General features: G+C 42.8%; 2 protein-coding genes across 7 annotated transcripts; one reads left to right on the top strand and one right to left on the bottom strand.

Annotated features, from left to right (window-relative positions):
* The first annotated feature begins 14,732 nt into the window (after window positions 1-14,732).
* TFDP1 (transcription factor Dp-1) lies at window positions 14,733-115,824 on the top strand. Of its 6 annotated transcripts, XM_048856067.2 has the most exons (13): window positions 15,693-15,893; window positions 16,040-16,127; window positions 35,323-35,447; window positions 44,531-44,597; window positions 68,504-68,610; window positions 74,644-74,765; window positions 76,344-76,509; window positions 76,684-76,830; window positions 85,285-85,353; window positions 93,509-93,660; window positions 96,744-96,910; window positions 109,745-109,826; window positions 114,495-115,824. In XM_048856067.2, exons 3-13 carry the CDS (start codon window positions 35,445-35,447, stop codon window positions 114,640-114,642), a joined length of 1,230 nt encoding a protein of 409 aa, XP_048712024.1. In that variant the 5' UTR covers window positions 15,693-15,893; window positions 16,040-16,127; window positions 35,323-35,444; the 3' UTR covers window positions 114,643-115,824. The 6 variants fall into 6 exon arrangements, with proteins under 6 accessions (XP_048711982.1, XP_048711963.1, XP_074986088.1 ...); XM_048856025.2 differs by lacking the exons at window positions 15,693-15,893; window positions 35,323-35,447 and adding an exon at window positions 14,733-14,823; XM_048856006.2 differs by lacking the exons at window positions 15,693-15,893; window positions 35,323-35,447 and adding an exon at window positions 14,834-14,959.
* A 12,188-nt stretch (window positions 115,825-128,012) lies between these two features.
* ATP4B (ATPase H+/K+ transporting subunit beta) lies at window positions 128,013-138,106 on the bottom strand. Its single transcript, XM_048834075.2, has 7 exons — window positions 137,832-138,106; window positions 135,095-135,223; window positions 133,795-133,908; window positions 132,755-132,954; window positions 131,711-131,767; window positions 129,030-129,122; window positions 128,013-128,850 (listed from the first exon to the last, which is right to left on the bottom strand). Exons 1-7 carry the CDS (start codon window positions 137,941-137,943, stop codon window positions 128,689-128,691), a joined length of 867 nt encoding a protein of 288 aa, XP_048690032.1. The 5' UTR covers window positions 137,944-138,106; the 3' UTR covers window positions 128,013-128,688.
* Window positions 138,107-144,179: the final 6,073 nt, after the last annotated feature.

Below are 144,179 nucleotides of genomic sequence, written 5' to 3' on the forward strand. Positions count from 1 at the left end.
CTGGCATCAGGAGGAAGGTCCTGTGGTGAGGATACAGAAGGTATTGGGAGGAGGCCATGGGGAAGTAGCTCAGGGAATTGTAGCTATCACACAGGTGTTACATGAAACACTGTGGACAGCTGTGATCCACAGGGCCCTGGGCTGGAACCCGGAGTAGAGGGCGGGCCCAGGTTCCCCCATCCCCCAAATTCCCTATTGGATACAGGAGGAGTTGACCTGGATTGTGGATCCCACCAGAGGGGAAGGTCAACCAGCATTGACTGCGGGGATTGTTGTCCTTCCTTTTCCCCATGCTGGCCAGTGATTAGGTTAGCTGAGTGAATGGCAGGTTTGAGCCACTAGCAAAAGTGGCCAAACTGAGGGCTACCGTGAATCGCTGAGGTGAGCAAATCCACCAATAAGTACAGGACCCCCCAAGGAAGAGGAGGAACTTTGTCACAACTGGTGTTAGGGGTGGGATTTGGAGTACACAGCGCAGCGGAAGAAGGAGGGTGCTATTATATATTAAAAAAAGGGTAGGGGGAAGAGGGTTTATTTTTTTCCACCACAATGGATGACGTAGTGTGGACACTGATACAAGCCACGGCTGCCCAGCAGGAGGCTTCCCCTGTCCAGGCAGCTGCCCAACAGGAGGCAGTGCGTCTGCAGCAAGAGACCAATCACCTATTGATGGACCAGACTGCTCAAAACCATGCTATGCTGTGGGAACTGGTAAACCAGATAAAGGCCCTTACAGAACTGAACCGCTGACATGACGGGACGCATATAATACAGGCCAGCAATTGGCTGCAGAAAATGATGCGGGAGGATGATGTAGAGACGTACCTCCTGGCCTTTGAGAGGACAGCCCTGCGGGAGGCTTGGCCCCAAGAACAGTGGTCTGGCATCCTCGCCCCATTCCTGTGTGGGGAGGCCCAGAAGGCCTACAATGACCCGTCTGAAGAGGCTGCGGCAGACTACCCCAAGCTGATATCAGAGATCCTGGCCAGATCTGGGGTAATGACTGCAGTGCGGGCCCAACAATATCATGAGTGGAGGTACCTTGAAAACAAAACCCCGCGGTCCCAATTATATGACCTCATCCATCTCACATGAAAATGGTTACGAACTGAGTCCCAGAGTTCAGAAGAGATACTAGAGGTTCTGGTCATCGACTGATACATGAGGGGACTACTGCCAGACCTTCGTGCCTGGGTAAGCCAGAACGAACCCTCCACCTACGACGAGGTTGTCACACTGGTAGAGAAGCGAAGGACAGCAAGGGAACTGACGCAACCAGTGAAGGAAGAGGCACCCCAGATTAAACTAGCAGCACCAAGCCCCAGAGCTCAGGCGAATGGGCCCCTTGGAGGGCCTAGGTGGAAAAAGAGAGAGGCTGAAGGCCCATTGGAGGCCACAAAGAGTCGGAGCACTGAGGGGGAAGAGTATAGTGTCATTAGACTGCCCAAACTGAGAGACTGGGGAATGCCTAGGGCCCCATACAGATGTTACACCTAGCGGGAGTGGGGACACATAGCTGCACAGTGTCCCAAAGCTGAGGAGCCTATGCAGAGTAACCTGGGGAACTGGGCAGACCCATGCTCCCTAATTCACCTGGTGGGGGGCACACTAACTCCGCATATGTACACCAGACCAGTAAAACTAAATGGGGCAGAAACCACGGCACTGGTTGATTGGGGGAGTGCTATCACGCTTATTTCAGGGAAGTTTGTGAAGCGTAGTCAGCTGCTGCAGGCAAAGTACACAGGGGTGACATGTGTCCATGGGACAGTTAGTTATTACCCCACCATCCCAATAAAAATTGAAATCCAGGGGAACATTACTGAAGTAGCAGCAGGTGTAGTCCCTAAACTCCCATACCCAGTGCTTATAGGGAGGGACTTTCCAGGCTTTGGAGACTTACTCCCGGTAGGGAGATTGGAGAAAGGAGGAAACCCTGGAGTTAGTGAGACATCCACAATACTGTCAACCCCCAATCTTCTCTGAAATATCCCCAGATTTGTTCTCCGCTCCCAGGCAGGATAGAAAGACGAAAAGGGAAAGAAGGGCAGCTAAGGCCTTGGGAACCCAAATTCTGACCCAAAGCCAGATGGTTGCTCTCATAGGTAGGCAGACCTGAGCAGCTGAAAAGGAGGCCGCCCAGGAGGGAGCAGCTCCTGAGTCTGACCCGCACCCTAATGTCTCTGAAACAGTAGCGGTGACCGAGACTTGTCCTCTAGATCTTGGGCAGATTAGCCCCGGGAGAGAAAATTTTGGATGGGACCAGGCTGAAGACCCAAGGTACGACAACATTAGGAAGGAGGTGACCAAAATAGCTGGGGTCGCCCTGGAAGGGAAAACCCAGGGACCAGGACCCTACTTCATAATGAAGAAGGATCTCTTCTACCGGGTTGCACCAGTACAGGGGCAGAAGGTACAGCAGATCCTAGTACCTCAAAAACACCAGAATGATGTATTAAGTCTGGCCCATAGTCATATTTTTGGGGGGCATTTCGGGGTAGAGAAGACCCTGGCATGGGTCCTTCTGGCCTGGAGTACATGAAGAAGTGCGGAAGTACTGTGCGTCCTGCCCAGAGTGTCAGCTGCACAGTCCCTGTCCCCACCTGAGGGCACCTTTAGTACCTCGTCCCATCATAGAGGTCCCCTTCGAGCGAATAGCCACGGAGCTAGTGGGATCCCTGGAGAAGATGGCTCAGGGCGACTAATATATACTTGTTGTTTTGGACTTTTGGGACACCCTACAACCTTACCTTATGTTTGCCATCCGGGAGGTACCTCAGGCCTCAACTGGGTTTTCCCCCTTTGAGTTATTATATGGGCGCCACCCTCGTGGCATACTAGATATTGCCAAAGAGATCTGGGAAGAGGAACCCAATGAGGGGAGAAATATAACTGAACATATGTTGTAGATGCGAGACCGGATAGCCCGGGTCACCCCTATTGTATGGGAACATTTGGAAAAGGCACAGGAGGCCCAGCAAACCCATTACAATCACCAGGAAAAAGTCCGACAATTCCAACCAGGGGATCGGGTAATGATGTTGGTACCTACGGCAGAAAGCAAGCTTTTGGCTCACTGGCAGGGGCCCTATGAGGTGGTTGAAACTGTGCCGGAAGTAACCTACAAGGTGCAGCAGCCCGGACACCGGAAACAAGAACAGCTTTATCACATTAACCTCTTAAAACCTTGGCACCCATGAGTGGCGTGTGTAGTGGCCCAAGAGGCCCCAAACCAGGGAAATAACCTGCACGAGCAGATCAGGATATCCCCTGATCTGACACCGAACCAGAAAAAGGCGGTTTCGGAGATGATCAGCCAGTACCAAGACGTGTTTTCGACTAAACCAGGCCAGACCACAAAAACATATCACCACATTATCACAGACCCTGGGGTGAAGGTAACTTTAAGGCCCTTCTGGGTCCCAGTGGCAAAAAGGGAGGAGATCAAGGCAGAGGTAAAAAAGATGTTGGCTCTGGGAGTCATTGAAGAGTCCCATAGTCAATGGTCAAGCCCGATTGTGTTGGTGCCCAAACCCAATGGCAGCACTAGGTTTTGTAATGACTTTCGCTGGCTGAACGAGCTATCCAAATTTGATGCAAACCCCATACCCTGTATTGATAAGTCAGTTGACTGCCTGGGCAATGCCCGATTTTTGACCACCCTTGATTTAACAAAAGGATATTGGCAGATTCCCCTTGTCAAAGAGGCGAAAGAAAAGATGGCATACTCTACATCCGAGGGTCTGTTTCAATATACTGTTCTTCCTTTTGGACTGCATGGGGCACCTGCCACCTTCCAGCGTCTTATGGACAAGCTCCTGCAGCCCCATACCAGTTATGCAGCTGCGAACCTGGATGATGTGATTATTCACACCCCTGACTGGGAGACCCACTTGGAAAAGGTGGAAGGGGTACTGGACATGCTAAGACGGGCCGGCCTCACAGCCAACCCAGCCAAGTGTGCTATAGGGCTAGCTGAGGCTAAATACCTTGGCTACATTGTAGGAAGGGGCGTGGTCAAGCCCCAACTAAACAAACTGGAGGCTATCCAAAATTGGCCCCGGCTGAATTGGAAAAAGCAAGTCCGGGCATTCCTGGGTGTGGTGGGGTACTACTGGCGATTTATTCCCCATTTCGCCACCAGAGCAAGTCCCCTGACGGACCCGATAAAAGCCCAGAGTGCAGAGTCGACAGATGCCAGAGAGAAAGCATTCATAGATCTACAGACAGCCTTCTGCAGTAACCCTGTGCTTGTAGCCCCAGACTTCAACAAAGAGTTCATTTTACAGACAGATGCTTCTGAAGTAGGATTGGGAGCTGTCCTATCACAGATGGTTGGAAACGAAGAACACCCGATATTCTACCTCAGCAGGAAACTCCTCCTGAGAGAGCAGAAGTATGCAGTGGTTGAGAGAGAGTGACTTGCTGTGAAATGGGCCATGGAAACACTACGTTATTACCTGCTGGGACAATAGTTTACCCTTGTGACCGACCATGCACCCCTCCAGTGGATGCAGCAAAATAAAGAGAAGAACCCAAGGGTCACCAGATGGTTCCTGTCCCTACAACCTTTTCAGTTCACCATGCAACACTAGGCTGGAAGCCACCATGGCAATGCAAATGGCTCATCACAGGTACACTGCCTGACATCCCAAGTTGCCGAACCCCATGGTGTTGAGGGGGGAGGAATATGTGACAGGGTTAGCCCAGATGGCTACAGGAGAGTGATAGAAGGCAGATATATTAGCCCCAAGTTAATCAGGTCCCTTTTCCCTGGGTAAGGGAATAGGGGCAGTTCCAGAACAATGAGGAAATTGCTGGAACCAATTAAGGCAGACAGGCTAATTAGGACACCTGGAGCCAATTAAGAAGCTGTTAGAATCAACTAAGACAGGCAGGCTAATCAGGGCACCTTCTTTTTAAAAGGGCCTCACTTCAGTCAGTGAGGGGTGAGCAAGGAGCTGAGAGTGAGAGGGCATGCTGCTGGAGGACTGAGGAGTACAAACGCTATCTGGCATCAGGAGGAAGGTCCTGTGGTGAGGATACAGAAGGTGTTGGGAGGAGGCCATGGGGAAGTAGCCCAGGGAGTTGTAGCTATCACACAGGCATTACATGAAACACTGTGGACAGCTGTGATCCACAGGGGACCCTGGGCTGAAACCCGGAGTAGAGGGCGGGCCTGGGTTCCCCCCATCCTCCCAACTCCCTATTAGATACAGGAGGAGTTGACCTGGACTGTGGATCTCACCAGAGGGGAAGGTCCCTGGCCTGATCCCTGACCCACTAGGTGGACCAGCAGAGACTCCTTCCTTTTCCCCAGGCTGGCCAGTGATTAGGTTAGCTGAGTGAACGGCAGGTAAGCAAATCCACCAATAAGCGCAGGACACACCAAGGCAGAGGAGGAACTTTGTCACAATATTTTATAATGACCATCAAGTTCAGAACATTACAATCTTTCATTAAAGCCTTTACTCAACATATTTTATACACAGTAACATTGCATACAACTAGTTGATTCAATTGCTTACTCTTTGGGGATCAGGCCTTCTGTTCTCTGCTTGGGGTGCTGGATTCTGATTGTCACCGTAGCATTACCCATTAATGAGCCTTATTATACTGGAATCTATAAAGTTTCTCCAGCAAACTCCCTCGTTATGCCTCGTATGGCTAAGAGAACAGAGTGCAGATACCAGGTCTCATCAGAGGGTCATGAACATTTTTACTCTCCCAACTCCCAAGATCCTTGATGCTCACTGCAGTGAATGAAAAGACTTAAGAGGGGCATTCAAAGTCTACCCCAAGGATAAAGACTTGAAAAAGCTGGACATATTTGGTAGAAAGATTTATTTTAACTTCAGGGCTACAAATTTGTAGAGCCAACCATCAAGCACTGTTGGCTAGGTATGATTTCTTCAACTGGCATGCACTATCCAACTTCCTGGATAGAATACCAGAGGAATCCAAGGAGGAGTTCCAGGAAATGTCCATATAGGTCATCTGGTGGAGAGAACATCCTTCCAAGTAGCCTTTGATGTGGCAGATTCAGCAGCCAGAGTGATGGCAATTGCAGTCACTAAGTGCCACTCCTCTTGGTTGCAATTTTCCTGTATGTCTATGGAAGTCCAACAAACAATAAAAATAAAATAAATAAAAAATAAATAAAAAACTCTACTTTTTGAGAAAACTAACCCCTTTTCTGGGAAGACAGACAAAGCCCTGCGTTCCCTCAAGGATTCTAGGGCTACCTTTGGGCATCTACATTCCATCTTCAAAGAGAAAACAATGCCATTCTCAATTCCAACAGAAGCAGACATTCTATCCCACAAGACAGCCTGAATAAGCTAAAAGGTGGGATGAGTCTCAAAGGAGTCCACCACCACCTCCTCCTCCTGCATTGGCTGTGTCTAAACAACCGTCCACCCTGAAGCAGTCCATTTGATTCTTTGGTCAAGATCAGCATATCAATCTATCCAGATCTACCTTGTCCTCCTCCTCCCTTTTGGAACAGTTGTTCCTCAGTGCTTGGAGCCTTGTTACAATACACCAATGGATTCTAAACACTACTGGATTATACTCTGCACTTTCTCTGAATTCCTTCCTTCCACCCACCCCTTCTTTGTCCCTTTTTCAAGGGCCAATCTCACAAGGCTGTTCTCAAGCAACAAATACAGCATCTTCTCAAGTTGAGAGCCATAGATGAAGTGCCTCTGCAACATTGGGGAAAGGGGTTTTACTCTCATCATTTCTTCATGCCAAAGTCCAAAGGAGATCTGAGGCCTATCCTACCTAGATCTACAAAACAAACAAATACATTAAAAAATATAAAGTTTTGCATAGTTTTCCTAGCTCCTGTTATTACTTCCCTGGATCACAATGTTGGGTGTGTTTCCCTTAAGTTGAAAGATGCTTATTTTCATGTGACTATCTACCTAGGCCACAAAAGATTCCCTAGTTTCACGGATGCAAATGCTCATTATCAATGTATAGTCCTCCCCTTTGGCCCGTCATCAGCCGCCAGGGTCTTCACAAAATGCATGACAATAGTGGTTGCTGACCTCAGAAGGATTGATTTGAGGCTGCTCCAAGCAACAGACAGAGGACATCATCAGACAAATCCAGTGCCTTAGGCCTGATTATCAACAAGGGCAAGTCAATCCTGTAACCTGTTCAGCTGATCGAGTTTACTGGAATTGTCCTCAGTTCAAATACAGTAGCAACTTATTTGCCCCAGTCTAGGTTGGAAGAGATTCTGGACTTATGCAATGCCCTGCAGGCCCATCTCTCTGATGAAAGTAAGAAACTGCCTAAGACTCCTAGAACATATGGCGGTTTGCAGGCATGTACTCAGCATGCCATACTCGACCTCTTGTGCATGTATGGGTGGTTGAAGTCTGTGTACCATTCATCAAGACACTTGCTGGACGTGCTAATTCATGTACCTGCAAGATTTCTTTCTTCCTTGAAGTGGTGGAGTTGCTTGCTTGCCTCCCTCAGGAAGCAGATTGCTCTGTGGTAGTTCAAAATATTTTACTGAACATGTTAGGAGAAATCAACCTAGTTAGCATATGTGACTCCGTTTTGGGTTTCCTCTCGGCCATTAACTAGAAGCGAGCACATCACGTACCAAGGAAGGATCCTTCAAGGTGGACAGCAGGACAGTTTCAAGATAAGGGAAACAAAGGAGACAGGAACCAGCTGACAAGCCTGAAATAGTTGCCACTTCAGCTTTTTTGCATGGGGAAGGTGGCTGCAGGGGATTGGTAAGGAGAAGGCCTGTTTATTGGTTTAGGACCCCCGAGGCACACAGGCAGGATATTTTGCCAACAGTATATAACAGTATATAATCTTTGTGTAACCTGTAATCGGGGTCCCGTTCTGCTTAACAGAGCGGTACTACACTCAAGCGTAATAAACCCACAAACTTTGAGATACTCTGCAGTTTGTCTTTATTTGGTTGCCTCAGCCTAGAAACGAACTGTACGTGTCCTAACTGGAATAATTCGTAACAAACAGCAGAAAACCTTCTACAGGATACATTACTTTATTAAATGAACGTGTTTCTCCATCTAGTCTTAGCAATGAGGCATCCTTTCCTTGCAGACTTAACTCCATGATATCCTGGAATATTTGTTGTCCCTGAACAAACAAGGTCTCTCAGTTAGTTCCCTGAGGGTTCACCTGGCTGCAGTTTCAGTTTTCCACCCTCTGATAGGGGGTAGATTGGTGTTTTCTAATCCCATGACTATTAGATTTTTAAAGGGTATAGATAGACTCTATCCACCTTTCACCTCAGCCAAAAAGTGTACTTACAATCTCTCTTCCTCAAGACACGTAATCATGAGGATGAAGAGAGACTCCATATTTTAGATGAGTAGAGCCCTGGCCTTCATCTTAGGTAGCAGTAAGCCATTCTGTACATTTCTTCAGCTGTTTGTCTCCTTTGAGAACAGAATGAATGAGCATGTGTTGCACATGTCCATTCCACAATCCACTTTCCTTATCTGCTTCTATGTTTAATTCATTCTGTATTCCAGTGCAAAAGAACTGAAGGGGGGTCAGAGTGGCTCCACCTTCTGCAGACACCAGGTGCATGCATTGCCCTGACAGCTACTGCTATGGGGAAAATCTCCAGCTTTGAAACACTGGATGTGAACACACCTAACATGGAATAGACGTGTGCAACACATCTTGAAGAACCACAGAAAAGGTAAATAACCATTTTTCCACACATCCTCCCCGAATAGTGATACCACTATCCCTGGACATGATTTCACAGGACAATGGGAAGTCTGTGCATCCAGATCCAGCATCCCCGCAACTCAATACCTAGATGCGGTCTTGTTGACTGATTTGGAAGAGATATGTTCCAGAGGGCTGCAGTACATCTGAATACAAAGTAGAAAGGATTTGGCAAGATCTACTTATGCTACCAAATGGAAAAGCTTTTCAGTCTGGTTGTCTTAACATAACCTGTTTCCAACTCATACTGCAATTTTTTTATATCCTCAACTACATATTATCACTTAAGAATTTGGGTCTCTCTATTAGTGTACTCCAGGTTCACCTAGCAGCCATATCAGCACATCACACACCTATTCAAAACTACAATATTTTTTCTCATCCAACAATAGTCAAACTTCTGACCAGTATAAGAGCCTTATCCCCCCTAGGATACAAATGCTGTCCTCCAGGGATTAATGGGTCCTCTGTTTGAACCCTTAACTACTAATTCTTTACTGCAACTCTCTTTGAAGACAGTATTCTTAGTAGTAATCACCTCAATCCACAGAATAAAGGAGTTGCAAGCCCTCATGATTAGACCACTGTATAAAACTTTTCATACAGACGAGGTCACTCTTAGATCCCATCCTAAATTTCTCCCAAAAGTAGTTTAGGATTTTCACCTAAATCAAATGATATACTTACCATTCTTTCCCCCCAAGCCACATTCTTCCTGAAGGGGAACCAAGATGTCCTTACAGTGCTATACTTTTATTTAGATAGAACAAAGACATTTGCTGAAAGATCAAAGCATCAGGCTTTCCAAAGATTGTCCAAATGTGTTTCAGAGCTGCACCACCTTTCACCAACTGGTCCAAAAGGTGTTACTTTACTCAGCGTTGCAATGCCTAACTCATTTAGGAGCCTAAATCTTATTTTCAAAAGGGATTTAGGCATATAGGAGCCAAAATCCTATTAACTGTCAATGAGTTTTAGGCTCCAAAATGTCAAAAGCACTTTTGAAAATTATATTTAGGCTCCTAAATCAGTTAGACATTGTAACTCTAAGGTCAGCAATGTCTAATTTCCTTTAAAAATCTTAGCCTTATTTCCTAACTTGGATTAGTTAATGGAAGGTTTGCCAACTCCTTCACATAGCTGCTCTAATTTCCAAAGCAGTTGTGAAAAGTATATCCTTTCCTGAGACATCTCCCCAAAGAATCAGCTACATCTTCCATTTTCCTCGCAAACATTTCTTGGGGCTAGAGGGTAATTGAGAGATATTTGGATCGGGAACACACACCCTATAATAGCCCAGATCTCTCTCTCAACTATTTACCTTGTAGATTCCTGGACTGTTCTTGACTCAATCAGCTATCTTAGCTAACTTCTCTAAGAACTAGGGAAAATAGCATGGGCGGCGGGTATAATAGACCAGGGAAGGCCTTGCTTTCTCTGGAGCTGCTGCTGGATACCTGGGCCATGGTGGCCCCAGCCCTTCCCTGAGACCCTCACTGCCGCCTCCTATTCCACACCACCTCCCATCCCCGCTGATCGCTGCGTCCCTCCTCCTCCGGATGGGGGAGTGAGGAGGAATGCGGAGGGCCAGTGGACTGAGCAGGCTTGGCCGGGTGCTGGGGCCAGTGGCTCAGCGGGCGGGGTCGTCAGGGGCGGGAGGAGCTGGTGGTAGGTGGCACTGCCTGGCTCTGGCAAGTGGGCCGGTGGCTCAGCCCGGCAGGCACTCGGGGGCTGGCAGCTTGGCTAAGCCCAGCCCAGTGCTGAGGCCGGTGGCTCGGCCCAGTGCTGAGGCTGGCAGCTTGGCCCAGAGCTGGTGGAGGTCGGCAGCTTGGGCCAGCCTGGTGCTGGGGGAGGCCAGTGGCTCGGTGCGGCTCGGGGGAGGGAAGAGACGTCAGGGCGGAGGGACCAGTAGCTTGGCCTGGCGCTCGAGGGGGTGTTGGGTTCCTGGGTGCCAGCGGCTCTGCCCAGTGTGGCTGGGGTGGGCGGGCCAGGGCTCCTCCTGTTGCGAGGGCCCCTCAGAGTCAGGGCTTTTCCTTTTACAGAGTGAGAGGAGAGTTTCGGGGCTCCAGCATGTGGGGCGGAGCGCAGGGCCGGCAGGCTTGCTTCCACAAAGCGGGGTTGTCAAGGTTCCTTCCCCACTCTGAACTCTAGGGTACAGATGTGGGGACCTGCATGAAAACCTCCTAAGCTTACTTTTACCAGCTTAGGTTAATACTTCCCCAAGGTACAAACTATTTTACCCTTGGACTTCCACTGCCACCACCAAACTTTATCTGGGTTCCTGAAAAAACGTAGTTTGGAAACGTCTTTCCCCCCAAAATCCTCCCAACCATTGCACCCCACTTCCTGGGGAAGGTTTGGTAAAAATCCTCACCAATTTGCATAGGTGACCACAGACCCAAACCCTTGGATCTTAGAACAATGAAAAAGCATTCAGTTTTCTTACAAGAAGATTTTTAATAGAAGTAAAAAAGAATCATCTCTGTAAAATCAGGATGGTAAATACCGTACAGGGTAATTAGATTCAAAACATAGAGAATCCCTCTAGGCAAAACCTTAAGTCACAAAAAAGACACACAGACAGGAATATTCATTCTATTCAGCACAGCTATTTTCTCAGCCATTTAAAGAAATTATAATCTAACACATACCTAGCTAGATTACTTACTAAAAGTTCTAAGACTCTATTCCTGTCCTCTCTCCAGCAAAAGCATCACACAGACAGACACAGACCCTTTGTTTTTCTGCCTCCTCCCAGCTTTTGAAAGTATCTTGTCTCCTCATTGGTCATTTTGGTCAGGTGCCAGCGAGGTTACCTTTAGCTTCTTAACTCTTTACAGGTGAGAGGATTTTTCCTCTGGCCAGGAGGGATTTTAAAGGGGTTTACCCTTCCCTTTATATTTATGACAGGGGGTCACCCTGCCGCCCATGGAAAATAGGATTATCCTCTGTGGGGCCACTGTTTTGGTGCTTCTCCTCTGTGGAGATCTATTTGGCATCAGATGAATCCACCAGTAAAAAAAAATAAAAATAAAAAAAAATGCTCCCAGCTGCACTGAGGTCCTTTTTACTTCAGCCTCTTGTTTGGAAGGTTTACTTCATCAAATTAGCGTAGATCCACATGTCATGGAATGTGGGGGAGTCAGGGCCCTGCACTCTCCCCTTCCTGCGATTCACTGTGACTCTCAGTCAGCCAGTAAAACAGAAAGTTTATTAGACAACAAGAACACAGTTGAAAGCAGAGCTTGTAGGTACAGACAACAGGACCCCCTCAGTCAGGTCCATCTTGGGGGACAGGGAGCCTAGACCCCGGTCCTGGGTCTCCCTCCATTTCTCCAGCCAGCTCCAAAACTGAAATCCCCTCCAGCAGTCTTAGCCAGACACACAACCCAGCTCCTCCTCCAGTCACTGTCCACTTTCCTGGGCAGAAGGTGTCACCTGGCCCCATGCCCCTCCTGGGCTCAGAGTCATCAACTTCGCTGATGTTGGCACAGGGTACTTCAGTGATGAAGCTACCCCACTGGGTTTATTGGGGGTCTTGATCTGCTCTAATATGGGTGATAACTGAATTCGAGAACTCAATATCCTTTGCTGACACAGAATTTAGTTTCAAGTCTTTACCCTTTGAAGCAATCTGTGCCTGCATCACTTGGACTTTCAGAGTCTAATCGGAATGCCACAAGTTGGGATATTTCTTCAGTGCATGAGGCGACATCATTCTGCAGGCAAATCAGGCATTTCTGCATATTGTGGTCAACTCTTGAGATAGATGATGCAAAGAAAAGAGGCTATTTTGTACATAGTTTTGCCACACTGACATAGTTTGAAGTTGAGTGGCCTATTCTCCTCCTTTGAAAATATACTTGAAAGAAAATTGAGTGGCAGAGCATAGAAAAAGCCAACACTAAAAGATTTCTGGCACCATGAACAACCAGGTGCTGATGCTCCAAAATATCTGAGAAATGCAAAGCACAGGAGCACTCTGAGTCAGGCATTAGTGTGCTGAGAAACACTCAAGACTCGTGCTCTGAAGCAAGCACTGGAGCTCTGGGGCAGATACCATAGTGGTAAAGAAAAGCCCACTCAGGTGTGGACATGCCAGTATGGGAGCTGGAGAATTCGGGGGGGGAAAGCATTGCCTAAACACTGCAGCAGGCATAAAGCACAACATAAAACAAGTGCCAAACCTCCTCAGAGCACATTAGAATAGTCAATCCAATTACCTCACAAGTAGTTTATGCAACTGCACTGGACTGCCTGGAAGATATGACTAATATGGTAAGGTTATATAACAACTGTCAATAGAACAGCGATTCTCAAACTCTGGGTCGGGACCCCAAAGTGGATCGGGACCCCATTTCACTGCGGTCACCAGGGCTGGCTTAGAGTTGCTGGGGCCCGGAGCCCAAGCCCACGCCTGAGCCCAGCCTCAGGTTTCAACACTGGGTGTCAGGGCTAGGTTACAGTACGCTTGTCTGGGGCTGAAGCCTTTGGGCTTTGCCCCCCTCCTCTCCTTGCCTCGGGTGGCGGGGCTCAGGCTTCAGTCCCCCCTTCTGGGGTTGTGTAGTAATTTTTGCTGTCAGAAGGGGGTAGCGGTGCAATGAAGTTTGAGAACCCCTGCAACAGAAGAATTTGAGCAACCAAAAAATATTTTCTCTTGATGGTACTGCTTTGCTGACTGTGATCAAGAAAGAACTGACTCAAACATTTGGAGAGAAGCAGGATGACATGCCATAGCTGGTAGTAGACCTGTTTCATGCTACATCCTACTACTGCTGCCCTCAATGATCTAAAAGCCTCTAGAGCTAGGTCTCTTTTCCCAGTTTGCACAGATGTTATCTCTAAATATTTTTTCCTTACCTATTCTTTCTTTGTAAGGGGATAAATCAGTCACCAGTTATTCTCAGTCCAAAAATAATCTCTAGCGTATATTTTTCCTCTTTGCTTTTAAGCTGTCACTTGCTGCTTAAATAATTGCTGCCTTCCTCTTGCACAAAAATCTAAAACATTTTTCAAAGTCTTTGAACCTTACACCATGATTTTTACATTTTTGAAAGCAGTTTTATTTGTGTACCAGCTCCTTTTTCTAGAGTCACTGCTTCATTCTTCTAGATTTGAAGATTCGAAGGATGCTCCATTTTGCAAAAAGGTCATAGTTTATTCTGATGAAATCACAGTTCTCTAAATTTTAAAAACCTAGCATGGTGGAGAAGAAAAAGGAGTCTTAAAAGACGACAAACCATGCTATAGAACTTACTATGCAGTACAATTCTGTCATAGCTGTCATGAGTACAGTATCTCACTGTGTCTGCTTCAACCAGCAGAGCTTGCAGAGGAGCAAATATGCCCTCTAATTTAAACTACTTTAAAATTACATGTTTAAAATGGGGCATTCTAAGTGCTCCTACCCTGATAATCATGAGGCAGTGGGTGAGGAGGAAGTAACATGAGCATTATTCAGAGGTTGGTTAGGGCTGGTTACTAAAATGCTGTTGCAATGGATGCAGAGCCCGTACATGAGACAACACCCTCATGCTTTGTTTTGACAGTGAGCTCTGCCATTAGTGTGCCCAGCAATATCATTACGGCAACAGAAATGTTCTGCTAGTGAACCTGGGGCTCGGTCTGCTAAGACACCTGAAGACCCAGCACCTGGGCAACAAGCCCTCGCCTGCAGCCAGGGAAGAAGGGGATATGGGCTGAGTGCCCCAACCCAGCCATAATCAGCACAGGTGGGTCACTGTACAGTCTTGATCTCGTCTCCCTTTGCTTGACGCCCACAGGTGGGAGGCAGACAGCTCAGCGCTTACACAGCCCGGGCCCAGCCACCCCCTCGAGTAACGCCACGTGCCACAGCGCAACGGCTGCTTTTCACTGACTAACCGCCAGCTCTCGCGCCCGTGCTTCCCGCGCACTTGTTCCCAGAGGAGGGCGGGGAACCCATGGGCGCGAAAAAGCCGCGCATGCGCTTTTCACGGACGGCGGGTGGAGGGACCACTGGTCTCTCCGCGTGTGCCCTGTGCGAGGCACGTTACACCTTGTGACGTCATCGCGCAGCATCACGCGGGTGGGACGTACAAAAGTGTAAGTTTCAATTTTTTTTTTGTGCCAACGGAAAAATTTTTCTAGGGCCGCATCCGCGTGTCGGAGCCGGGGAGGGGCGGCTGCGCCCCCGCCCCCACACAGGGAGCCCTCCGAGGGGAGGGGGGAGCCTGCGCAGGTGTGCGGGGAGCGGGCGGCTGGCGGGGCAGGGGGGGTGGGTTAGAAGGGAGGGACGCGGGGACAAGGAAGAGTGAGACTGACACGTGGGGGGGGCGGCCGGGAGCGAGACCCCACGATTGGGCCTGGGGCCAATGACAGCCCCGGAGCCCCCTCCCCCCCGACATTGGAGGCCCGTGAGCTGCACATGTGCAGTCGGCGCCCCCCGCCGTGTCTCCGCAGAGCGGCGCTGTGGGGGCGGGCGGGGGACGGACGGACGGAGGGAGGCTGCTGTCCGCCGCCGGCCGCTCAGGTGCAGGCACCGTTCGGCAGGTGGGAGGTGCTGCTGCGCCGGAGGATGGGTTTGGGCGGGACGTGGGGAGGGGGCGCGGGATCTGCCGGGGTGGGTGGGGGAGATGGTGCCTCCGGCCCCTGAGTCAGGCGAGCCCAGTGCCTCGCGCGGCCCCGCGCCAGCTTGGGCGGGCTGGCGGGCCCCCGGCGGGGGGAGGGGAGGGGAGGGGAGGGGGGGGGTCTGAGGCGCTGTTGGGGCTGCCCGTCTGTGAGGAGCCTCAGGGGCGCCGCGTCCTCCTTCGCCTCCCATCGCAGCTGCGGCCCGTCTGCCTGCGCCCGCCGCCGGGTACGGGGGGCTGTCAGGGGGCTGGCCGCAGAGGCCTAGTGTCTGTGGCGAAGCTGACAGGTCCGGCATAGAGGCGCCCCCACTCCTATGCAGAGGCCTGGCCTGGGGGGTGGGAGTAATGTTGCAGAGGGCACAGCTGGACCGTGACCGGCCCGGTGTGGGCTTAGACTGCCAGCGCAGGCCGCCTGCCGCCCTGCTGGGCTCCTCCGTGTATATATGGGGTGGGGAAGCCCCTGGAGCTAGGGGGCGAATTGTGACAGCTTCCCCGAGCTGCAGGGAGGTCGTTCCCCTGTGGGGGTTGTGCGGCTGTTCACCGAGAGTAAGTTGATGATGCCAGAAAACTTTTTAAATATTGCGAGACACGTTCTAAAGTAAAGGAATATATGCTTGTAGTTAATAAATTACATTTTTACAGACTTCTGCAATTCACTATTATAGCTGGTGTTGTCTTGACTTTCTTTTTAGAAAATAACATCACTGTTCCTGTTTCCTTCTGTGGGCATCAAGCATTTAAGCGCCTTGATTTCTAGGCATAGGTAACATGGCAAAAGATGTAAGTATATTTGTTTCATATTATATGTGGAAGTATGAGTAATAGAATATTTCCTTGTTCTTGCTAATAAAAATAAAGCAGGCCATACATCCCACAGATGGCATTAGGGGATATGAAGACCTCTTTTTGTATCTTATTTAAAATAGGGTTTGCAGTGCATCTGTCACTGTTTTTACATAGAAAGTTTAGAATAGAAGTATTAGCTCTTGTACTATAAAAAGGCTTTAGATTTAAGAGAATCTGCAGACATTTGTTCTGTGCAACAAAACAAAAAGCCACCATCTTGCTGAAAAGCATTTTGTGATGCAGGCATTTTGTATACTTGTAGTAGAGGTTATGAAAACTGCTTTTCACTGCTGTGCTTAATACAAAAACAAAATAATGAAATTGTTGTTCAGTCTGAGTGTTGTCAGTGAAGTACCTTTCATTAAGTTACCTGTTTGTTGATAAAACAGGTACACCGGGAGCACCACTATCAGTGTTTCCCTGCAATTCAACCCTGTTTAGGGGTGAGAGGGTCCTTCAGTCTCCATTCCCTTTTCTTTTCCACCCCTTCTCTTCTGAGACAGACAAAATGAACCTACTTAATGCCAACAGGAATTGCCCTCAGGCAACTATTTTTTTTCCACATAGTCCATCAAATTCATGCCACTAACCTAGAGGTGAGTGATAATAAAAGAGGGTTTATCTCTTGAGCCATCTATTCTTACAATTCCCTTTTTAATACCTCTGTAACTATCAGAAAAATTACATTTAAATATAAGAGTATTTTTAAATGTAAACAAACTTCTGTTCACTAACAGTCCTCATCTAATATCATTAGGCTTTCATAATTGCATGTTACATTGCTAGTAAAGTATTCTGATATTTTGATTTGCATATGGATATGTTTTTTGCATATTTTCTAAAAAATACTAAGCAAAACAGCATTTTTTAAAAGGTTTTAGATTATGGCATAAGGTTTGATGTGAGACAGTATTGCAACCTTCCAAACAGTGTGACACAGATAGAACTTAAGTAATCCTTGGTTTAAAGAATTAATATTGTAGAGCACTGATGTGGTTTAAAAACCACTTAAAAAAAACCCCTAATGAGTGGTGTGGCAACCAAATAGAAAAAACAGTCAGTCAAGGCTTGCCAGGAAAAGACAAAGGAAGTGAATTACGTTAAAGATAGCAAAAGGTCTTATGGGTGGGAGGGAAGAAAGTAGGCCCATTGAGAGGATAACATAAAAGATGGTGTGTATATAAAGTCTGCTGCAGTTTCCACGGTATGCATCCGATGAAGTGAGCTGTAGCTCACGAAAGCTCATGCTCAAATAAATTGGTTAGTCTCTAAGGTGCCACAAGTACTCCTTTTCTTTTTGCGAATACAGACTAACACGGCTGTTACTCTGAAACCTGTCATAAAAGATGGTTGAAAATGACGGAGATACTGAAGTCCTTCTGTTTAAATCCCTCCTAAGCTATGTCTACACTACAGATACAGCTGTACTGCTGTAAGGTCTCCCATGTAGCTGCACCACACTGGCGGGAGAGCATCTTGTGCCAGCATAGCGCTGTCCACACTGGTGCTTTTATCGGCAAAACTTACATTGGTCAGGGGTGTGGGTTTTTTCACACCCTTGACTGACGAGTTTTGCTGACCCCCCCAAAAAAAGAGTGTGTGGGAGAATTTAGAAAACTAGGAAATTAGGAGGAACTTAATGAATATTGATGAAGAGCATGTAAGGAGCGTACTTGGGGAACAAAAGTGTATACTACTCATCCAGTTCAGCTGATATGGACCATAAGATATTAGGATAACTTGAAAACTTATATGTAGTTATGTATAGTTTAGTGATAGACAACTGATGGGGTACTAATTGCTTTTTTCCAATTTTCAAAAACGGAAAGAAGAGTGAACCTGTTAATTACTGTTCAAAGCCTAACTTCTGTCCTTAGTGAAATAATGGAACAATTTACAAGAGGAAAAAATCCCTAATTTTTTAGGTCTTGATCCTGCAAAGATTTGCACATGCTTAACTTTAAGTGGGTGCATAATCCTGTAGACTTCAGTAGAACTGTTCATGTATGTAAAAATCAAGTATGTGCATAATTCTGCAGGATTGGGACCTTACTGGATAATTTGCACTGTGAACAGTAAGCAGTATAAATGTATAAAGAATATTTCTTTCCAAACAAAATCTATTCCTTTTTTAAAATAATTACAAAATTAATAGCAAAGCAGGGGGATTAAAGAAAGAATATATGGATTTTACTAAAACATTTGGTGAATCTTCCAAAATCTTTATCTGAAAATGTTAGTGACATAGATATAGTGTCATGTAGACTGAAAACTGGCCAGAGGATTGTGAACAACTGATAATGATAAATGGCAAAGTATTGAGTTTGGGGAAAGTACTAATGGATTTTTTTCTAATGGATAAGGCCCAGAAGCTATTGCAAAGTCTGCTGTAGCTTCAGTCATAAATAACATCTTCATTGAAGAAGAGGGAGTAAAGAGCACATCACAGTTAATATTAAATATAGAGGAGTTGAGAAAACACCAGTGAGGATAGAGAAATAATGCAAAGGGGTGTAGAGAGAGTTAAAAACACAAGTGGGTGAATCCAAATGAATTAAAAAATAAAATAAAATGCAGGCTAATATTTGAGGAAAATAATTCAGAACACAAATGTTTGATAGGGAGAAACCTTGAAATCTGTAATGCTAAAAGAGATGTAGGAGAAGAGCAGCTCATTTATGAAATTCCAGAATGATCTGGCAGCAAAAATGACCAGTGTCATGTTGACTAAAGATGCAGAGATACCACATCAAAGAGTGGAGAGGTAGTCAGCAGAACTATACAGAGAGTAACTGGACTCATTTACTGAAAGACCAAAGGACACACTCATTACTAAAAGACTTTAAATTGATTGATTAAATTCAAAGAAGAGATGATAAAGTTATTTAAGGGGAGGAAGGAATAACTTGCTAGGGAGAGTTAAGATATTGAAAATGTGTAGCCTGGCTCATTGACAATAGAGAGGGAGCAAAGACCATGGTGTGTGAAGAGTGTTTGCAGCTTGGGGATAGGATAATATGATTTCCCTTTACTTTGGCAGTGATCAGTTTCTGATGAGAGGAATTGAGGTCCCAGAGTTGGGTGTGGTGTAACTTTTTTTTTTTTTAACACTGTGTACATATTCTCATCTATGCTACTCCCATGAGTCCTGTTGATCTTAAACCAAATTAGACCCAGCCATGCTTGGGGAATCCCAGAAACCTCAGCTCAGTCACCACTCCTGTTTCTGTCACTTTAGAACATAAGAACAGCCATACTGGGTCAGACCAAAAGTCCATGAGCCTAGTATCCTGTCTTCTGACAGTGGCCTATGCCAGGTGCTCCAGAGGGAAGAACGGAACAGGTGATCATCAAGTGATCCATCCCCTGTCGTCCATTCCCAGCTTCTGGCAAAACAGAGGCTAGGGACACAGTCCCTGCCCATCCAGGCAAATAGCCATTGATGGTCCTATACTCCATGAATTTACCTAGTTACTTTTTGAACCCTGTTATAGTCTTGGCCTTCACAACATCCTCTGGTAAGGAATTCCACAAGTTGACTCTGCGTTGTGTGGAAAAAATACATCCTTTTGCTTATTTTAAACCTGCTGCCTAGTTAGTGTGTTGTTTACTCCTTCTCATAACAGTTTCTTATTTACTTTCTCCACACTTGTCATGATTTTATAGACCTGTATCATATCCCCCTTAGTCATCTCTCTTCCAAGCTGAAAAGTCCTAATTTTATTAATCTCTCCTCATATGGAAGCTGTTCCATACCCCTAATCATTTTTGTTCTTTTCTGAACCTTTTCCAAGTCAATATATCTTTTTTTGAGATTGGGGGGACTGCATCTGCACGCAGTATTTAAGGTGTGGGCGTTCCATGGATTTATATAGAGGCAATATGATATTTTCTGTCTTACTATCTATCCCTTTCTTAATAATTCCCAACGTTCTGTTGGCTTTTTTACTGCCGCTGCACATTGAGTGGATGTTTTCAGAGCATTATCCACAATGAATTCAAAATCTCTTTCTTGAGCGGTAACAAGCTAATTTAGATATACATCATTTTATATGTATACCTCTAACCTGATATAACACAAATTCAGATATAACACGGTAAAGCAACGCTCTGGGGGGCTGCGGTTGCGCGCTCCAGTGGATCAAAGCAAGTTCGATATAACACGGTTTCACCTATAATGCGGTAAGGTTTTTTTTTTTTGGCTCCCCGGGGCAGCGTTATATCGGGGTAGAGGTGTATATGTTTTCCAATGTGCATTACTTTGCATTTATCGACATTGAATTTCATCTGCCATTTTGTGACCCAGTTTTGTGAGATCCTTTTGTAGCTCTATGCAGTCTGCTTGAATATCTGTCTTGAGTAGTTTTGTATCATCTGCAAATTTTGCCACCTTACTGTTTATCCCTTTCTCCAGATTATTTATGAATACGTTGAAAAGGACTGGTCCCAATACAGATCCCTGGGGAGACACCACTGTTTACCTCTTTCCATTCTGAAAACTGACCATTCATTCCTACCCTTTGTTTCCTATCTTTTAACCAGTTACTAATCCATGAGAGGACCTTCCCTCCTGTCCTATGACTGCTTAATTTGCTTAAGAGCCTTCGGTGAGAGACCTTGTCAAAGGCTTTTTGAAAATCTAAGTACACTGTATTCACTGGATTCCCCCTTGTCCACATGCTTGCTGACTCTCTCAAAGAATTCTAGTAGATTGGTGAGGCATGATTTCCTTTTACAAAACACATATTGGCTCTTCCCCAACAAATTATGTTCATCTATGCGTCTGACAATTTTGTTCTTTACTATAGTTTCAATCACCTTACCTGGTACCGAAGTCAGGCTTACCGGCCTGTGATTGCCAGGATTGCCTCTGAAGCCCTTTTTAAAAATTGGTGTCACATTAACTATCTTCCAGTCATTTGGTACAGAAACTGATTTAAATGATGTTACAAACTACAGTTAGTAGTTCAGCAGTTTCACATTTGGTTTCTTTCAGAACTCTTTGGTAAATACCATCTGGTCCTGGTTACTTATTACTTTTCAGTTTATCAATTTGTTCCTAAACCTCCTCTTGTGAAACCTCAATCTGTGTCCGTTCTGCAGATTTGTCACCTAAAACGAATGGCTCAGGTGTGGGAATTTCCTCACATCCTCAGCCATAAAGACTGCTGCAAATAATTCATTTAGTTTCTCCGTAACTGCCTTATTGTCCGCAAGTGCTCTTTTAGCATCTTGATCGTCCAGTGGTCCCACTGGATGTTTAGCAGACTTCCTGCTTCTGATGTACTTAAAAATGTTATTACTTTTTGAGTCTTTGGCTAACTGTTCTTCAAATTCTTTTTTGGCCTTCCTAATTATATTTTTAGACTTCATTTGTCAGAGATTATGCTCCTTTCTATTTTCCTCAGTAGGATTTAACTTCCACTTTTTAAAGGATGCCTTTTGGTCTCTCACTGCTTCTTTTACTTTGTTGTTTAGCCATGGTGGTACTTCTTTGGTTCTCTTACTAGGTTTTTTAATTTGGAGTATACATTTAAGTTGAGCCTCTATTACGGTGTCTTTAAAAAGTTTCCATGCAGCTTGCAGGGATTTCACTTTTGGCTTTTAATTTCTGTTTAACTTCCTCATTTTTGTGCAGTCCCCCTTTCTGAAATTAAATGCTACAGTGTTGGGCTGTTGTGGTGGTTTCCCTGCTACGGGGATGTTTAATTATATTATGGTCACGATTACCAACTGGTCCAGCTATAATCAGTACTTGGACCAGACCCTGTGCTGCATTTAGGACTAAATCAAGAATTGACTTTCCTTTTGTGGGTTCCAAGTCATTTAAGGTGTCAAGAAACTTTATCTCTGCATCACGTCTCGATGTGACATGTACCCAGGAAATGTGGGGACTAATCTCCCTGCGCATTTCAGTCACTATCACCATCCTGTGCAGGTGGCTGATAATATATCCCTACTGCTATATTCTTATTAGAGTATGGAATTACTATCCATAAAGATTTTTTGGTACAGTTTGGTTCATTTTTTTTTTTTTACAAGCTTTTTACTTCATTTGATTCTTTGATTTTTTTATTTATTACATATAGTGCCAGTCCTCCACCAGCACAACTTGTTCTGTCCTTCTGATATATTTTGTACCCTGGTACTACTGTGTCCCATTGATTATCCTCATTCCACCAAGTTTCTGTGATGCCTATTGTATCAATATCCTCATTTAATATGAGGCACTGTAGTTCACCCATCTTATTATTTAGACTTCTAGCATTTGAATATAAGCATTTTAAAAACTTGTCACTTTTTAGCTGTCTGCCATTTCATGATGTAATTGAATGGGCCTCTTTTTCATTTGACTGGTTTCAGAGTAGCAGCCGTGTTAGTCTGTATCCACAAAAAGAACAGGAGTACTTGTGGCACCTTAGAGACTAATACATTTATTTGAGCATAAGCTTTCGTGGGCCACAGCCCACTTCATCAGTTGCTGTAGCCCACAAAAACTTATGCTCAAATAAATTTGTTAGCCTCTAAGGTGCCACAAGTACTCCTGTTCTTTTTTTCATTTGACTGTTTCTCATCAGATCCTACCTGTATTTGATCAGCTTCCATCCTCTCCTCCTTACTAGGACATAGAGAATCTCCATTAATAGATCCTCCCCTAAGAGAGATCTGTCTAAACCACGTGTTTCTCCACACCTGTCGGCTTTCCCGCAGCCCTTTTTTAAAAAACTGCTCTCTGACCTTTTAAATTTTAAGTGTCAGCAATCTGGTTCCATTTTGGTTTAGATGGAGCCCATCCTTCCTGTATAGACTCCCCCTTTCCCAAAAGTTTCCCCAGTTCCTAGTAAATCTAAACCCCTTCTCCCTACACCATTGTTTCATCCATACGTTGAGACCCTGCAGTTCGAACTGGCCCTGCGCGTGCAACTGGAAGCATTGGAGGTCCTGGACTTCAATCTCTTACCTAGTAGCCTAAATTTGGCCTCCAGAAACTCTCTCCTATCCTTCCCTATGTCATTGGCACCTGCATGTACCACAACCATCCGCTTCTCCCCAGCACTACACATACATCTATCTAGATGTTTCGAGACATCCGGAACCTTCGCATCAGGCAGGCAAGTCACCATGCGGTTCTCCCGGTCATCGCAAACCCAGCTATCTGTGTTTCTAATGATCAAATTTCCCCATAACTATTACCTATCTCTTCCCAGTAACTGGAGTTCCCTCCCCTGGAGAGGTCTCCTCAGTGTGAGAGGATACCACAACATCATCTGGAAGGAGAGTCCCAACTATGGGATTGTTTCCCTCTGCTTCAGTTGGATGTTCTAGTTCCCTGAGACTTTCATCCTCCTCAGCAACACAGAGGATGTAAGGCTGCGGGTGGGACCGTTCTGCTGTGTCCCGGAAAGTCTCATCTGTGTACCTCTGTCTCTTTTAGCTCCTCCATTTCAGCCACTCTGGTCTCCAAAGGCTGTATGTGGTCTGTGAGGGCCAGGAGCTCCCTACACTGAATGCACACGTACGCCACCTGTCCATACGGCAGGTAATCATATATGCTGCATTGGTGCAATAAAATGGATAGCCCCCACTCTGTTGCTGGACTTCTGCCTGCATTCTGTTTTTTTACTCCTGCAGCTCATTCCTTTGTTGATGTTTGGTTTTTATCAATGGCTGTTTCTGGCTTAAGTTTAAAGAAGGTTAAGTGTATTTAGCACCCCCTCTCGCATTCTCCCTCTGAACTCCCTTACGAAACTCCCCTGTTAGCCGCTCCTGTTCGCTAGCTCCTCTTGTCGCTTAGGAGTGGGTTTTTTAAAGCTTTCCAGCTGTCCTCCCAACTGCCATGGGATCTTCCCCTCCAGTTTGGCCTATCACCCTTCATTCAGGAGACATAAGAGCTTTAGCAGATATAACACTCTATCCCCTGTTGACCTGTTAACACTCAGATTCATCACAACACAGTGAAGTCTAGCAAGATTAATAGGGTGCAGTTAAGAAAGGGGAATACTTGGGAATTTTTGTCCTTGAATAAACTTACTGTGAGCATTATCAAGCTATCCAATATTCTCCTAAGGGAAGTGGGTGAGATTTCCATCTTTTGGGACACTTAAAACTAGACTGGACACAACACTAATAAGGGGAGTCAGGAATAATTGTGCATTGGTGGGAAGATAATTAGTAACCTAATGGCCATCTACCATCTCTAACCCGATATCAGGAAAAGGTGTTGGTCACTTGTATATTGGAACTGATGTCTGAAAATAGAGAAGGAAACGCTATTCCTCCTAAATGGTTCAAAAATGTAATCGTGTAGCAGTTCTTAAACAGATTGGTGGAAAACCAACTGGCAGAATGGTGCTAGTGCTTCTCGTTTTCAGTTACTTCAATTGCAAAGAAAATCCTGGAGGCCTGCAAAAGCAGCAGGAAAACAGGTGGTTTGTGTCTGGCTCTCTGTTAGGAGTCACTGCTACCTAGGAGGAAGAGAAGAAACAGGAGCTGCTCTCAAGAATTAGAACCATTAGTTAGCAAGGAATGCTCAAAGGAGAGGAGTAATACAGCCTTGCAATGTGCCCATGGGAGAAGGGGACCAGGTAGGAGGAAGTCATGTATGGGGAGAAAACACTTACTGCATTAAACAGTCAAATATGCATAATTGCTTTTTTCATATCAATTTCTGTGTAGGCAATTGCTATAGTTGTCACAGGGATACTTTGTGACTCTCACATGGACCATCTCTTTCCAGATATGGTCTTTAGTAAAACTCTGTCCGTGCTAGGAGAGAATTTGCAAAATCTTGGACTGATTGATTTCTCAAAGTTTTATTTTACATTGTATGTTCTACCAACATTTTTATTTTTTTACTTGAAAATATTTTGGCAAAATTATTCTCTTTATCTCTAGATAGGTAGATACCTCTGAAGTATTTTAATTAACAGTATTTTAGTGTTTTATGTATTTTAGTTACCGAATGAGACTGACCCTATACCTGACTCTGAGCAGGTGGACCCTTGTGCCCGTATGGAGCCCTATTGATTCCCTGTACAGGATTCTGCCACACGGAGCTTGTTGCAGGCTCAATGCCTGATATTACTTCCCCAGATATCTAAAGATGGAGGGATGAGAGAAGTGTATTCTCTCCCTTTTAAGGGAGGTGTTCAAAAGAAACTTGAATAAATTATTTCATTCCACTTCACTTATTTTTTACAATATCGTCTGTAAATATGTTGGCCAAAGAAAATATTTTAAAATGTACACTTGAAAATGAAAAGGTTTAGAAAAGGGCAACAAAAATTATTAGGGGTATGGAACAGCTTCCGTATGAGGAGAGATTAATAAGACTGGGACTTTTCAGTTTGGAAAAGAGACGTCTAAGGGGGGTACGATAGAAGTCTGTAAAGTCATGACTGATGTGGAGAAAGTAAATAAGGAGGTGTGTTTTACTCCTCCTCTTAACACAAGAACTAGGGGTCACCAAATGAAATTAATAGGCAGCAGGTTTAAAACAAAAAAAAGGAATTATTTCTTCACACAGCACACAGTCAATCTGTGAAACTTTTTGCCTGAGGATGTTGTGAAGGCCAAGACTATAATGGCTTAAAAAAAAAAAAAAAGATAGGTCCATCAATGGCTATTAGCCAGGATGGGCAGGAATGGTGTCCCTAGCCTCTGTTTTCCAGAAGCTAGGAATGGGCGACAGGAGATGGATCATTTGATGATTATCTGTTCTGTTCATTCCCTTGGGCACTTGCCATTGGCCATTGTTGGAAAACAGGATATTGGGCTAGATGGACCTTTGGTTTGACCCAGAATGGCCGTTCTTATGAAATGCTGAGGAGTGGTTTCCTGCATTGCCATTGAAGGCCCTAATCCTGTGATAAGATCAGTGTGAGTGGACCCTGGCACTTTCACAGGGCATCACTGAAATCAGTAGGGTTCTACAAGAGCAAAAGAGCTCACTTGCACAAATCTGACTAGGGTAAAGGCCCATGGCTATTTTTTGAGTGAAGATACATTGTTTGTAAAAAAGATAGCAAGATCCACAGGTCAGAATTCAGATTCATGTGTTTTCTTTGCAGAAAAGCTTGGCCAGTTGTGGTAACTGATGTAATCATGCAGCCTTATGAATAAAGTAAATAAGTTCTAATGTTTGAGGGCTATTTACCATTCATTGTAGCATCATGGTACTGAAAATACCTGACACAAGACTGCTGAGGTTGTTTAGAAGAACGTGTATTTTGTATACCATTCTCAGACCTATTTGATGAAGCCTACTGGCAAAGACATACGTTCGGTGTATAACAATAACAACCTCACTATTTTATGCAGACTGCCATCTCCTATGAGATCTGTGAAACCAATGCATGTGCAACAGTTTTTGTTTTTGAACAAAATCTTCATTATGAATACCTTGACTATTTATATCTGTACGAACTAGATTTACTCCATTATCTTCAAGTTTAATTGTTTTCTCATGTTTTGCAGTTCTGTAATTAAAATAATGTGAAGCCTATGCTTTGATAATTTAAAAGTACCATATGGAAAACTAACTGAACTTAAATCTGCTGTCTGAGTCCAAAGGTTACAACTGGGCTAAAATTTAAAAAGTCAAAATGACACTAACAGTAATGGAAATGAGGGCTTTATGTGCTCTTTATGATGCACGAAGAGGGCCTAAAAAGAATTTTATATGCATTTTTTCCTGGCTTTCTTTCTTTACATATCAGGAACATCTAGTCTGATGTTTTTGCTTTTTGGTTTTTTGTTTTGTTGTTGGAGATTTCCAGTACATATTGGAAGTTTTAATTGAAGAGGTTGAAAATTCAGTCTCTCACAAACAGATCTTGTTCGAGTTGTTTATGGACACTGTTTTGTTAATGCTTACTTGCCTGAAAGATTTTTTTTTAAAAAAAAATCTGAATTAAAATCATTCACCCTGAATCATTTTTTCACTTGCTTGGTGTTTGATATCCTAATACTACTTGTTCTCCCGTCGTTCGTTATGTCTTTCAAGAAAGAGTATACAAGACCGGACATTTCTAATGTTAAAAATTTTTTTAAAAAGGTAAAACATTGCACATACACCCTTTTTGGATGGAGGCAGGAGGGAGATAACTACAGCGTTAAGTGAGGAGTTACTGTAAAAGGTTATGTTCCTGAAAAATGCGACTTTATGCAAAATGATGTTAAGCGAATCCAATTTCCCATAAGAATTAATGTAAATAGGAGGGGTGAGGTTCCAGGGAAATTTTTTTCACCAGACAAGACTATATTATTATTTTTATATATAATATATATAAAGAGAGTGTGTGTGTGTATGTATGTATATATATATAAAAATGTATGTATAAAAAATATAGTGATACAGCATGGCCAAAGGGAAGAAAGTTTGCTGTAGATTAATTAAATCGCCTGAAGCCAATTAGAGCACCTGAAGCTAGTTGCCGAATAAAACCCACCTGCTTCAATCAGACAAGGGAAGGAGTTGAAGCAGAGTGGATTGGTCTTGGAGCAGAGGGAAGCAGAGGGGAGTTTAGAGAAGGGCTGCGGTGGGCTAAGAAGACCAAGACCGTAGGTAAAGGGACACCTGGTTTGTGCAGAGGGAGGGCAGGAAGCCCCACAAGCTGAAGGACAGGAGAGGGAAGTAGTCCAGGGGAAGGAACCGCTAGTTCAAGCGGTTTACCACTATCCCTAGGGCCCCTGGGCTGGGACCCAGAGTAGAGGGCAGGCCTGGGTCCCTCCTGCTCCACTCCCCTCCTCTAGGACACTACTGGGGCAGTTATTACCCCAGTTCAGGGGAGAGAAATGGTGCCCTGAACCCTCCCCAAGAAGAGAGAGTGCGAGACCCCATCAAAGTATTGCCAGACATTTGCCACTATACATACACACACACACACACACAGAGTATACGTTTCACACAAACAATTTAATACTGTATGCAGCAATGATGATTGTGAAGCTTGGTTGAGATGGTGAAGTCGGAGGGTGGGATATTCCTAGCGAATGCCTTACAGCTAAATGATGAACTAGCACTCGGCTGAGCCTTCAAGGGTTAACATGTTAATGTAGCCTCACACTCCAGAAGGCAGCACAAATGGAGGGAGAGGAGACAGCATGGCAGACAGAGACACACATCGTACGTGGGAGAGAGAGATGCGCATTGCCCCTTTAAGTAAGCTGATTCCACTCTAAGTATATTGCCTTTTTAAGTAGATCAGCAAGTTGAGACAGCAGCTGCTGCCAGCAGGCTCCCTCTGCCCTGAGCCCTGTCCCATCCCCATCCCCCCCGTGGGGTAAGCAGGGGGGAGGGGGACACCCTGACATTAGCAGAGACACACACCCACCCCACACAGCAAGCAGGAGGCTCCTGGTAACCTCCTAAGGCAGAGGGCAGGAGCAGCACATGGCAGTGGGGGAGGACAACTGAACTGCCGGCAATTGATAGCCTGCTGGATGGCTGCCCCACAGGAATCTTAAGGGAGCGGGGAGCTGATAGTAGGGCTGCTGGTCCACCCTGGTTTCAAGCCCCCACCACCTAGCTCCAACAGGCTTCCCTTCCTGCAAGCAGTGGACAGAGCAGACAGCTGCCAAACAACGTTATAAGGGGGCAATGTACAACTTTAAATGAGCATGTTCTCTAATTGATCAGCAATGTAACATTAAAATGACATTAAGTAGGACAACTTTAAGTGAGGAGTTAGTGTATTATCATAAATGAGGAAACAAGCAAAATCCCAATTATTTTTGCTTTTTGAAGTCACCTCTAAAGGACCAAGGAAAAATGCCTTCTAAAAAAGTCACTTGCCAGTTCTGGAACTTATCTGCGTGGTTGTAGTCTTTTTGCCACAGTCTCAGTTCTTTAAAATGCTTATCTTCATTAATAATTTAATAGCATAGTTCAGTATATAGCAATGGACTTCTGGTGTATGTCTTCAGTTTTACCTGTGTTAGGAATACAGCGGTACTTACTAGATAACTGCTTTTAATGGCTAGTTATAATAGTCATGTTAATGCATCACAAATTTTAGTTATGTATTTGCTTGATTGTGGATGATTGATTTATTAGGGTGACCCATATGTCCCGTTCTGGCTCGGGCAGTCCATTTATTAAACCCTGTCCTGACTTTTTGGCAAAAGTGGGCACTTGGTCAGTTTGCAAGAGCAAACAGGACAAATGCCCACTTTTTCTTTTTTTAAACACAAAAGTGGGATGCAGAGGAACGTGGTGAGGGGGAGCAACTACCCCAACCTCACATTGGGGGACAAGCAGGGCTCGGGCGAGCAGCAACGCCAGCCCCAGCCTTGTATGGCGGGGACAAGCAGAGCTCGGGTGAGTTGCTCTGGCCAGTCCCGTGCAGTGTCCGGTTTTTTCATTTTGGGAAATATGTTTGTGACGGGTTGGATCACAGAAACCCCCTGGGGGCTGCAAACTGATGTGCCAAGATTACTTCTGCCCCTGCTTTCCCTGCCCTCCAAGCTTGGGACTTCAGAGCCCTGCCTGGTTTGAGCCAGACCCGCTAGCCTGCTGCAAACCCAGACCCAGATCTGAACCACGTCCCCTAATAGCTGAGGCTTAAACTAAGAGCAGCTTAAGAAGTGTTCCTGTCTTTAACACTCAGATGCCCAACTCCCAATGGGGTCCAAACCCCTAATAAATCGGTTTTACCTTTTATTAAACGTATACAGGGTAAACTCATAAATTGTTCGCCCTCTAGAACACAGCGAGAGAGAGAGATGCACAGCTGTCTGCCCCCCCAGGTATTAATACATACTCTGGGTTAATAAGTAAAAAGTGATTTTTATTAAAAACAGAAAGTAGGATTTAAGTGGTTCCCAGTAGTAACAGACAGAACAAAGTGAATTACCAAGCAAAATAAAATAAAATACGCAAGTCTAAGCCTAGTACAGTAATAAAACTGAATATAGATAAAATCTCACCCTCAGATGTTTCAATAAGTTTCTTTCACAGACTGGACACCTTCCTAGTCTGGGCACAATCCTTTCCCCTGGTACAGCCCTTGTTCCAGCTCAGGTGGTAGCTAGGGGATTTCTCATGATGGCTGCCCCATTTGTTCTCTTCTACCCACTTAAATATCTTTTGCATAAGGCAGGAATCCTTTGTCCCTCTGGGTTCCCACCCCTCCTTCTCAATGGAAAAGCACCAGGTTAAAGATGGATTCCAGTTCAGGTGACATGATCACATGTCACTGTAAGACTTCATTACCCACTTGCCAGTCCACAGCTATACAGGAAGACTTACAGGTAAAACAGAGCCATTTACAGTCAATTGTCCTGGTTAATGGGAGCCATTAAGATTCCAAACCACCATTAATGGCCCATATTATGCATAACTACCATAAGACCTCAGTGTTATATTTCAGATTTCTAGTTTCAGATACAAGAGTGATACATTTATACAAATAGGATGACCACACTGAGTAGATTATAAGCTTTGTAATGATACCTTACAAGAGACCTTTTCCTTGAAGCATATTCCAGTTGCATTATATTCACACTCATTAGTATATTTTTATAAAATCATAGAGTGCAATGTCACAATGGTCACCCTATTTATTATGTTTGGGTGAAGTCATGTGCCCAGATATCATGTTGATCGGCACATAATTACTTCAGAATATTATTTTATAAACCTATAGGCATTTAAAGATTACATTGCTAAGGATGTAGGTGAGGTAATGGCTTTTAAATGAATAGTGTTCAACACTTAATGCGAAAATATTGTATAGTACAGGCACAGTTATATAAACTGTTCTAATAATTTTGCTGAAATAACAAATATCTACAGTACAGACCCATTTACGTGCGGGTGTCGGGAGTCAAGCCGCCATGACCGCATGTTAATGGACAGTGGCTTAAGAGGGCCATGCTGAAAGAAGTGTCTGATTCACTTAGAAAAAAAGGCTGTTATTTTCTGCTCTTTCTGACTCGCATTTTTTTTTCTTTTGAACTCTGTCATTTTCCGCAGATGAATGATTTTGATACTTTCCACATTTTACTCCTCCATAGATCTTGCAACAGTTTCTACAGCACTAAGTGGGTGAAATTTTGACATTTTCAGCAACATTCTCGTCGTCACTGCCATTTAGGCCTGCGTTGTTAGAATTCTTGCCATCACTTTCGCGGTCTGACGTAGCCTTGCAGCCCGTTAGTATTTCTTCCTCGGACAGAAATTCTGAAGTCGGGCAATCTTCATCCATCTTCAGCCACTCGGTAATGATTTCTGGCAACGTATCCAAACTAAAATCTTTTATCATTTGAAAGAGAAGTTTACCTTTATCCTCTTTTGTCTGCGTGCATGTGTGTAGGACGTCTTCTTCCAAAAATCCTTCAAAGTCTGGTTCTGAATCAGTGCCACTGCTGGAGTTTTGAGTCTGAGCCAGTGTTCCCTCTAATTTTTGACAGGCCGTGTGAGCAAAAATTTCTTCTGTGCAAATTTTTGAAGCAGAGTTCAAATTTGTGCACCATGAGGCAAATGCGTCCAAGCGAGTAAAATGCTTATACATTTAAAATTTTAATTTTAAGTTTGTGTCAATTTATATGGGTTTTCAGATACAGACATCATAAGTAAAAAAAAAAAAAAAAAAAAAAGAAAGAAAAAAGAAAAACAAAAGTTTGTTTTAAATTTAAAATTTTCCTAAAAAATATCAATAAATGATTATCAGCCAAGAATAATATGTAATTAAAAATGCATTTTAATTTCCTTATTGGTCAAAATGTCAAAGACTGCTAAACTAATCTTACTGTTTTTCCCTACGATCTTTTTCATTTACCTGTTCAATATAAACTCTGTCCAGATCTATCAGTCCTCCATCCAGCTGGTAACTCTTAATACACATCAGCATGTCCAAATGATCTACTTGTAAACGATTCTGCAATTTGTTTTTTAGAGTGTTCATTAAGCTAAAGCCGTGCTCACAGTCTGCACTTGATGCTAGGGATGTTCCTCCAATATCAATCCACTTCGCAAGATTCTGAAACTGCTCATTCTGGTGAGCAAATGTCACCATATCCAGGAAACTTAAAACCAATTGGCTTTTGAGTCTTTCGGCTACTACAAACTTGAAGTCACTGTACTGACTGACTATAACAATCTCTTCAGCAAGAAAGTCTTTGTATTTTGAACATAGGGATTTGACCTGATGAATTCCAAAATTGAAGTCACACTTAACTATTGCTTCACGATCAAAAGCGGACCACTCCTGGACTTCATCCTCTGGAAACCTGTCTGCCAAATGTGCACACAAGATGTTTATGAAAGTTATTCTAGAAATTGGTATAGAATTGGTATTGATTTTCATTATTTTCTTGAGAGCTCATATCTAAGAGAGCCTTAACTTTGTCACTCCATAAGACTGAATATCCAAGGTCCTGTCTTCTGATATTGTTCAGTTTACCTCGGGCAAGGTGAAATGCTTCAAGAGGTGTAAGGCCCCGTTTCTGGAGCAGTGTGGATAGTGAAGCCAGCTCTGACAAAGCATCATTCAAAACTTCCAATGTTATTCGGTATTCCATAGTATTCAGCTTTTTGTGGCAGTATTTAGAAACTGGATCAGTATCTTTATCTTGCGCAAAATATTCCAGAAGAAGATTATAGTTGCGAATAATTGCTTGAAGTGCAACGTGCCTAGATAACCAGCGCACTTCATTGAGTGGCCTGAAAGCCACTGACTCGCATTCAGAAGCATCCACTATTTTCTGAAATTTGTATTTTCTCTTGGATGACCGACAGAACGCCATGTAGACAGTTCTCATTAAGGTTTCGATTGTCTCTTATCAGATTGACCTCTTTCCATGCATCGGAAATCCCCAAGTCTTCCTGGTGTGCAACGTAATGTTGCTGGACTAAGTGTGGAATATCCTGTTTCAGCTGAACCGCCACATCACAGAGGCACCATCAGATGTGAACATCACCATTTTCATTAGATCAAGTTGGTGTTTTTTATAAAACTCTTTGATTGCAGACACTATTGAAACAGCATCACATTCTTGCAATCTTAATAGTCCACCAAACAAAGTTTTTTATAATCTGCAGAATTTATGGATCTATATTTAAAGTAGAGTATCAAATATCTGTGAATGGATATATCAGTGCTTTCATCAACAGCTAGAGTATGAAACATTGCCGATGCTGTTTCACGCATGAGGTCATTTTGGACAATGCAGTTGATGATTTCAAGAAATTCAAAAGCATAATTCTTACTTCTCCAGCTCGCTGGTCTGTGCACATTCTTTTCCATATTGTCATTAATATCCTGAACAGAAAGCACTGAGCTGTTCATTTTAATAGCCAACAACACATTGTCAATAAGTACCTTGATTTCTTCTGGGTTTGAGAGCTTGCGTTCAAGATTAATTTGCCGCCTCCTGCTTTTCAGCTGGACTTCAAGAATCATGGAAACCATTCCATTCCGTAAGGAGGGGTTTTTGTTTCTAAGTCTTGTTACACCATCTATATGAGACTTATTTGACAGATGATGCTTTAAGAAATCCAACATCCATACATCATTCTACATTCTTGCTGTTGAAAATTCTCCCGGAGCTCTGGCATCTCAACAATATAAACAAACCACTCCATTGTCGTCCTCATGTGAATATTTCATGAAGTTTAATAGGCATTACACTATGTGACTTCGGTGTAACTGTCTCTAGTCTCATCCAGCCATCCAGATTTAAATGAAGTCGCTGTTCTTTTACGCTTTAGACCTCTAGACAGTGACATTTTGGGATTGATTTTTTTACCAGATTGGTTCATATAAAATTAATACTTTTTATTATATGGCTACTATTTCAATGCACTTAACAGCGTGACTCGACAAAAGGGCAAACGGGAGATCAGGATACCGGACGTTTGTGCGTAGCTCCGATCACGTCCATCTCTCTGTGGCAAAAAAACGACGGGAAAATGGTAAAACATCACAAGTAAATGTATGAAATCCAATGCCTTTGAAAAATTTCAGTCACGAAAAAAACCCTTACCTTTGTTCATTTCTGGGAACTCTTTGCAGTTCCTTAGCAACTACCACCAGGCATTTTGACTTATTCGCATGTGCTTGAGTTTGTACATAGCCAAATGAACAGACTACATGGAGATGTGTGGGTCTCCTCCTCCCGACCGTTCCACGTTCAAAATACTGGCGGGGAGGGGTACGTTTCATTGCCCTCCTTTCCCTTTTCCTCCCCACTTGTCAGCTAGTAGAATCTGGCTGTGTTGATAGATGGTGGGCGAACAGTGTCAAAAGTCGCCCATAAATAAGGTGACCAGATCGCAAGAGTGAAATATCAGGACACAATGGGTGAGCGGGGCGGAGGGGAAAGAGACACACAGCTCCCCTGGCCTGCACCCCCTGAACCCACTGTGCCCAGAGCCTCCCCCAAAACCCCCCACATTTGACACAAATGCACAGTGCTGTGCAAACCACCACCCCTGCCCAGTGCCCCCCTGCCCACAGCCCCACCACAGCTGCCGAGCACCTCACACAGAACCCCCCCACTCGCTAGTTTTCCCAATACAGATTTCTCCTCCCTCCCTCCCAGTGCCCTTCCCCCACAGCCCCGCCACCACAATTAAACAATGCTCCACAACAGACTCCCTCTTGCCAGTGCCCTGACACACACACACACACACACACACACACACACACACACACACCAGACACACACCTCCCCCACTGTCTAGCACCCCAAAACACACAAACTGCCCTCACTGCCCAGTGCCCTCCAGACACTCACTCCACCATACCCTGCTCCCTTCCCTGGCTGCACTCACCAGCCCTGCTGGGAGGTCTCTGGCTCCTAGGGTCAGGGCACGGTGGGGGGGTTCTCAACTCTCCATGTGCTTTGCCCGCCACAAGCACAAGCTCTGTGGCTCCCATTGCCTGGGAAAAGCGGGCATCCCGACCGATGTGCGATCAGGATGTGAGACAAATGTGTGCGCGGGGTTTAGAATCTGTGTGTGTGTGCACAGGTGCACAGCTTAAAGGGAACAGTGGTCTGAGCCGTCTTTGACAGAAAAGGCATTACTGAGAGCCTTCATCCAGCAGTTCTCAATGGACTTTTGTTTTACTCCGTCTCAAGTTTTTTTAACTAAATAAATTTCCTTCCTGTTTAACTGTTTCAGGAATTCGGAAGTGCCTGAAGACGTGCATGACACGATCGCCGAAATCAGCTCCTGTCGATAATTGTTTTAAAAATTCTAAATAATGCCCTGATCTAAAGGTTGAATTTTTGATGTTGTGTTGAATGGTAGGTATAGCACTCACATTTTTCCATCGCTCGATACCAGTGATTCGGCTGGAAGATGGGCTGAACAATTGTCAAGTAGCAAAAGTGCTTTGGCTTTGAGTTTCTTCGACCACAGATGCTTACGAACAGCTGGAACAAAGCTGTTGTGGAACCAGTTGTTGAAAATGTCTTGTCATCCAAGCATTTTTGCTCTTCATGTATATTACTAGTAGTTTGGCTCTATTGAGGTGATTAAAGCAGCGAGGGTTATGAAAGTGGCCAACGAGAAGAGGGGAGGGGCAAGCTTTTGGCTGCCTGTCTTATTACTACAAAAAAAGTCACATGATCTTTTATCTTTTTAAATCCAGCTGTTTTCTGTGTGTCGCAATTAAAGGCTGAAGTCTTATCAGATAGCAGTTTTGCAAATAAAGCTGTTTCATCACAATTATAAAGTTGTTCTTCATGGTAGTCTTCATTTTGTAAAATAGATTTTAACTCGGCGGGAAACACGTTTGTGGCCAATTAATTGGCTGATCGGCTTTCTCCAGAAATAGATACCTGCGCTATGGCATGATGCTTTTAAAAATAATTTATAAGCCCTTGCTGGCTTGGAATGATTCATCCCCCGTTAAATTTCCAAATTTTGTCGCTTGGGCTTGAAGAATTGGGCCACTTAATGGCATTCCTTTCAGCCTTTCCTGAGCAAACCATGTGCGCATGGCTTTGTCTGTCATGGGTTTTGCTGAATAGCGCACATGTTTTCGCTTAATCCCCGTGACAGAATTGATATTTTGTACAAAGCCATTCAGTTTAGATTAGTTTTGTAGCCATCCTCGGAGAGTAGATTCGACAATTCCAGTATCTTTTGAAACTTTGGCCTGGGTTTCTCTGCTGTTTACTCGATCTATTGCAGCTAGCTTTTCTTCTACAGTGTAGGAACGCTGACACTTGCCTTCTGCCATTATATTAGGTCTACAGTTAAAATTTTCTAAAGTAGTATATAAATTACTATATAACTACTATATATATTATATCTCTCTAGCGTGACAATGACTAAGTGTGCATGATACGTCTTTACCAATATCGGTAAAGACATACAACACGTTTCTGCTCTGCACTTCCTGTCGATTTCTATGTCAGTGAGTTAGTGAGCAAATCTGTAGCGCTACATAGCAAGTTCCTGTACTGCATGTTAACGAGTCTCGCGTGTTAAATAGGTAACACTGGGAGGCGTGGCGCTACCGCGCTTTAAGCGGATTCACGCGTAAACGATCTGTACTGTATTTTGTTCAGGTCTAGGGCAGCAAGTACCAAGAGCTTTTTATGGACATGGTTGTTGCTACTGCTGCCCTGATAAGTTGTCCATTGGCATTGCAGACTGTAATATATACTGTAATATCCTGATTTCTCGTGTAGGAGAAAACACTTGATGATTTTCTCTGTATGTTAGTATGCCTGGTAGAGTTGACTAGACAGTGTTCTGTGCATGTGAAGTATCTGGGATGAGCATGACTTGAGTGCATAATTAATGAGCTATGCATATTTTTAATTTTTAGAGCAGAAAAAGCATCTGCTGACATGTTGCTGCAGTTCTGCCTTTTGCCCACCAGAGGGCACTGTGGCAATAGAACACAGCAGCAGCTCCCAGCTGGCTAGGGAAGAGAAAGAACCTGCTTTCTTCACAGCTCCTGTCAGGCCAGGTCAGGAGATGGGCTATGGGAAGACAGCATGGTGCTGCTAGGGGGCCGGACAGGGGCTCATAAAGGCTAGTGGGGGAGGACAGACCTGGGGCAGGGGCTGAATGGGCGTGGAGGTACAGGGCCACGGGGGAGGGAGAATCAGGGCCACATGGTGGTAGGGAAAAGGGGTGCAGAGCCACATAGGCACAGGGGGTGGATGAGTGGGGGGACAGAGACATATGGGGGCAGGGGCAGGGGGTACAGGGACACATAGGGACAGGGTAGTGGCTGGGTGGGGGCATAGAGCCACATGGGGATGGGGAGAGGGATGCAGGGTCACATGGGAATGGGGGGAGTAGATGTCTGAGTGGAGGTGGAGGAACACGTGGATGGGGTGCAGGGACACATGGGGACAGGGGCAGATGTGCCTGACTGAATTGGAGAGGTTAGGGGTCAGCCAGGGTCTGCATGGGGGAAGCTCCCTAACAATTCCTCCCCGCCTCCCCCAAAAACTTGTTCCATACTTTTCCCACACATACCTAACAACCCTCCCAAGTTCACACCCAGGCTCCTTCCCAGCAATTTACTTCTCTCTCCCTGAGCTTCTCCGTTACCCCTGACTCCCCCAAGCCTTTGCACTGCTTCTGAGGGGTGTAGGAAAAGCAGTTCTGTATTGTAGTTTAAATTAATTATTAATACAGAACTCTGAGTAATATGTTGTGACAGGGTCGGGCCAGATGGCTACAGGAGAGTAAAAGAAGGCAGATATATTAGCCCCAGGTTAAGTAGGTCCCTTAACAGGGAAGGTACCAGAACAATCAGGAACCTTCTGGAGACAATTAAGACAGACAGGCTGATTCAAACACCTTCAGCCAATCAAGAAGCTGCTAGAATCAATTAAGGCAGGCTAATCAGGGCACCTGGGTTTAAAAAGGAGCTCACTTCAGTTTGTGGTGCGCGTGTAAGGAGCTGGGAGCAAGAGACGCTAGGAGCGGAGAGTGAGAACGTGGACTGTTGGAGGACTGAGGAGTACAAGCATGATCAGACACTGGGAGGAAGGTCCTATGGTGAAGATAAAGAAGGCGTTGGGAGGAGGCCATGGGGAAGTAGCCCAGGGAGGAGTTGCTGTTGCACAGCTGTTCAAGGAGGCACTCTAAACAGCTGCATTCCACAGGGCCCTGGGCTGGAACCCCGAGTAGAGGGCGGGCCCGGGTTCCCCCAAACCTCCCAACTCCTGGTCAGACACAGGAGGAGTCGACCTGGACTGTGGGTTCAGAAAAAACAGCTAAGCTGAGGGCTGCCATGAAGCTCCAAGGCGAGCAAATCTGCCAATAAGTGCAAGACCCACCAAGGTAGAGGAGGAACTTTGTCACAATGTCTAGTAAGGAATCTATTTGTCAAAAAACATTACCTGAATACTTGCTGACAGGTATTTTGAAATAAATGACTACAAATAGTTAAAACTGGTGTTGTTATTTTGACACCTAAAATATGCAGAATTTTGCAGAATTTGAAAATATTGTGACATAATTTTTAATTTTTTTGGCACCTGATCCCCCAGGAATAACAGTGTAGTAGTGACAGGTTTCAGAGTAGCAGCCGTGTTAGTCTGTATTCGCAAAAAGAACAGGAGTACTTGTGGCACCTTTAGAGACTAACAAATTTATTTGAGCATGAGCTTTCGTGAGCTACAGTGTAATAGTGGTAAAGGAGTGAAATATGGGAGAAGCAGCCCAGTATAATGAGTTAATGAAACTCTTGTCACTCCTGCTCTTTAGACTAGCAGACCAAGTGCTTAAGTCACTTGCAGGAGATTGAGTTCTATATGTAGTCTTGGGTGAATGCAGGAGATTCTATGCTCATTTGGCTGCTCCCTACAAGAGAAGAAAACCATTGGTATTGGCAACTTGTCCACCAGAGAGATCTGTTATTGGCCACTGGCCCATGTGCATCTTGTGAAGATATTTTTAGGCTCCTGAGAAATTGTTGAACTCTGATAAATATGATTTGCACTGCATTTTAGCTATGGACTCTTAAAAGTTTTTCTTTGGTGAAAGAAAGAGACAAGGCAGTGATTTAACTTGTCCATAGCCCACATAGTATAATCTTCGCTGTTGCTGAGCAGAGTGATTTAAGTGGAAACAAAACTAAGTTTCAGAGCAGTTAGATAATACAGGTGTGCAGAGGCACTGACTTTCTGGTTTCCTCAGGGGTGCTCGCCCTGTGCTTCACCCTAGGCCCTCGCCCCGATTCTTTTTGCCCTTGCCCAGCCTCTTTCTGAGCAATTAGATAAGACAAGTATGCAGAGGCACCGAGTTTCTGGTTTCCTCAGGGGTGCTCGATTCCCTGCTATGCCCAAGGCCCTTGCCGCACCTCTTTCTGCCCCCGAGTACACCCTGCCCTTGCTCTGCCTCTTCCTGCCCCCACTCCTCTCCTTCCCCTCCAGCACCTCCTGCATGCCGCTGAACAGCTGATCATTGGCAGGGCAGGAGGTGCTGGGGCAAAGGGAGAGGAGCTGATCGCCGGGGCTGCTGATGAGTGCTGAGCACCCACTATTTTTTCCCCAGGGGTGCTCTAACTCTGGAGCACCCACAGAGTCAGCGCCTATGCAAATGTGGCTCAAAAGGAGGGGATAAGGAGCAAGATGTAATTAAAGCAATAAGCTTACCTTTTTGCAGATCTGAACTATAAGTACAGCTAAGTATTGCTTCAAGAATAGTCTAAAAGACCAAAGTTCTAGGAGGTATCATAGTCCTAGGTCAGAAGTGGGCAAACTACGGCCTGCGGGCCACATGCAGCTTGTGGGACCATCCTGCCCAGCCCTTAAGCTCCCGGCCAGGGAGGCTAGCCCCCGGCCCATCTCCTGCTGTCGCCCCTCCCCTGCAGCCTCAGCTCATGATGCTGCCAGCACTCTGGGTGGCGGGGCTGTGAGCTCCTGCTGGGTGGTATGCCCCAGTGCTCTAGACCAGGGGTGGTCAAACTTCTGAGGCAGAGGGTGGGGAAACTGTATGCAGGGCTGGGGCGGGGGGTTGGAGTGCGGGGTGTGGGAGTGAGTGCAATGTGAAGAAAGAGGCTCAGGCCAAGGGATTGGGGCAGAGGAAGGGTGCAGAGTGCAAGAGGGGGCTCAGGGCAGGGGTGCGGACTGCGGGAGGGAGCTCTGGGCAGGGGGTTGGGGTGCAGGATGGGTGTGGCAGGGGGGCTCAGGGCAGGGAGTTGGGGTGTGGCAGGGGGCTTGGGGGTGCAGAGGGGTGCGGTGGGGGCTCAGGCAGGGAGTTGGGGTGCGAGGTGCAAGCAGGGAGTTGGGGGGGGGGGAGGGGTTCAGGCTCCAGAGTGGCAGCAGCGCGCACCATGGCCAGGGAATGTGTGCCCTGGTCCCGCACTGCTCTGGGAAGCAGCCGGCACCATGTCCCTGCATGGCCGTGCACGCTGCCCTTGCTATGTCTCCAGGTACCTCCTCCGAAGCTCCCATTGGCCACAGTTCCCCATTCTCAGCCAATGGGAGCTGCAGGGGACAGTGCCTGGAGGCAAGGGCAACACACTCTGCATGCCCCCCCCACCCCCCGGGGCTCCAGGGTGCTGGCCGCTTCTGAGAGTGGCAAGGGGCCTGCAGCGCCACGGGGGGCAATCCTGCAGGCCGGATCTGGCCCACGGGCTGTAGTTTGTCCAGCCCTGCTCTAGACTGTGTGGTGGCATGGCTGGCTCTGGCCGGGTGGCACAGCTGCCAGTCCTGGCGCTCTCAGTGGCATGGTAAGGGGGTGGGGAGTGGGGGGGTTTGGATAAGGGGAAGAGGGTCTTGGGGGACAATCAGGGGGCAGTTGGATAGGTGTGGGAGTCCTGGGGAGCCTGTCAGGGTAGGGGTGTGGATAGGGGTCGGAGCAGTCAGGAGACAAGGAGGGGGGGGGGGACTTCGATAGGGGATGAGGTCCTGGGGGGGGGGGCGGTTAGGGGTGAGGGTCCCGGGAGGGGGCTGTCAGCGGACAAGGAACGGGGAAGTTTGGCTGGGGCAGTCAGGGGGCAGGAAGTTGGATGGGGATGAGGGCCAGGTTGTTTGGGGAGGCTCAGCCTTCCCTACCCAGCCCTCCATACAGTTTCGGAACCCTGATGTGGCCTCCAGACCAAAAAGTTTGCCTATCTCTGTCCTAGGTTTTTACTTACAGAAAAATTAACTCATTTTTGTGATCTTCTAGAAGTCAAGCTTCACTCAGCACAGCTATAAAAAGCTATCTGAAAAGTTGCTTGATTTGAGTTATCTTGAATAAAATAAATGAAACTAATCAGGAAACTGCACATGTGCAAAGGAGATCTGATTGACAGCAATCTGTTGAGCTTGACTAACTCCTTATGGTATATGGGAGTTTTAATTGCAGCCTTCCTACACCAGCTGGAGCATCTATGTTTGGAAAAGAGAACTTATGCCGGAAAATGTGCTGTTGGTTTGTACTGCTTCAGTCCCTCGGGATTCCGCCGGGGGTGGGGGTGGGTGAGGGTAGTTTTAATTTACATTTGAGGCTCCATTGGAGTGTTGCTGGCCAGGGTGGATTTGATTTCAATCATGATTTAAATCACGTCAGGAAGACTCAATTTAATCAAGGATTTCTACATAAAAGTGTGTTCTTGTTGGTTGTTATAACCTTAATACATATTCTTCACAACTCAGAGATAGATGTTGGTTTCATTTTTAGAAGGTACACACGAGACATTTTTAAGTGATTTATTTAGAAAACTTTTCAGATTAGTTTTACAGCTATATCAGATAATGAATGATTGTTTGGTTATTTCATTTACCAAAGGTAATTGAAGCAGATATTTATGAAGTCATTTGGAGGTGAACTATCTCCAATTCAACAGGTTTATCATTAATATTTGGAGGATTTGCTTGCCATGCTGTATTAAGAGGAGAACATCACCAGACAGACATTTAAATTGTATTATTTAAACAACAACGTTAAGTATTCTGGATTTTTTTCTTCAACAGCAAACATATAATATTTTAACAAAACAAGCATGTGAATTTTTGAATTTAGTTAAACATTCAAGGTTTTTAAAATCAGGTTTGTTTTTGTTAAAATTGTTTTTAACTAAAATAGTTAAATGAAATATTTAAAAAAAAAAACCCAACAAATCGACTGTCAGCCAGGTCAACATGACAAACTTAAAATATTGGCTTCTGCAGCTAACTCAGTCATCTTCACCTTCATTTTCCTGTTGGTTCATAATCTGGAAAAGAAAAACAAGCTTTCCTACTTTTTCAGGTCCCACACGATTTCTCAGTTTGGAATGAATTAGTCCAAAGGAAGAAAATATTCTTTCAACACCGGCGGAAGAAACTACTGCTGTTAGAAGGGAGATTATCACTTCAACAGTCTCTGAATCGAAGTGCTTAAATGACTTCCACCAGTTCACTGGTGTGACTTTCTTTAAAATATCATCAGCAAACATATTTCTTGAATGGTGCACCCTTAACTCTGAAGTTTATTATAGTTGGCATTATGGAGGGATGACTGCTAGATGTCCATGTCATAGCCAGCTCCTCTTTTTCAGCAGTTAAGGTTTACTCTGGTACCGAGTATTGAGAATATTTGCAAGAAAATGAGCTGGAGATAGTTCTTGTCCCATATGGTTTTTTAATGCTTGTAATTTAAACTCTGCAATGGCATATTTCTCTTTTTAAGATTTCACTCAGTTCCTTCCATTTTCAACAGCATCAGCAATAAAACCGCTATTTCCCTACATTTTGTTCAAGGCTACAGAAATAGGCTTCAAGGGACTCGGCATGTGTTCAACATTTCTCTTAGCCTAACGTTGAGAACTTTGGCTGTGACAGTGCCATCTATTTTTTCACAATTTTGTTCACAGACTGTCATCATATTAGGTCAGTTCTTGAGATAGTGCTCAAAACCGTCCACTCCTGAGATCCATCACACGTCTTGTGGGAGAGTTAGCTTGGTTCCTCCCACTTTTTTTCAGAGCAGCTGCTGGAAAGTGGTTGTTACATGTGCCAAATTCACAACTACAAAAATAGGGAATAACTATTTAGGGTTAGTAGTGATGAAAAGGTTCTTTAAGTTGTAGAGGACCACAAACTTAGTTGTCAGTGTGAAGCACCTGCAAAAAAGGTTTAGTAGTATTCTCGGGTATATTAACAGGAGCATTGTATGTTAGACACAGGAGGTAATTGTCCTTCTCTACTCAGCACAAGTAGATCCCAGCTGGTTCTGTATCCAATTTTGGGCACCACAGTTTAGGAAAGATGTGGACAAATCAGAAAGAGTCAAGAGGAGAACAACAAAAATGATTAAAGGTTTAGAAAATTTGACTTATGAGGAAAGGTTTAAAAAACCTGTAGTCTTGAGAAAAGAAGACTGGGGGGGGGGACTTGATAAGTCTTCCCTCTACATAGAGGGTAAATGGACACACATCAGACATCAGGAATGGTAACATACAAAAGCCAGTAGGAGAACAATTAAATCTCCCTGGACACCCAATAACAGATTTAAAAGTAGCCATCCTTCAACAAAAAAACTTCAAAAACAGACTTCAGAGAGAAACTGCTGCGCTACAATTTACGAACTTCATTTGCAAACTTAACACCATCAATTTGGGCTTGAATAGGAACTGGGAGTGGCTGGCTCACTACAAAAGCAATTTTCCGTCTCTTGGTATTGACACCTGCTCATCAATTATTGGGAGTGGACCACATCCTCCGTGACTGAATTGGCCTTCTGCATTGGTTCTCCACTTGTAAGGCAACTCCCTTCTCTTCATATGCCAATATATATTTGTACCTGTATCTGTAATTTTCACTCCATGCATCTGAAGAAGTGGGGAGGGGGGGGGTTAACTCATGAAAGCTTATGCCCAAATAAATCTGTTAGTCTTTAAGGTACCACCAGACTCCTAGTTGTTTTTGTCCTTTTCTACAAACTGTTGCCATATGGGGCCTGGCTACTAACCTGTTTAGCAGTTAAGTTCAGGAAGTTGAGGTTTATTGATCATTAAGAGGAAGCACATATATGTATACTTATGACATTTTTTCTTTACTCAAGACTTACTATAATTTTACTGGCTGTCAATTTTATAAGTATATTCTGGATAATGAAGCAGAAATCTGTTTTTCTGTCTCCCTGCTTTTTCTTGTGGGATGGTCTTAGTGATTTTTTTTTCCTGTGGAATATGTCACCGGTATAGTTGTTAGTATGGTATTTAAGTATTTTAAAGAACAGACGTTTTCCACAAAGCTTTATTTAGTACATGCTTTACCTTACTGGCCATTATGGGGTGGAGATACTATTGTTATTGAGTTGCAGTTTTAATTTGGAAACCTGGGTTGGGGAAGTCTTAACAAATTACATTAGATCTTTCAAAATTAATAGTAAAGAAAGTAGTTTTCTATAGATATTGTAAATCTTTTATTTTCTTTACTAGGCTGGACTAATTGAAGCCAATGGAGAACTTAAGGTTTTTATAGACCAAAACCTTAGTCCTGGAAAAGGTAAGAAAATACTTTATCAGAAAGATACTTCCACGTTTTGGCCTTGTATATACTTAAGTGTATTATGGGCAATAGAAGCCCTTGACAACTGCTTCCTTAGCACAGTTTTTTATAAAGCTTTTCTTATAGCTCATTTTTATACTCTAGTGAATCAATTCTGCAGATTTACTATGGCTACAATTGTGTGAAGTTCATTGGTGGTTCAGCTGGCATTCCATAGGTGGCCAGTCATTAGTGTAGCTGCACAGGTGCAGCCACCTAGCTTAGACAGGCAAAGGTGCTGTAAGCCATGATTTGCACCAGTGTATTTTGTCAGTTGGAGAAAATGCATTAGTGCAAATTGCCGTTTAAATTGTCTTTGCCTGTCTCGGCTAAGTGCTTGCTAATCAGCATGGCTACAGTAGTGGTTGGCTGTCAATATCTACCCAGGGAATTTGTCCAAGTTACAGCCAAGGCCTGGGATAGTGTTCTTAATATAAATCTTCTTAACTAGGTAATTCAGTTAGATAATAGCTGCGTTTGTCTAAGTCTTCACTACTTCAGTGATCTAAACATTTTTTGTACTCTCATAGGCTATAGAATTCTATTTCTATGTGACACATGATCTCGGATACTAAACTCCAAAACTGTTGCAATATTATGTGCTGAATGCTTCAACTAGCAAAGGCAAGAGAAGCACACAGCTTATAACTTACCAGGAAATTTGATTCCCTTATTTCCCCCTGATTCTCTGAGAGAGATTCTATCTGTAACCCTTCAGTTTGTACTCTACTTGTCAGCAGGAGTATAAAGCCAGACTGGTGAGTGTAGGTGTTGAGCATTAATTGTAATATATGGGTTCATAGTTTTTTCCTCTTGAAAACAAAACAAGGGCTTGTCTTTGATTTTTGATTATTTTTTTTATTTATCTTTTAAAATATCCCTATATACTCCTATCATGCTGAGCTGGTCCTAGTGGCTTTTCATGGTAGATGTGATATTTCCAGCATAGTGTACTCAGAGCTGTTGACATGAAGCAAAAAGAGTTAGCAGTCTGTATCTAGGTAGGTGAGACTTCCTTCTGCCATGACCCTCCACCCCATAATTGAAGTGAATGCTTCATTCCCTTTTCAGTTCACTTAGCACATAACGCCCACACTTTGTATATTTTCTTGATATTTGTGAATCACTTTTAAAGAGTAGAATAAGGAGAAGTTTATTTTGAGTTTCAAGGGCAACCAAAAAGTGACTGGAAAATAAGTAGGGCTTCATTTCAGTGCCTTAAGTGTAATTCCGTATAAGATTTTCTCTAAGTGGTTTTAAATAAAGTTTGTGCTAGCCCTGCAGACTCTGCCTGCTGTCTAAAAATCAAGCTTTGTTCTTTTTGGCTTGTGCGTCACCACCAACAAGATTCGGCAGTCCAAATTGTGGCCTCAGTTATCCTGTGCAGTATTTTCAATGGGGTTACAGGTGTAATTGAAGGCAAAACTTTCCCTGTTACTGGAACTTGTTTAATAGCTCTTTTTATAGAGGAGCTAGAATGGAATCCAGCAAACTTGATCATAGTTATATACACTCTACAGTGTTAACAGGAGTTTAAAGTAGTAAATATTTTTGTCACTAAAATATCCAGGTACCTCTTAAGATCTGTTGACAAAGGCGGTGTCAGTTTTACATGGCTGCTTTTTTGACAATATCTGTACCTTATGGTTTGGTAGGTATTTTTTTTAAAACGGGCATTTCAAATCAAACTGTATATGATGTAGCAAAGAAGAGTTTGTTTTCATTGACTGACGAATCTATAAATTGCATATCATTTTTTAAGAGCCCCATCCAGCTTCCACTAAAATTGATGGAAAGACTCGCACTGATTTCAGTGAGCAGGAATCAGCCCTCAGTGTTGGATTGAAACAGTGAGAGATGCCTATTGGGCTGTAATATTTCTATACTTGTCTGTTTATTATGAGTTGCTACTTTTGAGTGTGTGATCAGATTTTTCTCCATTCTGGTTCCATGAGGAATGTGGTGGCAAAAAGGTATACCCAGAGTCTGCTGTTGAAGGCTTTACCTCCTGATCCCTCAAATTTGTATTTCAGTTCTGATAAATTTTAGCATGGAAAATTGATTATAGCTACCATGAAGTTCTTGAAGGATGTCTTTGAGAAAACATGAACCTATAACAGGGAGACTTTGGGCATGGGCTCTGTGTTGTATAAGCTGTGGACACTACCCAGGCTGGGAAAAGTCCTGTTGTTCAGAAGTCCAGGACAAGTAGGAGTGCTACCTCCTCATGAAAGTGTCCATTTTCCTCAGTTCTAAGGTGCAGTAACATAAATCTGCCTGTCAGATTGGGAGAGTAGCTGGAAGGGTTCAGGGGGTTGAGAGGACTTAATGGTAAGGAAGAGAGAAGATAGAGCAGAGCAATAGAACCTTCTAAACTGTAGACCACAGTTAGATCAAAGGCAGTTGTTGTCTTTGCCAGAACACAAGTGATAGTTTCAGTTGCCAACCAAAGCTGAGTGGGTAAAATTGGCTACAATTTGATTGTCTGCTGTGAAACAGTTTGATTTGATTTGGGGCTTTCTCTAATATTTTGTTACAGCTGACTTTTAAAAAAAATTGAAAAATGACTGGAATACATCAAACTATCATTAGAATTTTAATGGCTGATCCAGTGACAATTCTGTAGCTGAACAAGAATTGGTACATGTCAAATTCTGCTACAGCTGATCATATTGCACAGAAAACTGCTTTGGGAATTGCAGGTAACAAGATTGAATAACTCAAGTCAGAACTAGTTGCTCTGAATTCAGATTGTGTAGCAGTGAACATGAACTGTTTAAGTGTCATGAAGGCCAACTTTAAACAAGAAACTATTCATGCTGTGAACTGCATCAATCATAAATTTGAACCTTGATATTCAGGATCGCAAGAGATTATCTAAACAGCTGAAATGTATTTTGAAAGATCTTTTCAGATCTTATTTAAGTCCCAAAAGACCCCTTCAGTTAGTGTTGCCTTTGATGCAGCAGTGAGCTATTTTGGAATATCTTCAGTATAAACTGAGTTAGTAGTCAGGCCAAAGCATAGCAAAAATGACTAAAAATTATATTTTGCCTGTCACCAGTTTGAATCATATTGCAAAAAACTGTATGAGGGAGTGATGTAGCTCAAGTTATAAACATTCTTAAGGATAATTTATGAATGTCTATCTTGGAAATACAATTGTAATCACCATGGCAATTGAAGACTGAGCCTCTCCTTGAGACATAAAAAAATCTCTAGTTTGGTGCTTTGCAAAGCCTAGAAAATGCTTGATGGAGCTTGCAGCAGTGGAAGGCAATATTGCTGTTTGTCTAAAAAGTTCTCCTTAGGGCTGACAGATTTGAAGATTTGGATCTTCAGAGACACAGTTGTCAAAAAATAAGATCTATATGTTTGGTATCTGTGTTCAGTAGCAGATTCAGATTCATCATGTTACAACAAGCAATATTCATGTGGTTTCAGTACTTTGGCTCCATAAAGTGGCTTATTCTTTGAACGCCTCTGTGCATTCTCACTCATGAGATATGGTGCCTCTGGTGTTATACTGTGCAGCTGTGTAGAAAAGCAGCGTCTGCTGAGTGCAAGGTGCAGGAGCACTCTTGTGCTAGGATGATGTCATCAGCTCCATCAGTATATGGGAGTGCACCCACGCACACACCTCAGTTCCTTCTTCGCAGCCACAGAGAGCTCATGGAAATACCTTTCCTGTTCATGAGGCTAGTTAGGAACTATTCAGAGAAAACAAGCTGTTAGTTTGTTGTTAGTGTTAGGTTACTTGGGACAACTGGCCTCGAGTTATCCCCAAAATCATGGCAGGTCCTGAACCCCATAGAGGGTTCAAAAGAGATGCAACCCACTCAGCTATCTTCTCTGAGACAAAGACATGTTTGGTGTCTTCTGTCCCTGGGAGAATTGCACATAGTATCTCAGTGCACAATTTTGCCATGCTTTTATTCCTTGACTGAGGAATGAGGGGCATCTCAGAGTGCATGTTCATTTGACTTTGGTACGCTTCCAGTTGGACTATCCTGGTACTCCTGTGGGAGGTTTTGAGTTCTGGGTCTTTGCCAAGGTCTTCTGTAAAGACACCTGAGACGCATCAAGCTGCTCCTGATTTGTTGTCTTCCCTCATTGTCGAGCCTGAGGTCTAGCTCCCCAAGACCAATGCCTACAGTGGCCAGGCTTCCTATCCAGTACTTTCTGGAGCTGCAGACTTCACCTGGGCAGTCTGCACTGGCACCAAGGCCTATATCTGCACTGAAGACTCATTTGTGCCATTAGTTAACTCCGTGACCAAAAGAGCAGTTTTCCAGATCTGTTCAATCCTGATCTGAGGAAAATGAAAAAGTATTCAAACTCACAGAGAGTTTGAGGAGGAGGCAGCATTGTTTTCCTTTTCTGCTGCTGGCATGTTTCCTTTAGGGACTCTTCCCAGAAGAGGGCTGGACAGTGCAGAACACATGTTTTGGGAAAATTTGGAACTGGGAGTGTGTTGGTCATGCTGCTAATAGTAACCAAAGCTGGTGGAAGCCAGGGTGTGACTGAAGTCTTGCTGACAGGCTGCTGGGGTCAGAGCTACTGGACCAGGACTACAGCTATACACAGACACTCAGGGTGTGACTTGCATGCTGGTGGACCATTTGAGTAGCCCAGGTGGGGAGCTACAACAGCGAAGCATAGTGAGGTACCCAAGGTTGCGGGGCAAGCAGTGACACAGCCCCTCACTGGTCTATATTGCACACTGGAATGTGATAACCCACTTTTCCCTTAGAAGCTGTTGTCTGTCCCAGCTGCTTGACTCTGTATATTGGTGTTTGCCACCAACTTCAGTCAGGAACATCCTGGAGGAACACTGAATCCCTTCAGTACCAGTGTTACTCTGGGTTTTCTGAACCCAGAGCACTGGTAACTTAATTGTTTCTCTCCAGACACTGTCAGGAATAAATCAATGGGGACACAGCTCTTTTGTCTTAGATACAAACCAGAGTTCTTTTACCTAAAGCTAATTTATTAGGTCTCAAGCGCACACACATAAATGCTATAGCAATAGGTTCAGAGTATCCTGAACATTATAGGTGATGGTTTCAAGTGATCACCAGCTAAGCTTCCAGGGGCCCTCCTTTCGTACAGTTGATAGGTTGGCTCCTTGCCCTAAGAAAAACTCCTTCAGACTGCTCTAAAGTCTTTTGCTTAACTTTTTATTGTTAACTTAAACAAAGCACATAACTCCTAGTAGGACACCAATTCTCCTAGTTCCAGCAAATAACTTCTTATCAAAGCATTTCTAGTATTTCTAGTAATAACAATAAAACTTGTATGTTGGGGCACTTAAAACCAAGTTCAGCTGTCCAAACAGTCCTTCCACTCTCATGGTTCATTAACTTTGTTCCATCCTCCCAGTCTGATTAGCAAAACTGCAATCATGCAGCTATTTGGCCTTGCCTCCCAGAACCCTAATGATGATTCCTGGCTATGTGGTGTTTGGTTTTATGCTAGTAGTGGCTGGAGACACAAAATGGCTGCCTGCTGTAATGTCAAGTTTAATTCTCCCATAACACCAGCTGTGCATGTTCTGCCAGCCTGCTGCAGAGAGCTCAGTTGCATTCCTTTGCCAAAGAATCCCATTGGCATGGAAAGACGTGCAGAGCCCTCTTCAGTTACTTGTGTGGTCCTACATAGAGAAGTCCACGACAAATCTCTTAGATGCCACCAAACTCAGCATGACGCTGGTGTTAACGTTAGCATTGATACCCCTCTTGGCACCAGAGATGCCAGCGTGGAGAATTTGCCTGGTGCCAACCCTACCCCAGGTGCCATTTTCTTTGAGTATGTACGTGTGCTCTGTATACCCAGCACTGTCAGTGGAGTCATTAGACCACGGCTGACAAGAGTTTATGTAACCTGTGCTTAAAAAAACCCTCCAGTGATGGATACTTCATAGCTTCCCTATTCCAGATCTTACCTACCTTTATAATTAGAATGTTTTCCCTAATCTCTAACCTAAAGCTTCCTTGCTGCAGATTAAGCCCATTACTTCTTGCCCTACCTTCAGTGAACATGAACAATCGACCAGTCTTCTTTATAACAGCCCTTAACATGTTTGAAGACTATCAGGTCTCCACTCAGTCTTCTTTTCTCAAGAAACATGTCCAGTTTTTAACCTTTCTGTGTGTGTTCAGTTTTCTAAACCTTTTCATTTTTGTTGCTCTCCTCTGGACTCTCTCCAGTTTGTCCATATCTTAAAGTATGGCACCCAGAATTGGACATACTACTCCAGGTGAGGCCCCACCAGTGCTTAGTGGATTGGAACAGTCACCTGCCTTATTTTACATATGACAGTCCTGTTAATATGTCTCAGAATATTAGCCTTTTTTGCAACTGCATCATATTGTTAGTTTGTATTCAATTTGCAATCCACTGTAACTCCCTGTCACGGGGCGACGACTCACCGGTGCGGCGCCTCCTGTCAGTCATCCTGGGAATTAGCTCTTCCAGCCAGGACTGCCCTCTGCAGGCCGGTGTCTCGCCTGCCGCTGGCCCGTGTCCCTCCTGGACCCCAGTGCCCTTCTAGATTAGGGTTCTGCCCCCTGGCAGTACCCCCTCAGTCTGGATCTCCCCTCCCAGGAGAATCCCCAACTCCCTATCCCTCCCTTGCCTCAGTGGCTACTGCCAGTCATCGTCTAGCCCCCACTCCCTGGGGCAGACTGCAGTCTATGAACCGCTCATCATCGGCAAGGGGGGGTTGGATCAGCTGCCTCTGCCTATCTCTGGGCTGCCCCTTTGCAGCCCAAGTACCTTTTCATAGGCCTTTTACTAGGCCTGCAGCCTGGGGTTTTGCGAGGCTGGAGCTCCCCAGCTCCCTCTGCCCTTCCCCAGCACTGCTCCATCCTAGGTACCCTTCTCAGCTCCCTGGCAGCCAGGTCCTTCTCTCTCAAGAATCTAGAGAGAGACTCTTGAGTCCTTCTGGCCCACCGCCCTCTTATAAGGGTCAGCTGGCTACAGCTGTGGCTGCTTTCCCAATTAGCCCAGCTTTCCTCGCTGCAGCCCTCTCTGGGGCTGCTTTATCCCCTTCTGGCAGGAGCGGGGTTACCACCCCGCTACACTTCCATATAATTTTCTGTGGTACTATCACCTAGCCAGCTATTCCCAATTTTGTAGTTGTGCATTTTAATTTTTCTTTCCTACGTAAAGTACTTTACACTTGTCTTTATTTAATTTCATGTTGGTGATTTCAGATCAATACTCTAATTTGTCATGGCTGTTTTGAATTCTAATCTTATCCTCCAAAGTGCTAGCAACCCCTCCCAGCTTGGTGTCCTTTGCCAATTTTATAAACATACTCTCCACTCCATTATCCAAGCCGCTAATGAAAATATTGAATGATACTGGACCTAGGACTGACCCCTTAGATACGCCTTCCCAGTTTGACGGTGAACAATTAATAGCTACTCTGAGTATGGTCTTTCAACCAGTTCTGCAGTCACCGTTATAGTAATTTCATTTAGGCCATTTCCTTCTTTACTTTTCATTTAATAATGTCAAAGTCGCATTCCCCATGGTTTCAGGATTTTTTAACTAAATGAATGGCATTTGTCTATTCCCTACCTTCTCCCCAACTCTTAGCCCTCTTGGACATAGCTACTGCTGCTTGTTGGCGGTGGTTTAATTGGAGGTGATCTCCCATTTTCATAGAGCGCCTGGGGCTCTGCTGTCACACGGCATCCTGGGGCGCCTGGGTTCCCTGGCGGCCGCCCCATGTCCACCGGGGTCCCCGGCTGCTGGGTGGCGTTTAACCATTAACAGAAACCAATAAGCATCAAGCTTACCGGTTAAACTCTTACATCTCTACCCCCCGTCTTCACCTCTGCCTTGGAGTTTTCTATTTCCAGACACTATATAGGCTAGGGAAAAGAAACTGAGATGGGGGAGCACGCTTTCTTACCGAATGATCTGATGGTGACATCTTAGTGCAAGAATGTTCTTGAGCTCCCTTTCCCCTGCATTGGACACTACTCTTCTACGTGATTCCACAGCTCATAGGCAGAGGCACCATATCCTTTTAATGTGGCTGCATAGACACAGCTCTTGAAGAACAACAGTTACTAGTAAGTAAGTCCTTTTTTAATTAATTATTGTTTTATCCAATTATTGTGGTTTTGCAGCCTAGAGGTGGTCTTTGGTCAACAAGTTGGGCCATTTTGACATTAGAAGTAACGCAGCCATTCACCATTTAGAGCTAACTTGAATGCAACAGTTTTGTTAATTTGTAGGAAGGAGATTGGAAATGTGTCAAAAGTTCTCACTGATAGATTACTTAACCCAGCTGTAACTGCTCTCTAAAGAGCATGCAGTCACAGAATATCTTAAACATTGGTGGCAGAAAGATTTCCCATGACACTTAGGCCTTGGTTTCACTGTGCATTGAGACAGTGCTACCAGGGTAACTTGGGCAAGAGTGCAGGGGAGCCCTTGCAGCATAGAGCCATTGGGACTCAGGGAATAGGCTTTCCGTGTTCCCCCATCACCTACCACAGGGCTCACTAATACAGCTGCCTAAACAAATAATCAATTGCAAATAAAAGGGTAGCTTCATCAGTAGGTTTTCACCTGCTTTGTGTTGTGCTGGCAATGCAAAGCCTCTGTAAACTCGGATTAATTGGCTGGTATGCTCTTACAGCTTTGTACTGCATGGTGAATCTGCCCTTAAAAAAAATAAAGTTGATACAATCGGTCAGGAATATTGCATGGTTTAATTAATTGGGTTTCTTGTTTAGTGTTTTATAAAAGACAGATTTTATCTTGGACCACAAACACTAAATTACCTTACTCATAATTGTTCGACTACATTGTGTATCACTACAGGGCAGAGCTAAACATGTTTGGGTGGCTTAGTTGTGTTTTTAACTTGTTTGGACTTCTTCTAAGTGTAAACTTAACTCTGAATTTCCTGGATTTATAATGCTTGGCTTGGGAATAACTACAGCATGCCTTCTTTTGTGTATGTGTGTTGTGACAGGGTTGGGCCAGATGGCTACAGGAGAGTAATAGAAGGCAGATATATTCGCCCCAGGTTAAGTAGGTCCCTTTTCCCTGGGTAAGGTAACAGGGAAGGTTCCAGAACAATCAGGAACCTTCTGGAGACAATTAAGACAGACGGGCTGATTTGAACACCTGCAGCCAATCAAGAAACTGCTAGAATCAATTAAGGCAGGCTAATCAGGGCACCTGGGTTTAAAAAGGAGCTCACTTCAGTTTGTGGTGCGCGTGTAAGGAGCTGGGAGCAAGATGCGCTAGGAGCTGAGAGTGAGAACGCGGACCGTTGGAGGACTGAGGAGTACAAGCATGATCAGACACCGGGAGGAAGGTCTTATGGTGAGGATAAAGAAGGCGTTGGGAGGAGGCCAAGGGGAAGTAGCCCAGGGAGGAGTTGCTGTTGCACAGCTGTTCAAGGAGGCACTCTAAACAGCTGCATTCCACAGGGCCCTGGGCTGGAACCCGGAGTAGGGGGTGAGCCCGGGTTCCCCCAAACCTCCCAACTCCTGGTCAGACACAGGAGTCGTCGACCTGGACTGTGGGTTCAGAAAAACAGCCAAGCTGAGGGCTGCCGTGAAGCTCCAAGGCGAGCAAATCTGCCAATAAGCGCAAGACCCACCAAGGTAGAGGAGGAACTTTGTCACAGTGTGTAACCTTGAAGTTTCTTATCTCTCTACTTCTCAATCTTAACATAGTGGGGGGGTTTAAAATAATAGAGTCCAGTTTTCAGCTTTGGCAATGCTTCACTATGCCAGGGGAAAGGGAGAGAGTCTACTAGAAAGTGATAGTGAAAATACTGAACTTTCTCAAGCATAGCCAACCTGTTGGACTGGTGTAAGAGGAGCCATCCTGGCAGAAGAGAATTAGCAAATAGTTTCACACAGCTTTACTGTTTTGGAGGTGTTAACTTTGAAGAAAGCTGCTTCATTTTTGTCTTCATTAGTACATTCAGAAAAAAATTGTTAAATTCCGGAGGCATATTTAAATACTTGGTGAGATGCTGTTTAATTATAATCCTCTCTCCCCCCCAACCCCTCTTTTTAGGATTTGGGATGATCATAGAATCAGTTGTTTCAGATGGGTGAAAAGGAAGAGAACTAATCATTCTATTTCATTGTGGTAAAACAAAATTGCTTGAATTAATCTATAGGCTGTCTAGTGAATGTGTCTCTTAAGATTTGAGATAGGCACTTGCAGCTGCCATACCAGTAGGTGGCAGTATTGGTATACAACTAGAAAATATTTTATGAACAAGAAGGTCTTTAAAATGTATTTTAAATGGAACAAAAACTATATTTCTATTAACACTATAACCAGGGTCTTCCTTGTATGTAAATCCTATTTGTGAGCCACAAAATATGGTTTTGCTTAATTTTATTAAGTTTTAGTGAGTGGACTATGAATAGAAAAGGACAATTACTAAATGAAGTTGCAATTTTTAATGTATGGAATTATTTAACTGTAAACTCCATTCAGCTCCCACCCTAGTGAATATACACATTCTCTGGAAGAAGAGGGGAGAAAGTACTTCAATTTTTTCCCCTAAATACTTCTTCTGTTACAACAATTTCATGGAGAGGAGAGGAAAAACATGATGCAGTAACAGACAGTTGAAACCTTCATTTAATCAAAACAAGATATTCTGTTCATATCCAGAAGCTTTTAAGTACTTTTTTTGGTCTTTTATTTCTTTAGCATTCATGAATGATATGTATTTGACAACTGTTGAGACTAAGGGCATGGCTAATCTTGCAGATGTAGAGCACTTCGAGTTAAACCAGCCTTCCAAGAGCGCAATAGGGAAAGCGCTGCAGTCTGTCCACACTGACAGCTTCAAGCGCCCTGGCATGGCCACATTTGCGGCACTTGCAGCGGCATTGGGAGCGGTGCATTATGGGCAACTATCCCAGCATGCAAGGGGCTTTAATGTATTTTTCAAATGTGGTGGGGTGGTGTGGAGTGTGACAGGGAGTGTGTTGTGTGTATGTGGGAGGAGAGAGAGTGGGTTTTGAGGGGGCTGAGAGCATGTCAGCATGCTGTCTTGTAAGTTCCTCTCTCTCTCACACACAGCATTCCACGCTAATTGTTGCTTTGTCTGGGAGAAGATAAGCAGCCGGCTGTCAGAAATGGAGCTTTTAAAGGGCATTTCCGCAGTCCTACAGCCGATTCCAAGCAATGACAAGAGTGGCCACTTGACTTAAGGGGATTATGGAATTTTTCCAGAGGCTGATCAGAGCGCAGTAAAGCAACACCTCGTTCACACTGGCGCTGCAGTCCTCCAGTGATGGCGCAGCAAACGTTATTCCACTCGCCGAGGTGGAGTACCAGCAGCTCTGTAGCCGCGGAGTCAGAGCACTCTATATGCCTTGCCAGTGTGGACGGGTAGTGAGCTAGTGCACCCGGGGCTTGTTTATTGTGCTGTAACTCGCAAGTGTAGGCAAGCCCTAAAGTCCCTCGCTATAACAGAATTGATAAATCACATAGTAGAAGTTTAAGCGTCTTACTAATGTGGCGAAAATGTACCTCAGCCCTTACGAAGCAGTAATGCCTGTAAAGAGGAGAATGTTATGTGACGTTATTGAGTTGAACTGGGACCGTATAGAACACTGTTGCAACCAAAGTCCTGTGGTGGCACCAAATCTTGTATAAAGGGGGTCAAATAAGGTGTCTAAGACAAGGTTATGGTTTGCTGGTTATGATTATGCTATCTGTTTGCATATATCATTTTTGTATTTAAACATCTAAGTGTTGGCTCTATACTGTCTGTATTTCAAACTTATGCTATGCTTCTGGGTGACACCCCAGACAAGTTGGTGTCAGCTCTACCTAGCCTGCTTGATGCCCCATTAAGGACCATCAGCTATACAAGTGACCCATTGAGAGAAGGCAGACACTCCTTGTGACTCAGCAAGGTATGCAGGGTCCTGCCTATGGACAGAACTCTGAGGTTTTCCCATGCCATGTGATGGACAGCTTGTCTTTGGAACAAAGAAAGAAAGAAAGACCACATGGCAAGAGAATATAAAAAGCTGCTGCAGCTCCTCCATCTGGTCTTCAATCCTGCTTCTTACCTCTAGAGGGACTTTGCTACACTGAAGCATTGAACAAAGGACTGATGACCCATTTCAGCTGTGGATGTACTCCAGAGACTTGATTTGAACCTGCAGTTTATTCTATCACTGCTGCAAGCCTGAACCAAGAACTTTGCCGTTGCTGTATGTAATTGATTCCATTTAATCAATTCTAGCTCTCATCTATATTTCTTTCCTTTTATGAATAAACCTTTAGATTTTAGATTCTAAAGGATTGGCAACAGCGTGATTTGTGGGTAAGATCTGGTTTGTATATTGACCTGCGTATGGGGCTTGGCCCTTTGGGATCGAGAGAACCTTTTTTCTTTTACTGGGATATTGGTTTTCATACCCATTTGTCCCCATAACGAGTGGCACTGGTGGTGATACTAGGAAACTGGAGTGTCAAAGGGAATTGCTTGTGTGACTGTGGTTAGCCAGTGGGGTAAAACCAAAGTCTTCTGTGTTTGGCTGGTTTAGTTTGCCTTGGTGTGCATAGAAACCCCAGCCTTGGGCTGTAACTGCCCTGCTTTAAGCAATTTGTCCTGAATTGGCACTCTCAGTTGGGTCCCACCAGACTCAGCATCGTTACAGCCATCTTTATCATTTGGGAGAGGATCAGACACTTGCAAGAATGGATAAATGAGGCTTATCTGCCATCTATGTCTTTTATGGAGATAAGTGTGTCTTCCCCCATCCTACAACATAAGAAAGATTCTTTGCTCTTGACTTGTCCAGAAAACATCCTGAGCGGGGATCCCATTTGTTCCCCTGGGTCATGATAGGAAAGGATGCTTCAGATTTAGGATGGGGAGCCCCCTTTGAAGCACTGACTAGTTAGTATAAAAGTAAAGAGATTTTCTAAGGGAAGGTGCTCCCACGTTGTTCAAATGGAGAAAAAATTCTTTTCCTCAGGAAGACAAATGTCTATATAAATATTTTTGAACTGAGGGCCATAAAACTGGCCCTCAAAATATTTCCCCCTCAAGTCGGTGAGAAATTGGGTCAAATTTTTACAGACAAAATGGTTACCATGTACTAAGTGAACAGGTAGGTGGAAACCCAGTCTCCCTTAGTAATCCATTGGTAGAAGTGGAACCTCTAGAACCAGTTCCTTTGGTCATTCACCTAATGGAGGGTAAATTTTAAAAAACAAACTAAAACCAAATCTCAGTGGAAAGGTGCTGACCAGTATGCATGGTCATTAAAAACTTAAGTGGCACATTTGAGTTTTGCCCTGTTGGGGTCAACTACAAGTCACAATGCTGTATCTGTTGTTCTGCTTGAGAGCATCAAGGGGGGGGACAAAGTCTGACAGACTTCTCTTGAATTGGGATGAAGCCTTCTCACTGATTTTCCCCCAATGTCCTTGGGAAGGTTATCAAGACTACCAGCATGATTGATCACATTAGCTTGGATGCAATATACCTAGTGTTCAGATCTGCGGTTTCTTTTATCTTTCGTCAGGACCTGTTGCTGCAGTGTGGCAAAGTGGCCTACGGAGTGTTAAGATTTCTTTACCACAGAGAATGGCTCATGGATTTCTATGGTAGTGACGGACACTTCCTGGAAGAGATCAAGACACTCCTGTTGGAATCCAATAAGCCCTCGGCAAGAAAACACTGTTGCCAAGTAGAATGAATTCAAAAGATTTGTTCAAATGGGCTGGATCCCTTCTCTCATCTGGTTCCAACTCTTCTGGAATTTCTGCTCTTTAATGTTGAAGCTCTCTTTAGCAATTGTGATGGCATCTAGTGGCCATTCTGCTTACCTTGTTTCTTTTAGAGGAAACTGTTTTGCCCCACCCGCTGGTGAAGCAGTTAAGACCTTTTAGAGCTTGTACCCTCTGATCAAAGAGCCTGCTGACCCTTGATACTGAGGCCCTGTCTACACTGGCAAGTTTCTCCGCAGTAGAGCAGCTTTCTGTGATGTAACTCCTGAGGTCTACACACTACCAAGCCACTGATGGTGCCAAATGCGGACAGAAGCACAGGGATTGCTGGGATGTGAAGTAATGCATCACAGGGCATTGGGACAGGACCTAGGATACCTTCGGACCCCCTCCACCTTCCCACAACTCTTAGCGGTAGAAGAGAAGGAGGTGGTCTGTGGGATACCTGTCCAGAGTACACTGCTCCGAATACTGCTGCAAGCACTGCAAGTGTGAATACACTATTGCGCAGGCAGCTGACAGTGTGAACACACAACAGCGGTTTCCCTTCAGCGCTCTCTGAGCATCACTGTAACTCACAGCGCTGTAACTCTGCCAGTGTAGACATACCCTTACTTAAAGATATTGTGCACTCTTCCGTCTCTCACTGAAAGTTTCTTTCTTGATAGCCCTCACCTCTGCCAGGAGGGTGTCCAAAGTACAGACCCTGATGGTTAGTACACCTTGCGTTACCTTCCACGAAGACAAGGAGGTAACGTTGTCTTAGCACATTCCTCACAAAAAAACTCTCAATTTCATTTGAGTTGATGTTCGCTAGGGCAAGCAGACTACATGTTTTTGGATATAAAGCCATCCTTAGATATTTAGATAGGATCAAAACCTTCAGGAAATCTAATAAACTGTTTTAGGGGAAAGAAACAATAGCCAGGCATCTCACCTCATTAGTACAAGCGAATTAGGCTGTGCAAGTGTTTGTCTTGCAAAGCCCTTTTGCCAGAACACTGTAGAGCTCCTTACTTTACTGTTGAGGGGGAATGGCAATATCCATGGCATCTCTCTGTAATGTGCCTTTATAGGAAATCTCTAGGGCTGCTATGTGAAGCTTGGTCAAGTTTTTCAAAATCTTGCTTTTTATGTTGGATTAGAGAGTAGATTCTAGCTTTGCGGGAGTGGTAATTAAATTGTTGATTAGCATGGCTCCTGAACCACGTCCTCTGGGAGCTCACTGTTAGCTGATCTTCTACAATGGGATTCTATGTTGGCAACATCATGAAGGAGAAATTCCTGTACTCTGAAGGTGCTGCCTCTACAGAACCTCAGTGATATCTTTCAGAGCCCAGCTATATTCTGGATATCTTGCAGTAGAGAGGAATTGGAGACTGCTCATGGACATTGTGCTCTTGAGTCCATGTTCCCAACTGGACCAAGGGTTTTAAGGAGCATACATGCACCCCCAACTGATATTCAAAAAAGCCTGATGACTGCTGCTACCGGTACAGGGTTCTCCTACAGAACAGTTCTGTGGAGACAATGTATTTGGAGAAGAGGAATTATGGAATGTACATTATTATTTTCTATTAGTGTGGCACTTAGAAAATTTATCCCCACATTTCATAAAATGAGTTAAATCTTCATTGATTCTGCCTGCCTTGTTTTGGATTATGTACATTATGATCTCTGGCTGCTCCCGTGTACTTCCCCTCACTGGTCTAACAAGGGTACCTACTGTCAGGCTTCCAGCTCCACAGGCCTGAGTGGAGACCTGCATCTCAGTCCCTTCTCCCTGGGGTATTTCTAGGCTTCAGTTTCTGGCCTTTACTGTGGTGTTCCCAACAGACAGGCTGTCCAAGCATACCTGCTTGCTTTCTCTTCAGAGGTGGTTTATAGTAAAAGCACTGCAGAGAAAACATTAAAAATAATGAAAGAACTTACTTGCATGCTAATAAGATTACCAGGGATTACCGTAACCCTAATGTAGGCTGTAACTGGAATAGTCCTTCCAAACCCCAACCATGGGTTTCTTTTGAGGTCAGAGGTTTATCACAGCTTCAGCTCACAACAAGCACAGTCGTGACATGTTTAGTCAGCCCTTTATACAATTCAGGAGTCTTTTGATCTCAGAAACAACAAGGAGTCCATTGGCACCTTAAAGACTAACAGATTTATTAGGGCATAAGCTTTCGTGGGCTAGAATCCACTTTTCCAGAAGCAGGTACTGGGTAAACAATGTGTTTTGCTTCCAAAGGGGTGGATGCAGAGTGGGTCACTTGCATTCCTTAGTAAACCCACTTTACACAAATTGTTCTGTAAAAAGCCTTTTGAAATTCATACTTTTCTGAGATGACATAAATCAGTCCCCTAGCAAAGTTGTATACAGTTCCACAATAACACACACTTCAAGGAGTGTTCCTATAAGTACTCCACTGTAGGTGTGTGTGCATCTCTATGCTGCTGATTGGAGAACTTTGGTGGCAGAGTTTGTTCAGCCCCCACATGCATTGCTCCTTGCATGCTACAAGGCTGGACAGCTGCATGGGTGAACTCTCCTCAGTTCCTTCTCAACCACCCCTGGCTAGAGACTAAGCTATAGCTGTTTCTTTGCGGTTAGTTAACTCTTTTAGAATTGATCATTTTTAGCTTCCCTTGAAGGTTTTCTTTCTTTACTTCATTTACATTTTATTGTGGCCATTGCCTTTTAAAAAAAATAAAAGGACTTCGTCTTTTGCCAGCCCCCTGTGAGGGGAGCACCCCCTCCTTGATAAGGGTATGCCCGGGAACCAGGCTTCAGAAAGTGCCTCAATTACAAGGAATCTATCCCAGTGATTGACGGACACTTGCAGTGTGTTCTCTGCCTGGGAGAGAAACACATTTCACAGAAGTCTGGCTTGTCAGCAACTGAAACCCTGATGCAAGAAAAACCTAGAATTGAGCCTCAAACTCCTACTCATGGAGTCTGCCCTTCAGCCTCTGGAGTCCCTCAGGAGCCCTCCCCACAGCCCTCTACTTCAAAAGGAGGTGAGCCCAGGGAGATGCCCGTGAGCCACTCACATAAGGCCTCTAAGAAAAGGTCCAGGGGTCCCATAGTGAGCCTTGATCCAACTGAAAATGATCTCCGGCTCAGTCAATATAGTCTGTACCAATGGCACCGAAGCTGTCTAAATCTGGTACCCAGGGCATGCACGGTACTGACCAACAGAGCTAGTTGAGTTGCATAAGAACCCACTGGGCACAGGCAAGGAAGCACCAGTACCGTTGCGGCGTGAGAAGCACAAAGATCCACCCCAGGGAAAATTCTGTTATAGACGTCAACACCAGTACCACCTGTGGTACACCAAGCAACAACGGACCTTGCTATCAGGTCCACATCTCCAGCCTCATCAGCACAGGCCTCTCGGCACCAACAACCCCTGCTGGTACCGACACCTTCTGCACTTCCAGACTTCCAGTGTGTGACAGATCTTTCAGTGTGTAATGCACGGGACTTGTGTCTACTCAGTACCGGGCCCCTGGTACTGAATTCACCCAGAGCCATTGACAGATGAGTTCCTGCCATGCACCGCCCTTCTCGTTGTTGGAGAAAGTAAGCAACAGGATGTGGTTTCCACTGTTCTTCTCCTCCCCCCCCCCGTCCGCCCCATAGGGCCCAATTTCACTATGAACATCAGGCATATCGTCGGCCTGATCCACAGCATCCCTGGTTTGATCAGCTGTGGTACCAACTAGCAGGTCCCTTTCCATCGCAATGGCAATACTGGGATCCCTGGCAGGATCAAAGACATCAGTTCTCCCTTAACTCAAGTGACCCTCCCTCAGCTGCTGCCTTGAGGGCTTCTGAACCCCCTGAGCCAGGCAAGAGAGGAACTGGAGGCTGAAGTTGAGGAGGCCTGCTTCTTGTCTCATGTGGCAAGGGTGACTGTGATGCCCCCTTTGCCGTGTATGACAAATGATTTTAAACTGTTCCAGGACCTGGCATAGAGGGTGGCAGAGGCTCTACACCTGCAGGAGGTGACAGTGTCACACCACAGGCTGGTGGACATTTTACATTCTTCCACCTCATCCAGAGTGGCACTCCCTATTAATGAGTAGGGCCCTACCAAAGTCACGGTCCATTTTGCTAAATGTCACAGTCATAGGACTTTAAAAAATCTTAAATTTCACAGTTTCAGATATTTAAATCTGAAATTCCTCAGTGTAGTAACTGAGGGGGTCTGGACCCAAAAGTGGGTTGTTGTGGTGGGGGGGGTTAAAAGGCTGTTATAGGGGGGTTTTGTGGTATTGCCACCCTTACTTCTGTGCTGCTGCTGATGGCAGTGCTGCCTTCAGAGCTGGGCATCCAGAGAGTGGCAGCTGCTGGTTGGGAGCCCAGCTATGAAGGCAGCACTGCTGACAGCAGCAGCACAGAAGTAAGGGTGGCATGATGTGATATTGCCACTCATTTCTGTGGTGTTGCTGGTGGCAGTGCTGCCATCGGAGCTGGGCTCCCAGCGAGCAGCCACAGAGCATCCTGCTGCTGTGGGAGGTTCCCGGAGGTGGGTGCGACCCATGCAGGGGAAGAGGAAGTCCCGTCCCTCCCCAGCCCAGCCAGGACTATCAGCTGGAGCCCAGTGTACAGGAAAAGCCTCGTGGCTGGGTCACCCTCTGCCCTGCCCCTCCCCGGCTCCAGGCCCCATGCTCAGAAGTTAAAGGGCCCTTAGCTGTGCATGGGAGGGGGGAGGACGATCATGGTGCCTTGGGCGGTTGCCCACATTGCCCCCCGCAGTGACAGCCCCCCATACTGTGCCACACCCACTTCTGTGCTTTTGCTTGCTGTGGTACTGCCTTAGGAGGTGGGTTCCTGGCCAACAGCTGCCACTCTTGCCGCCCAGCTCTGACAGCAGCACAGAAGTAAGGATAGAAATACTGTGACCTCCCTACAATAGCCAGATTTCACAGGGGAGACCAGATTTCGCAGTCTGTGATGCGTTTTTCACAGCTGTGAATTTGTTAGGGCCCTATTAATGAGGCACTCCTGGCAAACCCCTGTGTCAGTCCCGCAAACATTCAAGAAATATTACATGCCAGCTAAAGACACGGAATTCCTCTTCTCCCATTTTCTTCTCAATTCAATTATTGTGGATGCAGTCAATTCAAAGGGCCACCACACCAGTTTAAATCCGTCCCTTTATGAGTGGGACAAGAAGCACTTGGACCTTTTTGGCATGAAGGCCTCTTTCTATGCCACCGTCTAGTTCTGCATTGCAAACTATCAAGCTTTAATGGCAAAATACAACTATCAGAACTATGTGAAACTCAGTTGTTATTGAGCAGCTTCCTGATTCCGATAAGGAGCAATTCAAGGCTACAATCAATGAAGATCAGCTGTTGGCTTCAGAGGGTTTTTTTTCCATTTTCAATCCAAAATGAATTATATTTAGCAAGAAAGTCCTAAAGGTGCCAAAAAGTTTCAGATTGTATAACAATTGATATTAACATCTACTTTACCGCTTTACATAATATGTCAGTTATTCTCACTTGGGCCGAAATCAAGATTCAGTGTACAGATACAAAATTACAAAGTTTTTTGGAGATATGTTTTATTAAAGAATCGGATAATTATCAGACATCTGGCAACACGGTAGACTGCTCCCACCCTTGCACCAAGGTTAGGCAAGTACGTACTAGCGTAGATTAGTTAGATTAGTATGTGTTGATACTTCTTTTGTAAGGGTTGATCAATGAGACGCGCTGCGTGCTGCGATTACGGAAAAGTGTGACGCGGGACGCAACATTTAAGATATCACAAACAGGTGTATTGCAAAAAAAAGTAATGTTTTTGTTTATTGATATATTAAGATATCGCAAGAGATATTAACCACTTAAGCTCATTTCTCACATGGGCTCCCGTTACTGGTACATTTGTTGATTTGTACATGCTCCCATATCACTCTGGCGGACTTATTTTATATGTCATCTGTTCAATGGTCTTTTGGTAGCGTTGTTTGTAATTTTAAATTTACTGAAAAAGTTGCGTGCAGCAGGCATATAAATATACAGTAAACATTTTTGCATAAATTAAAAGTGATTTTTGTGATATTTTCCAATTGCTCTGGATATGTCCAACACAACTTTCGGGGTGAATCCTTAGGTCATTTTAAGAAAAAACGTTTCTGTGAACACGTGTCCTAAAATTCTTCCTAAGAGAGCTCTGTCAAGGATGTGATGAAAAGTTAATGTCTGATTAATATCTCAAAAACGCTTTAATATAAGGTAATGAAATTATGTCTGTCTCTTAGCGTTAGTATGTGCTACCATACTACATCATCCAAAATTTTTGGAAAATTTGCTCTCTTTACTAAAAGGACTGTGCTTGCAATTTGAATCTGCTTTCCTGTTAGTTTATTTTCAACCTTGTAACATGTAGCCTCGTTACTTCCCAACAATTAATGTTGTAGAACAGCGATAGCATGTACTAACGCTATGGCACATACCAAATTTCATTGATGTATCTATATTAAAGCATTTTTGAGATATTAATTAAAAACTTTGAAAATATTTCCAATATTTTTACTGCAAAATTTCATAAGAAAAAATAACTTGCAATTTATAAATAAAATTTATATTATGTATATTAAAATACTTCTTCATTAAAACTGCAAGAAACATGTTAAAATATTAAAATATACTTTAATAATAATTTTGTGTTTTTAAAAAAAAAAAAGCGATCATTTTTGTCCAGAAAATCCAAAATAAATTTGAAGTACCTGAAGTGGTTAAGAGATCACAAGCAGGTACATTATAAAAAAATGGAATGCTTTTGTTCATTGCTTTTCGAAAATCATAACAAGAAACATTTGGATGCGGTAGCAGCACAAGAAGATTTGGCCATGGCTTTAACAAAAAAATCAAATCTGCCCCCACGATTGATAACTGATTTATGGAAAAGGATCTCAGTGATGTCTTTACTTTTGAATTTAAAAGCCCAAATTTGGGAAAAGCAAAGAAGAAATCGGCAACGTGCAAGATGGAAAAGGAAGTGAATGGTGAGCTCAAAGACAAGTGAAGCAAGTGCCGTGAAAAGTTGCAACCTTTGGTTACATTTTACATACCGCCATCCTGAAAACTATGCAGCTCTGGTTACAAAAAAGGGACCAGGAAGATGAGGCAAAACAGAAAGCTGATGCAGCTAAACGACGTTCATCTAGCTTTTTGAAAACTCCTGGAGAAAAGATTTTTTTGCGGAGCTTCATCTGAAAAGAAACTCAAAATTGAGCAAAAAAACTTGACTCATATTTGAAGTCCTCAAAGGTTACAGTCATCAGGGATGCCAATACTTTCCGTGAAGGGCTGATGGAAATGGTTTGCTTGAGTTCAACACCGCTCACTACCTTCAGGCTAAAGAACAAAGGATTCCAAAAAATTGCAGATGAAATTGGTCGGCAGCTTGGCGTTTTGACGGGGCACAATGCAGTTCATCATTTAGTTGTCGGCACAGCTGAGCCTTCGTGAAGAGGTCAAGAAAGCTTTGGAACAAAAATTGTTCTACCTGAAAATGGATGTGGCAACAGAAATTTCCTTGTAATCAATGCTCAGTGCTACGAAGAAGGAAAAGATAAAACTGTGGTAAAAACCTTGGACATAATCGACACTGGAGGGCATCATAAGTCTTCGTATGTGAAAAGTCAAGTAAAAGCTATTTTAGAAAAATTTGGGATCAGTGAAATGCAAGTGCTGGGCATCTGCATTGACAATGCAGCAAACATGACGTGTGCTGTCAAAAATTTCAGTGAGGGCAATGAAACCATTTCTACCTCTGAGAACGGGGATGTGGACAGAACTGTCAAAATTCTTGCAAGAAAATAGTGGACAAATTGCAGAAGGAATTCTATCCTCCATGCAGAAATGCAAAGAGAAGCTTTTTGACAATATTCATTTCCTTGCTGGAGTTTGTTGACCCACGGTATCTGATTCTTCTTACCTCAAGGGAAATATGAAAGGCAAAGGAAGGCTTCTTAATATTGCTCGATGACTCGAAAAACAAAATCTATTGCTACATTTGAACTCGGCGGAAGAGGTTGAAGAAAACGAAACACAACAAAGAGTCATCAACAATTGAATTTATGGTTTCAGAAAGTTCTCATCCTTCAGAAATAACAGGCTGTTCTCAAACTTCCGTCTCTATTCTGAACTTGTTTGAGTGTCCATCCCTGAGACGTCTTCAACCATCACAGGGAAATGGAGGTAATTCAAGCATCATTTCTTCAGAAGATGACTCCTTCGAAAAGGAATTGGATAAACAAGAAAGATGCCGGCAAGTTTCTGTGATTCATAATTGTATTGAAGCATTATTCGAGAGAAACTTTTGGGAAGATTGGTTTCAGAGTAGCAGCTGTATTAGTCTGTATTCGCAAAAAGAAAAGGAGTACTTGTGGCACCTTAGAGACTAACAAATTTATTTGAGCATAAGCTTTCGTGAGCTACAGCTCACTTCATCGGATGGGAAGATTGTGAGGCGATGGAGCCTATTGGTAGGCTAAAAGTCGTCTGTTTTTGAGGCCATTCACAGCTACCCACACCACATTCAGGCTGCCTGTAGAATTGCTTCGAGCATGCCAACAACTCAAGCTAGTGTAGAGCGACTGTTTTCGGCTTTAAAGTTAATTTTAAATGATTTGTGGCAGGTTGTGAAAGATGACTTGATTGCTGCAATAATTTTTTACAGACTGAATTATGAAGGTTTCTAGTTTGTATCATTGTTGATATTTAAATTGTTTTAAAAGTCTGAATAAAAATGTTTTTTCAAAATTACAGTATGCACTTTTTTATATAGTTAAAAATTAATTTGAGTAGGAGCACGGAGCGGAGTCAGAGCGGAGCTGAAGCAGTCATTATTGGTGCCAGAGCGGAGCAATTCAAGAATTTGATTGCTCCAAATCCCTGGTTCGTACAGTGACAGAAAAACCCCTTCTTTCGCTGTAGGCTGCATTTATGTAACAGGTTATTCCAGCATAGCTACAGCACTGTAGCTTTGCCACTATATGTATATAGTCCCCGTAACATATACATGGCCTGAAAGGGTTGGGATGAGGAGAGTGTCCTGCCCAATAGATTTTTCTTGTCTTTCTGACTTAAACTCTGAAAGACAAGGACACCATATTTCACCTCAGTCAGCTGGGGGGGCGGGGGGAGGGAGCCAAGGACCTCTGGCTTGTTGCTTCCAAAATGCCAGGTATCAACTAAATTACAGCCTTAAGCGCTTGAAGGATTGCCTACCATGTTGTTGCTGTTGCAGCAACAGTTGACTCCAATGTTTCACCTTGGCTTGAAGCACAGAATAGTTAGGAATATATGGCTTGGAGATTATGCAAAGCCAGTTTCTGCTGCTGAATTTCTGCCCTAAAGAGCTAATGGCTTGGCTACTACCTTGCTGTTGAGTGGCGGGAGGCCCTACAAAATTGCACAGCTGAGCAGGAAGGAGCCCCTTTAATTTTAGCTGGGCCTGCTACACTGCTCAGCTTTCTCTCTTCAAATACCAATTTCCTGCAGGTCCTGGGGTGCTGCAGTAGGCAGTGGACTGGATGTTGTGGTAGTCGGTGGGTTCGGGCTCCTGTTCTCAAAAATTCCCTCACTGCTGGGGAGGGGGAGAAAGGGACCTATCAAGGACAGAGAAAAATGGGAGACACACTGCCTGGAGAGAGTCTTAGTAGAACGTTTTGCTTCTCTGAGCAGAGGTGAGACAGTTCTATGAACAACTCCACCTGTTGGTACTACATTGTGAGGCTAGGAGAGAGTGGGTTTTGGGGTATTTGTTTTTTAAAAGCTTGGAAGATTTAATGGATCACAGAGCATCAATTGTCCACAGCAGAGAAAGATTGGGAGGGCATACTGGGAATCTTAATTTTGTGTTCGTTTGAAGGAAGGAAAAATATATTACACTAATATACTAGTATATATTTCCATTCGTAGGGTGCTTTTATGCACATCTTCAGAAATTTTGTTTTTGATGCTTGTGTAGATGCCTATTGAAAACTAGTTTTCACTGAATTTTATGTGCTTTGATATTAATATGAATTTAGATTTACTGAAAGAAACAAAGCTGACCTGAAAATTTGTATTTATATTTGTTTTAGGGGTTGTTTCATTAGTGGCTGTTCATCCTTCTACAGTAAATACACTTGGAAAACAGCTCCTGCCAAAAACATTTGGACAGTCTAATGTCAACATTGCACAGCAAGTGGTAAGGAGAGTTTAAATTTTTTTTGCCTTTGGTTGTACATATGAATCTAACTGTGTGGTTCAGTGTAAATGCATCATGTAAAGCATCAGTTGTTACTAGTTCTATGTAGAACGTACCGTCTCACTTTTCTGTATAGTAAAGGCTTCTTAGTATGACTTTAAATTGTACTCGGAACATTAGTTGTTTTTGTGGGGAGAGGGAGCACGTGTTGGGCTAATCATGAAAGTTATTGACAAAAAAGTACATCAACCCTCAATACTTCAGACTACTGAATATTCAGATTCCTCTATTGTCTGTCAATCTTTCTGTGATAAATCCATGACACTTTCAAAACACACCAACCTGAAACTTTATCCAAAAGCCCATTTGCAAATATGTTATTGAGATCAAAATTGGAAAATCAGTGGGATTTTATAGATTTTTTTTGTCCATATTTTAAAAAATGGTTATTTCAGACATTTCTGCTGAAAAGCGTATTGTAATTTTAAAAAAAGCAAAATGTGTATAGACTGGATAACTTAAGGAGCCGGTGATCAGATAAAATGATTGTCTCGACAATGCACGTTCCAAGTGCAATCCATATTACTGCAATAGCAAACAAAACCATTTGGTGAGCCATGTGACATGAACTGATATATTTATTCTGTTACGTAGGGAGAGGTGTTATAGTTAGCGTCTCTGCAGAGTAACTTTTTTGCTAAGGATTTTAATTTGCATAGAAACTGAATTATATTCTCATCTGTAAAAGTGGTTCAGGTTGTTACATTTGCAAGACACTGAGGGCACAACTGCTGCCTTTACTGTACTGTTCTCTGGGGAAAAACAGGACTTCAGCATAGCACCTTTCATAAGCATTTCATTTTATAAAAGAAAAAATAGGTGCCATAGTATAAACACATTTGAATTTGTATGTGCATGTGCGCATGGTTTAATGTGGATTGATTTTCAGTATACAAACACAGCACTAAGAGAATTGGTGGGGAGGGGAACTGAGCAAGAGGTGGTGTTATTGCTGAGAGAATTCAAGAAGCTACAGAGTTTTGCACGCACACACTGCCACTGCACTTTATACTTCTGTAGCTAAGACAGTTCAACAATCGCCTCACTCCCCAGTTTAGACTGTACAGTTATACCAATATGCCAATAAGCTAAACTGATTTGACTGCATCCACAGTAGGGATGTGGTAATTCACAGAAGTTGCATTTGTATAACTATTTCAGTCACGGGTATGATTTTTTTTTTTTAAACTGAAATAGTTATATAGGTACCAAGTCTTTGTGTACACCGATCCTAAGACAGTTCAGCTGCAGACAGTTCTCAAGAGTCTCCACTGAGACTGTGGACTACGACCTAATGAAATGTTTGTATGACTGCAGACTATTTTATTGCATTGCAGTTCCTGTTATGAATTAAATCAGCTATTGATTTGATGTCACAGTGTAAGTCGTATGTGGTAATGACTGAGTAAAATTGGTCCTTTGTATGGGGCATTTTATCCTTTAGGTTTTCAGACAAGGAAATTAAAAATTCTGCAGCACTTACATTAGCTTTATTAAGCTTAATTCAGTAACCCAGTGATGAAACTACTTTTAGAAGTATTGGTATCAAAGCAGGGTTAGTCTGTATCCACAAAAACAACAAGGAGTCCAGTGGCACCTTAAAGACTAACAGATTTATTTGGGCATAAGCTTTCGTGGGTAAAAAACATCTGGAAAAGTGGTTTTTTACCCACGAAAGCTTATGCTCAAATAAATCTGTTAGTCTTTAAGGGGCCACTGGACTCCATTTTGTTTTTGTTATCAAAGCATAATCATAACGTCACAGCGTGGATTTGATTTAAATCACTAGTTAGGAAGACTCTATTTAATCATGGATTTCTACATAAAAGTGCATTCTTGTTGGTTGTTATAACCTTAATACAGATTCTTCACAACTCGGAGATGGATGTAGGTTTCATTTTTAGAAAGTACACACTAGACATTTTTTTAAGTGATTTATTTAGAAAACTTTTCAGATTAGTTTTACAGCTATATCAGAAATGAATGATTGATTGTTTTGGTTATTTCATTTACCAAAGGTAATTGAAGCAGATATTTATGAAGTCACTGGGAGGTGAACTATCTCCAATTCAACAAGTTAATCATTAATAATTGGAGGATTTGCTTGCCATGCTGTATTAGGGGGAGGAGAACATGAGACAGACATTTACATTGTTTTATTTATCTAAAACAGCAATATTATGTATTCTGGATTTTTTTCAACAGCAAACATACAATATTGCAACAAAACAAGCATATGAATTTTTGAATTTAGTTAAACATTCAAGTTTTTTAAAATTGGGTTTGTTTTTTGTTAAAATTTGTTTTTACCTGAAATAGTTTAAATAAAATATTTTAAAAAAAAAACCCAACAAATTGACTGTCAGCCAGGTCAATATGAAAAACTTAAAATATTGGCTTCTTCAGTTAACTCAGTTGTCTTCACCTTCGCATTCCTGTTTGTACATAATCTGGAAAAGAAAAACTAGCTTTCCCGCTTTTTCAGGTCCCACACGATTTCTCAATTTGGAATGAATTAGTCCAAAGGAGGAAAATATTTTTTCTACACTGGCAGAAGAAACTGCTGCTGTTAAAAGGGAGATTATCACTTCAACAGTCTCTGAATCCACTTAAGTGACTTCCACCAGTTCACTGGTGTGACTTTCTTTAAAACATCATCAGCAAACATATTTCTTGAATTGTTCACCCTTAACTTTGAAGTTTATTATAGTTGGCATTATGGAGGGATGATTGCTGGATGTCCATGTCATAGCCAACTCCTTTCATCATCTTCAGCACAGCTTCTCAGGATGTTGTTTCATTTGGTCAACCAGGCCCTGCCTCTATTTTTTGCTCAAACGTGACAATTCAAGAATAATTCAGAAGGAAGACCGGCAGTCCTTAAGAAAAAAGTACGAAATAAAAAAGTTTATCAAGCTGAAGATCCTGCATGTTCAGACATGTTCCTTTCACCATCTTCAGCGCAGCTTCCTCCTGAGAAGGAACACTTCTCATGATGTTGTTTCATTGGGCAACCAGGCCTTGCATTTCTTTGTTGCACTGTTTGCATTTTGCATGCATGCCTGTCTTACCCACAGGTAGAGGAACTTCATTAAAATATTCCCAAACTGGGTCTCTTTTACGGCCTGCTGCCATTATAGGTTTTCCCCTCTAGTGAGAGAATGGTATGGTAGATCTCAAATCAATGAAGGCTACACTGAGAAAGGCCTCAAGACTTCTGAAATATGCTGCTCAAACAGTTTCACTTTTGTTTCTACTGCCTGTCCCTCCCTTCTCACATTTATCGCCAGACTTCTTCTCCTTGTCCAGATCTATTCCTCCCCCAACAATCTTCTATTCATTGAACTTTTTGAAACTTTGCACTTTTGGAGAGAGGTAAGGGATTGACTCTGTACACAAATTTGCAGAGGAACAATAGGGTTGAGGTCTGTTATTTCTCACCTCTATATATTTATTTATTCATTTATTTTAAAACATTTTTGCTGTTAACAACGAGGTTAGCTCTGGAGACACAAATCCGCAGTTTGAGAACTGCAAAACTAAGCATCTTTGATGGTATCTTCTAGACTGAGCATTGAGTCCCTTTGGGTAGATAGAAATGTTAACCTAAATAATCTATACAGAAGCCCCTGGAACCCCATAAATTGGATCCCTAGTTCATGAACTATTGGAACTCATTTACAAAACTTTCCTCACATATTACATGAATATATTGGCTCATGTCTATAGAATTAGAATATATAATCCCTATTCCATGATGAGATATTTTGAGCTAATGTATCTTAATTACAACTATCTTTAGATAGGTTTTTCCTCAAAAAGCATTTTATCAAAAAATCTGATTTTTTTTATTTTAAGTCGTTGATTTTTATCTACCCGAAAATAACTCTAAATACCTCTGAATCTGAAAAAATATATATATATTTTTGGTTTTGACCCCCATTTTCTTCTCTGTAACACATGAAATATTTTCTCTGAAATAAATACAAGTGGCCAAACAGGCATCAAAGATGGCTGTATTTAAAAAAATGTATTTACACTTAGATTATAGTCATTCAGGTGGAGTGATCTAACAGACGTAATATGGAGTCTTAACAGGATGATTTTGCTCAGTGAAAGAGTACTGTGGCACATAGGAGGAGTGCTACAGACCTTGTGAATATTTAATAGTACTTAAAATGAATCTCTGATCTAGAACAAGTCAGAAAATACTTATATGTAACAATAATCATAAAATTAAAGGTCTTGTGCCTTGCTTCGATCTTCAAAGAAGGCCTACACCTTCTTTGAAAGGCTGTCTTTTACACTAGCATATCAGGTACCAGCTAGGGAGGAAGAATCTATGGTGCCTGGAGAACTGATGAAACGGGAATGTTGCAAGACCCAAGAGTGTGAAAACTGGGCAGTTTAGTGTGGAGGGGATTAAACACAACTCACTTTCCCAGTGCAGATAAAGATTTTGAACTTTCAGACTCCTCCATTATCCCTGCTGCTGCTGCCGACATTGCCTGAGGAAGCTACGAAGTGCAGCAGAAGTGCTGGGGCTCTTTGAGGAGGAAAATGTTATTAGCTGACATGCAACCCTTTTATGCCTCTTCTTCTGTCAGCAACAGCTAGCAGCATTGTGGGTAGGGGTTCCGGGGGCGTGATGAAAAGGTGACCTTCCACATTAGTTAGAAACTTCTGGATTATGTGGGGAAGGTAATGGGGGGGTGGGAGAAGAGAATTCAGTGCTTTCCAGCAGTTGAAAGGGAGCACAACTGATATGAGAGAGGGAGTCCCTGCATAAGGTATAGAGACAATACCCTGGTAGGAATCCCAAGAGTTTCCCCCTTCTAAGCCTGTAGGGGCTGCAGAGAAAATGGGCTTGGTTTCTCACCAGGGCTTTTGCTAGTGGGCTCCCTGATAATTGTTCATATGGACATCTGGTTAGCAGGTTTAGTCCTGTCCAGTGGGTGATGTGGAAAATCTTTCAAGCTCTGTGATCTTAGTTATTAACACTTGTACTGCCAAAACATCACATCAGGGTAACTCTATTGAAATTGGACTGGTGATGCTTGAGGCAGCTGGGTAGAAGGATACGGAGGCATTTGACACTCAGGAAAATATGGGGGGTGTTTTGAGGTTTTAGCTTTCAGGTTCAATTTAATGCCTTTGTTGGGGAAGTAGATGCAATTTAGATGAATAGGCAGATTTTTCTGCAAAATCAGGAAGGCTATGCTGTATCAGTTCGTTTTAGAGGCTTTTCTTCATAACTATATGCTTTCGAAAGTTATATTGTTATGCAAGATTAGATGTGAAGCACCATCCTACAGCAGAGATGAGGGTTACTGCATCATCCAGTTCTACAAATGTAGAGAAAACAGTGTTCCATATGTACTGCGAAAACTGGCTCTGTTCATGGTAAACCTGATTAATCTGAAGCGGACTGGAAGAGTGACTTTTACCCAAGTCCAAAGCTGTATGTGTTGGTTTTGTGTTTGATGCAGTAGCAGGAAGGAGAGAGAATCAGAAGAGATGATGGGGTTGTTCTTTGCAGTAGGCACTACATTTTATGCCTACTTACCAGAGGAGTTACTGGCTTTAGAGTTCCTTTTTGTTTGCTTTCTATTATAAGCTTAGTTTATCCTTTTCTCTTTAATTTTTTTCTGACTTACTAGTGTTAAGTTGTTGAGGCTTGCTTTGACTTTTGTCAGATTTGTGCCAAATTTTGATCACAAATCAAGAAAGCAGATGAGGTTGATCAAAGGAAGGAAAAATAAAAACTTGTCACCTGAACATACAGTAGTCTAAGCCAATATGGGAAAACCCATGTACAACTGCAAGGGTTTTCTTTGGTAGGATGATGGTACTTTATTTATCTCATGGAGATAGGTGGAAATAAAGAAATGGCTCCAGAAAAGTGGGGGAAATGCATCTGAATAATGTGGGAGTCTTCTGACTGTATTCCAAATTATTTTGTTTTAACTGTAGGTTATTGGTACACCTCAGAGACCTTCAGCGCCAAATACTATCCTGGTAGGAAGTCCACATACACCCAATTCACACTTTGTATCACAGAACCAGACTGCAGACTCTTCGCCTTGGTCTGCTGGGTGAGCAAAATTCTGTTAAGTTACAAGGGATTCATAGAATTGTTTGGAAATTTTGTCCTAAAGTTCTCTTTTTTGGATTAATGTGCTCTGTAGGTACACTGATATGAAGGAGGGATTTAATTTAAGAGATCTCTTAAGTTTTTGTTTAATACCTAGAGTAGAGAGAGAAATAAGAACACCTTTTCACTTCAGTGTAGCAAAAGTCAGATTTCTGAGGAAACAAACTGACACGTAGTGTTCTGATGTCATGTTTACACTAAGATAGTGGCTCTTAAAAGAACAAGTGAAATCAACTGAGATTTTTCATCCTCTTGTACTGTCAGATAAAATATAAATGCAATATATTGTTTCAAACCAAACAAGCATAATTCTGTAGACCATTTTAAATGAGAAGCATAAGATCGTAGCTCAACTTGAAGAAAGCTTCACTTCTGGATTTCACATAAACGTGCTTTGGGGGTTTATTACGCACACGATTGTTTTGAAGGACCCACTGATGAATGTAGTTGCTTTAAAGTTAACATTTATTGGGGTGTCTTTTTGGGGGGGCCCTAAGAAATATTTATATTAGGGAATTATGGAGTTGTGTTGTTCCTAAAGTATTTAAGCACCCATATATGCAGAAATTGAAAGCTGTTCCATTTGCTGACTTTCATATTTACATTTTATTGTAACAAAATATTTTTTAGTTACCCAGACAATTTTTCATTTGAAATTTATGCTAAGAACTTAACTATCATATTCTTCTAAATGCTTATGCAATAATGCTGAAAGTGCTGTAGGACGCATCTACCCTAGGTTTGAAATATTCATAGTAAAGTTGTATTCCATGACCATTCAAATCCATATTTTGGTTATTCTGTAATGTTGAATACAATATCAGATTTTCAGTATAACATACTTGACTATTTTAACTGTCCTGAATGTCGGATTATATATGCTCTAGAAAAATAAATTTTAGCTCCTCTAGTTCAGAGGGTTTCTAGTTTTAGCCCTTTCTTTTTTCCCCTCAACTTGCAGATGTTAATATGAAAACACATTCCAATTACACTACTCTCCTCCTTTTCAGAAGAAACTTCTTTACCACTAATTTGACATCTTCTAAAAGTAATCATCCAAATTCATCTCTGGTATTGAAACTAGCAGAGTTACAGCAGGGATGAATTTAGCTTGACGTGTTTCATATTCAAGATAAAACCAAGAATTAGTTGTAAATTTAATCAGATCCATGATTCATAGAATCATAGAATATCAGGGTTGGAAGGGACCTCTGGAGGTCATCTAGTCCAACCCCCTGCTCAAAGCAGGACCAATCCCCGATTTTTGCCCCGATCCCTAAATGGCCCCCTCAAGGATTGAACTCACAACCCTGGGTTTAGCAGGCCAATGCTCAAACCACGGAGCTATCCCTCCCCCCACCTACTCAGGCGAGTAACTTTTATTGTCCTGTTCTAGGAGTACAATGCCCTCTTTGCTGATTAAAATTTTTAAGGGTTATATTTCAGAACAATACGTGTTTAACTGGCAAACCAGAAAACTTTGGAATATTGATCGGTTACTTTAAAACATATTTTCTAGGAAGCGCAACAAAAAAGGAGAGAAGAATGGCAAGGGTTTGCGACACTTCTCTATGAAGGTTTGTGAGAAGGTACAGAGAAAAGGAACCACCTCATATAATGAGGTGGCAGATGAGTTGGTTGCAGAGTTCAGTACCACTGATAATCACATTTCACCAAATGAATCAGTAAGTATGTTGCTGGGTTACATGCCACTTGAGTGGGGGAAAATGTGACTTTTTTGTTTTTCCTAATGCTAAATGAAACAGTTGAGACGCTACCTGAGTTTACCCATCTACTGTAATACATTTTCAAACGTTTTTGTCACTAGTATGTTTTTGATTAATTCATTGTGTCTACAGCAGGCTTATGACCAGAAGAATATTAGACGACGTGTCTACGATGCCTTAAATGTCCTTATGGCTATGAACATTATCTCTAAGGAGAAGAAGGAGATCAAATGGATTGGTTTACCTACTAACTCGGCTCAGGAATGTCAGAATTTAGAGGTATACATGTGGGAAATTCAGTAGTTGATATTTTTGTTTAGCTAAATCTTAAAGATTTTTAATGTGATCTAATCCTACCTGAATATGGTCTTCTGAGCTATTGGGTATTTGAGTCCCTTTGGGGACTGCCTTTCCAATTCCAGCAGCCGTGAGAGCAAATCACTGTGGACAAGTGTGGCTTGGAGATCACAATATCAGAATGTTTTATCCACTTTACCTTCCTCCCTCTACCCTATCCCCTCTTCCCATCTCTCTTCTGAGACTGTCCTCACAAGCACCTGCTAAGACAGGATTGTGACTCCCTTCTGACCATAGGAGCTACAGAACCAGTGCCTGTTCAGCACAAAGGGAAGGGGTTCTATTAAGGTACAGTAACTCCTCACTTGACGTCATCCCGGTTAACGTTGTTTTGTTGTCACGTTGCTGATCAATTAGAGAACACGCTCATTTAAAGTTGCGCAATTCTCCCTTATAACATTGTTTGGCGGCCGCCTGTTTTGTCTGCTGCTTGCAGAAAGAGCAGCCCATTGGCGCTAGCTCGTGGGGGCTTGTAACCAGGATGGTCCGGCAGCCCCCCATCAGCTCCCAGCTCCCCTAAATTCCCTGTGCGGCAGCCACCCAGCAGGCTATCAATCAGGGTGGATTTGATTTAAATCACTAGTCAGGAAGACTCTATTTAATCATGGATTTCTACATAAAAGTGTATTCTTGTTGGTTGCTATAACCTTAATACATATTCTTCACAACTCCGCAATAGATGTAGGTTTCATTTTTAGAAGGTACACAACAGACCTTTTTAAAGTGATCTAGTTAGAAAACTTTTCAGCTTAGTTTTACAGCTATATCAGAAAATGAATGATTGTTTTGGTTATTTCATTTACCAAAGGTAATTGAAGGGAGATATTTATGAAGTCATTGGGACGTGAATTATCTCCAATTCAACAGGTTAATCATTAATATTTGGAGGATTTTCTTGCCGTGCTGTATTAGGAGGAGGAGAACACCAGACAGACATTTAAATTGTTTTATAAGTCAGTCTTCACCTTTGTTTTCCTGTTCATAATCTGGAAAAGAAAAATAAGCTTTCCTGCTTTTTCAGGTCCCACACGATTTCTCAATTTGGAATGAATTAGTCCAAAGGAAGAAAATATTCTTTCGACACTGGCAGAGGAAGCTACTGCTGTTAAAAGGGAGATTATCACTTCAACAGTCTCTGAATCCAAGTGCTTAAGTGACTTCCACCAGTTCACTGGTGTGACTTTCTTTAAAATATCAGCAAACATATTTCTTGAATTGTTCACCCTTAACTCTGACATTTATTATAGTTGGCATTATGGAGGGATGATTGCTGGATGCCTGTCATAGCCAACTCTTCCTTTTCAGCAGTTAAGGTTTGACCCTGGTACCAACTCTTGAGAATATTTACAAAAAAATGAGCTGGACATAGTGCTTGTCCCATTTGTTTTTTTAATGCTTGTAATTTAACTCTGTCATTGCATATTTCTCTTTTTAAGATCTCCCTCAGTTCCTTCCAAATTTCAACAGCGTCCGCAATAAAACCGCTATTTCCCTGCATTGTGTTCAAGGCCACAGAAATAGGCTTCAGGGGACTCGGCATGTGTTCAGCCCAATGTTGAGAACTTTGGCTGTGATAGTGCCATCTATTTTTTCATGATTTTGTTCACAAACTGTCATTGGATTAGGCTAGTTCTTGATATAGTGCTCAAAACAGTCCACTACTGAGTTCCATTGCACGTCTTGTGGGAGAGTTAGCTTGGTTCCTCCCACTTTTTTCAGAGCAGCTGCTGAAAAGTGGTTGTTATGGCAGTATTTTTCAGTTTCAACAACTGTATGTTGTTAGCTTGGGACTCTCTTCTAAATAATTTTTTCTCATCTTGGATACATTTGCTGCATTGTCTGTGACCAAGCTGTGTACTAGACATTTGGATTTTTTCCCCACAGTTTGTTATAGCTTTTACTGCTGCTACTTGTAAATACTCTGCCTTTTGTGCATTTCCTGATGTATCAATTGTTTCTGTAAGGAAGACATTCCCTTCTTCTGTTGTCACAGAGGCACATACAATGGGATCATTGTGGACACCCATCAAGATTCAGGTTAACAATTTTATCCTCTAGACCTTTTGCACACTGCTCAATTTCTCTTTCATACGCTTTATCCAGCAATTTGCCTGCAACATCTGTGCTGTTGGGTAGACTGTATCCTGGTCTTAATGATTGAACCATGTTAACGAAATGTGGGTTCCCAATCATACGGAAAGGAGAGTTTGTTGCATAAACAAACCCGGGCAATTTTTTCATCAATTACCTCTTTTTTGTAATCTGCTGGTTCTTATCACAAACTTATCTATGGTTGTTTCTGGATGATGGAGATTTTTTTTTTTTTTTTTTTTTGCTATACTGTGGCTATGTGACCTACATGATGTGATGAAACATTGTCATTGGCAGATAACTCTGAAACTAGAGAAAATGATGGTGATCTTGAAGGTGGATAGTCTTCAGAATCCTGTATGTCAAGGATGGATTCTCCTAAACAAAATAAGTCAATGCAGTTATTTAATTATTATTCCCATGCTGCTCCTTTAGTATTACTCATTGCATTCACTGACACGCAGTACTACTTTAAAGGTGAAATTGTAAAAGGAAGATCTGCCTATTTCAGCTATTTATTTTTTTATCACAATTGCATCTAAAACTCTATTTTTTGCTCAAACGTGACAATTCAAGAATAATTCAGAAGGAAGACAGGCAGTCCTTAAGAAAAAAGTACGAAATAAAAAAGTTTACCAAGCTGAAGATCCTGCATGTTCCGACATGTTCCTTTCACCATCTTCAACGCAGCTTCCTCCTGAGAAGGAACACTTCTTATGATGTTGTTTCATTTGGGCAACCAGGCCTTGCATTTCTTTGTTGCACTGTTTACATTTTGCACGCATGCTTGTCTTACCCACATGTAGAGGAACTTCATTAAAATATTCCCAAACTGGGTCTCTTTTACGGCCTGCTGCCATTATAGGTTTTCCCCTCTAGTGAGAGAATGGTATGGTAGATCTCAAATCAATGAAGGCTACACTGAGAAAGGCCTCAAGACTTCTGAAATATGCTGCTCAAACAGTTTCACTTTTGTTTCTACTGCCTGTCCCTCCCTTCTCACATTTATTGCCAGACTACTTCTCCTTGTCCAGATCTATTCCTCCCCCAACAATCTTCTATTCATTGAACTTTTTGAAACTTTGCACATGTCCCACTCCTGCCCCCCACTCCTTTATCCCATCTCCACAGAGCGGTGAAGGGGAGCGACATGACAGGGCTCATGATGTGGGGAGCTTGCTGGAAGTAACTGCTGTTTCAACTTGCTGATCTACTTAAAAAGTCAGTGTACTTGGAGTGGGATCAGTGTGCTTAAAGGGGCAATGTGCAACACACACACACACACACACACACACAGTGTCTCCCTGCTATGTTGTCTCCCCTCCCTCCGTTCCTGCTGCCTTTTAGAGTGTGAGGCTACATTAACAACAATGTATTAACCCTTGAGGGCTCAGCTGAGTGCTAGTTCATCATTTAGCAGTAAGGTGTTCCTTGGGAAATATCCCACCCTCCGACTCTACCACCTCTACCAAGCTTCACAATCATCATTGCTGTGTGCAGTATTAAACTGTTTGTTAAAATTTATACTCTTTTGACTGATGAAAAAAATTTGCCTGGAACCTAACTCACACCCTCCCCCATTTTCATTAATTCTTATGGGAAATTGGATTAGCTTAACATCATTTAGCTTAAAGTAGCATATTTCAGGAATATAACCACAAGTTTAAGCGAGGAGTCACTGTACTTCCTGGTCCCAAAAAACAATGGAGGGTTTTGACCCATTCTAGAGCTAAGTATCCTGAACAAATTTTGAAGGTTAAAAATTTCAAAGGATTTTCAGCCCTTGACATACAAGAAACTTATTTCCATACAGTGATCTATCCTTCCCATAGGAGATTTCTTCATTTTGCATTAGGCCAAGATCATTTACAATACTGGGTACTCCCATTCAGTCTCTCCTCTGCTCCCGGAGTGTTCTCAAAAGTTCTGGCAGTGGTCTTGCCTATCTCTGCAGAGAAGCAATTGTAATATAACCGTATCTTGATGATTGTCTGCTGAAGGGTCGATCTTATGATGAGACCTTGTTCGCCACTCAAAAGGCCATAGCACTGTTCATCGAGCTAGGACTTCAGTTAAATATCCAGTAGTCTGCTTTAATGTGTGCAATTACTAGAATTCATAGGTGCATCTGCAGATACAGTAACTGCCAAAGGCTACCTTCCACCACCCAGGTTTATGACACTATCGAATCTTACCACCACAATCTAGGTCAGCCAGGAACTGCCTTCAACATTCGGGGCATATCTCAGCATGTACCTTCATAGTAAACCATGCAAGATTGCATTTTCACTGCCCCCAGCAATGACTTCAACCATCTACTTTCCAAACAAACACAGTGTGGATAGACAGGTCTCAGTTCCCCAATTCATAAAGGCCTCTCTTGATTTGTGGAAAGACACCCCCATCCCCCCACAATGTCTATGCAGGATTTTTCTTTACCCAGCCACCTCCAACTGCTGTAATAATAGATGCATCTCTTTTGGGATGGGGAGTACACCTAGATACTTGAATTGCTATATACTCGTCCTCACAAGATCACCCTACACGTTAGCTTGCTGGAACTCAGCAGTCATAAATGCCTGTCTCCATTTTATGCCATTGATCAGAGTCAGGTGCATCAAGAGCATGACAGAAAATGTGGCCTGCATGTTTTATGTTGACCAGCAAAGGGGAGTGAGATCGCATTCCCTTTACTCTAAGCCATAACACTATGGAATTGGTGCATACTCAGTCATATCTACATATTTGCAGTGTACCTTTCTGGCATTCAGAACATCATAGTAGACTCGCTAAGCAGAAATTTTGCACAGGATTATGAATGGGAGCTAGACCATTGGATTCTCAGTTGCTTATTTTAGATTTGGGTCTTCTGTAGGGGGACCTCTTCATCATTACCATGAACAAGAAGTGCACTCAGCTCTGTTCAAGAGAGGGACTGGGTCGCCACTCCTGGGGGATGCCTTTCTCCTTCTTTGGACACTGTGGCTATTGTTTGCTTTTCTCCCAGTGTCTCTAATATTGAAAGTAGAGAACAAGACAGAAGAAGGCCAACTTTATACTGATAGTCCCAATGTGGCCAAGACAGACATGGCTTCCTTACCTCATGCAGCTGGCAGATCATCAGGCAATTAGTCTCCCAGTCATTCCCCATCTCCTCTCTCTGGATACTGGTTGGTCCTTCATCCAAACCTCTGCGTTCTTTGCCTCAAAGCATAGCTCATCGATGGTTCATAGGGATAGAAACTACCTGCTCTGCAGGTGAAAAGGGTATTTTAAATAGCAGGAAGGACTCTACGCACAATACCAACCTGCAAAAGTGTAATATATTTAGCCATTGGCGCATTCTGCGACATCTTTCACCTTTCATCATCTTTGCTATTGGTCTACATTCTGTAACTGAAGAACTTGGGGTTATCTCAGAGTTCTGTTAGAATTCACTTGGCAGCTAGCATGACTTATTCCATTCTCTGGCAGAAGGTTTCTCAGTGTTTGCTCACCCGATTAAGGTGAGAATTGTCAAAAGTCTGGGGAAACTCTCCCCTCAAATTAAACATTCTACTCTGGTTTGGGACCTCAGTGCTCAGGTGCCTATGATACCTACCTTTGATTCAATGGTTCCCTGTTCACTACTGAATTTATCTATGAAGATGGCCTTGTTGGTAGCCATTAGGTCTGCTCAAAGAGTTGGATAGAGAGGGGGTCCCTACAGGCAACCCCTGTCTTTGCTGTATTTGTCAAAGATAAATTTTTGCTACAGCTTCACCCAAAGTTCTTAACTAAGCTATCAGCAGAATTCTGTATTAACCAGGTTATTCATTTCCCAGTTTTCTTCCTCAAACCATATTTGGCTAGGGGGATGCTGCATTGCGTAAGAGCGCATTAGTCTTTTACATGGACAGAACTAAATTATTTAGAAAACGTCCCAAATTGTTTGTATCAATTTGCTGACAGATGTAAGGAATCTACAGTTTCCAGACAAAGACTCTCTAGGTGGGTATCTGGATGCATCATTTCTTGTGATCAGTATAATGATATTCAGCCTCTTCTTAGGGTATTAGCCCATTCAGCGAGGTGTGTCTCTACCTTAGTAGTTTTTCTCAAGAATGTTTCCATCACTGAGATCTGTAGAGCTGCAACTTGAACCTCTATACACACTTCTTTTCAAAGCACTTTGTAGTAATCTATAATTCAGCTTTGTATGCTGTGTCTGGCTCTGCACTATTATTTCAGTATTGGACTTGACTCCAAAGCCCCCTCTTTTTCATGAGGATACTGCTTGGTGGTCACCTGAAATGGAAAACCCATAGGAACACTGCTTGAAGAAGGAAAGGTTACTCATCCTGTGCAGTAACTGTAGTTCTTCAAGATAGTGTGTGTCCCTATGAATGCTCTAGCTCTGCTTTGGGGTTTCCTTTAAGAGACCTTGCAGTCTAGATGGAACTGAGTGCAGTTCACCTGCACAGCTCTATATGACCTCGGCGCAGGGCATGAGGCCAAGTAGAGGGCATGTACAAGCTGAACGGGCACTGCTACTGAAAATCTCAAATCCAAGCTGCATCCTTCTGAAGAGGAGCACCGATACATAGGGCCCTACCAAATTCACGGCCATGAAAAATGTCACGGACGGTGAAATCTGGTCTCCCCCTGTGAAATCTGGTCTTGCGTGTGCACTTACCCTATACTGTACAGATTTCACAGGGGAGACCAGTGTTTCTCAAATTGGGGGCCCTGACACAAAAGGAAGTTGCAGAGGGTTCGCAAGGTTATTTTAGGGAGGTTGCAGTATTGCCACCCTTACTTCTGTGCTGCCTTCAGATCTGGTGGGCTGGAGTCGGGCGGCTGTTAGCTGGGCACCCACCTCTGAAGGCAGTGCACCACCAGCAGCAGTGCAGAAGTAAGGATGGCAATAGTATACCATGCCACCCTTACTTCTGTGCTGCTGCCTTCACATTTGGGCAGCTGGAGAGTGGCAGCTGCTGACTGAGGGCCCAGCTCTGTAGGCAGCAGCACAGAAGTAAGGCTGGCAATACCATACCATGCCATCCTTACTTCTGTGCTACTGTTGACTCCGGCTCTGCCTTCAGGGGTGGGCACCTGGCCATACTCATCATAACTGGTACTGCAGTTAGTATTGTAGCAGCCAGAATTAGCAAATTATTGCTGTTCTTCTTTCTGTGCAAATTAAGACCCAATCTGAATTTCAAACTTTCAAATTCTCAGACATTTGATTCTTACATAAGAAAAAATTATTTCAGTTTCTTTTTATTTGGAGGAAGTGTGTAATGTGGAAATGGCTAAAAAAAAATTTTTAACTTCCAAACAAAACGCAGCATTGCCTCTAGACTGAGCCTAACCAGCCCAAGAGAGTAGCTTTTCCAGGAAGTTTTGAGTATTTGGAAATAGAGATTATAATGTGAGTTCTGTTGTAATTTTAGTTATAACTGAGTTTACCCAGGTACCTTTTATAATAAATGTGGGGGTTTTATAAACTTGTAAAATTGCACTGCTTAATGCACAAACAATACTGTCCTGTATCAACGGAAAATGTGTAGCTTCACCCTTTAAATAAATGTTTCCAAAACAGGCCAAGTATTCAGGGATATAGGTTTTTCTGAAAATTTTACCCCAAACCCCATTTTCTAAAGCATCGTACTCATTTAGGCCTTCATCCCTGTCAATGGGATTGTGTCTTGTAAGTGCCTACATTCCTTTTGAAGATGAGATAAATCAGTAAGGCAGTGGAATGTTGAGTGCAGCAACTCCTGAATACCTTTAAAAATCTGGGCCTTAAGATAAATCCTCTTGACTGCTAGGTACTTCTGAAATTATCTATAGTGTATATGTTCGCTGGAGTTTGTTGTTTTGACACCTATGATTTCATAACACACAATTTGCTGTAATGAGTAAGGTCTTTGGCTTGAAATAATCTTGCAAATAGTTTTAGTTTAATTGTGTTAATATGTAAATATCTGAATTAAACTGTCAAAGCACACCACATATGAGATTTCTCTTTCACTAGCTTAGATAGTATATGCCATAAATTTAAGTTTTGAGCCTGGGACTATCTTTTTATATGTGATTTTAATATAATGTCCACTCTCTAGTTTCCAATTGATGTAAAAACTTTTGTTTTTTGAGACCGTACACTAAAAAGCAGTATAAAATTATAATTTATTAAAATTCAGTGGATGGCATTTTTAGACATTTTTAATGTCAAATGTTTTCATCATAAAATATATTTGAGTATGAAATACTGTTAAAATAAAACCCCTTTTCTTTCTGAAGGTGGAGAGACAGAGAAGACTTGAAAGAATAAAGCAAAAACAGTCTCAGCTACAAGAACTTATTCTACAGGTACAGTCAAGGTACTCTTGTCTGTAGGGCAAGGTAACTTGTATTTGTATACCAGTTTTCTTACACATATTAAAAACAAAAGATCTAGCAGGAGATGGAAGAATACACACCCAATGTGAATTTAGCACTGTAGCCAAGATTGTTGTCAGCTTCTCCTACAGCACAAGAACCCAGTGTTCTGTGTTAAATTCTGTGGCAGCTTCAAGTGCATTTTAACTGACAATGACAATATAACCTTTTTATTCCTTGAATTTTGACATTCAGTTCAGATCTCAGATTTGAAATGTATGTTTATTTTACAGCTGTTCTCATATTTGAAAATTTTATTTATAATGAGTACTGGCATTTTATTTTCTGTGATTCGTGACCTAAGAATACAGTCCTGTCACCAAATTTGTCTGCCAAATATATTACAGTAGAAAATTAAGTTTTGAGTCCTCATGTTTGGAAAAATAACTTTCGGTATGTGAACCAGTTCCATGTTGAAACACTAATTCTAAAAGATGTGAGATACACCACTTTTCATCTCAATGGAGTAACTCTGAAATGTAATTTGTTAATTTAAAAGCCAAATTTAAACTCTTTCTTTGCTTATCACTTTAGCAGAAAGATCTAGATAATGTTCTTCTTCCAGTAGTGTTCCTATGGTTCCAGTAGTATGCCTACTGTAGGTGTGCTTGTGTCCCTAAGCTGCTGATCGGAGAAGTTCAGCAGTAGTGTCCATTAGGCCAGCACATCTGCTATGTCTCCTCATTCTATGCCATGAGGCTAGTCAGCTCATGCCGGCTAAACCCTCTGTTTCTTCTCAACTGCCCCTGGCTAGAGACAGAGCTATTCACAGTCAGAAAGTAACTATCCTAACCATTTGCATTTTTATAGTTAGCTAGTCTCAAAGGGCAGGTCTACACTGCAGCAGGGATAGATGCTCTGAGATTGATCCACTGGCAGTTGATTTAGCAGGTCTATTAAAGACCTGCCAAATCAACTGCAGATTGCTCTCCAGTTGATCCCTGTACTCTACCCCCTGACGAGAAGAGTAAGGTAAGTCGACAGGAGGTTTTCTCCCATCGACCCCCTGCGATGTAGACCCCACGGTAACTCTACCTAAGGTACGTCGACTCCAGCTACGTGAATAACGTAGCTGGAGTTGCATAACGTAGGGCGACTTACCGCGGTAGTGTAGACATAGCCTTAGTTAGTAAAGTTATGGGGTTTTTTCCTTACGTCATTTTTTTCTGTTTTAAAAAAAAAAAAAAAACTTCTTTTTTTTTTTTTAAATAACCCGCATTTACTTCCTCACTGTGGGGACCCTTTCCCCAACGAGATATGCTTGGTTCACGGGCTTCAAGAAGAGCCTCGCTTGCAAGGAGGCAATCCCGGTTGCAGACAAGCATTTCCAATGTATTTGCTGCCTCGAGGAAAGCCACATCCAGCAGATGTGAGGTCTCTGCCAGCAACTCATGCCATGCTCACGTAATGACACAGAGCTCCGACAGAAGATTATCTTCATGGAGCCGGCTCTCAGACCCTCTCAGGACATGCTCCATGAGTCACCTGGCAGATGTGAGTCTTTCTCACAACCCTCTACATTCTAAAGGCTGTGGGTTGAAGAGAAGCAAGCTTCTGACCCTTCTCACAAGTCATTGGAGAAGAAGGTGGGAAGCCCCCATAGTGAGCCCCGAGATAGGCATAAGTGATCCCAATCACGCTCAATATCTTTGGCACCAACACCTTCCCAGCATGGTACCCACACCTCACAGAAAATGACAGCAGCAGGTACCATTGACATACCCTTGGACCTAATGGGTAAAGGCACTGAGTCATCGGCACCGATGGACAGGAGTAAGCTCTCCACTAAAATGGTGCTCCTGGTTCGTGAGTGTCTATCAGTACTGTCATCAACACCTCATCTGGCACCTGAGTGAGTGGTACGGGCAAGATCCTTGTCCCCCTGGCACCATGCTGGTCAGTACCAGCAGAATTCCATCATTCCAGAGACCTCTTCATATCGGATGTACAGAAGTCCCCGCTTCTCGACATCGGGACCTCCACACTGAGCCTCTGCCTAGTACGGTAATCATCCCTGTTGCCATGCCACTCTTCTCCGCTGTCTAGCAAGGGTTCAGACAGCAAGCCAGAGGAAGTGGTAGTACTCCTTCCAGGCTCCGTGTGGTGCCCAGTATGAAAAGGATCCTAGAGTATACCCTGAGATGGCTCCACCAACACCATCCTGATATGACCATTCACGGGCACCATTGCTGGGCTCTGTACCCACCACCCCAGTGGCCATATTGGGACCAGCATATTGCCAGCATGCCTCTTGAGCTTTGAGCCTCACCCAAGAACCCTTGATGCACACTCCCTTCGCTGCAGCATCCAGAGCTCTGGAGCCTGTGGAAGACGTTATGGAGGAACATGAGGGCAGTGCTGAGGAAGAAGTGACCCCAGTGACCATAGTTTTATCCGGGGAGGAGGAGGGTATTATACCTTCCCCATCATCTTTGGCTGATGACTTTTGCAGATGCTCTCCAAATACCACTGGAAGAAGTCAGACACCCTCCATTCTTCCTCTTATTAAAAGATCACCCTTCCTATTAACAAGACTATCTTCGACCCGGCAAGAACAATCTGGCAAACCCCAGCATCAGTAGCACCTACCTGCAAGCAGGCAGACAAAAAATACTATGTCCCAGCTAAGGAAGCTGAATTCCTCTTCTCCCACCATCCATCCAACTCCATCATAGAGGACGCTGTCAACTCCAATGGCCATAAACACCAGATGGGGTCCACTCCCTATGACAGTGACTGGAAGCACCTGGACCTTTTCGGAAGAAAAGCATACTTCTTGGCCACGCATCGATTCCATATCACCAGCTACCAAGCCCTCATGACAAAATAAGATTATATAAATTATTCAGAACTGACTGATTTTATTGAACAGCTGCCGGAGTCACAGCATTACCAATTTAAGGCTATTATCCAGGAAAGCCAGTTAGTGGCAAAGACAACATTGCAGTCTGTCCTCGATGCAGCCGACACAGTGGCGAGGTCCATCTTCATGGTGATGGTGATGCGACAAGCGTCATGGCTTCATTTGTTGGGCTTTCCCGAAGGAGGTACAGTCAACTGTTGAAGGCCTTCCTTTTGAGGGCATGAAGCTCTTCACAAAAAAGACTACTGCCTCCCTTCACACCCTGAAGGACTCTAGGGCCACTGTCCTTTCACTGGTCATCTACATGCCAGGAGACAAAAAGGAGGTTCAGTCCCTAATCCCAGCATAGACCATGCACACCCCAATATCTGGCTCAATGCCACTACAAGCCAAAGAGAAAGAAAAGGAAATTTTCTAGGTGTAAACCATCTGGCCTGCAATCTTCCTCATCCCAGCCATCTTTGTCCAAACACTAATTTTGGCAGGTTGATCAAGGCATGGATAGACCACTCCTCCAACCACTACAGCTGACCAATGCTATATACCTATTTAGCCACCCATTGGCAGTGTTCCGCAGTGCCTGGGAAAACATAACATCGGACCAATCGGTCATAGAGATCATTCACACTGGGTATTCCAACCATTTTACCTACCTACGCCCTCTACAACACCTTTCCCCATCCCTCTTCAGGGACCCTTCTCACAAGAGTTTACTACGACAAGAGATAGATCGCTACCTCCAGTTAGAAGCCATAGAACCAGTACCTCAACATCTACAAGGCAAAGGGTTCTACTCTCTGTATTTTCTAATAGCCAAGAGGAAGAGAGACTGGAGCTCCTATACTAGATCTCAGACCGCTCAACAAGTTTGTCAAAGCTCAAAAATTCAAGGTGGTCACTTTAGCAACGATCATTCCAGTGTTAGAACAGGGAGACTGGTTTTTGGCCCTCAATTTTTAGGATACCTAATTTCATATCTCAGTCCTACCGTCTCACAGCCAATTTCTCAGATTCACTCTAGAACAAGACCACTACCAATACGCAGTGCTCTCCTTTGGACTATCATCAGGCTGAAGAGTATTTTCCAAAGTTGTCTCAGTAGTAGCCATGCACTTACACTCCCAAGGGATCATAGTTTAGCCTTATCTGGATGATTGCTTCCTCAAAGCCCCATCTCTCCTAGAGGCTCACCGAGTCACCAAAACTACAATATGCCTGTTTATAGAATTGGGCCTACAGATCAATGCCCAGAAGTCAACCTGCATTCTAGTACAGCACCTGGAATTTATAAGCGCAGACTTTGACTCGCTATGGGCCACAGTTCTTCATCATCATCATCATCATAGATTTCTCTCCCTGGTTGCACTCATAGAGACCATACAAAGCAGCCCGCTAATATCAGCCAGACACTGCCTCCAACTTTTGGGGCATGTGGCAGTGAGCACAGCGGTAATACCACATGCCAAGCTTCACATGTGATGCCTTCAGCTGTGGTTCAGCTCAGTTTGCAGACCAAACCGGCCCAGGTTAGAGAAACCCCTATCACCACTCTCCAGGATCAAAAACTTCTTAGTCCACTGGAAAGACCCAACCAACGTTTGCAGAGGGATTTCCTTCTTGCAGCATCATCTGCTATTGCTTATCACCACCGACACATGGCTCATAGGGTGGGGTACACATCTAAATGACCTTACCACGCAAGGCAAGTGGTCACCCACGGAGATGTCCCTTCACATCAGTGTCCTCAATCTCAGGGTGGTCCAGAATGCCTGCATGCACTTCCTGTCATTGATCAAAGGATCACACATGAGAATTCTAACAGACAACATAGCCTGCCTGTATTACATAAATCAACAAGGGGGAGTCAGGTCACCCTCTCTTTGTACAGAAGTGTTAAGACTGGAACTGGTGTATCTCCCACAACATCACACTGTCTGCAGCCTATTTCCTGGGCACACACAACTCAGTCAGTCTCAGCCCTTGTCTACACTGGGGCGGGGGGATCGATCTAAGTTACGCAACTTCAGCTACGTGAATAACATAGCTGAAGTCAACATACTTAGATCGACTTACCGTGGTGTATTCTCCGTGGTGAGTCGACTGCTGCCGCTCCCCCATCGGCTCCGCCTGTGCCTCTCGTGGCGCTGGAGTACAGGAGTTGACGGGAGAGTGCTCGGGACTTGGTTTATCACATCTAGACTAGGCACGATAAATCGATCCCTGCTAGATTGATCGCTGCCCACCAATCCGGCGGGTAGTGAAGACATACCCTCAGTTGCAAATTCCCACACAACCACGAATGGGCGCTAGACCTAGTAATACTTCACGATGTATTCAGGCAGGGGGGAATGCCAACCACAGACTTGTTCACCACTTACCTGAATAAGAAAATGTCCATGCTACAGCTCCAGAGTGGGGATAGGACAACACTTCTCGGGCAATGCTCTTGTCCTCCCCTGAAACAGGGGCTTCTTTGTGCCTCTCCTCCTTTTCACCTGCTATTGAAGGTCCTGCTGAAAATAAAGAGAATGAGCATATGTCATTCTGATCACTCCTCCTCGGCCAAGACAAACCTGGTACCTTTACATGTCACAGCTCATGACATGCCTACCGATCTCTCTCCCAGTCATTCCGTACCTCCTCTCCCAGGACAGAGGACGTACCCTACATCCCAACTCGGGGGTCCTTCACCTCAAGGTATGGCTCCTTGGTTCAAACACCTAGAAAGCTTCTGTTCGAAGGAGATGTAAGAGTAGTATTACACAGAAAGTCCTCAACACAACGTTCCTACCTGCAAAAACGATCCAGTTTTGGATTTGGTGTACTTCCCAACAAATCTCCCTGACATCCTCAACTCTTCCACATATCTTAGACTGTGCGCTGGCCCTAAAAAATCAGGGTGATCTCTAAGCTCTCTGAGGCCACCTAGCAGGTATACCCCCCTTCCATCAGCAATAGAGGGATACTCTGTGCTATCACACCCAACTACTGAAAGGTACCTCACGGGTATAATAAACCTCTTCCCACAACTTTGACTTCCTACTCCTACATGGGACCGAAACCTGGTACCAAAAGTACTGACTAGGCCTCTCTTTGAACCCATGACCACCTGTTTGCTTATGTACCTCTCAATGAAAATGGCCTTCCTGATAGCTATTACCTTAACTAGAAGAAATAACAGCTCTGATGGCGCATGGTATTCTTTTGGGATAAGGTTATGCTCAGGCCACATCCGAAATTCATTCCTAAAGAAACCTCCCTGTTTCACGTGAATCAATTGATTAATATTCCAACTTTCTATTTCAAGCCTCACAGAGACAACATGGAGGCTATATTACACACTCTAGATGTCAGGAGAGCCCTAGCCTTTTACCTGCACAGGACAAAGATGGTCAGGAAGTCCCACAGGTTTTTCCTTTCCATTGCAGAAAGATCCAAGGGCTCAGCAATATCAGCCCAAAGACTCTCCAAGCGAGTCTCCAACTGCATCAGACACTGTTAGCAAGTTTGCATTATGACCTCTCCAGCTAATATTTATACATACTCAACAAGGTCCTCATCCGTCACCTTATTCAAGAATCTCCCTAGCTCAGAGATCTGTAGAGTGGCGACATGGGAATCAGTCAACATTTTCACAGAACATTGTGTGATCACTGGGACTACACCTCCAATGCCATCTTTGGCTCCACAGTGCTGTCTTCTGTAACTTACCCCACTTTGAAGTCCCAGCCCTCCAGAAGGGATACTGTTCAGGAATCACCTACAGTGGAGCACCCATGGGGACACTACTTGAAGTAGTTATTCACCTTGTGCAGTAACAGGGGGCTCTTTGAGATGTGTGTTCCTATGGGTGCGCTGCAACCCACCCTCCTCCCCTCTACTTTGCAGAGTTCTTGTCAATGACTCTGCAGTAGAGAAGGAACTGAGGGGGCTTAACCCATGTGCACTGACTAACCTCATGGCACAGCACAAGGAGAGACAGCGCATGTGCAGGCCTAATGGACACTGCTACTGAAGTTCTCCAATCAGCAGTGCGGGGCACAAGCACACCTACAGTGGAGCAGCCATAGGGACATGCATCTCAAAGAACCATCGTTACTTCACAAGGTGAACAACTACTACTTTTGTTTACTATTGTAGGTGGCAGGAAAGAGGAGTTAGAATGGAGTCTGGTATGTCAGGAATTGGGAGTTCAAACTAATTTTTCTTAAAGAAGCTTTACCACCACTCCTCCTCTGTTGTCAGAAGCTACAACTGCCCCTCAAAAGTGGTTAAAACTTCCAGTTTTCCCCAAACTTTTATGCATTTTTCAGTGCATAATTCTGTGACACCTTTACAAATTGAAATCTGAGGGCATTCTGAACACTGTCTTGTGTGTACTTATAGTTGCAAATATTGTTAGGCGCGATCAGCAATGGTTCTGGTTTGTAGTGTAGACATAACTTTAGGCTAAAGGTTCAGAAAGAAAACTGACTGTATTGCTACAAATGCTGGTGTGACTGGGTGCTGGTATGGGCTGTTTGGAAAATGGCTTATTTTCCATGGAAAATAGAAGCTTTCTGTGGAAAATTTAGTTTAGTTGAAAATCCAATTTTCTAATGGAAGCTTTTCAGCCAACCCTAGTGTTGGGTTATGGTAGGGTTTCTCAAATTCATTGTACTGCGACCTCCTTCTGACAACAAAAATGACTGCATGACCCCAGAAGGGGAGACTGAAGCCTGAGCCCACCAAAGCCCCATCACCCTAGGCAGGGGGACCGAAGCCAAAACCTGAGCTCTGTCAGGGGGGCTGAAGCCCTTGGGGTTGGAGCTTTGGCCCTGGGCCCCAACAAATTAATGCCAGCCCTGGCGACCCCATTAGAATGGGGCCACAACTCACTTTGGGGTCCTGACCTACAGTTTGAGATCTGCTGGGTTATGGTATCCTTGACTTGTGTTTAGTAACATTAAAGAAGTGGTGGAGCATTTAAATGATAAATGTCTGCTTCTTTAGTTTCAAAATATTTTCATTAAACTAAACTGGTTAATTCCAAATGTCATATTTTAGTTATTTACAAGTTTGGAAAAAGTTGACAGTGTCAAGCATATTTCTTTTAAATACTGAGATTCCTAATTCTGCTTTAGTTTCTTCAGAGACACCACAAATAATTACATTTTAATAAGAGAACAAAGAAGGAATAACTGTTAAATGTGTAGTTTTGTAAGACACTATTACTTTTTGCAGCAAATTGCCTTCAAGAATCTAGTTCAACGAAATCGTCAAACAGAACAACAGGCAAACCGACCACCGCCGTCCAATTCTGTCATACATCTGCCATTTATCATTGTGAACACCAGCAAGAAGACCGTGATCGATTGTAGTATTTCAAATGACAAGTAGGTTGTTCATAAATTTTTTAAGTATCTCATCAAAAGCAGGAAGCCTGCTAAACAATCAGTTGGGGCCACTGGACTATCAAGGTGCTAACGGAACACTCATGGAAGATAAGGTCGTTGCGGAGAAGCTAAGTGAATTCTTTGCATCAGTCTTCACTGCAGAGGATGTGATGGAGATTCCCACACCTGAGCCATTCTTTTTAGGTGACAAATCTGAGGAACTGTCCCAGATTGAGGTGTCAGTAGAGGAGGTTTTGGAACAAATTGATACATTAAAGAGTAATAAGTCACCAGGATCAGATGGTATTCACCCAAGAGTTCTGAAGGAACTCAAATATGAAATTGCAGAACTACTACCTGTGGTATGTAACTTATCATTAAAATCAGTTTCTGTACCAGATAACTGGAGGATAGCTAATGTGATACCAATTTTTAAAAAAGGCTCCAGAGGTGATCTTGGCATTTGTGGGCCAGTAAGCCTAACTTCAGTACCAGGCAAATTGGTTGAAACGATGGTAAAGAACATAATGATCAGACACACAGAGGAACACAATTTGCAGGGGGAGAGTCAACACTGCTTTTATAAAGGGAAATCATGCCTCACCAAAAAATGTTAGATTCTTGGAAGAGGTTAACAAACATGTGGACAAGAGTGATCCAGTGGGAATAGTGTACTTACACTTTCAGAAAGCCTGTGACAAGGTCCCTCACCAAAGGCTCTTAAGGAAACTTAGCAGTCATAGGATAAGAGGGATGGTCATCTTGTGGATCAGTAACTGGTTAAAAGACAGGAGACAAAGGGTAGGAATAAATAGTCAGTTTTCACAGAAAAGAGCTGTAAATAGGAGAGTCCTCCAAGGAGCTATACTGGGACTAGTGCTGTTCAACATATTCATAAATGATCTGGGAAAAAGGGTAAACGCTGCAGTGGCAGAGTTTGCAGATGATAAAAAATTACTCAAGATCACTAAGTCCAAACCAGGCTGCAAGGAGTTACAAAGGGATCTCACAAAACAGTGACTGGTCAACAAAGTAGCACATGGAATTCAGTGTTGATAAATACAAAGTAATTCATAGTGGAAAGCACAATCCCAACTGTACCTACAAAACGATGGGGTCTAAATTAATTGTTACCAAACAAGAAAGAGATCTTGGAGTCATTATGGGTGGTTCTCTGAAAACATCAGCTCAGTCTGCAGTGGCAGTCAAAAAAGCGAACAATTTTAGGAACCATTAGGAAAGAGAGAAAATAAGAGACAGTAAATATCATAACTCCCCTCTTAAAATCTGTGCTATGCCCACATCTAGAATACTGTGTTCAGATCTGGTTCCCCTCATCTCAAATAAGATATATTAGAAACTGAAAATGTACAGAGAAGGGCAACAAAAATTATTAGGGTTATGGAACAGCTTCCATATGAAGAGAGATTAAAAAGACTGGGACTATTTGGCTTGGAAAAGAGACTAATGAAGGGAGATGATAGAGGTCCATAAAATCATGAATGGTATGGAGAAAGTGAATAGGGAACTCTTATTTGCCTCTTCACATAACGCAAACACCAGAGTCCCCGATAAATAGGCAGGAGGTGTAAAACAAACAAATGGAAGTACTTCTTCAAATAACACAGTCAACCTGTGGAACTTGTTGCCAGGAGATGTTTTGAAAGCCAAAACTATAACTGGATTCAAAAAAGAATTGATAACTTCATGGAAGATAGGTAAGGCTACGTTTTCGGCATGGGTATTTTTAATAAAAGTCATGGGCAGGTTGTGGGCAATAAACAAAAGTTCATGGTCTGGGAGAGTAGTGCAGGTGCTCTGGGGGGAGGACTGGGGGGGGCACTGCAGGTGCTGGGGGTGAAGGGGGGAGAGACAAGCCCGGGAATGCCAGGCTCCCTACTTGGCTCCACACCTCTCCTGAATTGGCGACATCCCTCAGCTCCTAGGCGGAGGCATGACCATGCAGCTCTGTGCACAGCCTCCACCCCAAGCACCGCCTTCGCAGCTTCTGTTGGTCGGGAACCACGGCCAATGGGAGCTGCGGGGGCAGTGCTTGCAGGTAGGGGCAGCACTCTGAGCTCCCTGACCGCTCCTCCACCTAGGAGCTGGGATGTCGCCAATTCTGGGGAGCACCCCCAAGGTAAGCGCCACCCAGAGCCCTTACCCTCTCCCACCCAAACTCCTGCTGCTGTGGGTGGGGGATTTAATTGGGGATCGGTCCTGCTTTGAGCAGGGGGTTGGACTTGATGACCTCCTGAGGTCCCTTCCAACCCTGATATTCCATGATTCTATGATGCGGTAGCCTGAGACTGCCCCAGCAGTGGCCAGTGCAAAAGTTCCGGAGGTCCCAGAAAGTTATGTCCGTAACAAACTCACAGCCTTAATCATAGGTCCCTCAATGGATATTAGCCAAGATGATCAGGGGTGCAACCCCATGCTCTGGGTGTCCATAAACCTCTCATTTTCAGATGCTGGGAGTGGATGAGAGGGGATGGATCACTCGATGATTGCCCTCTTCTGTTTATTACCTTTGACGCACCTTGCATTGGCCACTGTTGGAAGATGGGATCCTGAGCTAAATGGACCATTGGTCTGACCCAGTATGGTCATTCTTGTGTTCTTATGGGTCTGCAGCTAAATCTCCTGTTAATGGTTTGGGTGACATGCAACGTTTTCATGATTTGTCTTATATAGTTAAGGTATGAATTTTCAGACATTGGAATTGCTCACTAGAACAAAATATTAAGGCTACATATGTTGTAATGCCATGCTTTCATTTTCTTGAAGTGCCACTCTGTTGGAAATAAGAAAAGGAGTACTAGCGGCACCTTAGAGACCAACCAATTTATTTGAGCATAAGCTTTCGTGAGCTACAGCTCACTTCATCAGAATGCATCCGATGAAGTGAGCTGTAGCTCACGAAAGCTTATGCTCAGATAAATTGGTTAGTCTCTAAGGTGCCGCTAGTACTCCTTTTCTTTTTGCGAATACAGACTAACACGGCTGCTACTCTGAAATCTGTTGGAAATGTTTTGGAAAAATTAGTGCAAGTAATTCAAGCTGATTGAATTTCTCGCCTCCAGGTTTGAATATCTGTTTAATTTTGACAATACTTTTGAAATTCATGATGATATAGAAGTACTAAAGCGAATGGGAATGGCTTGTGGGCTTGAATCTGGAAGCTGTTCAGCAGAGGACCTAAAAATTGCAAGGAGTTTGGTTCCTAAAGCTCTGGAACCATATGTGACAGGTTAGTTACTCAAAGTAAGATCTTTCTGCTGTTTTTCTCTTTGAAATAGGACTTGAGGAAAAACTGGTTGAACTACAACTCTGACTTGACCCATCTATAAAATGTTTAGTTTGCTAACTTCTGATTAGCCAACAGTGTAGATATTTAACTTACTCTTAAATTTGTATGTTGTTGTAGGATGTAAGTGGTAAGAACAAGACTGAATTTTTTCCCTTTTTCAAGTGATTGTCCTTATGTGTACCGCACTTCAGGATGCACATGCACCCAGATCTGAAGATTTTTCTCTAGCAGTGTCTGGTCATCATGTGTGCCCTCACTCTCCTGCTCCTCACTCAAGAAGATCAAGGAGCTGCCGGACTGCCACTGTCTTATTTCTTTCTTCCATTGGTGATTGTGGATGGAGCTTCACAGTTTGTGCCAACTTTTTCAGCTTCTCCTCGTAAATAGTTTAAAAAAATAAAATTCAATAGTGTTATAGCAGAGTGACAGCTCTGCTATATAGTTAATGTTAAGATCAGCTTTCTGTTTAAAGTCTGTTTATTCTAGGGGTTCTAAAAGCCATAGTTAATGAGATTGCCTTGAAATTTGTTGTGCTTCGTAGAGGTGCGGGGTACAGTCAGTGACTGAAATTTGGGGTCACCTGACCAATGGGTTCCAGAGAGATAGTACCACGGGGAAAAACAGCTTGTTTTAAAAATTGGCACATTCTAAAAATTGAAAATGTTTTTTACTCACAAATAAGGATTGAACCAGGGCTCAGATCATTGCACCAGGTACTCAAATGCTCAAAGGTTACCCCAACAGAATGCATGGCACCTACCACCCTTATGGGGGAAATCAAATTAAAATGTTACTTGAAAAAGTTTGCTTCTCCAGTTAGGCTTGCCAAGGCTCACATGCCTAATGGTTTATGCTGAACATGTACAGAGAGAGAGGATATCTGGAAAACTACCTCTAGATAGAATCACAGAAATGTATGACTGGAAGGAATTTCAATAGGTCATCTAGTCCAGTCCCTTGCACTGAGGCAGGACTAAGAATTATCTAGACCAGAGGTCCCCAATGCAGCACCCCGCTGCCGAAATGTGGCTGCTGAAGAACCGCCCACCGAAATGCCGCCGAGAAGCGTTGCCATTTCTCGGAGTCATTTAGGTGGTGACGCTTCTCGCTGCTGCTGCATGCCACAGTCATCTGGGAATAGGAATATGCTATTCCCACAGAAAGGTTGGGGACCACTGATCTAGACCAGTGATGGGCAACCTGTGGCCTATCAGGGTAATCTGCTGGTGGGCTGCCAGACCATTTGTTTACATTTGCATGGCCGCTTGCAGCTCCCAGTGGCCATGGGTCACCGTTCCTGACCAATGAGAGCTGCAGGAAGCGGCGTGGGTCGTAAGTTGCCCTGATCTAACCATCCCTGCCAATGTTTGTCTAACCTGTTCTTAAAAACCTCCAATTAGGAAGATTGTGGAACCTCCATAAGGAATTTTGTTCCAGTGTTTAACTACCCTTACTGTTAAGAAGTTTTTTGTAATGTCTAACCTAAATCTCTCTTGCTGCAATTTGAGCCCAATACCTCTCCTCCTGTGCTCAGCGTATAAGGAGAACTATTTATTACTGTCATCTTTATAGCAACCTATGACCTACTTGAAGACTGTTATGTTGCTACTCAGTCTTCTCTTCTCCAGACTAAACAAATCTTTTTTTTTCCCCTCAGTTTTTCCTCATAGGTCTCATTTTCTAAACCTTTAATAATTTTTGTTGCTCTCGGCTTTCTCCAGTTTGTACACATCTTTCCCGAAGTGTGGTGCCCAGAACTGGATGCAATACTTCAGCTGAGGCCTTAACAGTGCTGAATAGAGTAAAATAATTGCTTCTTGTATCTTGCTTCCAAGATTCCTCCTAATACAACCCAGAATGTTTACTTTTGTAGGAACAGTATTCCATTGCTGACTCGTTTAGTTCGTGATCCACAATAAACCCCAGGTCCTTTTCTGCAGCACTCCTTCACAGGTAGTCATTTCCCATTTTGTATTTGTGCAGTTAATTATTCCTTCCTAAGTGTAGTACCTGGCATTTGTCCTTACTGAATTTGATCCTATTTATTTCAGACCATTTCTCCAGTTTGTTGAGATCATTTTGAATTCTAATCCTGTCGTCCAACCCCTCCCAAGTTGGTATCATTGGCAGACTTATAAGTGTACTCTTTATGGTGGTATTCAAATAATTTATTATAATCCCTGTGGGGTAACATTCAATATGCCTTCCAGATTGATTGAGAACTACTGATAACTACTCTGAGTACACTTTTCCATCCAGCTGTGCACCCACCTTATGGTAGTTTTGTCTAGGCTGTATTTCCCTAGTTTGCTTATGAGAAGATCATGTGAGACTGTATCAGAAGCCTTACTAAAGAAGAGATATATCCCATATACTGCTTCCCCCCCACATCCACAAGGCTTGTTACCCTGTCAAAGAAGGATGTTAGGTTGGTTTGACATGATTTGTTCTTGACAAATCCATGTTTACTATTTCTTCTCATCTTATTATCTTGTAGGTGCTTACAAATTGATTGCTTGATTGTTTTCTTCATTATCTTTCTGGGTACCGAAGTTAAACTGATTGGTCTGTAGTTACATGGGTTGTCCTTATTTCCCTTTTATAGTTAGGTACTATATTTGCCCTTTTTCAGTAGTCTGGAATCTCTCTTGTCCTCCACCAGTTCTCAAAGATAATCACTAGGAGCTTAGAGAGCTCTCTCTCCAGCCAGTTCCTTAAGTATTCTAGGATGTATTTCGTCAGGCCCTGCCAACTTGAAGACCTCTAACTTGTTGAAGTAATTCTTTACTTGTTCTTTCTCTATTTTAAGCTCCGATCCTACCCAGTTTTCATTGATGTTCATTATTGTAGTTGTCCAATCGCTGCCAACTTTTTTGTTGAAAACTGAAACAAAAAAGGCTTTTTTTTTTTTTTTTTTTTTGGCCATTGCTGTGTTTTCTGTTACTGCCTTTCCCTCCTCATAGAGTAATGGGCCTACTGTGTCCTTGGCCTTCCTCTTGCTTCTAATGTATTTGTAAAATATTTTCTTGTTATCCTTTTTCCCTAGCGAACTTAATCTCATTCTGGCCTTTCTAATTTTGTGCCTACATGCTTAGTTGTTTTTTTATATTCATCCTTAATAATTCGACCTAATTTCCAGTTTTTGTGTGACTCTTTTGAGTTTCAGGTCATTGAAGATCTCCTGGTTTAAGCCAAGGTTGTCTCTTACTATACTTTATCTTTCCTACATGCTGAAATAGTTTGCTTTTGTGCCCTTAATAATGTCTCTGTTTTAGAAAAAAAAAAACCCTGCTCATTCTCCTGAACTGTGTTTTTCCCATTAGACTTGCTAAAGTCTGCTTTCTTGAAGTCTGTTGTCTTTAGTCTGCTGTTTTCCCTCGTACCATTTCTTAGAATTATGAACTCATCATTTCTTGATCACTTTCACCGAAGCTGCCTTCCGTCCTCAAATCAGTTACTCCTTGTTTGTCAGGATCAGATCTATGATAGCCTCTCCCTCGGACACTTTCTCCACCTACTGTAATAAAAAGTTATCTCCAATGCATTCCAAAAACATGTTGGATAATCTGTGCCCTGCTGTGTAATTTTCTGAGTAGGTGTCTGAGTAGTTGAAGTCGCTCATCATCATCAAGTCCTCTGCTTTGGATGATTTTGTTAGTTGTTTAAAAAAGGCCTTGTCCACCTCTTCTTCCTGGTTAGGTGGTCTACAGTGGACTCCTACCAGGACATCACCCTTGTTTTTTACCCCTTTTAGCCTTACCCAGAGACTTTCAACAGGTTTGCCTCGCGCTTCTGTCTTGACCTCAGTGCAAGTGTATACATTTTTGATATACAAAGCAACATCACCTCCTTTTTTTTTCTTCTGCTTCTATTTACTGAAGAAGCTGTACCCTTCTATACCAGTGTTCCAGTTATGTGAATTATCCCACCAAATATCTGATGCCAATTATGTTGTAACTGATTATTCACTTAATATTTCTAGTTCTTCCTGTTTATTTCCCCTCACATCATAGGATTTAGGTGGCTCCAAGGGTATGATGATGTCACTGAATCTGAGCATCGTGTCAAAGAGAGAGTTCAAATTCAACTCAGGGCAGAAATTTGAAATTGAAAAAGCCCCAGACATATTGCTCCAAACTTTCTTTGTCAAAGGATGGATTTTGTTTTGGGGAAATGTAATCTGAGTACAGCAGAATATTCAAAAACACTGAAGCTATTTTTTTAAAGGAAAATCAACTACAACGAGCAAATGCTTGCTGAGGGAGGGGAGGGTGACTAACAATGGAAGAGTATGTGGGAATAGGACGAGAAGAGGGATTGGGGGATCAGGTGATGAGGAGAGGGAGGGGAGTGGTAGAACATTGAGATGGGGGGTGAGTGAGGTGCCTGTTAACCCTTCAGTCCCGTTTCAGGTGTGTACCACAATCTGGGAGCCCCCAGGCCCTCTACAGGTGTGGTGTGACTCCCCCTCCCCCTTTCCTGCCCATTTATGTGAGCCAGGTTCTAGAAGGGGCTCACCTATCGGGCCGAGGGTCTGAGCCCCTCTTCCTCCCCCTATCTGAGCTGAGATCTGAGGTTCCTGGTCCCTGGGAATGTCTCAGCCCTGTTCCCTGCCCCACTGTGTGTGCCAGGTTCTGGGTGGGCCCTGCCCCCCCCCCCCATGTGAGCCAGGTTCCAAGGGGGTATGCTTTTCTAGTAGCTTCCAAGCCCATTCCCCACATATGAGCCAGAATCTGGGGACGCCCTTCCCCTCTGGGAGGTGAGCTTACAATAGGCATGTTTGGAGCAGGCACCAAAAACACACTGCTGAGATTGGGATGAAGTGCTGAGAACAGGTATGCTTGACATATATCAGAAACTCTCCAGCTCTGGGGAGCAGGGAAACACAACTCCCATGCCACATGAATGTTCCAGTTCACAGGTGTCAGAGTTGTATCAGGCTGTGTTCTCTTTCATCTGAGAATAACTCATTAAGCTGAATAGGCAGCTTAACACCTCTCTGAACCCTTTATGCTGATGATGAATGTGTAGAGCTCCTCCCTTCCATTCTCCCTCTAATTTTATAATGGAGGGCAGCTCTGCTCTACCTAAGGCCTTGTCTACACTGCCACTTTACAGCGCTGCAACTTTCTCACTCAGGTATGAAAAAACACACCCCTGAGTGCTGCAAGTTTCAGTGCTCTAAAGTGGCAGTGTAAACAGTGCACCAGTGCTGGGAGCTACTCCCCTTGTGGATACATGTTGGGGATACATGTTGTGGGGAACAGTGGGGTAAGGAATGGAGAAGGGGGGAGAGAGAGAGAGACCACTTTTCTCTCACACACTTAAGGTTACTGTAACAGCCATATACTACAATGATCAGTGGGGGATGTAGACCATGGATAAGATTTCTCTCACCAGCCCTGTTAGCAGCTACACATATACAAACATTTCAGAGTATGACCATTATCCCTACTCTACTGGAGGGGTAGAGAAGCACTGAAGAATCACACAGGAGCTGAGTGGACTAGTAGAAAGACCAGTGAACTGAAACTGTTCCCAGCTCTGCCACTGGCTTGCTGAGTGACTTTAGGTAAGTCACTTCACCTCTCTATGCCTCAGTTTCCCATCTATAACATGGGGATAGTGATGTAAAGTTCTTTATCTGTTGATTAAAAGCACTATATAAAAGCTAGATCTCTTATTACCTATCCCCAGTCGCATATCAACTACAAATCTAGATGAGAACTACAACTGTCTAAGTGACCACTAACTCTACCAACAAACATTTCTCTTCGTTCAAAAAAACTAGGAAATTACTTTGTTAATGCAGAGTTCAGGTTGCCCAGTGATTAGCTTGGTCTCTTCCAGAACATCAAATTCAGCAAAATTCAAACTTTTTAAAAGCAGCAAATAAATACTTAAGGTAAATGCCTATGCAACCTTAGCTCGGCCCTCCTTGGGCGATTCCCCAAGACACCCGTAACACACATACTAATGTAGTAGAACGAGAGAAGAGCCTGGAGCACTGGGCCTGGTGCAAGATATTGAAACCTGAATCAAAGACTCTGAACCAAAATTAGGCCATGTATTAAAGTAGATGAAGTTCACTGTTTAGTATGAGGACTTGGCGGATTTGTTAATGTACTAGGTACTAGATATTTACTTAAATATATTTTAGCTAATACAGATACATCCCAATCTAGTACAAGATAAGATGGCCTGACAAAACAATGAATAGGAATGTTTTGTCCAAGATATCAGGAATAAAGGGCAGTAACAAACAGATGTCATAAAATACATAAGGTGGTGTGTTGTTTATGTATGTATGTCTTAATCTATAAATGTAGGACTACTTCACCTTAATTCTTTGTGTGGCTTAGAGAATAGCAAAGATTCTCGCTGCTGACTGAGCTGTTTCTTGCAACAGGGCACTCATGTGTTGGATCTGTGATTACAGGTATGCTAAGGGGGCTAGGACTGCTCCGTGACGACAGTAAACCTGGCTTTTGCCACTAAATCGTGCCTATGTTCTTTCTTTATAAGTAACATGGAAGTTTGCAGAAGAAGCAGGCTACGTTATCTGCTGCTAATAATAATCAAGGACATACAATTTGGACAGACTGAACAGTGTTACTAAGACAATGATGTTCTGGCCTTCAACGTTTAACAACACTAGGTGACACTATTGAAGCTGCTGAACCAGTTATCTGTGAAGCGCTGGACAGTGCACTAAAAGAACACACATACCCAAGCCAACTAACAACAACGCCCATTCTGCCTTTTCACTGTAATGGACAGTTGCTTCTTGCCCTGTTCTTTGCTCAAACACGGAGCTCACTACCACAACAAAATACCACACTTGTAACGTTTAATAACCACTTACAACCCCTTCACGCTTGCACATAGAATATTACCTAAACCTATCATTTCCGCTAGCCACTATTAAATCCACAGATTGCTGTCTCATCCCACCTCAATGCTGGCATCCATGGCAAGAAGACCCTGCTGCCCTGCTACTGCCCTGCTACTGACACAATCTACACAATTCTCTGTTGAAATGATGTAGATTGGAAGCTCAAGGTACACTTGCAACTCTTCTGTTTGATAACATACATGGGAGACAGACCCAGATCTCCTCATATCTCAATCACAGCTCTTCCAAGCTGCTCCAACGTACTCCTTTGCCGTTTGATGCAGCTATAACACAGTGAATGCTGCTGGAGTGCATGTACAGATGATTCCGAGTGACTGTTGCCAGCTAAATGCCTTTTGCCATTTATTTAGTTAGGAGATAGTTTTAGGGGTACAATTCCAATTGGAACTTGCGCCTTTCCTCACAGGCAAGAAATGATCTCTGTACAAACTGCCCCTCCCCGCCAAAAAAAGAAAAAACCCTTTGTTCTTGCTACAGGTGTGGGAGAATAGCCAAGGATCCCCAGCTTTAAAAGCTACATCAAGTGCCACAAATCCTCCCTGCTCAGATTACCACACTTGTCTACTGCCTGGAGGAAACCCACATCCCTTCCAGGTGCAGTGTGCAGGACGTTCCTGAGTAGGGCCAAACAGTCAAAGGGAGTTTCAACTCAGACATTCCTCATGGAGGAGTCCACAAAGGCAGGAACAACACCTGTACATCATCCTGAAGAAGATAAAGTGGCACCTCTTTTTGGTTCCAGGTGGTTCTGTTATCTTCAGATCCGAGAGACTTGGGAGAGTAAAGCCAGGACAGATGGAGGAAGGGAGACATAAGTGTTCCCACAAGGACAAGAGCGAAGGTTCTAGCTTCAAGCCCTCTAAGAAGAGGCAGAAATCTCCATACTGTACTGAATCATTGGGAGCTTCATACTCTGGAGTGGAACTGTCCAATACTTGGAAGAACCGGACCATGATGTCTTTGAAGGGCAAGAGAGCTGTATTTCCAGTGCTGGAATTGGTACTCGACACCAAAATCTGTCATGTCAACACTGCCAGATCTGGCGCCCCTTTTGGTGACTCGGGTTACAGAAACAACTCCGATTTACTCCAGCTTGTTTCTTGACTCCAAATGACATCTTTGTGCTCCAAGAACTGGATTCATCATTACTTTCCAACCACAGTGCCCGGTATTGAGACTTTAGCCAGTACTGAACTCCCTGCGGTATCTCTCTGTGTCCCTGTCCTCGAGTAGGGACCAGATTGTTGCCGGTACCATGGAGTGGAGGCAGATTATCACCATCTCCTTCAGCACTGAGGGTTCACCCACTGCCATTCAGTCCCCCACTTCCAACGAAGATTTTGATCATGGGTGCATCCCACTTAGTTTCGGGAGCACTTCTGTAAGAGCATGTTGCTTAAGGGAAGTATCTGATCAGGATTCTATGTTTCACATCATGTTGAAACTGAGAAGAGTCAGACTGGCCTACAATCCCTCACATCCGTGGCAAGTCAGTCCAGGTGGTGTTGGACAACATAATGGCAGTTTATTATGTCAACAAGCAGAGAGGAGCATGCTCCTCACAGCTTTGTGCAGAGACTGTTGCCCTTTGGAACTGTTGCAGTCTCATGCAAATTACCCTGACTGCCGTCCACTTGCCTGGCATCCAGAACACACTGGACTACTCTTAAAGCAAATGAGATTGGGAGCTGCATGACCTGTCCCTCCAGGAGATATTTCAGCCATGGAGTCTTCCACAGATCTTCGTGCCACATGCGAACAAGTGCAATGAGTTTTGTTCCAGAAGGGGTTGCAGCCAAGGCTTTCCATATGAAGCTTTCCACATAGAACTGGGGGTAAGCTCACACCCATTGTCTTGTTACCATGGGCATTGAGGAAAATTAGACAGGATAAAGCACAAGTGACTTTCACAGCACTGGCTTGGGCCCATAAGTTCTGGTACCCTGTACTTTTTCAACTGTCAATCTGATCCCATCTCCATCATGTCCTGATACGATCCCTCTTAACTCAAGACAAGGGAAGAATTTACCACTCCAACCCAGCCATGAGGGCGTGGTATTTGGGTAGATGTTGTTGGAGGAGTTCAAGACATCCTGAGCAGTAATAGAAAGGACACTACCAGGAAATGTTACAAAGCAGTGTGAAAAAGTTTGACGTTTTGGTGTGACCAAGCAAGGCATCTCTTCTTTATGAGCACAGATTTCTGGACATATTGGACTGTCTCCTATCCCTAAAATCCATGGGGCTGTCTGTTAATTCCCACAGAATACACCTGGCAGCCATCAGCAATTTTCATCTGGTGGATATCTGTTCTATCTCAGCCAGTTATATCTTCCTCTTAAAATATATGATTAGAGCCTTCCTTCTGGTGGCTAAACCTATACCAGCTGTGGTTTGAATCTTTTTTTATCAACCGTGACTAAATCACTTTTTGAGCTGTTACATCTGACTCCTGGGGGAATTCTGCACGTGCGCAGAATTCATGTTCTCCACAGGTTTCTTTGCTTCCCTGCAGAAAAATGACACTCTGACAGGGAAGCAAAGGGAAGCTGCAAGAGCAGTCATGCGCCACTCCCTAGCTGTACAGGTACATCATTTCAGGTACCCAGAGCAGCCAGCGGAGAGGTAAATCGCCACAGGGCTGGGGACACACCAGCCAGTGGCTCCTACCCTGAGCCGGGATCAGTTGCTAGTCCTGGCTGGGCTGGAGGCAGGGACTTCCTCTTCCCCTGCAAGGGGTGGCTGGGGATGTGAGACCCACCCTCAGAAACCTCCCCCAGCTGCAGGACCTCAGCATCCTCCCCTGCTTCCTGCCCCCATTGCTCCGCAGCTGCAGGGGAGGGGTCACTGTATGGGGAGCTGCTCCCCCATCTGCCCAACCCCTGTGGATCTGGACCTCCTATCCCAGACACCCCTGCCAAGCCTCACCCAGAACTCCCTAGCCCTCCATACCCGAACCCCACCCCATTGAACCTCAATCCCTGCAACTGGAGCCCCCTGCACCCAGACCGCATGCCTCCAGACTCCAACCCCTGTACCCAGATGACCCCCATTGAGCTCTCTGCACTTAAACCCCCACCCGCTGCACAACCCTGAGCCCCAACATCCAGACCCCCACGCCACTGACCCTCAGTTCGCTGCACCCTGACCCCCACCCCATCAAGCCCCACTCCCCCAGCACCCAGACCCTTTTGTTGAGACCCCCACACTCAGACCCCTCTGCTGAGCCCCAAGCACTTTCACCTGGAAGCCCCTGCAGAGTCCCATTGCTCCTGTACCTGAAACTCCCCCCCCACACACACACACACACAAGAGCCTCTGTGCATCCAGATCCCCCCACACCTAGACCCCCCGCCCCCACTGAGCTGCCTACAGAATCCTCTCACCTCACACCTGGATCCCCCCACAATAAGCCCAACCACACTTGGATCCTGCTTGGTTGAGCCTGCCTGCCCCACACCTGGTACGCCTGGTGCAGAGGAGCAGGGCCCTAAGGTTTTTCTGAGGCAGGCCCAGGCCTTATGTTGGATCAGGGTAGGGTGCAGCCTCACCACTGAGTCCTTGTCCGAGGGATGGGGAGACTGTAGGGTGATCTCTCACCTTCATGCAGCCAGTGGCCTGTGTTCCCCACTGCCATGCTGGAGCCTCTGCACTTCTTTATTGACAAATAAAGCTTGCAGAATTTTAAAATATTGTGCACAGAATTTTTCATTTTTTTTGGCGTGGAATGCCCTCAGGAGTAATCTCTCTGTGAAGGTAGCATTTTTGGTCGCTATCATGTCAGCCAGAAAAATTTGGGCGTTAAGGGTGCTCATGGCAGACCTCCCTTACACAATTTCCCACAAAGATAAGGTAACCATGAAACTTCATCAAAAGGTTGTCCCGAAGGTGTATTCTGTGGAAATTAATAGACATTGACCAAAGTATTGACTTACTGGTGTACTACCCTAAACATGAGTCTAGCAGGGAACTGGTGTGTCACTCACTGGACGAGCATAGGACTCTTGCCTTTTGTCTGTAAAGAACCAAATCATTCTGAAAGTCTCTTAGGCTCTTTATATCACTTGCAGAATGAATGAAAGGAGAGGCCATTTCCTCCCAGAGGCTGTCAAAATGGATTTTGGGATGCATCCTACTCTGCTACCTGATGAACCCTTGAAGGCAGTGTATGAGCATATTTGACTGGTGCTCAGAAAACATTGGTAGCTTCCTTTAGAGACATCCTATTACTGATGTCTGCAGAACAGCAATTTGGAATTCCATACGCACTTTTGCTAGACGCTGTGCACTGGTGCATGTAGCTGCCTGTGGTGCTTCTTTGGGCAGCCAGTTCTGCAATCTGTTGTGTCATATTGCTCCATGCACTCTCCTCATTGAAAAGAGACTGCTTGCGAATCATGTGGAGTATCCTATGCATAGGGACAATCACTCAAAGAATATGGGTTACCCATCTTGTAGTAACTTGAGTTCTTCAAGATGTGTAGTCCCTATGTGTAGTGTGCTACCCAACCTCCTCCTTCACTGCCTGGTTTCCCCCAGTGTGAATAGCAGTAGAGAAGGAACTAAGAGGGTAGTGGTCCAGCAACCCCCTTTATCCCCTCAGTGTGGAGAGCGAGGGCGCATGCTTGGGCAAAATCTCCAGTCCTGGACTCATGGAGCGCATGCGCAGCCTGAAGTGCACTACAAATAGGGACAACATATTAAAGTTGCCACAATGTGAGTAACACATCCTTTTAGTTTTATTAATGATAACTTTTGTTGTAGAGGAAAACTTAAGGCAATATTCAGTTACAAATGTGAAACATCTGGTAACTGCAAATGTCATTACTGGTTGGTTATTTTTTGTTGCCGTGATTGTTACTTCCACCATCTGAGAAGGAAAAAAGTCTCAACGTGTAGCATTCAAATAGGAAGTATGTTATTGCATTTTGGAATCTGATGGTTCTCTGCAGCTCTCTGATTTCCTTCCTGCTTATCCCCACTAATGGTGCCACTTTGGGTGTGGTGCTTGAGGAAATGTCTGAGAGTGAATGTATTTTTCAGAGTTGAAAGACCTCTTCTCTCTTCTCCCCCCCCCCCCCCCCCCAGCTGCAATCAGAGGGAATATTTTGATTGTTTATGCAATTATATTAATTTTAGACATCTGCTCGGGCATAATTTTAAAGCCTGCCTGAATTTGACTAGACCACAGCCAAGCCGAACCCTAGCCCAAGTGTGTTGAGTTGTTTTCATACCTGATCCAAATACTAATAGTCGGGTCTGTTGGGTTTGTGTTAGATTGCAAAGGTCTGTTCACCAACCCAGACTCCATTTTCTTTACCTTGTTTCCTTCAGTGGAACTAGGGGGACAAATTACCCACCCTGCTCCAGCCAGGGAGTCAGTTCCCCTCTCCTCTGGGTCACTCCCATGGAAACTGTGCCAGTGCCACTGCCTCATCCTTAGGCTTGGCCTGGCTACTCCCCATACCCCGTGTCTGTCTCCAGCCGCCTCCTGCCCATGAGGCTGGTGTGGTGATGGCTGAATGCCCCGTTCCAGCCAGCCACCATCGCCTCGCTGCTAGGTCTCTGCTGCGGAGTGCGTGTGCTGACAAGTCTCAGCATTTCTCATTCTGCGAGTGTGCAAACGCAGCAAGGTGCCAGTGTCGGGCAGGAGTGGGACACACAACTATCACTGCACCAAAGCCACAAGCAGGAGGAGGAGATCAGAGACTACCAGATCTGAGCCCAAAAGTGTCAGGCTGTCTTCAGTTCAACCCGAATCCGACACTTGTAGTCAGCATCCATTGAGCTTGAGTCAGGTTGTTTGTATGTGGTATTGTTGAGTGTATTTTAGAAGTATACACTTCTTTGTTTTACAGAAATGGCTCAGGGATCAATCAGCAGTGTATATGTAACATCTTCATCAGGTTCCACTTCAGATGTCACTAGATTTTCTGCCAGGTAAGTTAATGCATAAATTAGCGTTAGCCTGTATTCCATACGCTGTGCTGTCTTTAGTTCTGCCTCAGCTACCTGGTGTATCAGATGATTTTTTTGGGGTAATTCTGAGACAGGTATTATTTTTGCTATAATTATTCGTATTTCTTACCAGTGCCCATCTACCTCTTGGGGGAGCAAATGGACTGACCTTCACTCGAAGTAGTATGGCAGCTACCTCCTTTTGACATCTTCATATAAGTGAATTGTGGTTAATGTATGATGAGCTAACCAGTAACTTGTCACAAAACATGGGGAAATAAATTAGCTAGACTAGGATTAGTATAGAATAGTTTAGGTTTTAAATTTAGAGAAGGACTTTTTTCATATCACAAAGATACCACCTGGGTAGGGTTCTCGTTTGGTCATGGCTCCCTAACGCAAGGTAGGAACAACTTAGTTTCTTTGCTCATTGACAGCAACAGTAGTGGGCAGTTACTTTCTTTGTGCACCACTGTAGCCATATTCCCGTTCTGAGCTTGCCCATTTCCCTCTCTCTCTTGCTCATGTTATAGGTATTAGCTTAGTTTTTGCTGCCTCTTGCAGTAAACATGCTATATTTAAGACCAAAAGAAAAGGAGTACTAGTGGTACCTTAGAGACTAACCAATTTATTTGAGCATAAGCTTTCGTGAGCTACAGCTCACTTCATCGGATGCATTCAGTGGAAAATACAGTGAGGAGATTTATATACACACAGAACATGAAAAAATGGGTGTAAGGAGAGTGATCACTTAAGATGAGCAGATAAAAGGCATTCTGTACATTTTAAACCATTTTAAACAAGCAGTTTAATACAGGTACAAGTTTTAAACAATTTTAAAGAAACAATTTAATACTACAGTTATCATTGCTGAGTATGAAGCTTGGTTGAGGTGGAGGAGTCCGAGTGGAAGAGGGTGGATTGTCCGGCTGCTCCTCTTGCTGTTCTTACAAGCACAGGCACAGACTTTGCCGGGGGCGGGTGGCCCTCCTCACCCCCCCCCCCCAGCTCACCTCTGCTCTGCCTCCTTGGGCCTGAGCGGGAAGCCGCCACCTGCTTCTCAGCCCACCCCAGCTTCCCGTGTGAACAGCTGAGAGGGAGCAGAGAAGCAGAGCGGGATGGCGCGTTCAGGGCAGGAGGCAGAGTGGAGGTGAGCTGGAGCGGGGGAGGCGTGGAAAAGCTGGGGGGGTGGTGCGTTCAGGGGAGGAGGCGGAGTGGAGGTGAGCTGGGGAAGGGGGAGCTGCCGGTGGGTGCTCTGCACCCACTAAATTTTCCCCTTGGGTGGTCCAGGGCTGGAGCACCCGTGGAGTCGGTGCCTAAGGCATCGCTTTTGGCTGGTTAAATTTAGAAGCCCTTTTAGAACCAGTTGTCCCTCGTGGAACAACCGGTTCTAAAAGGGCTTTTAAATTTAACAACCGGTTCCAGCAAACCGGCTCCAGCTCACCACTGACTATGGCCCCTGATGTACCAAAAACCTGAGGGTGTGTGAAGATCATGCCACATCTGCACCCTCAGGTCTGCCAGAGGACCCTGCTGGAGTGCTAGAGTCCTGACTCTCTTTCCTACCTTTGGTGCAGAGGAGGAAAGATGAGATGAGGGACAAGCTGTGCTACACAGAGGCATAACCTTTCACTATGCCATATGGTTGCCCAGAACCAACCCCAAACAACCAACTGGATTTTAGGGTTCAGCTGAGCACTTTCTAACTCACCAACCACACTGGAATGTACCACAGAGGACAGCAGTCAGAGTGGATGCCCTGCCAATTAGCTACAAAAGAAGCTACCCACTCTTTCAGATCCTTCAACAAAATATCTGACTCACTGTCAAATGTAGTCCATTCTCTCAGCACTGGGGAGATGTATTTAATTTCCACATGGGAAATTGCTTTATCATTATTGTGTACTTACCAGTTTCTAAGTTCATTTCTTTCACAAGAAAATTGAACTTTTAGTACTACTACATTTAAAAAACACACACACACACACACACACACACACACACACACACACACACACACACAAAACAGCAATCACATGTTCTGTCTTGGTGTATTGCAGTGAAGCTGTTTCTGGCACAGACTGCCCTTTCTACACTAATGCTGACACATCTGTTTTGTTTTGTTTTTTTTAAACTCCTGGCCCAAATCCCTTTGTTGTAGGAGGGTGAACAGGTTGTATGTTTTTTAATTATAGTTTTGTTTTTTATCCTATGGATCCTGAAGCAACTGCTTTGGTTCTTTTTTGTTGGTTGTTTGCTTGTTTTTAACTTCTACAGTTGGGTTCCTTCTTTTGGGGGTACCTGTGTTCCAACTGCAAACACATACCATTTTGGCTTCCTCCCTTTTCCAGGCCTTTTCTGAAAAAGACTGCAGAGCATGCAACAAAAAACTTTAGATTTTTTTAAATCAAAATCACTTTTCTTGTGAGATTCCAGAGCCTCCTATTTTGACCAAGTCAAAAAATACTACAAATAAGATATTTCAGACATATTCCTGACATGTAAAAATGCATATGAATGGTCTGAAAATTAAAGTACACAGTATTATATCAAACAATTCAACCTGAGATTATGTTTAAAAGTAGCACTGTACAGTATCAAGCACATCTTAAATGAATTAGCTGGTAAATTAATAAGTCTGAGGGTGGCTGTCAATGGGAAATCGTCAAATGGGAGCCTGACACTAGACGGAGTAGTAAGTAATGAGGACAAGGGACGTCATACAAAGCAGTCGGGTATATTCTACACTGTGCCACCGTGCAAACCAGAGGGGTGTGAATTGTAGAGTGCCCTAACTGCCCTGTGTAGGCCTTGCTGGCACAAACGAAAAAGTAATGTTAATGTGCACTGAGTACCTTTTTGTTTGTGCCATCAGGATCTCTGCAGGGCAGTGAGAGTTCAACATATTAGTGCACTCCATAGTTCATACTGTTGTTTGCGCTAGTTCGATTGTTTGGTAAACTGCGCTTGTTCAAACAGTGGGGTTTTTTTTAATGTAGCTGAATACAGGGTTATATATCTAGAAGTAAATAATGCAGGCTGTACCTACACAATGGGAGAAAATGCCTTACAGGGAGAGACTTGGAGCTCTGTTAAATTCTTCAAAAAGATCAAGAGGTGATTTGATTGTGGATAAGTACCTTCACAGGGAGAAAATACTAGGTACTAAAAAGCTCTTTAATCTAGGAAAGAAAGGCATAATAAGAACCAATGGCTGAAAGTTAAAGCCAGACAAATTCAAGTGAGAAATAAGGCACAGATTTGTAACAAAATGATTAACCATTGTAACACACTATCAAGGGAAATGATGAATTCTCCACATCTTGAAGTCTTTGAATCAAGACTGGATGCCTTCTGGAAAATATGCCTTAGTTTTGATGAAATTCTATGGCCTTAATTAACAGGGTATGAGATTAGATGATTTGATGGCCCCTTCTGGCCTTAAAATCTGATGAGGTTCAATAAGGATAAGTGCAGGGTCCTGCACTTAGGACGGAAGAACCCAATGCACAGCTACAGACTAGGGACCGAATGGCTAGGCAGCAGTTCTGCGGAAAAGGACCTAGGGGTGACAGTGGACGAGAAGCTGGATATGAGTCAGCAGTGTGCCCTTGTTGCCAAGAAGGCCAATGGCATTTTGGGATGCATAAGTAGGGGCATAGCGAGCAGATCGAGGGACGTGATCGTTCCCCTCTATTCGACATTGGTGAGGCCTCATCTGGAGTACTGTGTCCAGTTTTGGGCCCCACACTTCAAGAAGGACGTGGATAAATTGGAGAGAGTCCAGCGAAGGGCAACAAAAATGATTAGGGGTCTGGAACACATGAGTTATGAGGAGAGGCTGAGGGAGCTGGGATTGTTTAGCCTGCAGAAGAGAAGAATGAGGGGGGATTTGATAGCTGCTTTCAACTACCTGAGAGGTGGTTCCAGAGAGGATGTTTCTAGACTATTCTCAGTGGTAGAAGAGGACAGGACAAGGAGTAATGGTCTCAAGTTGCAGTGGGGGAGGTTTAGATTGGATATTAGGAAAAACTTTTTCACTAAGAGGGTGGTGAAACACTGGAATGCGTTACCTAGGGAGGTGGTAGAATCTCCTTCCTTAGAGGTTTTTAAGGTCAGGCTTGACAAAGCCCTGGCTGGGATGATTTAACTGGGAATTGGTCCTGCTTCGAGCAGGGGGTTGGACTAGATGACCTTCTGGGGTCCCTTCCAACCCTTATATTCTATGATTCTATGATTCTAAAACACTAAACTTATTTGGAGTGAAATCTGGTAAGCAGACTTTTGAATGACTAAAATGTTCTTTGAACTATTTTTCAGTATGTTACATTAAACTATAGGAAAAGGTGCAATTGTCTACCCTCTCTGATTTGTTTAGCTCTTTTTAACGGTTGCAATTTGCCTTTGTATATGGATTTGCCATCTGGAGAAGGATACAATTTAAAAAATGTGATTAATAATGAAGTATCGCACCAGTTACAAAAGTAGGGCATTGGGGTGGTGGAGAGGAGTAGATGAAACCTTGATGACTTTTTTTCTTGGAAATGTTCAAAGTTTCATTAAGTGTTACACCTCAGTTACACTTCAGTTACAAGTAACAGTTTAATTAACATTTCTCACTTCTTTTAAAACTTAATTTTCTTACTTCAGTGACTTCACCAATGGTGGAGATGGGATGTTAGCGACAAGTTCCAATGGATCGCAGTACAGTGGCTCCAGAGTTGAAACACCAGTCTCTTATGTTGGAGATGATGACGACGAGGATGATGACTTTAATGAAAATGACGATGATGACTGATCCTTTTTGATTGTAGACTTTTCAGGAATAAAATTGTTCTAGGGAGAAAACGCACTCATGCGCGTGCGCTCTCTCTTGCGCTCTCTCTCTCTCTCTCTTTCGCAAAATATATATATATTTTGCCCCGTCCCACAAGGAAAATATTGGTAAGCAGTTCTGAGTTTAGAAATTGCACCTCAGATAAGCAAATAAGGATTGTTTTATGTAGGATATTTTTAAATGTGGTGTGGATGTGTGTTTTGATACCAGTGTGTTAATGCAGAGCCTTTATTATTTGCTCCTTTTTTTTACTTGAAGGAAAATGCATTTTGCCCCAAATGTTATTGCTAAGTTTGCTAAAGAAAATGTAGCCACATCAATGAAGAAATAAAATGCTAACGTTCGGTGGGAAATGGATACACTGAATGGCCATAAGTTTGGAGTGTATTTTGATGACAGCCTTTGTTGAGGGATGGCAAGCTCATGTAGTAGTTGTGGGGTTTTTTTGTTAATCATGCAGTGTCCAAAGAACCAAACGAGATCCATCTTACTTTTTTACATGTTAAATTCCATAAATGTTGTGAATTTATTTTCCCTTAAATAATATCTAACATGATTCCATCAAAGTTATATGCTGTTTTCACTGTATGTTGGGACATATGAATTACAAAGTTTTTGGCAAATGTTTACTGCCAGCTGATGCAGCTATATAAAATGTCTTGAAGGTTTGGAATGAGTTATTGCTTATGGTAAAAATTGCCTGATTTCTTACAGGCAGACTTTGGAAACTTTTTATTATATAGTTGTTTACATACTTATAAGTCTATCGTATAAAGACATGTACTGAAACAAATGTTTGTATTTGTTTCATAAGCATCTTCCTGTAATCTATTATAAAGTTGAAATTAAATATAGAGAATGTTTTAAGTTTTTTAACTCAAAATTGTCAATCATTTTTAATAGTTCATTTTTTATAAAAGGAATTTCAGGGCAGGTGGTAGTCTTTTAAAATTTATTCACAAAACATTTAACTGCACAGATACTGTCAGCTGCCTATCTAAGACAATAGTCTTTTTATTGAAACACAAATAAACTTTTCTGTAATATTTTATGGAATATAAAGAGACTTTAATTGTTTGACTTGTTTAACCTTGGCACTGTTAGTTTTTATTAATAAAACGCGCATGGGCATTTTTTAACAAACTCTGTGTTTTTCTAATTTAGGATTATTCTACCTAGAACTTTTAATCTTATTCAGGGGCTTAGCAGATATCCCCATGGTCATATGGAGGTGCAAGAGTCTAGAAGAACCCATTGTTTTTAAATGGGTAACCAAACAGATGTCGGGCTTCATCATACCCCAGGATGCATGTGTTCCTTTGCACTACTGATGTGAGCAACAGTCCTTCCTTAGCAGCTGAGGCAACCCCATCCACTTTTTTTGGGAAGAGTAGAAGTCACATCTGTATCTGCAAAGCCTATCACAATATTTGAGTGGCAGCACAAAGACTGGTGTGTCTCCTGAGTTCTAAAACTCATCAGTTAGGATTGGACAAGAAGAAAACATGTTAAGGAAGGCTGAAAGTTTGGGACAAAAAAGATAAAAAAAGAAGGGGTATAAAGCAGTTCCCAACCGTTTTCTCCAACTGCATTTAGCTGAGGCTGTGGTAGTGGAAAAAAAATAAATGAAGCACCTGAGTCTCAAAAGCTACCCCCTTTTCCTCATTTCCTGTCTCTGATTACTTCCACAAAACTGAAGGGGGAGAGGGTCTGAAATAGAAGCAGGATTGGAGCCGGGGATAAGGAAACTAATCTATTTACGCTGCCCCCACTTCAGAAATCCTTCCTAGCAAAGGCAGAAACCAGGAAGTCAAGAATATCCATTGGCTTCTTTTAAATTACTTGTCAAACTTCACTTAATGTGCTCTTCAAGTAATCACCTGCTCAGAATGGATCCCTTTGGTATATGGGGGAAGGAAAGAAAAAGCGAGAGCAAAAACATGGAAGAGAATGGGTTTGGGGAAGAGAAGAAGAGGAAAGGAACTGGCAGTGTAGACGTGGGGAGGTAGAGAACTAGAAGAGGAAAAAGATACCTGAAAGCTGGGGACTGCACAGTGAGACAGAAGGGAGAATTAATGAGAGAGAGTGGGGAGAAAAAAATAAAAATGGAAAGCAAAGCCAACAGACCCCCCCCACCAAGCCCCACTCCCCCAGCACCCAGGCTCCCCTGCTGAGACCCCCACTCCCAGATCCTTCCACTGAACCCCAACCACCTTCACCTGGAAGCCCCTGAAGAGTTCCAGTGCCCCTGCACCTGGAACCCCCCCAACAAGCCTCTGCATCCAGATCCCCCACATCTAGACCCCCCACTTAGCTGCCTGCACCCATAGAATCACAGAAGATTAGGGTTGGAAGGGACCTCAGGAGGTCATCTAGTCCCACCCCCTGCTCAAAGCAGGACCAACACCAACTAAATCATCCCAGCCAGGGCTTTGTCAAGCCTGATCTTAAAAACCTCAAAGGAAGGAGATTCCACCACCTCCCTAGGTAACGCATTCCAGTGCTTCACCACCCTCCTAGTGAAAAAGGTTTACCTAATATCCAACCTAAACCTCTCCACTGCAACTTGAGACCATTACTCCTTGTCCTGTCATCTGCTACCACTGAGAACAGTCTAGATCCATCCTCTTTGGAACCCCCTTTCAGGTAGTTGAAAGCAGCTATCAAATCCCCCCTCATTTTTCTCCTCTGCAGGCTAAACAATCCCAGTTCCCTCAGCCTCTCCTCAGAAGTCATGTGTTCCAGTCCCCCAATCATTTTTGTTGCCCTCCACTGGATGCTTTCCAATTTTTCCACATCCTCCTTCTAGTATGGGGCCCAAAACTGGACACAGTACTCCAGATGAGGCCTCACCAATGTCGAATAGAGAGGAACGATCACGGCCCTCGATCTGCTGGCAATGCCCCTACTTATACAGCCCAAAATGCCGTTAGTCTTCTTGGCAAAAAGGGCACACGGTTGACTCATATCCACCTTCTCGTCCACTGTAACCCCTCGGTCCTTTTCTGCAAAACTGTTGCCTAGCCATTTGGTCCCTAGTCTGTAGAAGTGCTTGGGATTCTTCCATCCTAAGTGCAGGACTCTGCACTTGTCTTTGTTGAACCAGATTGTCCCACACAGAATCCTCTCGCCCCCACCTGGATCCCCGCACATTTGGATCTTGCCCGGTTGAGCCTTCCTGCCCCACACCTTGTGAGCCTGGCACAGACGGGCAGGGCCCTAGCCTGTTTCTGGGGCAGGCCTTGTGCTGTGTCAGAATTGGGTGCAGCATCACCACTGAGTCACTGTTTCCAGGTTGGGGGGGTAGAGAGGCTGCAGGGTGATCTCCCATCTTCATTCAGCCAAGTGGCCTGTGCTGCCTACTGCCATGTTGGAGCCTATACATTCATTTATTGCTAAATAAAAACTTGCAGAATTTTGCAAAATTTTAATATATTGTGCACAGGATTTTTAATTTTTTGGCACAGAACGCCCTTGGGAATAAATAATAGATTTGAAAATAGATTATCTGGCATTGAGAGAAGACAATGATGGGGAAGTAACATATGGTCTCTCCCTTCATTTGCCAGCTCTTTTCTGTAACGTGTCCTGTTGATTACTATGGAAGGGGACAATAATATTTTGTAAAGATCGCAGTGTGTGTGTCTGGAAAGGATCTACTTCTAAATTGTGTTTCGGGCTGAATACACAAATTGTTATTGGCATTGTTGGTTTTCTAAAATGGCTCATTTTCTGAAGAAGGTACCACCTTTCTCTTTACGGCAATAGAAGTTCAGAAGGGCTTTGCAAATAAAGTGTTTACCAATTCTGGAATCAGAAATCGTTTGCTTTCCCCTATAGAATTTTGCCACTCTTTTCAAAAGAAAAGTGATTTTATCTTTTTTTTATTATTATTATTATTAAAAGAACACTTCTGGTCCTCTGCAGCCCAGGATAATTTCTTCAGAGGAAGGGTAAATAAGTAAAGATATGTGGTGCATTGGACCTTGAAGGTGATCATTTGGCAAATAGTTTAGATGAGGAGATAAGTGTAAGAAAGAAAAATCTTGGAATTTCTGCTATAGATGAATACAAGTAATTTGCATCTGAGTTATGAAACCTTCACCCCAATAGAAAACCTTACTGTGAATTTCGTTTTTTTGGTTTTTTTTTAAATGGACCTCTCTGCCACCACGTTAATGCAGCCTTCTTGTTCCAAAAGGGACCTTCACACAATTAGAATCAACTTCTTGATGGAGGGAGGTACTGTATATTGCCTTTCTCCCTTGATGGCCCACAATGTTCAGTGGGTTTTCCTTGCTCCCCTAGATTATTGGAAGCAGAGTAGACCTTTTGTCCTGGCTGTTTCGTAGTACCACTTGCTCTGAGCCTTTCCCAGATTTCTCTGACTCCAAGAAAGTACAGATAGTAGGCTATACACATCTGTGATAGCTTTTCTCCGATACATCTTGTTTCTTTCTTGTTTGGAATGTATAAAGGGAACATCAACTTTTTTAAAGTTTGACAAGTACTAATATTGGACCAGTATTTAAAATGGGCAAATGTGATGGGGTAACTTTTGGCTGGCTAGTTTTACATCAGTTCTGGGCAGAATAATAGAAAAGCTGATACGGAATTCAGTTGGTAAAGATTTAAAGCAGGGAGTAGTCAATAGGTTGACCAAGGGCCAAATTCAAACCACCAGACACTTTTGAATGGACCCTGAGATCTTTTTATTTACTTATTTTTATCATTGTTATTTTTATTATTTTCTCTGAAGTCTGGACCTTGACTATACCTTGACCAAGAAATTTGGACCTTGACAAAAATAATTGATTACCCCTGATTTAAAGGATAGGAGTATAATTCATTCTTGAAAACACAGTTTTATGCAAAATAAATCCACATCCCTTAGCAACATAGTTACACCAACTTAACCCCCTGTGTAGGCAGCACTATGTCGGTGAGAGAGCTGCTCCTGCCAACTGAGCTACCGCCTCTCAGGGAGATGGATTAACTACACCAACAGGAGAAGCTCTCCCCTGTTGGCATAGGAGCGTCTTCACTAAGTGCTATAGTGCTTCGAGCAGGGGGTTGGACTAGATGACCTTCAGGGGTCCCTTCCAACCCTGATATTCTATGATTCTATGATAACAATTGTACCAGTGCAGCTGTGCTGCTGTAGGTGAAAACAAGCCCTTAGGCTTCTGTAAGGTGTTTGATTTAGTACCTTATGACATTCTGATTCAAAATTAGCGCTATAAAATATTAAAAAAGCACATGATATATGGATTAAAAACTAGCTAACTGACAGATCTCAATAAGTAGTTATCAATGGGGAATTATCAACTTGGTATTTCTAGTGGGGTTCCACAGGGATCATTTCTAGGCCTAATGCTATTCATAATCTTCTATTAATTGCTGAGTAAATACAAAATCATTCCTGATGAAATTTGTGGAAGACAAAGATTGGCGATACAGTAAATATAGATGAGGACAGGGCAGTCATCAGAATGATCGGGATTGCTTGGAGCTGGGTCCATTTAAACAAAATGCATTTTAATACAGCCAAATGCAAAGTTATACATCTAGGAACAAATAATTCAAGCTATAATTACAGAATGCAGGACTATATCCTGGAAAGCAGTGACTGAAAAGGACAAGCAATTCAATGTGAGTTCCTAGTGTAACGTGGTGGCAAAAAGGGCTGATTGTATATGCTTTAGATGTGTAAGTGGGAGTAATGAGGAGTAATAGTAGGGAAATGATTTTACTTTTGTACCCAGCATTGGTGAGACCAATACTGTGTCCAGTTCTAGTGTTCACATCTTAAAAAGGATGTCGAGAAATTGAAGAGGGCACAGGAAAAAAAACCACATTATTCAGAGGCTGGAAAAAATGTCTTGGAGTGAGAGACTTAAAGAACTTAATCTGTTTTGCTTGTCAAAAAGAAGATTCCATGGGCTCTTTAATCCAGAGGAGAAAAGTTTAACAAAAATTTAGGGGTGGAAGCTGAAACCAGACAAATTTAAAATTAGAAATTAGGCACAAAACTTTTAACTGTTTAGGGTGGTTAGCCACACCCGTGGGAAAAGCTACCAAGAGAAGTGGTGGATTCTTTCTTCTGGTCTTCAAGGAGTTACTGCATGTCTTTCTGAGATATAGGCTTGGGAGGATTTGATTTTTATTGGTAAATGTGATTTAAATGTTGATTTCATTGGATGCACACAAACCAACAAAAAATATTTCCATTGATCACAGTTGAAGTTTACAGTTAGGCAAAGCAGGAAAAATGCTGCATAGGAACTCATTTGGCTTCAAAGATATGTAGAATATTTTGATGTGATGTTGATAGCTTGTGTTAACGGTTATAAAGCTTTAACTTTTTGAGTATCTACATCGACTGTCATTAAATAATTCTGACCCACCCATAATTTCTCTCAACTGTGGAAAATTTAAATTGATAATCTCAGAAACTGGCTTAAAAACAAACAGTATCAATTGAAATTATAAAAAAATAAAAATCGAAGTATGCCAAGCGTGAAGACATTGTTTAGTTAAACCCAAGTTATGCTTTAGTCAAGCACAAGTTATTAGGCTTAATACAGGCATAACTGAGTGAAATGTAATGAATGGCCTGTGACATACAGGAGGTCAGACTAGATGATCTACTGGTGCCTTTTGGCCTTAAAATGAATCCATGGTTCCTCCTACCAGACCGATATTAGAAGTTGTACAAAAGAAGGTTTAATTGTATTGAGTTGTACAACAACCAGTTGTATTGAGAAGTACTGGTTCTCCTGAATCCTTCTAAATAGCTGTTTCTAAACACCTGCAGCTATATTATGAATTTGTCTGCTGACTGCAACACTGGAGAGGAGAATTGCTTTGTTTTGACTGCAAGCAGTAGATCCTGGCATCTGAGGGAGCGCACAAAAGTGTTTTCCCAACTGTTTGGGTCTTGTCAGATTGCCTTATTTACAGTGACACCAAATATGGTGCTCAGATGGCTGTCATGTTCATAGTATTGCTGTTTGATAAAATAATCTTCAAATGTTGTAAACCCATAAGGTTCTGCTTGAAAAAATTAAATGGATTTCTTTTTAAAAGATGGATATTTGGTTTCCAAATAGCTCAGTGCTCCTTCTTTTGTATCTCCGTATGCATACCCCAGAATCCTTTGTCCCTAGGGATTTCCTGTCATCAGTAGACTGTGCTCATACCTCCGTGCCACGCTGGGTGTGTCATTGCAAATACCTGTCTGGGTACCACAGGAGTCTCTTTCAGTCCTAGACCCTTCCTTTCAATATATCCACCTCGTTGAAGGGTCGCATCGCCAGTGCCAACACTGCTCCTGTCTCCTCCACCTGTGCCTGTATCTAGACAGACAGCCTAACCAGGGATGCCTCTATTCCAGATACTGGTGTGGATTTGCAGAGACTGTGGCCTGCATTTCCCACTCACAGAAAGCCAGGCTGGGAGGACCATCCAGTGTGAAAGTTGCCTGCTGGTGGAATCTCTCAGGAAGTAGGTGGGAGAGCTACAGGAGGAGGTGGCTAGGCTGAGGAGCATCTGTGCCCATGAGGAATTCCTTGAGAATATTCATAAGGAGACATCTAGGGCTGAGGAAGCTATCCAGCTACAGAGGACTGCTGTCACGCCACCAATGGAGGAGGATATGGCTCTGTCACAGGGAGGACACTAGCTGCTGGTTACTTCTGGCAGCAGGCAGTACTCCACCCCTTCTCCCAACCCACTCACCATGTTGATGGAAAACTGTTACGCTGCCCTGGCAATGAGCAATGAGGAATTACTCCCAAAGGTAGAGGAAGAGAAGCCATCTACCCCCAAGGCTGGGAGATCGCAGCCACCACTCCCAGGAGAAAACGAAGGGTTGTGATGGTTGGTGCCCCTCTTCTGAGGGGAACGGAAGCACCCATGTGTTGCCCTGACATGGAATCCCAGGAGGTATCGTATCCGAGCTATTACGGGGGGATTATCGAGCATCATCCGGCCCTCTGACTACTACCCTCTGCTACTAATCCATGTGGGTACTAATGATATTGCAAGGTATGACCCTCAGCAAATCAGAAGTGACGATAGGGCTCTGCGAGTAAGGGTGAAGGAGTTGGGAGAGCAGGTGGTGGTCTCTTTGATCCTTCCGATCCAGGGTAGGGGCCCAGGCAGAGACAGATACATCCTGGAGGTGAATGTCTAGCTGCGAGAATGGTGTCGTCAGGAGGGCTTCGACTTCCTTGACCATGGGATGCTGTTCCAGGAAGGACTTCTAAGCAGAGATGGGGTCCACCTATCGAGGAAGGGGAAGAGCATACAGACTGGCTAACCTAATGAGGATGGCTTTAAACTAGGTTCGAAGGGGGCAGGTGACCAAAGCCCATCAGTAAGTCAAAAAAATGGAGACCTGAGAGAAGGGTCAGAATTTGCGGGCAGCATGGGCTGTTAAAGCAGGGATAAGGGAGAGACAAGACAGAACTGGGGGTGGGGAAGACTCAAATCAGTATGTTAGAAGTCTGTATTCTAATGCAAGAAGTATGGGGAATAAGCAGGAAGAACTTGAAATGCTAGTAAATCATAGAATCATAGAAGATTAGGGTTGGAAGAGACCTCAGGAGATCATCTAGTCCAACCTGCTCAAAGCAGGACCAACCCCAACTAAATCATCCCAGCCAGGGCTTTGTCAAGCCGGGCCTTAAAAACCTCTAAGGACGGAGATTCCACCACCTCCCAAGGTAACCCATTCCAGTGCTTCACCACCCTCCTAGTGAGAGAGTGTTTCCTAATATTGAATCTAGATCTCCCCCACTGCAACTTGAGACCATTGCTCCTTGTTCTGTCATCTGCCACCACTGAGAACAGCCAAGCTCCACCCTCTTTGGAACCTCCCTTCGGGTAGTTGAAGGCCGCTATCAAATCCCCCCTCACTCTTCTCTTCTGCAGACTAAATAACCCCAGTTCCCTCAGCCTCTCCTCGTAAATCATGTGCCCCAGCCCCCTAATCATTTTCGTTGCCCTCCGCTGGACTCTCTCCAATTTGTCCACATCCTTTCCATAGTGGGGAGCCCAAAACTGGACACAGTACTCCAGGTGTGCCTCACCAGTGCCGAATAGAGGGGAATAATCACTTCCCTCAATCTGCTGGCAGTGCTCCTACTAATGCAGCCCAGTATGCTGTTAGCTTTCTTGGCAATAAGGGCACACTGCTGACTCATATCCAGCTTCTCCTTCACTGTAATCCTCAAATCCTTTTCTGCAGAACTGCCACTTAGCCAGTCGGCTCCCAGCCTTTAGCAGTGCATGGGATTCTTCCGTCCTAAGTGAATGACTCTGCACTTGTCCTTGTTGAACCTCATCAGATTTCTTTTGGCCCAATTCTCCAATTTGTCTAAGTCACTCTGGACCCTATCCCTATCCTCCAGCATATCTACCTCTCCCCCCCCAGCATAAACACAACTATGATGTGGCATCACAGATTGGTGGAATAGTACACATGACTGGAATATTGGTACAGAAGAGTACAGCTTGTTCAGGAAGGACAGGCAGGGGGAAAAAGGGAGGAGGTGTTGCCTTATATATTAAAAATGTATACATTTGGACTGAGGTTGAGATGGAAATAGGAGACAGACTTGTTGAAAGTCTCTGGGTAAGGATAAAAGGAGTAAAAAAACAAGGGTGATGTCATGGTAGGGGTCTATTACAGACCACCTACCCAGGAAGAAGAGGTGGATGAGGCTTTTCTTAAACAATTAACAAAATTATCCAAAGCACAGGACTTGGGGATGGGGGACTTCAACTACTCAGACAACTATTGGGAAAATAACACAACAGGGCACAGATTATCCAACAAGTTCTTGTAATGTATTGGAGACAATTTTTTATTTCAGAGGTGGAGCAAGCTACTAGGGGAGAGGCTGTTCTGGATTTGATTGAGACAGATAGGGAGGAACTGGTTGAGAATTTGAAAGTGGAAGGCAGCTTGGGTGAAAGTGATCATGAAATGATAGAATTCATGATTCTAAGGAATGGTAGGAGAGAGAGCAGAAAAATAAAGACAGCGGATTTCAAGAAGGCAGACTTCCACAAACTCAGGGAGTTGGTAGATAAGATCCCATGCAAAGCAAGTCTAAGGGGAAAAACAATTGAAGAAAGTTGGCAGTTTTTCAGAGACATTATTAAGGGCACAAGAGCAAACTATCCCACTGCGTAGGAAAGATACGAAGTATGGGAAGAGACCACCCTTGGCTTAACCAGGAGATCGTCAATTATCTAAAAAATAAAAAAGAGTCCTACAAAAAGTGGAAATAAGGGCAAATTACAAAGGATGAATATAAACAAATAACACAAGTGTGTAGGGACAAAATTAGAAAGGTCAAAGCATAAAACAAGATCGAACTAGCTAGAAACATAAAGGGTAACAAGAAAACAGTGTACAAATATATTAGAAACAAGAGGAAGACCAAGGACAAGGTAGTCCCATTACTCAATGCAGGGGGAAAACAATAGCAGAAAATGTGGAAATGGCAGAGGTGCTTAATGACTTCTTTGTTTCGGTTTTCACCAAGAAGGTTGGTGGCGATTGGACATCTAACATAGTGAATACCAGTGAAAATGAGGTAGGATCAGAGACTAAAATAGGGAAAGAACAAGTTAAAATTACTTAGACAAGTTAGATGTCTTCAAGTCACTGGGGCCTGATGAAATGCATCCTAGAATACTCGAGGAGCTGACTGAGAAGATATCTGAGCCATTAGTGATTATCTTTGAAAAGTCATGGAAGACGGGAGAGATTCCAGAAGACTGGCACTATATTTGCCTTTTTCCAATCTATAAAAAGGGAAATAAGGACTACCCGGGGTATTACAGACAAGTCACCTTAATTTCTGTAGATGGAAAGATAATGGAGCAACTAATTAAGCAATCAGTTTGCAAACATCTAGAAGATAATAAGGTGATAAGTGACAGTCCGCATGGATTTGTCAAGAACAAATTGTGTCAAACCAACCTGACAGCTTTCTTTGACAGGGTAACAAGCCTTGTGGATAGGGGGGAAGTGGTAGACATGGTATATCTTGACTTTAGTGAAGCTTTTGGTACTGTCTCGCCTGCCCTTCTCATAAACAAACTAAGGAAATGCAACCTAGATGGAGCTACTATAAGGTGGGTGCATAACTAGTTGGAAAACCATTCCCAGAGAGTAGTTATCAGTGGTTCACAGTCCTGCTGGAAGGGCATAACGAGTGGGGTCACGCAGGGATAGGTTCTGGGTCCGGTTCTGTTCGATATCTTCATCAATGATTTAGATAATGATATAGAGTACACTTATAAAGTTTGTGGACAATACCAAGCTGGGAGGGATTGCAAGTGCTTTGGAGGATAGGATTATAATTCCAAAATGATCTGGACAAACTGGAGAAATGATCTGAAGTAAATAGGTTGAAATTCAATAAGGACAAATGCAAAGTACTCCACTTAAGAAGGAACAATCAGTTGCACACATCCAAAATGGGAAACAACTGCCTAGGAAGGAGTCCTGCAGTGGATCACAGGCTAAATATGAGTCAACAGTGTAACACTTGAAAAAAAAGCAAACATTCAGGGGTGTATTAGCAGGAGTGTCGTAAGCAAGACACAAGAAGTAATTTGTCCGCTCTACTTTGTGCTGATTAGGCCTCAATGGAGTATTATGTCCAGTTCTGGGCGCCACATTTCAGGAAAGATGTGGACAAATTGGAGAAAGTCCAGAGAAGAGCAACAAAAGTGACTAAAGGTCTAGAAAACATGACCTATGAGGGAAGATTGAAAAAATTGGATCTGTTTAGTCTGGAAAAGAGAAGACTGATGGGGGACATAATAGTTTTCAAGTACGTTAAAGGTTACAAGGAGGAGGGAGAAAAACATTTCCTCTTAATCTCTGAGGATAGGACAAGAAGCCATGGGCTTAAATTGCAGCAAGGGAAGTTTAGGTTGGACGTTAGAAAAAACATCCTGTCAGGGTGGTTAAGCACTGGAATAAATTGCCTAGGGATGTTGTGGAATCTCCATCACTGGAGATTTTAAAGAGCAGGTTAGACAAATGCCTATCAGGGATGGTCTAGATAATACTTGGTCCTGCCATGAGTGCAGGGAACTGGACTTGATGACCTCTCGAGGTCCCTTCCAGTCCAATGATTCTGTGATCCTAGTGGTCCTGACTACAAATCTGGGAATGTGAATCTGCATCTACCCAGTTCTTGGGAAACTTGCTCATTGTATTATTCTTTGGGGCAAAACAAGCATCCAAGCTATAGCAACGGTAAACTGTAGTTTTCCCACGAGAGTATGGATTTGTGATGAAGCATTGCCTGGTTCAAATATAAAGATTGCAGCAGCTTAGGCTGTACTAGATATAGCCATGCACAGAGTCCTTCTCTTGCAAGACAGAGGAAGTTTTGTATGCTTGTTGCTAATGGCTGAATGCTCTGTTTACTGATAGTTTACTTAGAGCATGAGTAAGTATTTTGGCTAACAAGAAGGTTCAGTATTTTGTAGCTTTGGATGTTATTTTGGGAAAGCTGCAGAGGGGACAGTCCAATGCACAGCCAGACCAAAAGGTTGGTCTACATCCAATCACCCAGAAGAGAGGCAAAAGCTCACTGTTAATATTGAAACACTAAAGGTCCAGGAGAGGAAAATCATAGGTAAGAACAAATTTTATTTCTTGTCCCTGAAATGCAGAGATTTCCAAATATTCCTTAATTTGAGGTTAATGAGGAGCATGGAAAGTCTCTTGATGGCTACGTAAGGAAAGGAGTCTTCACCTCCAGGGTTCTTCAGTAGGTTGGTGGTTCCAAGTGACAGGCTATTTGTCTGGCTTTTGCTGTGTCCATTTAAGTTTTTCCTTCTGTGTGTTTTCATGGTTTCTGGAATGTCCAATTCAGTTGGGGATTCAAAAATATCTTTTTGGAACCATTTACTCCCCAAAGTGCCTCTCATCTGTTTCAAATAGCCTGGATTTTACCCCAAATAGTTTTAAAGCATATTGTACTGTGTCTTTTAGAAATCTTATTCTTTTTCATAGCAGTTGTTAGTTTGATTTTTAATATTTGCAAATAATTCTGTATATGAATTACTTTTAACATCTTCAAACATGCTTAATTTTTCAGAATCATTCTAGCTATCCAAAACTCTATGGTTGTAACTTGCAATTAGTTTACAGAAGTAATATACTCTTTGCTCACTTGTGCTTTTACCCCAACTCTGATGGATGTAGTTAGATGCGACATTTTCATTGATTAGTTTTTTATTAAATGGTACACATACAGCAATTGTAAAATGTGTAATACTAAATACTGCTATAAGCTACACAGGCTAATTTTCAAGTCACTTCTTCTGCAGTCATTGATTTGTTGTATCCTAAAACAAACAATATGACTGACTAAACTACAGAATATAATGTGTTAATGCATGATACAGTTAGATTTAAATACACTTTTTGATTTATACATTTTGTACTAAGTGGATAAAACTAATGTGTAATGAAATTACATTGCAAGCTCGTATTTCAAAACATCAGGGTATTAATATGTTTTTTGCAGCAATTGAATTGCTTCTACAATGGCTTGGTAAAGAATAATTATTAGTTGTAGCCAGAAAAGTGACTAAAATCGACATCTTGGTACTCTGTTCATGCTTCTCATGAATCATATATGCTCAATTTAGAGGAAAGCCATTTCATACTAGTATTTGTGTTAAAGCATCAACATACAGTAGCCATGGAAGAACAAATTCCGTGTACACATCAAGAAACATTACTACCTTGCTTCATGTATTGTAAATTATATCTTGATTTTTAGATGGTTGGATGATATTTCAATACTGATATTTACAAAATGTCTTTTGTGAAACTGATATCTGAGCAAATTTTATATGGAAATCATGGGAAAAAATAAATATAAAATAATGTGGTGACATTCAAGTCACTTTTCATACCACATAAACTTTTCTGAAATGGCTTCATTTGTACCGGTATGCCTAATCTTGTATTCTCATTTTGAACTCCACTTTTCCTTCATACGGATCATGAGGGTTATCTGAGGTAATTCCAGTTCCAATGACTCTGCACACAACGGTAACTTCTGCATTCCTTGTAACGTTGAGAAATTTCACTGCTACCAAAGGATTACTGTAGGTGGGCTGGGATGAAAGAAAGATCTTTTAACCTTCTTTTGAAAACTTGAACTATCAGTTTAGAAATACAACCTATGACTTAAATTTTGGTCAAATTCACATAATTTCACAGAGATGTTTCAAACTGCTGATCTGATAAAAACATAGGGGAACAAAACCACAAATTTGAGTTCAGAAACACATACCTGTGCTTTCTTTCCATAATAAGGGAAATAGTGAAGGTTAAAGGTGCCGTTGACTGGGTAATATTGTAGTTCAAGTGGGCTGAAATCATCATGCTATTTTTGAAGGTAAGAAATCAGATCTGTTAGCACTCAAACTATAAACCAGCACTCAGTTTTCAACAAGATGAAATTCATTAAAGACAAGTGCAAAGCACTACACTTTAAGAAAGAAAAATCAAATGCACAAATACAAATGGGAAATAACTGACTAAACAATAGTATGGCTGAAAAGGATCTGGGAGCTATAGTGTACCATAAACTGAATATGAGCCAACAATGTGGCGAAGTTGCAAAATAGGCTAGTATCATTCTGGAATGTATTAAAAGAATTGTCTATTCAGCACTAGTGAGGCATCAGCTGGAGTACTGTGTCCAGTTCTAGGCCCCACACATGAGCAAATTGGAAAGAGTACAGAGAAGAGCAACAAACATGATAAAAGATTTAGCAAACCTGACCTGAGGTTAGAAAAACTAGGCATGTTTAGTTGTGACCAAGGAAGGCTGTGGGGGGGACCGGATAACAGTCTTCAATATGTCAAGGGCTGTTATAAAGAAAACAGTGAGCAATTGTTCTCCATATCCACTGAAGGTAGGACAAGAAGTAATGGGCTTAATCTGCAGCAAGGAAGAGTTAGGTTAGATATCAGAAAAAACTTTCTAACTGTAAGGATAGTTAAGTACTGGGATAGGCTTCAAGGGAGGTTGTAGAATCCCCGCCATTGGAGGTTTTTAAGAACATTAGATAAACATCTGTCAGGGATGGTCTAGATAACTTGGTCCTGCCTCAGCCCTGGGGGCTAGACTAGATGACCTCTCAAGGTCCCGTTTAGCCCTATGTTTCAGTGACTGTAGGATTCTAAGCATTTTATAGCTATTAAAACCTAAATAATATGCACAGACCACAGTTGAGCAAGCCATACTTTATCAGCGCAGCACTTGACAACATGCCTAACCTTCAAAGCGTAACAAGAGTTAACCAATTCAAGGGTATCTGCCTGAGTTTTCAGAGAGCCTGAAACAATTGCTCCAAGTTGTGAACTCCCCTGTTCATTTCAGATACCACTGATGATACTTTAAAGAAGTGGTTCTCAAAGCCGGTCCGCCACTTTTTCAGGGAAAGTACGTGGTGGGCCAGGCCGGTTTGTTTACCTGCTGCATCTGCAGGTTCCGCCGATCGTGGCTCCCGCTGGTCGCGGTTTGCCGCTCCAGCCCAATGGGGGCTGTGGGAAGGGTGGCCAGCACGTCCGTTGGGCTGTGCCACTTTTCGCAGCCCCCATTGGCCTGGAGCGGCGAACCGCAGCCAGTGGAAGCCGCAATCTGCCGAATCTGCAGATGCGGCAGGTAAATAAACCGGTCAGCCTGCCAGGGGCTTTCCCTGAAAAAGCGGTGGACCAGCTTTGAGAACCACTGCTTTAAAGGTCAACTATTTCAGATACTCATGATACTTAGTTTAATTAGTTTGCTGGTTTTCAAAGTATGGAAGAAAGCGGGGAAATATCATATTATAAACATCTTTGATATCCAATATCAAAAATAAGTAATTTGTTAATCTAAAGAATAAAAAGAATTACAAGCAAATTTTTAAAACCCAATTTAATTTCATTTATTTAAAATTCTAAAATATGGGAAGACCTTAAACAACACATAATAGAGTTAAGTGGGATATGTGATTCATTTAATTTTCCTGAAGGGAGCCTTGGCTTTCAAAAGTCTGGGAAATGCTGCTATGTGGTATCTGAGAGAGACATGCCCTATAGATTGGAAAGATTCTTTCAGCATGTTGCATATTCTGTATTACAAAATACATAGTTCCCTCCCTTTATGTGAAGCAATTAACTGCTCTGATAGCTGAATGCCAATTTTGTAAATAACTTTTTTTCTATTCTGGACACATTTTATTTTTATACATTCTTCCTTAAAGCCTGATCCAAGCTCATTGTCATCAATGAGTTGTGTATCAAGTCCTGTATCACTGAAGGTTAGAAAATTTGCAGTAATGTTACTATTTTTATATAGTTACACTGGTGCAAACCTAGAGTAGAGGCACACTGCATAAGTGTTAACCAGAGCTGGAGCTGGTGTGACTTGCCCAAGTAATTTACTATGTGATTTGCACCAGTTAAAAAAACAAACAAACAAGCAAACAAATGAAGCCGGTATAGCTATGACATGAGAAAAGGGTTTCCCCCCCACTCTAAATTATAACTAAACAAACCTTTTTCTTAGCTTGAAGTCCAGTATACTAACTTTTTGCCAATAGTAATTTTATAGATGAATAATAAATCCTGGAGGTAAGGTGGTACTAGTGGAGAACTGATAACATTCAAACTTAGTGTGACAAGTGTGTTTGGTTAGTATAATGTCTGATTTGGTTAGCAATATCTGAACAATGTTTTGAAATGAGTTAGAATAAAGAAATTAACTTTCTATTTTCTTACAGTTTCCTGGATCTGAAAGGTATGTGCAGGTAAGAATAAGTCTACTAAAGGAACAATTGGATATTACAGTGAATTTGTAAATTGAAAAGTGTTTCGTTAGGGAAATGATGATTTTCAAAGGTGCAAGAGTATCCATAAATTCTGTTGAAATCCATGATAGCTGTAGTGCTTGGAACCTTTGAAATGTGAGCACTCCGTACTTACTTGAGCTGTACAGCTCACTCTTGGTGCAGTACCATTGCCAGGGAGAAAATTGATAATCTGAAACATAATACATGTTCACATTAGTCACCTCAGAATTATTTATAATGTAAAAACATTGGCAAAAATGATGTATTTAGATTTGCATATTGCTTTGGCTGCCTTTGTCTGGATCTTGGTAAGAATTGTGAAGCTTCGATCATTTTTCTTGTGTGCAATAATAAAAAACACCTTATCATGAAGTATCCTATTTGCAATGTGGAACACCATCGTTTCTTGGCTTTTTTGTCCTTAGTGAGGCTAACTAATATAATTGCATGCACTCATTTGGAGACTAGTGTTCAACAAGAAGAAATTTCTTAATGCATTAGTAAAATTAAAAAGAAAAGGAGTACTTGTAGCACCTTAGAAACTAACCAAGGTGCCACAAGTATTCCTTTTCTTTTTGCGAATACAGACTAACACGGCTGCTAATCTGAAACCATAAAATTAAAGTTTTTAAAAGTTTTGCTGCCCTCCATGACCTGATACATCAGCATTGGCTTGGGTTGAGTAAACAGGCACATCCTTCTCAGGTGCAAACTGGCAGGATCCCCATCACCAGTAGCAAAGACAGAAGTAAGTAAGCACCACTGGGGAGTGAGAGGCAGGACCTCCCCTTCCTCTCTGCTGAAGCTTGAGCTGGTAAACCCTCTAAACAAGGCCTTACTGGAGAAAGTGGCAGCTTTCTCTGTTCTTCACCTGCAAAAGCCAAGTACACAAGCTTTCTCCCACAGCTAGATCTTGCAGACATTAGTTTCCCCACTGTTGCTCAGATTTAATTTATTTGGTACTTGTGATGTCATAATTTTACTAATTCTCCAGTAATCCATAGGATCATCCAGGAAAAAGACAATACCTGAATTTCTAATGCAAAACTGAGTTAGATTCATCAGCAATGGGTGATATAGAAACCACTAGGATGGAAAATTATTCTGATTATTCTTCTATCAAACATTAGTTAACACATCAGTCTTTCTTTTTCAGTACTCTAGGATTGGTACTTACTCTGTTCATTTTTATAATTAAACATGGTTTTCCTTCAGGAAATCCAAAAGTGGAATTTTCCAGGCCAGAGCAGTTTTCAAGCATATCTGATGTGAACTTGCAGGAGTATTTTGTTTTGTTTGGTCCAAGGAATGATTTTTGAAAGAAGTATTTCTCACTTGTGCAGTTGATGTTGGCATGTTGTGCAGTTGTATTATATGCTATATCAGTGTAAAACAAACAAATAATTAATTACCCCATATGCTGATTTGTGGCACTGACCTATTTCCCTCACAGATTGTAATTTTTAATGCCATGATCCAGGGGTTTTTTGTGGGAGAACTAGTTGTATTTCTAGAGAATGGAATCAAATAGTATTAAAAAGGGAAAATAGTTTGTCTGTGAATTATAGAAAGTACAATGTTAAAATGGAGTGAAGGTTGACAGTACATATCAATAATCTAGGATAAATTCCATAATGAGGATGTTAAAATTTATCCTCAAAACAATCATTAGAAATTTAGGAAGTTCAAAGTTAGGGTTTAACTTAAAATAAATTCCAACATATATTAAGGTATTAGGGCACCGAAACAACTTTAAATATGCCCTGTAGTGAAACCAGGCAATAACCACATGACTACAATTAAGGCATATGTGTGAGTGGTCACATATGAGATTAAACTTTTTTCTTTCTTTTTTTCCCACCTCGTAGTGTCACAATATGAAGATCATTTGGGGAGGTGGAGTGAGGGAGGGGCAGCGAATAGGTCTATCATGGTGCTGCATTTCTTGAATCACCTATTTTACATTAATTTGACTCTTAATTTCATTAACAGGTTTACTTGTAAATTTTCAGAAAATTTATTCTATACTGAAAAAATGTAGTATTTTATACTCACAGTGCTGTAGTTATGGGAAGATATGCTGTGTTTTCCTTACAAAGCTAGAGACTGAATCTCTATTTTAAGTGCAAAACTCAACTCTTCCTTTACTAGGGAGCAGTGATCTGTGCTTCTATAATGTTATGTTTATATTTAAATAAATCTTATTTCTTTTCATACCCGAAAGAAATTTGTGAAGAGTTGTTACATATTTCTCCCAGGAGTTTTTGTCAGAGATGTTGTAATAAATTTCTAATCCTCCTTCACCATAGACATCCGGTCGTAACGTCACCCCTGTATTTAAAAAAGAAAAAATGAAGAAAAGAGAAGTGTTTCAGGTATTGATCAGGTATTGATTTAGACTAACTACAGATGTGACACTGAAATGAAAGCTGTCAGTAGAACTCCACTGAGCCCACAGTCACTGTTGGAAGTGATTTTAATCATCCTGCACAGGAGTGATAGCAATCTTCGGAGGATGTATTCAAAAATCTATGCTACTTGTGAAATGCTTTCTTTTCAAGTATGTCTCCCTTATTTTCAGAATGCCCTAAAATGCAAGTGCCACTGATGTCATATTTCATTTATTCTGTATTTCCCCCCAGCACTTGTTAAAAATAGTGGGTATAACTATCATATCAAATCTAAAAGCCAAAGTATGTTTCTCTGTGAAATGACTTTCCAACATGCCAATTTAATGTTTGACAGTAATTATTTTGCCAGTAAACTTATTAAATGTTGAGAGAGGGTATTTGACCACAGACAAGTAGTAGTATTTGTAGGGTTACACATCTAAGTGTTGTTTTCCCATCCCCAGTTTAAAAATCCTAATTAGGAGCAGCTGTGTAGCTACATAAATTCTCTAGTGATTGGCTTAACAGATTTTTTTTTTTTTTTTGCTGCTCCCTCTCCCATCTATTCACATTTTCAAGTCCTAATCTTTATTGCTAACTCCATGTTTCTTTGTCCACCTTATTTTTACTTTTACTTTATGCCTTACTTTTTTTTGTCATTTTTCTTTTCATCTTTTGTTCTCTCCCTTTCTATATCACTTCACTTCCATGGTTCTGTTTCTCACATTACTTCTGTTTTTTTCTGAGTGTGCAGTGTCTGAAGAGACTTGAAGGTGCCGCTGTCAAGGACTGGAGAGCTTAGTCCTGTCTTATTTAGGAAATAAGGGCCCATTTACAACGCTTCTGTGGAAAAACCCATAGAAAGGGAGGAAATTTCCCTGAAGTTCCTCTTGCAATTTCCCCTGATTTATTCACTGAGAGGGCAGGTTTAAATAGGTGACAGGGCCTGCTCACAAACCCATTAGAACCTCTGAGAGCCAGAGGATGTCAGGACCCTGATCCTGTGCCCCTGCTTTTTGTCCTCAGCACCCTGACCATTCCTCTACACAGGAACTGGTGTTGTGAGAAATGAGTGATTTAGATACATCAACCATACGGTATGAAATGGGCAGAATTTATGACTATACCTGGTGATTTTAATCGATCTTGATAGTCCGGTGTATATGGATTGATTGTCCTCATTAAGGAATATATGGCGAGTGAAAACAGCCCAGTCATCACTATGTAGAAAGCAACGTAGTACAGACTGATCCACACTGTAGGGAAAATGTATGAATAACAATATCAGGTTAAAGTGAATATTGTGAGTAAGTCCCTCCCTGCTGTGTCTTTGTTTTTAGTAGATGCTGTCATGACTAAAAAGCTTGAAAGGAGTAGGAAAGTGGAGAGGCAAAGTAATCCAATGGACGGAATCTTTGTTTGAATTTGACTTCAGTGGGAGTTGAAGGTACTCTGCATCTTCTAGAATTGTGCCTTAAATTTGGTGTTTTGAGTCTTATCTATTAATTTAAAAAAACTTTTTTTCTGGAGAATGTTGTAAATTTGTTCCATTTTATAAGGAACATAGTGAAGGTGTGGAGTAACATACCACTGGATATTATTTATTGACTGATAGTTTCTTTCTGCTCATACATAAATTTGGATAGCTTGAAAGAAGGGGCTGAAGGCTACCCATTACACAAAAGTTCATTACTTTTTTTTACGTAACTGGTGATCAGCACAGATTATAAATTGAAAAATCAGTGCAGCTTCTTGGCATGACTATTTTTGCATGTTCACTCTTCTTATCTGCTCGTTCCATATGAAGGATATAAAACAGTCCTGATGAATTTCACTGACAACACCAGTCTGCTAAAAATATGATTTGGTCACAAATCCCATTTACACTTATTTCACACTTTATCATCGGAACTCCTCTGGTAAATCCCTTCTCACTGCCACCTGATTTACAATGGTGTGAGATTAGAACCAGGCTCTGTTTCTTCATACATGTCTGTAAAATACCTAGCACACTGTTAGTTCTATATAAGTAATTAATAAAACAATCCACATGGACTAAGTGGGGGAAAAAAAACTCACTAATTTTTATCATATAACCCCTGCACCCACCAACATTAGGAAAGGTTAATTTTAAGTAGATTTTCTTTTACGTTTTAAAAATTGCTGTTAAGATCCATTATATCAAATTTCAGCTCAGAAAAACATCTTACAGGCAAATCTGTTATCTCAGGAAAGGAGTGGGGAAGGGAGAGAGTAACCTGCAACTCCCATTAGTATCTGTAGGACAAGAAACCTTTTTAAAATCAATCAGAGGACAGCTTCTTTGAATGTAGACCATGAAACATATTGTTGTTGCAAAGGCAGGGTTGGTTATGGATGGATTGATGGGTTGAGCTGAAACGTGCATCAGTGTGCTGGGATAAAACAGCAGATTTACTAAACAGAAATTCAATCAGAAAAATCATTTTGGAAAGGCAAATTATATTTCCAGTTATTTGGATCTCAATTTTATCCCCACTTGCTTCCCAGATGGGCCTGAAGAGAAAAAAACAGATCCTGTTTCATAGAATCATAGAATATCAGGGTTAGAAGGGACCTCAGGAGGTCATCTAGTCCAACCCCCTGCTCAAAGCAGGACCAATCCCCAACTAAATCATCCCAGCCAGGGCTTTGTCAAGCCTGACCTTAAAGACTTCTAAGGAAGGAGATTCCACCACCTCCCTAGGTAATGCATTCCAGTGTTTCACCACCCTCCTAGTGAAAAAGTTTTTCCTAATATCCAACCTAAACCTCCCCCACTGCAACTTGAGACCATTACTCTTTGTTCTGTCATCTGCTACCACTGAGAACAGTCTAGATCCTGTGTTATCCTGATATTTTTATAGGTATTAGTTCCAGTTCCTGTAGTCCTGAGCATCCAAAACAACCAATTAAAGTCAAAAGGAGTTTTGGGTACACAAAAACTGCAAGGTCAGGCCCCCTCTAGTTAATCCTGATATCAGAATCATGTCATAACTATAACACGTAGATATTAATAATTAATAATTATCTTAATTTGCATCCTGGACAATAATTTGAACCAGAATGGTTTAAAACGATTCTCATACTTGAGGAAAATACTTGGATCAGTTTTTCTTTATTAAAATGGCCTATCTGGTTATATAGCCAATTGTTAATATTTATCCTAAGTGTGATTGCCTTGGATATGGTGTCTCTAAACTGGTCAGAAATGTTAGAAGTCCTGGCTAAAGACAGCTCAGCTGTATGCAGTCTGGCTTTGGTAGAAATTCTGAAAAACACTGACTTGCCATAGTTTATTTTAACAATTATTTATCAGTTTCACAAATCATGGAATCATGTGCATTAGATATGGAAGTCAAAGGGGATTTTGCCATTGACTTCAGTGGATGCAGCATTAAAAACCTTAGTTCTTTTAATCTTTCCATATAAATCAACCCTGCCAGCACCTTAATCATTTTGGTTGCTCTTCTCTGTGCTTACTCCATTTTTCCAAGTGATTTGTTCATTGTGTTGTTTTAAATCATTCTTAAAGCTACACATTTCATCCTAATGGTTTTTCAGGAATTTTAGTTATGGCAAAAAAATCCTTGAATATGTGAAACAAGAGATTCCAAATCTCCTCATTCAATAACTTCACAATCAGAAACATTTCAGGAAATGAACTCATGCTTTAACAAAATCTGTCATCAACCCCTGGGATGACTCACAAGCATGCCATGAAAACAACATTCATCATCTCATCCTATCAAATTAATGAGGAAAAAACAAAAAATCATGCAGCTTTCTAACTGTACTAGAAAGAAGAAAATAGTCTTGTTTTTGTAGACTTATGTGACCACATACCCCAATTAATCAAGGTCCTTCCCATTAACTGCCCTGTATCTGGATTCCAGACAAAACGGTTGAAATTTTCCATCCGTTGGCTGCAGGTCTTCTTTTCATTTAAAGCTGCCATTTTCTCCAAAAAAAATAAAATAAAATAAAATTCCAAACACACAGACAACCCCCCAAAACCCAAAGAACACGAGAAACCAAGAAATTCAACTGATGCCCAAACAGCTGGTCAAGAAGAATACTCTGCTTTTTATACTTTTCTTCCCTGAAGGTCAAACAGATTACACCCGATATCATTGAAACTACCTAATGGCAAAATGTTGTCCTGTATAAACATTGCTGATAAAGTACAATGTTCAGGTTGGCAAAGAAAAATTAGTTGCTATCACATGTCCTTCTATTTTCTCTTTAATACCTCAGTAGATCTCCAGTGTTACACATTTTGTACAGCACCTTTAGAGCTTGTGATACATTCAGCTTGATAACTTTATCTGCTTTGATAACAGCTAAGGAGAACTGCTTCCCTGCATTTTTTCTTTTTTAAATAATCTACAAAGATTGGATCAAATTCTACCCTTACAGCACATGAAAGCCCAATCAGATCCTTGGGGTTGCATGGGGAATAAGTTGTAGCAGAGTTTGGTCAATTATCCATCCAGTTTGCCACCTTTCACAAGTAGACGGGGAATTTCTCCCTGCTTTCAACTGGAAGAGTTGTTATAATGCACTCTCTGATTATATTAACTTTGGCCACACTTAGGACACTAGTCTCATTCACTTCATATCCCTGTTTCATTCACTGTACACCACCATACCAAATGAAGCAATGGTCCTACGGGAAAAAATGCTGTGTAATAAAGGACAGTATTGTAATACATGTGTATAATGAAGCAGAGGTAAGATTGTGTGGGCAACCTTAACTTTATCTTTCCTGTCTTTTGATTGTTTTACTTCACAACCTGAGGCTCTGATCCCTCGAAGATATTTGCTTCTCTTTATACACTGTGAGTGTAGTCCAGCTGAAATCAATAGTTGTGTAAGTCTCTGTAGGATCAGGACCATAATGTACTTTTGCGTAGGTTTTTTTCAGAAAAAAAGAAAGGATGTACACTTAGGACTCAATCCATTTTTAAAAGAGTGGGTTATGATAAGTTCCACTAGCACACAAAGAAATAATGGTTCAGAATTTAGATTAAGATCCTAGAGCTCTTGACTCACTATGCTTTTAACCACACTGCCATGCTTCAGCTTTATTAATCCATGTTAACCTACTGTCAGAAATATCTAGGGTTAAATTCGGGTCTCATGGAAGTTAACAGCAAAACTTTCTAAGAATTCAGTGACACCAAGTTGTCACTCCTAATGCATAGCTGTACCTGGTATGTCTTGATTTGCATTCATTTCAAAGGATATTGTATAGCAAAAAACTTTAAAAAGAACTGATATTTTCTTTTGATTATTCAAATAATTGAGACAGTTGCTACTGACTTTAACATTTGGAGTAACAAAACAGTTAAGGTTTTCAACTAAATAATGCTGGGTTCCTGGATACAGCTTGTGAGATTTTGTGCATTTCTATTGGATTTGATCTGCCAGAAGAGTACTTTAATAACCTAATATTTTATTACTTGTTTTACAGTGATAAAGTATGAGTAGGGCCAAATAGAACAACAAGAAAATCAGACATTTGAGGAGTTTCTATTTATTTTCCATAGAAAGAGGGGGAAGACAAGCAAGAAGCTCATTCCAGTAATCACATAATTTAACAACAAATCTTCAGCTGAATAAATGGTGAGTTATGAGTTTTTGAAACATTACAGAAAATAAGACAAGGAGATCTGGCAATGGATTTATTGTGAGGAAAATCAAATAACTACTGAGAGTCTAAAAGGAATGCCAAGGTTCTTGCAAAATTCCAATTTCAGAGATAAGGTGAAAAGAACTTAAGGGAGAAAGCGCTTACTAAGGGAAGGAAAGTAGCAGGTCCTAAAAACATTTCAGTTTTGTCCATATCTAATATCAGACATTCAGGTGCATCTAGAAGACAGTAAGCAGATATTTAGTTCTGCTTCAGTGCAGGGGACTGGGCTAGAAGACCTACTGAGGTCCCTTCCCGTCCTATATTTCGATGACTCTTTTATATTAACTTTATAATTCATGTTTATATACTTGCAGTTTGAGCTTATAGAAGGTGTTAGGGTGGGGGAATGTGCTGAAGAAGTTGAGGGGGTTTTCAAGGCAAGAAGGATGGGGCAACAAAGGGAAACAGATTGGGGAAGTACGGAGGTGAAGGGACGGCATGGGGGAAGAGGAAGGCAGGGGATGTGGGGAAAGGGAAAAGCGGGACAAGATGAGAGAGAGGAAGTCGTAGGTGATAGGAAGGGCCAAAATCGCTGTTCATGTATCTCAGCAGCCTGGATTGGTCTGGGCTCCATTGCTCCATAGGGGGTACAACTATGTACTCAGCTCTGATGCAGCTTTCCATGAAGTGTTGCAGGGAGGAGAGCCACCTCTCGCATTTCCAGCACATGGGCCATCAAGCTGCAGGGCTTTGAGGACCCCCACCAGTAAGAGGTGGCAACACAACAGGGTCTCTCACTAGCACAAATTTTAAAAAGTGGTAGTGAAGCCCTCAAATTTCTACAGAGCAACAGGGAGCTGCACAGCCCCCTGATGATCACTTTGGAGTACATCAGTGCCAAGCTAACTCACAGGTCTTGTATAATCACAAACAAATGGTTCATGTTGATCTATCCATTTAGGAATGTTGTCAAATGTTTCATTAATTCCCCAACACAAATAGAGAGCCAAAGGCACTTAATCTTGCTAATACACAATTTAATAAATCCTTTCCACAGTCAGTTCACTACCATGAAATCCGTTTGGAATCTCTACTACGCACGACCTATAAACTTCTTGAACATAAATCCTCAAAAGAATAGACCCTTTTACTGAGCCAATTATCCCTGTCAAACAGGCAGGCTTCCGGCCAAAGCATAGTTGTTGTGACCAAGTTCTGGCACTCACAACTCACACTGAAGCTGGCTGTCAGAAAAAAATAAAGGCTGGTGCAGTATTGGTTGACCTGCCATATGCATATGACACTGTCTAGATTAAGGGCCTGTTGCTGAAACTTGCTAAAAGTATACCTTCCTACCAAACACTTTGCTTGCTGTGGACCATGCTGAGTGATAGATGCCTATGGACAGGTTTCAGAGTAGCAGCTGTGTTAGTCTGTACCCGCAAAAAGAAAAGGAGTACTTGTGGCACCTTAGAGACTAACACATTTATTTGAGCATAAGCTTTCATGAGCTACAGCTCACTTCATCGGATGCATGCAGTGGAAAATACAATGGGGAGATTTTATATACACAGAACATGAAACAATGGGTGTTACCATACACACTGTAACGAGAGTGATCAGGTAAGGTGAGCCATTACCAGCAGGAGAGAAAAAAAAACCTTTTGTAGTGATAATCAAGGTGGGCCATTTCCAGCAGTTGACAAGAATGTGTGAGGAACAGAGGGGGGGGGGTAGAAATAAACACGGGGTTATAGTTTTACTTTTTGTAATGACACATCCACTCCCAGTCTTTGTTCAAGCCTAATATAATGGTGTCCAGTTTGCAAATTAATTCTAATTCAGCACTCTCTTGTTGGAGTCTGGTTTTGAAGTTTTTTTGTTGTAATATTGCCACTTTTAGGTCTGTAATCGAGTGACCAGAGAGATTGAAGTGTTCTCTGACTGGTTTTTGAATGTTACAATTCTTGACATCTGATTTGTGTCCATTTCCGGTTTGGCCAAAGTACATAGCAGAGGGGCATTGCTGGCACATGATGGCATATATCACATTGGTAGATGTGCAGGTGAACGAGCCTCTGATAGTGTGGCTGATGTGATTAGGCCCTATGATGGTGTCCCCTGAATAGATATGTGGACACAGTTGGCAACGGGCTTTGTTGCAAGGATAGGTTCCTGGGTTAGCATTTTTGTTTTGTGGTGTGTGGTTGCTGGTGAATATTTGCTTCAGGTTGAGGGGCTGTCTGTGAGCAAGGACTGGCCTGTCTCCCAAGATCTGAGAGAGTGATGGGTCATCCTTCAGGATAGGCTGTAGATCCTTGATGATGCGCTGGAGAGGTTGCACCATCATAGGGCCTAATCACATCAGCCACACTATCAGAGGCTTGTTCACCTGCACATCTACCAATGTGATACATGTCATCATGTGCCAGCAATGCCCCTCTGCCATGTACATTGGTCAAACTGGACAGTCTCTACGTAAAAGAATAAATGGACACAAATCAGACGTCAAGAATTATAACATTCAAAAACCAGTCGGAGAACACTTCAATCTCTCTGGTCACTAGATTACAGATCTAAAAGTGGCAATTCTTCACCAAAAAATCTTCAGAACCAGAGTCCAACGAGAGACTGCTGAATTGGAATTAATTTGCAAACTGGACACCATTAAATTAAGCTTGAATAAAGACTGGGAATGGATGTGTCATTACTACACAAGGTTTTTTTTTCTCTCCTGCTGGTAATAGCTCACCTTACTTGATCACTCTCGTTACAGTGTGTATGATAACACCCATTGTTTCATGTTCTTTGTGTATATAAAATCCCCCTACTGTTTTTTCCACTGCATGCATCTGATGAAGTGAGCTGTAGCTCATGAAAGCTTATGCTCAAATAAATGTGTTAGTCTCTAAGGTGCCACAAGTACTCCTTTTCTTTTTGCAAATGGGTGTATCTGGGTAATAAGACCAGCTTTCTCCATACCATAAGCAACAGGCAACCACAAGGCTCTGTACTCACGCCAGCCCTTTTTAATATTTACATAAGTGACATGCCTCCAACTAAATAATGAAAATTTGGATATGCAGATGACCTTGCCATGACAATACAAGCACCAAACCTTTATGACACTGAGAAAGCATCAACTGAGGACTTCCAATCTATGGAACAATACTTCAAAAAATGGAGGCTCAAACCAAACCCTGGAAAAACCATCATAAGCGGATTTCATCTTGGTAATAGGAGTGCCAAAAACACACTGAAAGTAACTTTCTGTGGTTAAAATGTGAGACATGATTACATTCCAACATATCTCAGAGTGCAACTCGACCGCACCCTCACCTTCCATGAGAAAGTAGCTGCAAAGATAAAAATGAGAGCCATCATAATCCAGAAATTAGCAGGTACAACCTGGGGTGCATTGGCATCAATGTTTGCGAACATCTGCAATAGCACTTGTATATTTGGTAACTGAATATTGTGCACTGGTATGGAACAGATGAATCCATGCGCTTGTGGATACACAGCTGAATACAGTGATGAGGTGCATCCCTGGAACCCTTAAGTCGACTCCAACACCATGGCTACCTGTTCTGTCTAACATTCTCCCCTCCCCGCCGCCGATACATCGAACTGCTGCAACATTCTGCAAAGCTCAGAGAATCAGGAAAACAGATTTCTTCCTATCCACCAAGACCTTGACAGTGCTCCCCACCCCAGTGTCTTCAATCCCGCAAGTCTTTCTGGGAACATTCATTTAGGCTCATGCAATCAGGCTATGATCAGAAGGAGGCTTGGAAAGCAGCTTGGGCTAAAGAAGACTGAGAAAATAAGCACCCAGTGCTGGATCCCATGCACAAGCTTTCTTCTTGGTCACCTCTGAACCAAATCTGAACCAACCATGGTAGATGCGGACATCTAATGCACAAATGGAAAATCGAGGACTCCCCGGCGTGCGAGTGTGGCTTCCCATGACAGACCATTGAACATATCACCACCTTCTGCCCAATTTATAGACATGAAGGAGGCATTACAGCAATAAATTCTGCGGCTCCTGATGTAGCCATTTGGCTTGATCAACTTCAGATGAAATTGCAGTTGCTGCTCAACACCAGCCACACGAAAGAAGAAGAAGAATTTGGAATGAGATGTCCATTTACCTCCCATACTGGGTGCTTTTGCGTTCAGCCATTTGATGAGAATTGATATTCATTTCCCAAAAGTTAATAAAATATAAGTTTGATGCAGAAGACATAACTCAAATAAGTAAGTTAGTCACAGTCACTGGATAAGTTCATAAGTGCAGGTAGGACAGACATAATGGGGAAGTAAACTCGATGTAAATCAGAACAGCTACTCAATTCACTGCAGGCTATTTTTAAAATGTTGTGCTTCTTGGGGTTTTGCAAACAGAGGCATTTCCTCACCCACCTTGGCATGGAATTGTGCTGGAAACATCATAAAATATTTGAGCCTTTGCTGCTTGGCAAGTTCCCTGGCTCTTTTAAAGGCTGATCTCTGTTCAGCCACATCTTTTGCAAAACCTTGAAAACTTGTGG

Source organism: Caretta caretta, chromosome 1 (assembly GCF_965140235.1).
Source record: "Caretta caretta isolate rCarCar2 chromosome 1, rCarCar1.hap1, whole genome shotgun sequence".
NCBI lineage: Eukaryota > Metazoa > Chordata > Testudines > Cheloniidae > Caretta > Caretta caretta.

What these genes read in the sequence shown, in the direction of transcription:
- ATP4B (XM_048834075.2), bottom strand. Translation starts at nt 137,943, where the DNA reads ATGGCAGCTTTAAATGAAAAGAAGACCTGCAGCCAACGGATGGAAAAT. An exon ending in AAGGACCTTGATTAATTGGG is followed by an intron (nt 135,224 to 137,831) that starts GTATGTGGTCAC and finishes TTTTCCCTACAG; the next exon opens with TGTGGATCAGTCTGTACTAC. An exon ending in GAGTGAGCTGTACAGCTCAA is followed by an intron (nt 129,123 to 131,710) that starts GTAAGTACGGAG and finishes CTTCAAAAATAG; the next exon opens with CATGATGATTTCAGCCCACT.
- TFDP1 (XM_048856025.2), top strand. An exon ending in TCTTCGCCTTGGTCTGCTGG is followed by an intron (nt 74,766 to 76,343) that starts GTGAGCAAAATT and finishes CATATTTTCTAG; the next exon opens with GAAGCGCAACAAAAAAGGAG. An exon ending in TCTGGAACCATATGTGACAG is followed by an intron (nt 96,911 to 109,744) that starts GTTAGTTACTCA and finishes TTTGTTTTACAG; the next exon opens with AAATGGCTCAGGGATCAATC.